This window comes from Chelon labrosus (genome assembly GCF_963514085.1).
Source record: "Chelon labrosus genome assembly, chromosome: 10".
Lineage (NCBI taxonomy): Eukaryota > Metazoa > Chordata > Actinopteri > Mugiliformes > Mugilidae > Chelon > Chelon labrosus.
The window spans coordinates 22,947,359-23,073,557 of NC_140360.1; the positions used below are offsets into that span (position 1 = coordinate 22,947,359).

Consider the following 126,199-nt stretch of genomic DNA (forward strand, 5'->3'; position numbering starts at 1 on the left):
TCTGAGAGCAGCCTGCTGAAGTAATGGTACGTTGTGAGTCAGTGCACATGCTTCAAACAGCTGAAATGTGTGTTTTGTAAATCTATTCAATATAACTGAGAAAGATTTTAAAAATAACACAGATTACTCAATATCTCTAGAAAACAGTTACATCAGTGAATTTCCCAACATCAGGCCATTATTTATGATTCCCAGGCTGCTGGGTAACAGATGTTTGTGCACGCTGCGGGGACTGAAATTGTTATCCCTTGATGCCTGCTGTATCTAGATCAGTGACCATGTTTAATGATGCATAAGCGACATTTTCATACTGCCAAGATAATTGCACAGACTTGTCGCTTTTGTAAAGCAATTTGTAGAAATGTGAAAGGCAGAGAAGGTTTAATTTAATTTTCAGATAATAGAAATCGGTTTCTTTCATTGCAGTTTATTTCATTGCCACATTTCCTTGCCCTTTTTTGTCGGGTTTTGTTGTATCTTGTCCAGTTTGTGCAGTTATAAAGGAATAGTCCAACACTGTGGGAAATACACTCTACTGTCACAAACGAGATGAGATGATTGAGACCTCGCTCATGTCTGTACGCTATTCTTATTTTAGAACTAGAGAGGAGTTGAGTTGCTTAACCAGTGAAATTAGATAAAATGCTACAAAATCACAGCTAGTATACACCGATCAGGCGTAGCATTATGACCACCTTCCTAATATTGTGTAGGTCTCCCTTGTGTCTCCTAAACAGTTGTGACTCATCAGAGAATGGACATGGGCCTTCTGAGGGTGTCCTGTGGTGTCTGGCAACAGAATGTTGTTAGTGGGGGCCTTTGGGTCCTATGGGTTGAGGGGAGGGGCCTCTATGGATCATCCCACAGATACTTGATCAGTTTGGGATCTAGTGAAGTTGGAGGCCAGGTCAACACCTTGTGCTGTTCTTCATGTTTTCTGAGTTAAACCATTTTTGTGTGTGTCTCTGTGTCAGCCTGCATCCTGCTGGGGATGGCTGCTGCCATCAAGGAGTGTCATTGCTATGGGGTGGGGGTGTCTGGTCTAGGTGGGTGGTACATGTCTAAGTAACATCCACATGAATGCCAGGTCCAAAAGTTTCCCAGCAGAGCATTGTATAGCCATGATTGAGACTAACAGGGTGCGTGACAGGGTGACACACTAGCAGGCAATATCAATAATATTTCATAATGACAGACAGAGATGGGAAGAATATTGTACTTGTAGACCCAGCTGTCTCCCTGCCTCTCGCTCTCTCGTGTACTTGTAGCGCTTGAAATACAAACAGATAATAAATACATTCACTAAATAAGTTTAAAAAAAACAATCTGTCAAATAGTAAGAAAATATGGTGTGAAACAAGATGTTTCAAAAGAGGATTGGAGGTTATAAAAAAACATTTTAGAAAAAATGTAATGTAGAAAAAGATGTGTTTAGATGAGGTAGGTTGGAAAGATTTTGTTTAAAAAGCCCATAAACCCTCAGGCACACTGCTCCAGAGTTTAGAGAGCATATTTAATGAAAGCTGCTGCTTCATGCCTCAAAGGCTCAAATATGTAAAAACAGTCATCCAGTCAGTTTATTTACAGCGGCCATTCCTTTACGTGCAAATAAAGAGAATCAATAAAGGCTTTTTACGAGTCAGTGTAGCAGTTTAGTTACTGAATGCTACTAATGTTTGTTTTCTGTGAGGCCTCCGCATTGTTTACATATATCAGTGTGCTTGCTGGAGTTTCCCTCCTATATCTTAACAGAATCAGACGCTGTGCTTTCACTTCTCCAGTGAGTGGGCCGTTCCGCCGCCAGAAATTGTTTACATGGCGGCTATGCCTTCTTATAATGACAAGCAGCCATTAGAATTAAAATGCGAATAGTCTAAGTGCCTCCTGCTGCAATAATGCACCACTGTGGTGTTACTCATTCTGGAGTAAAACGATAACTGCTGTACAATAGGTTTTAGGTGGCAAAACACAGAGGCACAATGTTAAAGAAACTGAGTCCATATTGCTCCTATCCTAACTCCCACAGTCGCTGCAGGCTCCCATTAACTTTTAATGGATCCTCTTGAATAAATGAACCCCGCTGACTTTCTTTATATCAACTCATTTTGTAAAATGTAATATTAGAACATTTATCACTGAACTGAAACTGTGAAACTGTGGCCCTTTATATCAGCTGTGCAGCACTGACTCTTCTTCATTTTCACTCTGAAGTGCGCTGATGGGAGGTTGAGCACAGGGATGTGAGCGGACCAGTAAAGATGACCCTGCTGGCGGGCGATGGCTCCGACTATGACTACAGCGCCCTGAGCTGTGCTTCTGATACCTCTCTCAACCCGCCTTTCCAACAAGAGGAGGAGGCTCGTAAAGGGGCCTTCTACAAGAGGGCGCAGCCTGCCCCTGAGCTCAGCACCCTCCGCGATAACACACCCCTGTCCAGTGCCCGGAAGCTTCACGCCATCATCAATGTGGGGGGCCTGCGGTACCAGCTGCCTTGGACCACCTTAGAGGACTTCCCCCTGTCTCGTCTGGGCCAGCTGCACCTGTGCAGCAGCTTTGACGAGATCATGAGTATCTGCGACGACTATGACGTTACACACAACGAGTTCTTCTTCGACCGCAGCCCCTGTGCCTTCCGTACCATCCTGACCTTCCTGAGGGCGGGGAAGCTGCGCTCCCTCAGGCAGATGTGCGCCCTCTCCTTCAGGGAGGAGCTGCTCTACTGGGGGGTTCCCGAGGAGAGCATGGAGTGGTGCTGTCGCCGGCGTCTGCTGCAGCGCATGGAGGAGTTTGAGGCGATGGAGAGAGCAGAGGAGGAGGAGGAACTCCTGGAGGATCTGTTGGATTCAGACAGTGGCCACAGGGAGCACGCAGCCGAGTCCAGACTGAACCGCTGCATGGGCAAGTTGAGAGACATGGTGGAGAGGCCTCACTCCGGCCTTCCGGGGAAGATCTTTGCTTGTTTGTCAGTGCTGTTCGTCACCATCACCGCCATCAACCTATCCATCAGCACCATGCCTGCCATGAGGGAGGAGGAGGAGGCGGTGAGTAGACACAAATGTAAAAAGTCACAATATACAAAAATACATTCACGAAATATCAGCAGAGAAGAAATATAAATGAAGAACACTGATTTTCTTTTGGTGCTTTGTCTTGTGTTCCATACTTTCTACAGTCACAGTTCATTACAGATTTAAACTGAGTGGTATGCACAGAAAAATGGAGGTAAACCAATCATTTTAAAATGGTAATAACGGCATGTCTCATCTGTCATGTCATTTAAAACCTCCTCGCGTTGAGACAAGAGAGACTGGCGACACAGAGACAGTTGCTTTTCCAGAATATAAAAAATTGAAGACGTCTCAGTGTGCTTTTATGAAATGCTTCCATTATTGTGTCTGTCTTCAATCACAACCATAATTAGCGCCCCAGCCTTCTTAGTCAAATCAAAGGAAAATGGAATACTTGAGCCACACGCACATAGGCTTCGTGCAGAGAAATGTGCAAACATGCTTTGAATGAATTCATTAAATTCCTACAGAAGACTTTGCCCCTTAAAGTCTCCTTTTGGAAGGAAGTTGAAGTGACTGTAAATACTTTGGTTTCCATTTTAGAATAGAAAGCCTTGGTGGTTTTCAGAGTCTCTCTTTTATCTTGTTCATGTTCAGGAAATCAAGAGCAGATACTGTAAGCGTGGTGGATGGGTGGGTGGGCAGGTGGGTTGACAGTCTTAACGGTTTTTGTTTGAAGCTCCTAACCATTTTTCACAAGAAAGCCAGTTTCATATTGAGTACTCCTACTTTAACTTTATATAGCTGAAAAATACTCATCATTTGATCCTGCGGCTTTGTGGGACTCCTGTACAGTAAAATATTACATGTAAATTAGTTGAACATCTCGTCAAGTCACACTGCACAATCAAGGAACGTAATGTCTGTTCCTGATCTGGTAAAGCTGGAATAGTATATTTGAAACACTTCACTCTTCTCAGTATGCCTGAATTAATTAAAAGTGTCAATAATCTCATTCTAACAGCCCCGTCGCCTCGTTTTGTTGCTGCAGCTTAACCACGTGCCAAAGTGTTGCATTAAAAGTGTTCAAGTGTTCCTGTTTCTGACACGTTCACGGACCTTTTTTCAGGTGCTTCAGCGGGTCTACTCAGGATATGTCCTCATCTGTGGGAGTGTGTTTCATAATGGTATTATTTCCTGATATGTACTGCATTCAAAGGCTCTTGTATTGCGGTATGTTCTTTGAAATGATTCAAGCAGACACGCACTGAATCTGCATCATTACATTACACCGTCCAAAAAAGGCCTAGGACAAGGGCTGCATCATCATGTTATAAGAGCTGAGTTGAGAGATCATGTTTTTATGGCATCGATTGTAGAATATCAGAACTGAAAAAAATACATTTTGTGCATATATTTCTTCTTTCCAATCTTTCAACACCATTTAGCTCTTTGATTTCACATTGAAGTGGCTCCCTCTAGTGACTGTAGCATTACTGCATGCTGATCACTCTGTTTCCGTCTTTCTTCAACAGGGCACATGTTCCCAGATGTGCTATAATATCTTCATTGTGGAGACAGTGTGCGTCGCGTGGTTCTCCCTGGAGTTCACCCTGCGCTTCATTCAAGATCGCAGCAAGCTGACCTTCCTCAGGCAGCCCCTGAACCTGATCGACGTGGTGGCCATCCTGCCGTACTACATCACACTCCTGGTGGACAGCACCTCGAAAGGAGAGAAGCGGCTAGGCTCTGGCAGCAGCTACTTAGACAAAGTGGGCTTGGTGCTGCGCGTCCTGAGGGCCCTGCGCATCCTCTACGTGATGCGCTTAGCTCGCCACTCGCTGGGTCTGCAGACTCTAGGCCTGACTGCACGACGCTGCACGCGAGAGTTCGGGCTTCTCCTCCTTTTCCTGTGTGTGGCCATCGCGTTGTATTCCCCCTTGCTGTACTTGATTGAGAACGAGATGGCCCCCACACAGGAGTTCACGAGCATCCCTGCTACCTACTGGTGGGCTGTCATCACCATGACAACAGTGGGCTATGGGGACATGGTCCCAAGGAGCATCCCAGGTCAGGTGGTGGCTCTGAGCAGCATCCTGAGTGGCATCCTCCTGATGGCCTTCCCCGTCACCTCCATCTTTCACACCTTCTCGCGGTCCTACGTGGAGTTGAAGCAGGAGCAGCAGAGGCTTCTGCAGAGGAGGACACACTTTCTGCTGCGGAGCCGCATGGCCGGCCTAGGAAGCAACCTGTCCTTAGAGAGTGATATGCTCTTCCCCATAGGGTCGTCTGACACCAGAGACATGGACGACTGAGATGTGGCAGAGAGGACAGAAAGAAAAGACGAAGGCCGCAATACATGACACTGGAAGTGCAACTCAGAGTGGGAAACAGCCTTACAAAGAAAGTAAGAGGATGTAAGGGTGAAGAGGACAGAACATAGATAGATGGGTCAGGCGGAAAAGTGTCAAAAAGAAATAGCGTATTCCCAGGAAAGCAGCTTGCTGTGTAGCAGTCAATACTTTTCAAGAAGGACACACATAAAGGAGGAGATGAGGAGAGTATGAAATAAATATATCTGTAAAACGCACTATATCACAGTTAGGAAATATCAAATATAAGTCCACTTTACAAATTAATACACATAAAGCTCAAGCGTAACAATGACCCACATTATTACAACAGCTACATTTTTTAAAAAAAAAACAAAAAGACACCATGCTATTCATCAAAGACGCCACTGAAGAGCACAAGCACAGCCTCCTCATGACTCAGCAGCATTGTGATGTTTGTCATCTCTGAGTTCTCTGGACATTTTAATGGATCTGTAGATGTCGTGTGCTCCTGGGAGTCAACCAGTGTCACTTAATGGAAGATGCTTTTTGTTAAGTCCCAAAGGTGAAATTTTTTTCTCAGCTAAAATGTGACCCTCTGTCCCCTGAATGACTGTGGCAAAACCCTCAGCTATATGCTGGGTTTCTCACTCATTTAGACTCCGGCACAGCCACCATCTGCATATTAATAATGGTGTGTTAATTGTCCTACTTCTACTCCTCCAGGTCCCATATGCAATTTTTGAATACTTTCTGTAGATAGCATTATTGTGCTTGTAATTACTGCGGTCGCTGTGCATAGCTGTTTATAAATTATTTCTCTCCCTAAAGTGGATTTAAACGGAATACTGTCATTTGTGCACTTTGTTGCTTGTTTGTTTTCAGTTTAATATTTTATCATGGAAGGAAACTGGTTTTCAGCAGCAGTCAAAGACATAGCAAGCAAATGGCAGACATCCAAGCTGAGTCTGTTTTTCATAATCTAAACATAGATGGTGGCAAGAAATGACTCATCTCTCCCTTCTCTGTTCCAACATGAGCCTGTTTTTAAAATAGGAAAAAGACATCATGTACATTATAGTAATTATTTTGATATATATTGATGTCTCTCTGATACTTCAGACAGGTCATTTCCAGTCATTACCTGCGTGTCTGGAAATCTTTTATCAGACAGAAAACATCTGGTCTTCCAGCTTGTTAGAAGAGTTTCTGTGTTCAGACTTTAAATTGTTGCTAATCGCCCTTACGGGTTTTTCAAAGACTTCTTGTGATCATTTTTCAGAAGATGAGAGATGCTTGACTCTTTAACTTTAGTGTAAAAGTAAAACATGAGAGGTGTACTTTACTTCAGTACTTTAAGTATTTTCTTTTTCAGCTGTTTTACTTCATTTGAGGTGGAAATATTGCACCACCTGTTGTTGCACTGCATTCATATTTTACATAGAAATCATACAGCAGTAGCTATGAACTCACTAAGCACTATGTTAGATGCACCCGTTCAATCTGAATCTGCCCAACACAGCAGCCATGCCATTAACTGTGCCCTCACAAACATACACATTATCAGTTTTGTTGGCAGTGTCAGAAAAAGGTAATCATTTGTTGTCACTGATAAAGTGCTGGACTGCATTAGATTGAATTATGTTGCGGTTATTTGGCCTCTCGTAAGATAACGCAATGTAAAATATATCAACTTTTCGAAAGAATAACTGAAGGCAGACTGTTGGATTGCATTAGATTACCCAGAGGTGTCTAAGACATAAATCCAAAAACGCAGCACGTAGAAATACTAGTTACAGACGTGCTACCCCATTTGAACAATAGGTGGCAGCATTGTATCACCGAAGGAAACTGGGATTACAGGGATGCCTTTAATTTTTTATTTTTTTATTTATTTTTTTAAACTGCTTCTTTTGTACTCTATCTCGCTCACTTCAGGAATAGTAAGGATTCCTTCATCTAAAGAGATATTTTGTTCTTGAATTCCAGTTATTGATATTAATCTGAATTACAGTTTGGTTTACAGTAAAATCGATCAGAGCTAAAATCTGATCTTTTTCCTTTGGTATTCTGCGATATTCAAAACATCTAAGACGGAATAGATCAAAACCAACAGTATGAATAACATCACTGAGTCACGTTGGGACCTGCAGCCTCAGGTGAGGAGTGGCTTCTCCACGCCATTCAGCCAAATCAGAGCTCAATTATGCATAAAACAATCCACCAATCAGCGCTCGGCAATCGACCGGAGTCTCCTCCCCTCCCAGCTTCTAACATCACATCCCAGTGTTTTGGTCCTGATTTGGTGTTCCTGCGTAGACGCAGACTGTCGGCCGCTACCAGCGACAGATGTAACAGGATTCCGCGTGTTTCTCGTTTTCATTTAGTGTGTGTGAATGAAAAATGTTTCCTTAGCATCTGGAGGCTTCCCCCCGTCGTGACCTCAGCGGGCCGCCCCTCCAGTTGACTGGGATCCCTCATCGCGTCTCTGTCGCTTGTTTTGGCTCCGACCGCCTCTGCGCCGCTGCGTCCACCGCTCCAAGACCCACTCCTCGGATCTGTGCGCTTCCAGTGTCTCCGATCAGTTCATTAATGGTTTGATGTGACGTCGGATCGAGAGAAGAGCGACGACGCCAAGTCTCCACTAGCCTGCGCGTCAGGGTGAGTTCCCCAAAACTTGTTATTTTAGTGTGGAGGAGTGACTTAGGCACTGACAGGCGGACTGACGTTAATAAAAATGAATGATGGGTTAGTTTTCTCACCTTGCAATTCACTAAAATCACTGGTTTTACCCACAGCAGTGTGAGATTTAAAGTGACTCATCAGGGCTTTTCTCAAATGCTCCAGGAATTGCCTGAACACTCCCTCATCTGCAGTATTATGGGAAACACCACACCTTTAAACGTGCACATCATTGACAAGTGAAACTAAGCAACTCCCTACAGTGGGACTTCTTACTGTCTGCCTGCTGTGTGATCTTGTGTGGACACCAATATGCAAATAAATTGCTTGCTCACTCTCGAATGCCGCTGATTTTCCTTCCAAGGATCCCACACACTTTAAAAACAAGGCTGTCATATGCTTAGGATTAGTCTCTCCCACTCAAACATGAGTCAAACGTCTAAATATTGACTCTAAAGGTAATAGAAGAGCAGGTATGGAGGAGCCGTGCCTTTCAGCGTATGTATTGTTTGTGTCTCAACAGTGTTCATAGGTCTGTATGTATTGTACACATCAGTCAAGACTCTCCCAGTCAGACTGCTGATCCAGGATTGCCCCACACATGTGCTCGCCCGGCCTGTTGTCATTCAAGTAGAAAGTCAAACCCGGTTTGGCGTCTAGACGAGACTTTCTCTCAGACACTTAAATATTGGTTTCTGGTTCTGTGCAGGACGTCACCGTGTGACAAATTTGCTGCCATGGCGGTTGAGATACAACACTTGGCCCGGCCCCTGTGCGCTCACATACACACATACACACATACACACACACACACACACACACACACACACACTGTTGTTCCAGTGTTGCGGCGTGTTGTCGCAGTTTTGATCTGCCTAAATATTGCGAATATTGTGTATAAACCCTTTTTGTTTGTTTTTTTGCTGTAATCCTTTCTGAAACACTTCTCCAGAGAATGAAAAGAAAATTGCCATCACATGTGATCATCAGTGGAGCATTAGATTAATCCTCCAGAGTTTTTATGTGTTTTTTTTTTTTTCTTTTTTTGTCATAAAACATATGTCCCATGGATATATATCTAATGTTGGATCAGTGACATGCAAATGGATGCAAGGAATGAATCCCAGTACCATATGAGCACTGAAGGTCATGGTTGATGATTGTTCTTGTTTTCATATTCAATGCTTCGGAGACATGGTTTCAAAGGGACGCATGGCTCAGGATAAACACTGTAAAGCCAAGTTTCAGCAGGTTCTTAGCAAGCCTCCTGCAGTTCAGACCATGCAGCCAGCCAGTGACTGAGAAGTGTTTCTTAAAGTGGTACGAGTCGATCCATTGTACTTTCTAGCTGCCAGATTTTCAGACTCCGCAGTGGAGACCCTAATGCTCCTTGGAATCCCATGAATGCCTTCCAGTGAAAGCTGTAATGTTTATGTCAGGTCCAATGAAACTGGTGCAAAGTGGCTCTTGAGGCCGAAATTCCTCCTAATTGGCAACGTGGCTGCGGACTGGCCCCTTTGTTCCCTCTCATACTGAAGTGGTCTGTCTGTCTGTCAGGGTGATACACTGGGCCTGGCATCAATGAACTGCTTGTTTCCGCAGCTATCCGGCCCCGGAGAATCAGCGGCTTTAAGACAAGTCGCTTCCACTTTCGAAAATAGCCTTTTGTGCACCTATTCACGGGGATGGAAGGAGAACCATTTAGGGTGATCTATGGAGGGAGGCTGTTTCTCAAGAGTCCCAGCCAAGCATTTTGATAGTGATGCGTATATATTCCCCTGCGCCTTAAACTGCAAAGAAGCGAACTGAGCAGTTGCATTAAACAGACTCCGCTCTAGCCGGCAGTTTGCTGAGTTCATCATTTGATCTAGTCAGTGTCCCACTTTCCTTTAGGTCAGATGAGGATTAATTGGCACTGAGCTCAGAGGACATATTGTAATTGTTGATGATATTATGAAGAAAAACAGGCTTCCTGGCTGGAGGAACAGGAATAAAAAGAAAGGCTCACAAATTGCCGGATGGAAGATCAAAGTAAATGAGTCGTGGCTCCAGTAGTAGCAGTAGTAGTAGTAGTAGTAGTAGTTGTAGTAGTGGTGTGTTTCTGTTTCTGCTTTGCGGAAACAACACCCTTATTCCCTTTTGGCTTTGGAGCACTTACCAAACAAAACACTTGTCTGATGCCAGCATCAACCCCTATTCTGTTTGCCAAAAAGTTGTGCGATTCACTCAAAAGGGAGAGAGAAGGATTTTGCACGAAAGGGGGGCATGAGATTTGTGATGGCTTCCTGCTGACAAAGGCCTTTGAATTTTTCATGTTGCAGATTCAAAACTTCTGTCGCTCTGGCCCAGATTTGCTGCTAATTAGTGCCCAGCTACATTCAAGGGCATACGGTTGAACATGGGAATGCCAGTGCCACCTGTTCTCTCAAGTCTCTCGCACCACTCCCATCCCCTCATATTTATTTGTGTCTGTTTATGTGTTGGTGGCCTAGTTTTTGTTTTTACTGTCTGGACTGGTCATTGGCCTAAAGCCGCAGGAGAGAAGTGGATGTATACACCGTTCCAACATGAAGTCACAAAGCACTGCACCCGGTAAAAGCAGTTGAATGATAAGGAACGTTCTCCGTGTCAGAGGGGCCTGTGCTCGCTGGCCATTTGAATGAAGCATCTGATAGTGGTTTGATACAGGCAAACAGAGGAGGGCTTGTATCCTCCCAGGATCCCTAGCCACTTCCTGTCCCTCTGCTCTGGGAATGGGCCAGGGTGACACAGGCCACGCATCTTCGCTCAATCCACCCACTGTTGCCTCTGTGGAAAAGCGATCACTCACACACCCTCATTCCCATCGCTCCCTGCACGTTCCTTGTGACAGGAAAAGCGTCCTTGGCATTTAGAAAGATTCCTCTGTGTGTGGCTTTGTGTAGGCGCAGCTGTGTGAGCCCGGTCAGGATGATGAGATGCTGGGAAGACAGCACACGATGCTCTCCCGCTCTTAAAACATGGAGCTCTTCGTCCTCTGAGAATCACTGCAACATATATACACCAATCAGCCACAGTATTACAACCACTGACAGGAGAAATAAATAACATTGACCATTGGCAATACAATGTTCCGCTGGGAAACGTTTTGACCTGGCATTCATTTGTATGTTACTTAGACATGTAGCACCCACCTAGACCAGACCAGGCATCCCCACCCCATAGCAATGACACTCCTTGGTGGCAGCAGCCATCCCCAGCAGGATGCAGCCTGACACAGGCACACACACAAAAACGGTCTAGGAACAACTCAGAAAACATGAAGAACAGCACAAGGTGTTGACCTGGCCTCCAAATTCACTAGATCCCAAACTGATCAAGTATCTGTGGGATGATCCACAGAGGCCCCTCCCCTCAACCCATAGGATCCAAAGACCCCCACTAACAACATTCCGTTGTCAGACACCACAGGACACCCTCAGAAGGCCCATGTCCTTTCTCTGATGAGTCGCAACTGTTCTTGAGGCACATTATGACACCATATTAGGAAGGTGGTCATAATGTTATGCTCGGTGTATATTGACATGGACGTTTTTATGCAAATCATCTCCTGGCAGAGATCACAAACCATGACAAACCTTTGGCACAGGCAAACCTTATAATCTCACCAAAGCCAGATAACAAGAAGATATTTGTGAGGAGGAGCCTAAACAAAGCTGCACGGACGTAGATACAGAATATGATTTCTAATCCTTGCAGTGAGTCAAAGGATGCGCTGAATATCAGAATATGAATGATGCTTGCTTGAATACTACACTAAATATCTTAAAACTTATTAAAGAAGTGGTCATTATTTTCTGGCCTACACTTTGCTGTTAAGTAGTTTAGATTGATGATCTTACATATTTGTCAAAAGTGCAAAAAGTACTGGGATCGAAATCTGTGGGAGTTTGCTAAACAACATCACTGACTCAGTGATTGCTTTGGCAAATGAACTGGTTTCTCACTTTTAAAATGGGCTTTTCAGCTCATTGCCTATTTTGGAGAAAAATCTCACTTCAAATTATTTTTGCTGCAGTTTTTAATCAGGATGTATATAGTTTTGGTGGATCGCTAGTGACTCTGATATTAGCCACATACCCAAATATAAAAGGGATCATGCAGTTTGGTTATTTAAAGTTTTTATTTCGTCTTCATTGCTCTGAAATGTGTGGCTGCTTAATGTCACTGAATAGGTTGTACATTTTAGATTAAGTGTGCTTTGTTTCATATTTTATATGACAATAACCTACTATTTTAGCAGCAAACTTTTTATGTCCACCATATTTTATTCATCTCTCATGCAAATTGCAACTCAAAGGTGCAGACATTGCAGGAAGTGCAGGGTGTGTTCTCCCCGGGCTTTGACCTCTGCCACCTCGCCCCACTGTCTGCCCTGATGTGAGCCTGGATAAGACACAGAGCAGGGTCATCTTCATCTTTCTCAGCAGGAGCAGTTTAGTTAACCCACCCCTCTGTATCTCCTGAAGTCTCCGGTCACCCCACCGTCACCACCACCACCACTACCGCTCTTCGCTCTGCTGATTGCCTCGCAGCCAGTGTCTTGTTCGCTGCTTCACCGCCCCGCTGAGTAGTTTTGAATATTGAAATCAGTGCCTTCTGAACAAAGGGGTGGTTTAAGAGATGGAGGAAATCACTCCAGTGTCGGGGGCCTCGCCCTTCAATCTGCTATGGAAATGTCATGGCAGGGAGCAGTTATGTTTTGATGATGGAGCGTGACATGGGCACATTTTAATATTTTAATGTTTCTGCATCTGTTCTCCTTTTATTTGTCTATCTCCAAGGAAGCAAGGGCTCCGACGCTGGGATCTCTGTGTCTTGTTTTCAGTATCAATCCAATCAGCGCATCTATGGGAAAGTAGAATCATACTTTATTTATAAATCACAGAAGCACTGAGGTTGTGCTTTACCCTGCTCCCTTCAAACTTAAATATTCTGTGTTGTCAATTAAGACAACCTCAGTTATTTTTTCAGGATGTAATTTAACGTAATCATAAGTAATTTAAATAAAGGTGTTCTTGTAGACACCACAAATGCGAGTATCAGCTGATGATCAGCAGCAGCATGACGCCCTCAGCGTGAATTTAATTCTGTGTTGACAATAAGCAGTGTGCTCTGCTTTTTCGTAGCAGGATGAACAGCCACGGCGTGTGTCCTCCCTGAACCGCGTTCTTGTTCTTTCCTTTCTCTGACAGGCGGTGAAGGGAATGCTTTGGGGAGGGTGGCAAATCCTGGGTGAACGGTGTCTCTACCTGCTCCACATGCATTCCTGCTCTGGGCTGTGTGAGCAGGAGAGGAGTTGAAACTCGCCTTGTCCTCCGGTCCGCATTCCTCAGCCATGACTGAGTTCACTCTGCCGCAACAAACCTGGGAATGCTCCGGAGCACACCTGGCTCACTTTCCCATAGCCTAATGTTTACATGGTTGTGCTTAGTGCTGATGTGTATATATATATATATTATATATTCCCTCAGGATGGATTAGGATTTAGATGTCAGAGCTGCCGGGATTTCTCGGACTGCCTGGCTGTGCAGAGGAGAAGTTAAACGGTAGAAGCCCTAGAAAAGCCCCAGCTTACTGAAGCATGAGGCACATGGGAGTCTCTGTGGAGTCGAGCAGATCAAATGCTGCCTCTTTGAAATGTGATGAGAAGGGTTGAATTTTGGGGTTTGCCATCACAGCACTTGAGCTCGCTGCAGGGGGCGCGTATAGCTATTCTGAGGCAATAAGACCATTTATGATATCGCAGAAGATTTGAAGTTCTTTTTGATTATCTTTGTCAGTTTTTGTACCCTTCCGTTTTCTCTCAGTCGCATGCCACTTATATTTGGGAAACACATTGTTTTTCCCACTTCACGTGAAAAATGGCTGACACATTTGAGGAAACTAAGCCCTTTATTTCCACCATTTCCTCATGGAGGAAAGGATTGGAGAAAGAATAATGGAAAGAGTGCAAGAATGGGTTAAGACCAAGTGTAAAGGAGCAAGATGGGGGTGGGGTGGAGGGGGTCAAAGCTCTCGAGGATTATCTTTTCCTTCGTTTTCCCTTGCTCTCCCTCCTCCACCTCCTATTTGAACACATGACCACGGCTCGTCAGTCTCCGTTCACATAATGACCATATTTAGATGAGAGCAGAGGGTAGAAAAGGATATGAGGCCGATGTTGGAGTAAATCCCATAAGCAACACAACCTGCACGTTTGTCAGCAGCAGCGGGACCTCAGATTTCACCAGAACAGTGGTAAACCGCGCTGGATGTTCTCGGTATTTAATACACCACAGTGGAACAGTGCCTCTCACTCTATCAACACGATGCAGTGAACACCCTCTGGTCCCTGCACGGCCGTCACGGCGCTGTGCATGCCACACATGCCTCATAGTTTTTCAGAACATGAGCGAGCTGCTGCTGCTGCTGCCGTTGGACGTGTGGCTGTGTTAATCACGAGCTTAGCAGGAACAGCTGAAAGACCTCTGTCTGCACAATGGGAAATGAGGGTCATCTGCTCGCTCACGTTCCCCACAATAAAACTGTAAAATGTTTCATAGTGAACTGATGACTGTTGGTTAACGTGCTGAAATGTATTTGATGTTTTACAACATACCTGGTGAGCTCAGTGTGAGGGGGGGTTCTCTGTCTGAGCCAGTGCCTGTCACACCCAGTCGGAGAAGGTTAGTCAGAGGTCTCAGCTGAATCAGGTGCGAGTAAGCAGGAGCTGCTTTAACAGTTGTACGGCCCGGATGTCTGTATCAGATAGACGTCATGTGAGGGATGTTTTTTTTTTTTTATGACATGTTTAGATGAGTCCCACAGCGGTGCGGCTTCGTCTCCAGTTTTAATCACAGTGCTTTCTGTGCAACTGGGGAGTGGTAGGCTCAAGCGTTGCCGTGCGGGCTTTGACATAATGCTGGGGGTGAAGCGGGTGGAGCTGGTTTCATGTGAGTGGAAAAAGAAAATGAAAGATGCAATAATTTACTGGAGGTGAATTCAAAAACCAGGTTTCCAGCTGCTCCACATAAGACCAGAACCAGCAACCAGTTAACAGTTAATTTAAGTAGGCCTGGATGTCCACAGGTAAAAAGAAAAAAAAGTACCTCTGAAGCTCAACATCAGCTCATTTGTGCTGCTCAAAAGCCAACAAATTCCACAAAATACACCCAAAAAAACATGCATTGACATAATGTGTTAATTATTAATCAGCTACTTCAGGCCAGGATGACTGGCTCCACCTGTCTTTGTTCTGTGCTAAGCTAAGCTAAGCTAAGCTAAGCTAACGACAGCTGCTGGATGTAGCTGGGGGATATACTGAAGTATAGTGTTGATTTGCTTGCATTAGCAAGAAAACAAATAAATATTTTCCATAATGTTCTAACTATTTTTAACAAGTAGGCCTGACCGTTCACTGCTTTGCACCCTTTGTAAAACACAGCAGACTGCCTTTTCTAAACTGGCCCAGATATTTTCTCGTTGAGCTTCTGTCCCAAAATAATTTGATACATGTCATACTCAGATTAGGAACAGGGGATAACAGAAAATCCATGAACCTGCAGTTGCTGCCAGCAGTGTTTGTTGTTTGGAAGCAGACAAAAAAATTCCTGTGTAAGCACAGGGTTTAAGACGGAGCGGCCAGCTGCTCGGCTCCACGAGCCCGGAGATGTCATATGATTTTTAAGGCCGCGTTAGCTGTGGCGTTTGGCAAATAAAAGGTGAGCTGGATGCACCGCAGGTCTCGTTTTGAGTGCGCACAGTGAAAGGAATAAGGGCTCACAGCCTCTGATCCTATTATAGACTCCAAAGCGCTGCAGGCTCCTGAGAGGCTGGAAATAAAGGGTAAACACAATGTTTTTATTTGAATCACCCTGTGGTCTAACTGAAAACATGAGAATGGAAAGAATTTCTTCAGGTGATCTCACCCTCTCTCTCTCTCTCTCTCTCTCTCTCTCTCTCTCTCTAACTCTCTCTAACTCTCTCTCTGTCTCTCTCCCTCCCTCTCTCTCCTTTTGTGTCACTTTTGCCGTCTAACACCTCTCTCTCATTTTATTCCCCAAATGCTTTCAGGAAGTGACTTAATTTAGAGCGACGGCTAATCTAGTCTTTTTCTTCATCTGATAGGCATGTAGTGATTTGGCCCAGAAAGTCTGTGTGCAGCCATCCTACATCTGCGCAGTTTGTTGGTTTGTGGAATGCTTGGAATCGCCTCCATGGCAACGACTGTGTTTTGTGTGTGTCTGTGTGTGTGTGTGTGTGTGTGTGTGTGGAGCAGTAAATATTGACTCCACCACCTCCCCATCCCTGTGTCTGTCCGTGACAGGAGCACAGTGTGTGTGTGTGTGCAGGGTTGGGGGGGGGGGGGGGGGGGGGGCGTTCAGTACACACTTTATCCAGGACTCAGCAGAGTCCTACAGTACGACTGGGGGCGTGTGTTTACCTTCAGACCAAACATGGAGGAGCTTTCTCACTCTGAGTGGTTCACGGTTTGATTCAGCATCTACATACTTTACAAAAGAGGTGAAATGTGACAAGTTTTATGGCATGTCCTCTGCTGTGTTTCTCCATCTCAGCTCTTTGTAATGATCAACCTAATGGATAACAGAATGGGAAGTGTGGACAGATACTAGTCAGTCACTAAAACCTGTGCTGGGGTAGTACTGGTGTGCAAACACATCTACTGTAAGCTGCCATTTCCTCTATTCATGTTTGTTGAAGGAGAAGAGAAACAAGATGACACTGAGCTACACCCACTGTTTATTCAGAACCAGGAACCGGCTCACCTGTACACGAGGAGTGTAAACCGTTGTTCTGAGTGCAGATTATTTTTTTCTCCCCCTATACGTCAGATGGATTTGTTGAGACAGGAGAGCTTGGAGTTGCCAGCAGCAGCAGTTGTGGTTCGACCGGTCTGTCCCGTCTCTGTCATTGCGGCGCTCGTGCTGTTTGCAGGCCCCAGATGGAATGTCATCACGGTGTTTGGTGAATAAGATTAGGGAATAGATGTTGATAATCTGGACGGAACAAGCAGGGTTGGATTATACTGCGATTGGCGGCTGGTGACGCAGGAGCAAAAGCCTCCCTACTCCCCCCGCTTTAGTAATTACATAGAGAGCATTAAGATGAAGGAATACATCCACCAGGCTGACATTAGGATCACGGGCACTCGCTTTGTACATGCGCACATACTTCCTGTCCTCTGTTCTACATCATCTTGATGTTCCCTCTTCATTCAAATGAGACAAATGCTGTAAAAACAGTGAGCAGTGTTTCCACTGAACTACTGTCTTTGGAATAAGTGACGGTCTCAGTCATCCAGGTCACGGTATGTTCAAAAACCAAGTCCACTTGCCCTTGTTTCAGCTTTGTTTTTTTTTTTAGAATAAACTGACGTTGGTCAAGTATGAGTTTGCTTACTCTGTAAGCACATGTAAGCAAAGTGCACACACAGGATTTTCAACGTCCAGTGTCTACAGTGTATGCAAATGCAATAAAAACAGGATGATATCTTCCTGCAGTCTGGCAGCTGGGGTTCACTCAAAGGACTTGCAGAGGAGGCCTATGGAGGTTGTGTTTCTTTGTGGGATATGTCCACATCGCATCGTCTCTCTTTTTTGGTCTCTTTTCTGATCTGATATGTTCCTCCTCTCTAACGGGCCACAGCTATCGGTCTCAGAATAAAGCCATTATCGTCACCGTTTGTCCACCTAAGTACACAACTCATAAACAGACAGTAAGGAACATAAGATAAGATAAGGTAGTCCCACAGTGGGTACATTTGCGGCGCCACTGCAGCAGAGAGGAAAGAACAGTAGAAAACACAGTAAAGAAAAAAGAGATGTTCTCAAATTGGGTTGACATTTTTTCACACATTAGAGTTAAATCACTAGCAGTCAGGAAACTTGAATTCATATTATCATTTAGGTTTTCATATAAAAAAAATAAAGGCAACTCAACTTGTTTGAGTTTTCTTGAACTGGACTTAATCCAACTTACATGAATGTCTGGGAATCTTCAGAGACATTTTGGTCTTCATAACACTGCTAAACTAATGCTAACATTAATCCTTTAAACACATGTTCAAATTAGTTATTACATTAGCAATCTATAAACTTACTCTACATACAGTACGTCTGTTAAAGGTCTTCATTGTCCAGGTCAGGGTATGTCCAAGACAAAGCTAAAACAAACGCAACTGGACTTATATGACTTTTCTTGAAAACGTTCCACCACTTATCCAAGTGACTTCTCCAGTTCTCCTTCACTTATATATGGTGAAAGGTCTTCTATAAAAACTCAAACAAGTCCAGTTTCCTTTGTTTTAGATCTACATACAGACGTTTGCGCATTACGTCTCTAATTACGTCATTAATTTTCAGGTCGATTGCACATCACTTCATGATCTTTTTAGCCTATTTAACCTCAGGCATGATAATGAAATCACATGCCCGTTAATGCGTGAAATTAAGTCCAAACAACAAATTACAAACAAACTGTAGCTGTCCTTAAAACAATGCAGAAGGCTCCCTCTCTCGTGTCACTCGCCCTCATCAATCAATCAGTCAAAAGTAAATTGAGAGAAGTGAAAGAACTCATCGCGCAAAACAAGTTCCTCTTTCGTTATGACAAGTGTGACTCCCCAGTAAGGAATTGTTTAATTGTGGCCTTTAACTTGTGACCTGAGGTTGTTAAAGCATGCCCTATCTACGTATTAGACCTCAGGCCAATAGCTGCAAACTCCGTGAGGCAGAAGTGAAGGGTCTACTGTAGCTGTCAGGGAAGCATACAAGCCCTGACTCGCTTCTTCACATAGCATAGAGTTTCACCGTCTCCCTTGGTATTACTTTGCCTCAGCTTCGTAGTTGGAAATCTCTCATTAAGCGTGCGCTCGGAGCATCTGAAGAAAATGTGTTCAATTTTGATGTTCGCGCCTGTTTGATCCTCACCTAAAGATGAAAAGATTTTTTTTAAAGCGCCCAAACACGGCAGTTAAACAAAGCCTGCGTTGTTGGAGGAAATGCACTGCCGTCGTGATCCTGCCCTGACGAACACTACTTCACTCTGAAGCCTGTTAATGGATGAATGGCTCCACATCCCTTCCATTATTTCAGTGAGAGGATACCATTTAGAGATTGTAATTGTTTTCTTTTCAGTTGAAATAAAAAAGAAAGCGTAACAGGGACTGGCAGCATCCTGTAGGGGAAACAGCGCCAGCAGCAATATTAAAAGACTATTCCCATTTACCAAAAGCTCAGGAGACTTGAAGGATTTGGAATTCATTGCCAGATCTTATGCATAATTAAGCAAATCCCCCCCTACCACCGAGCCACCCAGCCACACCCCCTGCCTTGCCGGAGGGATTTTTATGCAGCTCTCATACAGTCGGTGCTTATTATAGTACCTCAGCCCTATTAGGCCAGAATTAGACTCTTGTTATCATTAACTGCCGCAGATGATACACACACACAGACATGATTCCACTTACTGTCCTGCAAAACATGACATTGTTTGGCTTCATGACTTCATGTCCATATTTCCTGCTGGCTATTAGAGCTAAAACACACTAGGATCTGGCAGCCACCGAGACACAGGCCACTTCTGTGTCTTGCTTATGCCGCCTGCTGTGAGCTGACAAAAGATGGCTTTGTTGGAGTGTGAAGAAAGACCAGAGACTCTCTTAATGTTTCATGTTGACTTGATTCGGCCTTCCTTTCTGGGGAGTTGTCAGTGTCGGTCACTGTTGGCGAAAGGACCTGAATTCTATCCAAGCTTGAAATCTGTGAGAGATAATTATGGCCGTTTTTAATTCGCTCACTTCGCCGGATTCCAAGTAAGATGCGCAGCTGCTGTTGAATCCTAAAAACATATTCAGCATGCCAGCCTTATTTACAAATGGGCTGTCCACAAAATGTGTTATTAAATCTGAGTGATCTCATTAAGGAAACATCCCAAATGTGAAAGCTTCATCTGTGTGGAACGAGCAAGGCTTGTGTGACTGGTGAGTGGAGATGAGAGAGGCGGTGTCTCTGCTCTGCCTCAAACGGCTTATTAACCATGCAACCAGTCCGCTCGGGGAGAACACAAAACACACAAAGAGCAGCTCCCCGAGCCACCCGTCATCTTTGTGTCTGCCCTCTTGCGTGTGTGAGTGTCAACCTACACACACTGTTACACTTGCTGCGATGCAACCCCCTTTGTGCAGACATGCCCAGAGGGGGCAGACATATCGAGTGTCCGGCCTCATTGACCCCCCCACCCCCCACCCCATTACTTCCTAGTCCTACTCCCCCATTCATGATGCCATCAGAAATCCGCCCCATGTTATGTTCCCCTCCCCTTCCCCGTTTCTTGTGTTCATTTCTCCTCCTGTCACTTTCTGTCTCTTTTAATATTTATTTGCTCCACTGCCTGTCTGGATGAGCTCACATGTGCATTCACACACACACTGTACATCCTTTTAAACTGCTTGAAAACACTCCAGTAAGCTCCTTGTTTCCCTACGTTGCCCCCGCTTCCTCTTTCCTGGCCGATTGCCATTCTGTTTTGGGCAGCGACGAAGCATTCAAAATGACCGACAAGAACCAGTGACAGCATCACTAATTTCCTCCTGGATTGTGAACCGAGTCCTTTTTTAGCCAGATATTTTCCACCATATGTCACTTCATGGCTCTGGCGGGGATGATGCCTGATAGCCTTTGCATATAGCTTGTCTAGGATTAGGCCCGAGTGAGTGAGAGTGGGCTCACGCATCGGCTGACTTCAGTGGCATATCCAGCTGAGCCTCCTAAATAACAAGAGTCAGGCAGGTGATACCAGCGGAATAGCTTGACACTACCCACATGCACTTTTACCCTCATCTCTTAATCAGAATGTCTCCTAAACCACCCTCCTTAGCGTTTTCTGTAAATTAGCATTTCCTAGCCGACCCCCTGTGGCTATATCTATCCATGATAGCAGGGGATTGAATCCCTAAATTATTCTGAGCTTAGCGTAATGATTTCACAGCTCTAAGCAGTAATTAAAGCTACTCGGTGAGCCTGAGTAGGCGGGGAATCTTGAGCAATGAAAAGACGCAGAAAAGCTACAACAGTCTCTCACAACTGCCCTCTTGACCTTTGGTCTGTTCTCAGCTTCTTGGTAGAGTATTGTCTCATTAGTGTCATCACTGATTCGTCATCTACTGTAAATCTATAAAGATTATATTCAGGTTGTGTGTTGAAATGCTGTGACCTATCTGGGTGCATGGAGAGATTTCAAGTCAACAAAGTAGATTTGCAACTTTTAGTTAATGGGTTGCAATCGATCAGAGTTTGGTTTTCCTGCTTGCTGTTTGCTTCTTTAGCTCGGCCTGACGTCTCCATTGGCCTCGCTTCTAGACACAGCAGGAAGCTGTTTTTTAAGCAAACAAGCCATGATAAAACTAAAACTGACTCCCCAGCACCAAAAGGAACGTTGGTGAACATAGTGGAGCAGTTATCAGCTAATGAGTGAGGTATGTTGAAAACCAAACCAGAGATATAAGAGGGACCGAGAGAATAGTGACGTGAAGTTCACTAACTATTTGCAAATAAATTAAATGCTGCAGCTTCTGGGGTAATGTTGCATTTATGCAAAATATCAATGAATACTAGTGTTAGCCTATAGAAAATGCTCATCCCAATTTGTCCCAATTTGTCCGCTCAATAGTCCTCAACTCGCATTACAATGATACAAATCCGTGAATCCTCACATTTAACAGGCTAATACCCCAGACTGTTGGCTTTATTTTAGCATTCTCACAGAATTTCTCTTATTGGTCTGTTTAGATGAAATTGGATTCAACTTTATTATCACTTCATGTAGTACAGGTGCATATACAACGAAATTCAGTCTGGCATCTAATCAGAATTGCAAATAGCAAAAAAAGGGCAAAATTACCCCAATAATAGGGAACAAGCTCTTCTAGCTCTCCCTTAATGACAAAAGTGACATGAACGTGAGCAGGTTCTGGTTGCTGGTTTTACTAAATTAAAAGAACATGCTCTAGCATGTCTCTGAATGTGCATCTGTCTGACACATGTGAATGCAGGCATATGCGACATATCTGCTGTGTGTGTGTGTGTTTGCTCTGCTGGTGGCAGTGGGGTGAAGTGGATCTCATGTCTGTGTTGAAACCAAAGAGTGTCAGCTGCTCCAATGTCCATGGGGAAGTTTTGACTCGTGTGGTCTGCAGGACACTGTGTCTCTGTGGGTTTAGTAGAAGTCTCCAGGCTGTCTCTGGTTTCTGCATCTGGCCATTTGGAGGTCGGAGGAATTATTCCAGAGAGTGTATTCTAAGAAAATTACATAAGAAAGCAAGCCTATTTGATTCCAAATTGTGGTGTAATTTGCCTTGAAATTCAGTTTTAATTAAGTTTATTCATCTCCGCTGTCTCACAGACTTTTCTTTGTCCTTGAATGCACCACAGGCCTCGGCTATGGGGGGATCCAAGAGTAAGCCCAAGGATGTAGGCCAGCGAACCCGCAGCCTCGATGGCAACCTTAGTTCTGGGGGAGGAGCTGGTGGCCACCACCTCAACTCTGCTCAACAGTCCCTAACTCCCAATCGTAGCCCCAATATGGATGGCGGCCTCAGTGGCAACCCGTCAATGACCAATAATGCGGAGCTGGCCCTGTTTGGAGGCGTGGACAATAACAGTGTCACCTCTCCCAACAGAATCACACTATCAGGTGAGCACCTCACCTTACAGCCTCAGTGTTTTTGATTTCCTGTCTTACTGCGCGGGTTGTTGTAACAGTAGGGCAGGGTAAAGTTATTTGCTTAAATCTTCTTCTCTTCTAACAGGAGGCGTGACGACCTTCGTGGCATTGTATGACTATGAGTCTCGAACAGCTTCAGATCTGTCTTTCAGGAAGGGTGAACGCCTTCAGATTGTCAACAATACGTAAGAAAGAAACTGAAAACTGTCTTTCGATCATCTTATGCATTCTTCTCTGTCACTTCTTGCACGGTGAAGCTAAAGAATGGCCCCAGAACACTTCCTTTAATGCACAAACTGTTACGTAAAACACCACAAGTTATTGCTCAGTTGTCCGGCTGCTTTGCACTCCAAAATGTCTCTCTGACAACTTCTGTAACCATAGAAACAGAAACAGGCTTTCCCTCAGCAGAGCTTGAATTGTAGTCGAGTGACACATTTCTGCACAAATTTTGCTTCATTCAGATAGCTGATCATCTTGCTCCTTAGCCCACCATGGCAAGGAGGTGTTTTTTTTTTTTCTTTTCATACTGGTAATTCCTAAAGAAAAAGGCTCAGTGTTAGACCTACTTACTTAATGCTATCCTGACTGGTTTAAAGGGGGAGTCATGCTTGTTTTTAAAGTGTGGCCTCTATAAATCAATAGAGGTGCACTGAACCATATACAGTAGTGATGCACCCCCAGTGCTGCCTTTCCCACCAACAAACTGCTGACCTAGAAGGCAAGAGTTCAGGACAATAGTGGATTATATGTGGCCCCTTAAGCCAAAAACCTGGATCATTATTGGGTCAAGTACATGCAGAATGCATGAATCAACTCCTAGATTGGATAACAGGTTATCGTAGTCAAATTAAACACTTGTCTTCTTTTCTGTTGGGTTCAGTTTAATGTAAAAATGCACCGTGAACTGACAGGTTATGATAATATCGCGCCCTCGGGCATGTTTCCCTCTCAGGCTTCATTATTGTGGCCCTGTTATGGAAGAGTTTAAATATTTTAGATTCATTGATTTTTCATATGTTGCTCTGCTGGACGTGTTTGCTGTTCTGCTCGTAACGTTCCCTCTGTTATTTCTTTGCCTTCTTTTTCACCATATCCCTTTCACTTCTCTTTTCTCCTTCACAAACCGTCACATTGTTATAGGAGGAAGGTGAACTGCAGGTTTGTGAAGCTTCTCTGGAGTTTCCTTTGAATGTGCCCTTTTTTCTGACTGTGTTTTTTTTTTTCCCTGTAACACAGAGCATATACTGAATACCACTTGTGCACTGTAATATCACTTTACCAACCACATAACTGCCCTTCCCTTCATGAATCCTCATTACCGTAGTCAAGAGGAGTTGGTGTAAATCCTTGCAGCACTATAATCATCTCAGGTCAACTCGAGGCGATGAATGTGAACAAATCACAATTTCACTAGTGAATATAGTTCTGCAAAGCTGCAGCAGCTCAGTCCCTGATAAAGTGTAACATATACGCACCATCACCTCCCTGTTGTCCAGCCCCCATCAACGCATGTGTATGTTTTTACATTAGAGAAACCTGGGCCTAGAGTTATCAAGCTTCTCCCAGAGCTCAAAAATGGATACAGCAAATGTAAGATGAACTGTATCCACAATGTTATTTACACTCTGAGACACTTGATAAACAGCCCTAAAGTTTACATTTGTGTTTTGAATGTGTGATGAGCCGTGGTAAAGCTGTGTGTTATCATTTCATCTGTGCAGAGAAGGGGACTGGTGGCTGGCGCGCTCCCTGACCACTGGAGATAGCGGTTACATCCCCAGCAATTATGTGGCTCCATCTGACTCCATCCAGGCAGAAGAGTAAACCCCTTCATATGTTTTTGTCTTGCTCTGTCTCTTTTTTTTTCTCTCGTTCACAAAGCGCATGCAAGCATTAAGAATTTTCTATCTTTTTGCCTTGCGTGAGTTTATGAATGAGTCCTTTAACACATAGTTTGCTTATTCCCTTTCTTGCTGAGAAGTAGATGAGAAGATTAGTAGCTACCACACATCAAATCTAAAGCTACAACCAGCAGTCGGTTAGCTTAGTTCAGCAGTGAGACTGGAAAAGGAGCTGAGCAGCTAGCCTGATTCTTCTTAAACTCTCTGTGAAGCTACAAACAGAAGCTAGCTTAGCTTAGCATAAAATCTGAAAACTATGGAAATAGTTGAGGTTGCCAGGCAACAGTGGAGACTCTAATTTGAGGCTCAGACCACAGGAGTTTTGGGCTGATTTATCCTCCAGTACGACATTGCTCAGTGCTGAGGTTGCGCACAGATTATCTGCAAATGCGAGGGTTTAGAGATCCATCTTAAATTCCTCCAGTTAATATCAAACTTGTCTGATATTAAGAATCTAAGATCTGGATGATAACGTCAGTACTTTCACAAGGATTTTAAAACTCCTGTAATCTGAGCCCAGATTAAGAGGTCACTGTGCAGCCCAACAACAGTCCTGTGAGAGACAGGACTGACAGGACAGATGTTTTATTGAGTTAACTTTTGAGACTCACCTTTAGCTCGAGCTAACCGACTGCTCCTTATAATGGCATATTTACAAGGAGACACAAGAATGATGTGCATCTTCTCATGTAACTCTGGGCAAGAACCACATGAACCAAAGTGTCAAACTATTCCTTTGAGTGACTGCAGTACAGTTAACACTTTATCTGGTGATCTCTACATGCTAACCTGCTGGCTTTATACAATTCTCACAAACTAACCTTTTGTAACAACTCCATTTCTCACCTTTGCCCCCTGCTCCACCAGTCATCTCAAACTGACTCTAGAGTCCAGGTAAGCAGCTGCTGCACTGCAGGCATTAGTATGCATCTGGAATACACTACATTTTTTCAAGCTATATGCAAGAGTTCACCCTCGATTTTTTTTTATTCCCTCTCTTCCACCCACGTACATCTTCTTCCCCTCACCAATCTGCTCCCGTGTGTTCCATGTTTTTTTGTTTTTTTCTCAACATCACCAGGTGGTACTTTGGAAAAATCACACGCCGCGATTCTGAGAGGCTGCTGCTAAGTTTAGAGAACAGGAGAGGGACTTTTCTGGTGAGAGAGAGTGAGACCACCAAAGGTAAATATATCTTTCTAAGGCTGGTTATGAAAAGTCAGTACTTCCTAAAAATAGCGTTGGAAAGATGTAAAGTGTCAGGAAATTGTTAACTTGTGTGTAGACCAGAAAAACATTTTAATATCTCTCAAACTAAGACAAACTTTCACAGTATCGTACCACACAAATATCAACTATTTTAAGCAACACTCAGGTCTTTTTAACACAAAAAGGTATTTGTAAAGACACTAAAGGAGTGTTATGACTGTGAGCATCCTCAAACAATAGCCTAGGGAGTTCTTAAAGTGCCACTTTAAGGTGGAGTGTCCTGCTCTGTCCTGCTCATCAGGCCTTGGGGAGGTAGACTTAAGTATTTAATCTATGCTAGTGATCAACAAAACCTGCCCTGACAACATTTGCTCCTGCAAGTTTAACACACATGCAATTGTATGCCATCATACCACAACGTCCTAGTGCTGTTATGGGCGTCTCTGGGATTTTTTTTTTTTTTAAGAACTTATCAACATGAAGCTCAGATTGAGTTCTATGATATGTGTCACTGAAAGGCACAGAGGAGAAGAAAGCAAATTCTTTCTAGCAGTCAGACATGTTACCCTGCTGTTCACTGAGCGCCCCATCGTGCTGTGTCAGTCCTGTGGCAGTGTGGGTACAGAGGAGAGACGAATCAGGCAGATGGGGAAAGGTCTGATGTGACGCCTGTGGGACTCAGTCTGGAGATAGTTCTGATAGGCAGCTGCTCTGCTGCTGCTGCTGCTGCAGCAACACGGCCCCCATGGACTCGGCTAGATCTGAGTGTGTTTGTGTGCCATTTGCATACACATGTACATAAAAGGATTCCTGTTAACGGATATGCATATAAGCTGAACAGAATGAGAAAAGGATCAGGTTAGGGAGAGGTGGACAGAAACCGAGTAGATGGATGAGCAGAACAGATGAAAAGGGGACTGGGTGGATGAGTGAAACAGAATTAGGTCAGTGTGGAGCTGTGGCTGAGGGCTGTACAACCACAGGACATATCGCCCAGTTCAAACATAAAGAGGAGGAGAAGGAGGAGGCATCGCCTTAGGCTTCTTTGTGTTTTCACTTGACTGACGCTGCCCTCTGCTGGTGTAATGAGCACATTGTGAAAAAAATCCCATTTCTCTTTTCACATCCATGCAAATGATTTTAACAGCTGGTTTACTCCTGTTTGTTGTTGAAATATATCTGGTAAAGTGGTGAATAAAAGAATATCATGGTGTTTCATGTAATGAGTCATCCTGTTTGTTGTTATTCTCCTCAGGTGCCTACTGTCTGTCTGTACTGGACTATGACAACACCAAAGGGCTGAATGTGAAACACTACAAGATCAGGAAGCTGGACAGCGGTGGCTTCTACATCACATCACGCACACAGTTCAGCACCCTGCAGATGCTTGTCAACCACTACCGCAGTGAGTTCACACTGCAAAATAAATAAATAAATAGTAATAATATTAACATCCACTCCCTGACAGAGTCAGCAATAATTGCACAGATGAGTAAAGGGACAGATTCTTTTAGACACTCCCTGTGTTTCCTGTGCCATTCGATGAATATGTTACAATTTAGCGCTGACCACTCTCACCGTCTTCCCTCCTCAGAGCACGCTGACGGACTGTGTCACAGTCTAAGCGACATCTGTCCTGTTCTGAAGCCTCAGACTCAGGGCTTATCCAAGGATGCCTGGGAGATCCCACGAGAGTCTCTCCGTCTGGACCTCAAGCTTGGACAGGGCTGCTTTGGAGAGGTGTGGATGGGTGAGTCACACTTTGACCTGATTCTTGTATCACTGGTGACAGTGAGAAAAGCCTGTCTTTCTCTATGCACTATGTATGTTTTAAGCGCATTTTCAGTAAAACATTAGCAAACTATGAAAAGACCAAAGAACATGAAGCCCTTTTTTCACTCCAATGAAAATAACTTGTGGTTTGGGTCATTAAACCCAGTAATCAAAGTGAATTAGCTTTAATTAAAAGTTCACCTCAGCAGGTATGCAGCTGGCATTTGTGTCATGATAATTTATTTATACTTTAATGATTTTAAGAAAACACAGAGAGGCCGGTGGTTCCCAACCTTTTTTGTTATATGAACGCTCCCAGTCGTGTCCAGTAGACTCCATTACCACTTCACTGAGGCCTCAAATCATGCTGCAAACTGGTTCAATTGACTATTATGAAACTGAATATTTAAAACCTCTTACTGTATGGATATAAAAGTTGATTTTGATACATCGTTTCCAAATGATTGAGCTGCTATTTAAGTATTATGTATTCATATATCTACCACTATACTATGCCTGAATTTTCACCAACCAATGCTGACGCAGTGTCTCATAGCTGTTTTATTTTTCTTTTATCAGGGACATGGAACGGTACAACACGGGTGGCAATCAAGACCCTAAAGCCTGGCACGATGTCCCCCGAGGCCTTCCTGCAGGAAGCCCAGGTCATGAAGAAGCTGAGACACGAAAAGCTGGTTCAGCTGTACGCGGTGGTTTCGGAGGAGCCCATCTACATCGTCACAGAGTACATGGGGCAAGGTCAGCGTGGAATTCGCACACTTCCCACATTTGAACATTTTTGCTGAATTCATTTTTTTTTTTTAATAACTGGAGTATAATTTAAATGACAACCTAGAAGAGTTTCATAAACATAAATGTCAGCCTTTTGCCAAATAATTTAATATAATGGTAACCAAACCTATGGTCCACTGAAAGTAGTGCTGTATTTATAGTATGTATTTTTATTATTATCAACTGGTTGTCTGTGATGACGTAAAAAATTGATTAACTTCATGCTAAGGGAGTCTTTATAAAAGTATCTCTAGATATGAATGCAGAATTCTAAATAATCATCATCAGATCAGTGGGTTCAGAGATTCCTGCTAAGGCACTCTGAACATTTCCTGCTAATGCAGCTTCACATTAAAAGCTTTTAACTGGCAAGACAGGAGACGAATTACGTTATGAGGTAGTCACAGGAAATGCAGTGTGTTTTGTTACTGTCATCAAAAACGCATCTACAAAACAAGACAGCGGTCTTCTTTTTCTGACAGTCTTAAAATATTTCAGAGAGTGATTGAACATGGAGGAGCAGCAATAGTGAACTGTTGGATGAAGACCTGTAGGGGAAAGCTGAAACTACTTTGATGTGCTACGTTTAGAATTCAGTGACCTAGAGTATTAAACCGCCTGCTGTTAGGATGGAATGTTCAGACTGCACCTTTTACTAGATGGAAACCTGCTTGGTGGAGGCTTGGAGGTGAAAACCTGTGTGACTTCAAGCATGTTTCACTTAGGACAATTAAAACCAAACTAGATCTTGATTTCTGGTTGAAAAGTAAATAGAACAGAATGGTATTTTTTTTTGTTTTGTTTATATTAAAATGAGTTCTCTTAAAGATTTCCAGGATTCAAACAAGTCCATCAGTCTTTAGATTGTACTAACCTGCAGTATGTGTCCCTGCTAACAGGCAGCTTACTGGATTTTCTGAAAGGGGACATGGGTAAGATGCTTCGCCTCCCTCAGCTGGTGGACATGGCCTCACAGGTTAGCAGAAATCAAATGCTATCATTTTCTTTTTCCTTGTTGGTGTTCATTATATTTGAAGATAATCACAAAATGTTGTGTCTTTCCAAGATTGCTTCAGGGATGGCGTACGTGGAGAGGATGAACTACGTGCACAGAGACCTCAGAGCTGCTAATATCCTGGTGGGAGACAACCTGGTATGCAAAGTGGCCGACTTTGGTCTGGCTCGTCTCATTGAGGATAATGAATACACTGCCAGGCAAGGTAAGATCCCATTATGGTAAAGGTAGCTTGTTATATTTGTGTTTTTACACTGTTTGATAATGTACTGGTTCCTCATCTTTTAAGTGCATACTTAATGTTATTGCTCCAGTGGAGTCAAGTATACATTCTGGCTGCTTAGATTTGGTCACTGATTGACAGTGACAGTTAGACAATTATGCAGTTGAGTGTTTGTTCATTGTGTGCTACAGTGATTTCATGTTAACTTCCTGGTAAACCTGTCTTTTTGCAGGGGCCAAGTTTCCCATCAAGTGGACTGCTCCTGAAGCTGCGCTGTACGGCCGCTTCACCATTAAATCTGATGTCTGGTCATTTGGGATCCTGCTGACGGAACTGGCCACCAAAGGCCGAGTGCCCTACCCAGGCAAGGATTTATATTTCAAGCCTTGTTACACCATGCAGATACAAAACGATTTATGGGCTGGGACTAATTCGTCACGTAAAATAATTCGATCCAAAATATATAGTTTGTAACCTCAAATCGCTCTTTCCTCTCCCAGGTATGGTGAACCGGGAGGTGTTGGACCAAGTGGAGCGTGGTTACAGGATGCCGTGTCCATCAGAGTGCCCTGAGTCCCTCCATGAGCTCATGATGACCTGCTGGAGGAAGGAGCCTGAGGAGAGGCCCACCTTTGAGTACCTGCAGGGCTTCCTGGAGGATTACTTCACCTCCACAGAGCCTCAGTACCAGCCAGGAGAGAACCTGTAACCGGCCCCAAGATGTTTATGGATTTGCAAAACTGAGCATCTGCTGCAGGGACTAGTGTGTGTGTGTGGATGTGTGTGTTTGTTTGTACAACGGGGCAGAAAGCCGACATCATTCTGGGTACAATCAGTGTCTCTCTCTGACATGAAGGACTGTCAGTGGGACATCAAACCAATCCAGTCTTTCCAAAGTCATTCTCTCCAACATGTTTGCTCTGAGGCACTATTTGCTTATACAGAACTTGTCAATCAACTTTACATTTAAACAGGTTTATCTTCCTTCCCTGTGTTTGTAAGGTTCCCTAAAGCATCTTCTGTACATTCTTCTTGTGTTATTTCACCTGACTGATCTTGTAGTTTACCAGCATCTACCACCAGAGAAGAACATGGGAGTCCAGATAATGAACACTGGATACAAGTATTGTCCTGCTGACAGCACCACTACAGGTCTGCTTTTACTACTTTTGGATTTAAAACACACACAGTCAGACACGAGAATTATCTGGGACCTACAATCATTTGCTAACATATTGTTGGTCTTTATTTTTTATTTTGAGATTAGACCTGAATTGACTGGAAAACTTTATAACCATGCTTCCCCTTTGCAACAGTGAGTTATAGGTTGTGAGATTTTGTTTGGGAGTAACACTCTCGATTTCCATTAGAGAGCTTAGTCTCACTCACCGACAAATTATCGCTGTGACTAACATACAGCTCAACACAAAGAAGAGAAGAGGCAGAGCCTGTCTCTGTTTTCTTACTTTCTCTTAAAACAAAAGGCTACTGATCACTAAAGGTCATCTCAGGATGGAGAAGACAATTCTGCTGCAAGGATTTTTGTGCCAATGAAAATCTCTTTTGTACTCTCTTCTACTGTGTAAAAGTGTATTTTAATACTTTTCTTATAATGATCTTGAGTCATATAAAGCGATTATGTTGTTCTTCTAAAAGGATAGTCCACTGTTTTGAGATCCTGCGCCTGTGTACAGCACTGTCTGGCTCAGCAGCGTGGCTTTAATGAGCTGATTTGTTCTCAAGCATTCAAATTAAAATCAGGTGAATCTTCTTCCATGTCTCCTTTCACTTCTGACCTACATTAGTGTGATTTTTAATCAGCGTTTCTTTTCTCTAACGAGTGCGCCTTTGAGCACAATCTTACACTGGAAATATTTTTGTGAAGAGGATAAATGAGCTGTTTTGTGTTCATTTAGGCCCTCTACAAAGCTTTCCCATCAACACATACAGTTAGCATGTATAGCGAATGAATTGGCATCTTGAAACTTAACTGTAAATATCCTGAATGCTAATATTTTGTATATATCATCTTTATAATTTATTCCTTTTTAAAATAACCCAGTTGTTCATTTTGCTTTAAGCATCATTGCTCAAACCGGTTCATGGTACTTTCATGGGTTAATAACATCCGACCATAATGACAGAAAATGAATATATATATATATTATAAAACACTTTTCATTACAAGAATGTTTATTTTTGCATGTATTTCTGTGAAACTTTGTATATTTTGACCGACAGAAGTGTTGAGGAGAGGTCGCACTGAATCCCATTTCTTTTTTTGTCGAAACAGTCAGATACTGATAATCTACCAGCGTACCACACATAATACAATCAATACCACAAATGTTTACATAGTTGATAATCTTCAGATCCTTTTGGTGCTGCTTTACTGTAGAGGCTGAGAAGTGAGCAGGTAGTCATGTGTCATGAACCTCGTTGGACAGTTTTTGTTTTTTCCGAGTGTACCTGACCATGGTCATTCAGTGGTGTGATTGGATTCCATTAAACACTACTGATTAAGATGAATTAACTCCATACAGAGGTTGATGCAGCTGCAACATATGGAAGGAGCTTGATATCTGTGTAGCGTCTACTGTGTCCTGTCGGCTGCATTGGTGTAGTCAGGTTTGGCATCATTGATCATTGTTTTCTGCTGTCTCATTGAATGTTTATGAGCACAAATCTGGAAAAGATGCATGTAAACGGTCATATAGTCAGTATGCAGCCTTGCTTATGAGCCAAGGACATGTCCTGTGGGGTTCTGGGTCTCCTTTCTGACTATGCAGATATTTTTAAAATCTGTGATTCCTATATACATATATATATATATATATATATATATATATATATATATAGGAATATATCCCTATATATATTCTCTTTTCTATTGTATTCAATGGGAATTTTCACACAAATAACTATTTGTCTATTTGTAAAATCCTACTGAATATTGTTCAAATTTGAAATTACATTTGAATAAAATTTGTATATTGACAGTTGTATTCTCTTTTATTCTTGAGCAAATTCTGTCTCTGTGGGCGAGTCAAAACCACTCAATAAGACTGCTCAAGGGTTAACAATCAAAACTACATATGTGGTTTACTTTCATTATGTGTGTTTCCCATTCAGCTGCAGTTTCATGAGTTCCTTGCAGATAAGCAAATTATATCAAGATATTGAACATTCAGCACTACAGAAAATAGAAATACGCTCTGACTCTCTGTTTACAGTAATGTAGTATCACTGTATATATACTATTGAGATACCTCAGCATGGAATTGTTTTTACAGTTTTGTATAAATCGAACCTGATTCAGGATATACAGTACTGTATGCAGGGCAACAAAGCAGGAAGAAGTATTTGGCCGTTTTATTTTATTATTATTATTATTATTTTTTTTTTATCTATTTAAATTTATTTAAATTTGAATGATAACTTGTAAGTGTGAACGAAATGTGCAATGAAAAAGTGTAGTAGTAATTGCAGTAGTAGTAGTAGTGTTTAAGATTTGTTTTGGTCATTAATATTAATCATCCGTAAGTGAGCATGGCCGTGTCGTCCTCGTGACGTCGCTCGCGCTAACGTCCGTCCTGCTAATGTGTGTAGCCTATGGGCTTTACCAGAAAATCCCGGAAGAGTGCAGTGTGTCCATGAGGCGCAGGTGATTCAGCTCGTGCTCTTTACCTGTAAACAAGAAGAAAAAAAAAAAAAAAAAGAGCAAACATGGAAACGACACCTAGGATACAGTTTCACGGAAACCAGCCGATAGTACAACTTCATCCCTGGTAATGTAACTTCAGGATTCACATTCATGCTCATATTTGTATACTTTGTGTGTGACTGTTGTTTTTCCTCTTTACGCCTCTTTTGTTAGTTTGTAACTTTTACAGACTTTCGGAGCGATTTTATGCCTTGCTTCATTTCCTGTCATTTAGCGCATCTTTTGTTGTTCACTTCCACCGTAAATAGTTTTTATGTAAAGATGTTTTTCGGGGACTTCATGTCAGCTCTCCTACAGTGTTATGTTTAAATCTCGGTGCCGGCACTTTCCCATCGCTCCGACCTTCTTTGTCAAGCAGATCACATTCAGTGCCACACCTTCCTGTTCATTTTTAAACTTCCTTTAATTGTGAGCTCTCGCATTTGGAAAGAATACTTTTAAATATCTCAGCATCAACCCTTTGAGTTTGTTAGAGGCTGATAAGTTTAGGAAATGACAAGTTTCCTCTCCACTCACAGGCTGGTGATCAGTTTGATTCGACACACTGATACACACAGCGTTGCCAAGACACACTGTGCAGAGTTTACACATGTAATAAAGTGGGTCAATCTAGTCCAATCTAATCTAATCCAGTCGAATCCAATCCAATCCAATCCAGTATTGGTGAGGAAAATCAGGTCAATTCACCTTTAAATCCTGGTAGTTTCTGTCAGATGCTCTTCACAGCATTCATGCTAAAACTTGCCTCTTCTCAGAATTACTTAACACAAGTCAGATGATGACTGCGTGTGCACATTCATTCAGCATGACTGCCCCTGCACTATATTTACTGTTGTGCTTCAGAAGGGGATATATTTTTGGTTTTGTCTGATGCTTCTGAACATCTTTAAATCCGGTTAAAAATGGAAATGCAGAACAGAGTAAAAACGCTGTGGCCTCCTTGAGATTAGATGAAAGTATCGAGATGATCGCCACAGTTATTTTTAGTTTTGACAATTTGTCTTATCTCCACAGTCCACTTCATTCCTGTATATTTCGTTGGCATGCTGACTCAGGATAGACTTTAACCTGCATGCAATCTTGATATAAAGATTAATAATTTCAGACCAAAGGTATCTCTGCAGTCAACATGTGAGGAGGCTTATCTATCAAGTTCCTAGCATACTGAATAAATTGGGCTTGTCGAAATAATAGGAACTTGTGTTGGCACAACCCAATAGAATTCAATAACACTAGAAACCACATCCTTTAACATGAAATCAGCAACTCTCTCAGTCATTTTAAACAAATGCAGAAAACTGTAACATCACAAAGGTTTAGTGTAGAACTGTTATTGTTAGAATGCATTCATTTCCACTAGTGTATCTAATGAACTGAGTGTTAAATATCTCAAGTTTTTAATGCCTTTGGTAGAGTAGCTTATTAGAGATAGTGTTTGCGTCAAAGCTGTATTATTTCATTAGAGCTATAGAGCCATGCTTTAAAGTTAAGTCTACTGTGTTAGGTGATAAATGTTTGGCCTCCATAGAGGTTTATCAAGCACTCACCTACACTTATATATATATATTTGTTTTAGGGATTGGAATACTGTCCTTCAGTCAAAATGCAATTGTTCTCTGCAGTAAAAACAGGAAGAAAGGCTCTTGTTTGTTGTAAAGCAGCATCATTGTGACAAATCTAGTTTATTTCTGGTAAAGGAAGGCAGGAGCAATGCACTCAATAACTGTTTGAAAGCAGCTTCTATCATGCACATGCACAAGAAGAGTCATGCAGAGACAGGCGACAGTGGTCTATAAATGTAATTATAGACTCTGACTCTCAGTCGGTGGGCAGAGGCTGCAGAGAAGAGCTGTTCTGACGTCAATTAAGAACAGGAAACCACTTCAACACATGTTCAAGCTCACTGTATGTTTCCTGTTACGTCTAACAAAGTGTCAAAATATGGTACATGTGTTTGTTAAACAGCATTTTCACAATTGAACAAGGAATTGACTTACAAGATTAGCATGTTGCCTGTGGTGCTGCTAGTTCTTTAAAATAACCTGCCTTGGATAAACAAAAAAAATAAATAAAATTGGAGCTGGAGTTGAAAGTTTTTACTAAATGTTTCTAAATGCAAAATGTATTCATCACCGACATTCACTGTCAATTTACAAAACTCAGTTGTTCCTTCTATATGATCTCTTGCGATATAGACTGAGAATCTACCGCTTTTCCTATTTTTATATTATGGGAAAATGAGCAGCATTCTAAGGAATAATGAGAATATTTAAACCTGAGCCTTTGTAGCGAGCAGGTTTTGTTGTTCGTTTGAGGATATATAGAAGAGTAATTCCAGTCTAAACATATGGAAAAAGTTGTGTACTTTTGTCTGCTGAAATTAAATGTGCCCTGAGGCACTGTGTGACGATGACACATCAGCTGTGGGTGGGTCGTATAGAACAAAGTGTCTGTAAAAAGACAGATAAAAAAATGCCACAGAAACCACATAGAGGAAGTTGGTAATGACTCAGCTGACCAGGTGACAAGAGGCCCTCAGCATACAAACATTTGGACTAGAATTAGGAGAACATCAAGAGGAGAGGTCCCACAGCAAAACAGGTAGGAGATTAACGAGACTAACCGTCTCTATAAATGCAAACAACAGAGGCAGTCGGGACTTTGGAAACCTTTGATCATTTACAGTAAACCTGTCCTCAGAGCTCAGCTGTTTCCAGGTAGGAAATGCTAATGCCATCACATAACCTCCTTTTTCACAGTTAACCGACAAACTGAGAGACCAAAAGGAGCTGGATCTCCTGTCAACCTCAACTATGGCAAGCCAGGATCCTGTCAACCCCTCGCATGCTACGTTTGATCTCTTCGTCCAAGCCCAGACTTGTAAGGACGTGAAACACCACTTTGGCGAGCTCTGCAAGCAGCTAGACCTCAACCCTAAAGATTTCAGGACCTTCTACATCAAGTTAAAGGAAAGATTGAACTACTGGAAGGCCAAAGCCTTGTGGACCAAGATAGACAAAAGGGCGTCTCATGATGATTACCAGCAAGGAAAAGCCTGCACCAAAAACAAGGTACTGACAAACGGAGATTCTTTATTGTATCTTGAAATCCTCTGAGAAGGGGGTGATGAGTTTTGATAGTTCCTTTTGAAGTTTAAAAATATTTGAGATGATTACTTCCATGATAATTAGGTATAGAGTGCTTTTGATTAAGTTGAGGCAGGTACATTAACCCCTTAACGCCTGAATTGATTTTTCAATTATATAAAGAAATTAATTATTTATGTTTTTGCTTACCACTCTGACCGGTCCTACAAGAAACTAGTGCTCGCAAAAGGTTCCTAGGAATTTTCTGAATGTGCACAAACCAACATTGGAGTATTACATGCGTTATTTCGGCTGCAGTCTGAGTGGACACAGTGCGTCGCGAATTCGTGACACTAGGTGTGAAGGGGTTAAAACTGTTTTGATTGACCTATTATAAAGCTTTTATTTACTTATTTCTTCGTTAATAGGTTACAAGTACCACATAATTTTCCCTCCTCCTAACCCTGCTACTAACCCCTGTTGTTTTGGAGCGGTTTACATATATTTCTGATACATAACTATCTAATCTAAAAACCTTGATTGCATTTTCTGCTGAGACAACTCCAGTCACAATATAATTTACTTAAATACAGTTGTAATAATTGGAATGGCCTGCTGTTTCTTTCATTTGAGATTTAAATACAACAAACTTTATAAATTTCTCCATCCATTTTTGATCAGACTTTCATGATGTCACCCACCCTTTCTGATTCAATTCTCCTCTCTCTTAGTGCCTTGTATTGGGTGCGGGTCCATGCGGGCTAAGGACGGCCATCGAACTGTCCCTGCTGGGGGCTCAGGTGATGGTGTTGGAGAAGAGAGAAGGGTTTTCCAGGAACAATGTTCTCCACCTGTGGCCCTTCACCATATACGACCTCCGTGGGCTCGGAGCCAAAAAGTTCTACGGCAAATTCTGCTCTGGCTCTCTGGATCACATCAGTGAGTAACTTTGACAGTTATTATTGGAGAGTAGTTTTAGCCATTATGATATTTCTTGCTTGATTGGAACAAAAACTTGCCAGCCACACCCACTGCATGGGTGCTGCATGGTTGGAATGAAAACCTGCAGACACATGGCCCTTTCACGGATCAGTTTGACACCCCTGCTTTAGAGGATCCCACCACGGGATAAATTTGGGGTTTTGGAGCCTGTCAGGTTACAGTACAGGGTAAGGGTGTGATGCAGATGAATAAATCTACAGTTATTGGAGTTTCCATACTTTTTCAATCCAAATGTCATGACGGAGGCCAGAGATTCACCTAACTGCAATACAGAATAGGATATATTATATCTGATCTGATAAATAATTGATTCATACTTTAAGTTAGTTAACAAAATGGGTCCTCAAATGCAAGATTTACTGCTTTTCTCACGTTTTCTATATTGATATTTGTATCTTTGGCACTTCAAACTCATGGATTAGTTGAAAAAACTGACATATTAATAAACAATGAAAGAATCGTTACTTGTCTACCTCTAATTAACTTTGTTTGCATGACTGATTCATGTTTGATTTATCTCACACCAACATGTCCAGGGTAATATGCATGTGTGTTTTCAGGTATCCGTCAACTGCAGTTGGTTCTTCTGAAAGTATCACTTCTCCTCGGGGTAGAGGTGCACACTGGAGTGGAGTTCCAGGGCTTGATCGAGCCCTCGGGAGAAAATGGTACTTAACATTAACGACAAGCAGTCACCCTCCTCACTAGTTTTGATCAGTATATCGTATGTTTTTGAATATTTAGCAACCAGTAGTATGTAAAGTTATTGTGAAATTTGCTGAGGCGCAGCACACATATGAGTTTGATGTCTCTCTGATAGGTTGGATGGCCAAACTGCAGCCTCCCTCTCACCCTGCTGCAGCCTACCAGTTTGATGTCTTCATATCTGCTGGAGGAGGCAGGTTTGTCCCTGATGGTGAGACAAACACAAATAAGCTTGAATCACTTCAGCTTCCACTGTTGTAATAAGAGAAGAAAAAAAGTTTTTGCAAGGCCTTGGTGTTGCACATATTCTCAAAATCACAAACTTGCCTCAGCAGTCTTTCTTTTTGTGAGTGAACTTTCATCAGCCCAGTTTCCTCATTTTCTTCCATCCCAAACTCTCAGGTTTTAAGCATAAGGAACTGAGGGGAAAATTGGCTATTGGCATCACAGCCAACTTCATCAACAGAAACACAGCCGCCGAGGCCAATGTAGAAGAGATCAGCGGTGTAGCCCGTATATATAACCAGAAATTCTTCAAAGACCTGCTCACTGAAACTGGTAGGAATTCAAATGGCATCTATAGTCATGTTTGTCTGGATGGAAGATGACATCTACATTTGCAGTGAAGCTGCTTAAAAGCAGTGAAGCTGTTTAAAACTTAAAACAAAAAAGAAGAAATCAGTTGCATCAGATTAACTTGTTTCACTGTTCGCTTGTTCAGTGTGAGAATGAGATGAAATATGAACTGAACCATAACATTTTTAAAAAAACTGCATGAATGCTTTTGTTTTTATTTCCACCTTTATCTGTTGGGCCTGTTGTGCCTGTTTTGCCGACCACACATTCAAGACATGAAGCGAATGTTCACACTGTCAGTTTGGTTTGGATGTGAAGTGTGAAGAACGCTGTTAGTCTGTATTTTATTTTAATTTCCAGGGACAGTGTTAACTGATAAAATTCACCCTTCTTCTGTGATCCTCAAACTGTATCTTCATTTCAGTGAAACTTTACAAGACCGACACTTGACACCTTTATAATTGTGTTTACGTTGATCACACCTATTTAAACGGCTTTCTAATCCTCTCTGATCTCCCTCTCTAAGCTACCATATGCTTGCATGCTAAAACTAGTTAAACCAATGGGAAGGCATAAACAAACAAGCTAATTATACAGGAAAGTATCAGACTGAAAGATATTGTCAGCTTGCTCTCTCCCTCTCTCTCTCTTACTCTGTTTCCACCATTTTCTTTCTCTCCTTTTTCCATTCCAGGTATTGATTTGGAGAATATTGTCTACTACAAAGACGACACCCACTATTTTGTCATGACTGCCAAGAAGAATAGTTTACTGAAGAAGGGGGTCATTAAACAGGTGAGAACAACACATCCATTACCAACAAAAGTGTGAATCTCATTGGCACAAGCTTCATCTCTGGCCAGAAAAGAAAAAACCCCAAAACAAATCAGATGGATGAAACAGCCCTTCAGTTGCTTTAGTGTGAAAAGAGAGGCTGTCCATCATCTCTTCTTTCTCCACAGCATAGCACCTTTGCTAATGCAGAAAACCAAGTGTAAGATGTGTCACTTTGTGTCAGAGAAGGTGCCATGAGTCATCAGTTTGCACTTTCCCTTCATCGTTACAGGACTATAGCGATGCAGAGCAACTGCTGGCTCCTGCAAATGTTGACAGTGAAGCTTTGCGCCACTATGCCCACGATGCTGCCTTTTTCTCCACCGGTGGAAGGCTGCCTGACCTGCAGTTTGCTCAGAATCACGCCAGCCAGCCAGATGTGGCCATGTTCGACTTCACCTGCATGCACCGTGCTGAGCACGCCTCGCTGGTCAGGGAGAGGAGGGGCAAGAAGTTGTTAATTGGTCTTGTTGGAGACTGTCTGGTGGAGGTAGGGGACAGCCTCTAAAATGATTTCCTTTATTGCCTGTAGGGGGGTGGCTGTCTTGGTCTGCTTTAATTCTCACTAGACATATTTTATATTTTTCTGATTGGTTTAGGAAGTCAACAGCTAGTTTATTGTTATGATAACTTACGCATAATATGATGTTAGTTAGTTAGTATGTCACCATCCAAAACTAAGCAGAAATGCACAGTTACAGACACAAGGGCTACACATCAGCACACAGAAATGACAGACATACACAAGGTACAACACAGAAAACACAGACAAATCAAATCAGGCGTTAGCACAGAATCAAGACATGTGGCCTACTGCTGTGGACGCAAGTAGCAGGATTTTGCCAAAGCGAGCACTTCTGTGCTCCTACACCCAGACCGCAGCATAGTGAAGTGGTGATTAGGTAGATGTGTAATGACCTGTGCTATTGTGATCGCAATACTTGTAATGGCCTTATAATTGAGCTCTGCAAAGTTGGACGTGGGCAGACCTATTATCATTGTTCGCTGTACGCAGGAAAGTGGCTCAGTTTGTAACAGAGAGTACACTTTAAAATTTCTGGTCACATTTTGACTAAAATAAAGGTTTAAGCAGGACATGATTTTAATGTAGGGCGTGGCTGCATAGTGTTTTCAGGGTCCACAGTTAGATCCACAATTTGCCGTCTCCAGCTCCACCCTTACCTCCAAATAAGTTAAACTCATGTGTAGAATTCTAACCGTACATATCTTTTATATCTCATATAAAGGATAAATCCCCCATTATGTAACACTGCCATACACACAGCTCATATATGTATAAAGGAAAGGAAGAGAAGCATGTAATAGTGAGATTACCTCAATAAACAGTTTCCTAATTAGTTCATGATCTCTTTTTTTTTTTTTTTTAAAGTTATGGTCCCATTTAGAGTAAAATAAATAAAGCAGTGGTTTATTTAATTTGCGGTTGGTCTAGCTTGCAATTGACTATTTACTACTGTATAGGTGTACTTAATGTCCAGGGTTTTTTTAGTCAGATTCAAACTGTCATCACTGCCTCAAGTCCATTTTTTACTGTCTTTGCCACAGCTACTAAGATTTCTTTAGACTCTCATTCATGACTACATTACGAAAATGGCTGTTCAGACTTTTGATAAGCTAAACTCTTATGTAGAGTTTAAAAATCTCGTGCTCTGAATAAATTATACTTCTTTGTAATGATCCCTCACTTGATGCTCCATTTACTGTTAGTTATCTTCATCTATTTACAGCCTTTCTGGCCTCTGGGTACGGGCATAGCACGTGGGTTCCTAGCTTCTTTTGACACAGCGTGGATGGTGAGGAGCTGGGGTATGGGCGTTCCCCATCTCAAAGTCCTGGCTGAGCGGTAAGCATTTCACTTTTTTCAACATTAGTAACACTACATTTCCTGACATATGCTTCCTCTTTCACTACCTGCTAGATTTGTCACCATCTGCAGTGTTAGTAACAGAATGTATTTCCCTTTATTTCATTGAAACAAAAAGGATCTGCCATTACTATAAGATATAAGATTTGGTCTCGCTAAAAATAAAGTAAGGATTTAAATGAGAGAGAGAATGAATGTTGAAATAGTTAAAATATAGCTATAGAATTCATCAGCATGCCTATGGGTCTCATCATCAGCAACGTAACGCATCCTGCGATAATTAGCATGATGGATGGTTGTTTTGATTGCGTAAACAGAAAAATTATTTCAGCACGGTTCCTTGACGTGACAGGTATAAAACCATGACACACCTTTACCCAGAAAATGTGCAGGCATTGACAGAAACCCTATTAAAGTCTGAATTTCATTATACTTTTAAATCTGTGCTTCTTTTTCACAAGGTTCCAAATACGTGTGTGTACTTGCAGATTACGTGTGCCAAACACTTGCTGCTTGCTGTTGCTACAGAAGCTGATTAATGTTGGTTCTTGCTAATTTACTTTGTTATTCCATCACAAATGTACAGAGAAAGCGTCTATCAGCTCCTGTCCCAGACCACGCCAGAAAACACTAGCAAAAACTATGCTGGTTACAGCATCAACCCCAAAACGCGGTACCAGAGACTCAACCTGTCCTCCATCCAAACCAACCAGGTCAGCGCTGTTATCCTTTATTTAGCCAACAGAGGCTGAAATCAGAGTCCGTTTAATCTACATGAGGGTTATTCACAGGCAGATTACAGTCTGGTAGACACAGATACTTTACAGGAAATAAATATTCAACTGAATCTTACTTGTTGAGAGCAAGATAAAATGCTAATATTCATCAGATGTGAATGAATGCTTTCCTCACAATTTAATAATTAGAGAAAAAGTTTGCATTTCTATTGTTTACAGTCTACAGACATTGTAATCTCTGACTGATTTACTTTTATCTTAGGTGCAGCACCTTTATGATGACAAATCCCATCCATCGAGCAAGAAACAGAATGACGGGAGTCACATGCGTCAAGGTCAGTTGCTCCTCTGTACACGGTTGTTTCACTTTTTGTTCAGCTGATTTAAATACACTGGGAAATGTTTTGTGTGCCAGCAGTGACTCCGCATATTTACTCATCACAGGTGGATGTTGTTCACTGTAGAAACACAAAAGGCTGCAGAGCACTGACCGATTGATTGTCTCTCTCTCTTTCTCTCTCTCTCAGACTCAGTTGGTGGTTTTGAAGAGTTGTTGAAGTGGTGCCAGAAACAGACCGCAGGTTATGAGAATGTGAATGTGAAAGATTTGACCCAATCCTGGAGGTCCGGGCTGGCTCTGTGTGCTCTCATCCACCACTTCAGACCTCATCTCATGTGAGTCACCCCCTTCTTATTTGCTCGGTTTTCATCTGAAAACACCAGATACATTTGATTACATTTGTAGACATTTTGCCAAACAAAATCAGTAGCAGAAACCAAAGGCGAATCGTCTTCACTGTAAAGTAATCCTGTTGTTTCATCCTTCCTAAGTGACATGTCGTCCCTGGATGAGTCCAACATTGTTCACAACAACCAACTGGCCTTCAGCCTCCTAGAGAAAGAGCTAGGCATCCCACCTGTGATGTCGCCCAGCGATCTGGCCAACAGTGGTCAGATAGACAAGTTGTCCATGGTCCTCTACCTCACCCAGATCCAAAAGGCTTTCACTGTGCCAACAAAGGGTAAAAGTTGCTCTGTATTATTTACATTGCTAAAATGAATGTCACCCAAGGTCAAATTCAAAAGCCAAAAACCACTTAGCCATATTCCATAATTGATTAATGTTTTAATTAAATGTCATTTTAGTGCTATTTTTTGAGTCTGATATATTTCTGAAAATGGCTGTAAGTGACAGTGGCATCAATCTTACATAACTTGGTTGCTTAGAGACACTGCACAGCATTAGCATCACCTTAAAAGGGTCAGGTGTCCTCCCACGGATATATGTGCAGCAGTGAGCAAATCAATGCTGTCTCTTTAAGAACTTGTTACCCAGAATTCATTGGGCTTAAGTGGCTAGTGCTGTGCTCAGAGCCAGCCTCTACTGGTTGTGCTGCTCTCCTGCACTGAGCCAGCCCAGCAGCAGACGGTGTTGAGCTGGCTTATCAGGGTCTGACGGGGGCAGCGTCTCTTGGAGGGGCTCTGCCGTTTCTGCACCGAAGGAGGATTTTCTCCTGGCTGTTTGTAACGGAGGTATTTTTACAGCATTTTTAGCTTGAGGAGTTTATGCAGGGTAAATGATAGCCCAGCATTTTGGAGGCAGTGAATGAGCAGAAGTGGGTGTGATGTACGCTCTCTGTGTCAGCGATGCTGTGCTGCTCTGCTTGGGATCCGCTGACTGATGAGCAGGCAGGAGGGAGCTGTCAATCTTGGGGAACCTTATCCGAATGATGAAGGAGTGGGAGTGATAGCCAGAGCTGGAGCAGAAGAGTTCTCATGTAGATTGACAAGTTAAATTCAGCTGCTGCTGCTGCTGCTTTGACGCTACAGAAAATTCATTTTATACATTTGACTGAAAATTCATCATAAAAAGCTACAGCTTGAAGATTTTTACAAACAGTGCTGTCAGAATATTTGAAGCAGCTTAACGAACACCTGCAAGTAGGCCAGTGTAGAATCCAGGAGCCTTTATATTTGGAGTGTAGTCCAATAATAAGATCATTGTCTCTCTCTGACATTTTTCTCTCTTTCATTTTTTGTTGGCATCAGAACCTGCAGGCGTCCTGCCATCGTCCAAGCCTCTGACTCTCTTCCAGACACAGTCAGCTGTCTTTTTCCTGAACAAGCTGAAGCACAACTCTCTGCAAAGACGCAAGGTACTCCCACTGTGACCAGAGTTCACTGTTTACACACCACAGAGAAACGTTTGATAAGGATATTTTTATACACGCTGGCTTATTGGCTGGAGTTTACATTCACATCAGGGGCCTTCGGTCTGTGTTATTGTGCTGTTGGTGACTCACATGTCTGTTTTGTCTGTTTTTCCTCTGTGTCGTGGCAAAATGTTAGATGTTACTTCAAAGGAAATGGTTTCAGCTTTTCTATTCATTAAATGATTTCATCATGTTTGTGACTGTTCCACATAATCAGCAAAGTCAGGTCCTGTGATGTTTTTTTCTTATTTTCTCTGCAGGAAAAGCTGGTAGCTGAGAAACAGGCCAAAGAACCGGAGACCAGGATGGGAGATGAGGACAGTGTGAGTTTTATTCAGCAAACCACAGAAATGCTTTCTCCATTCATTTTCAGCGCAATTCAACAATTGCCGGTGTTGCTTTGTTAATCCTGAACCTGCTGTCTGATCTTTTCCTCAGACGCCGGTTTCTCCACTGTCCCCTAAACTCAGTCCTATCCCCGATCTGGCTCCTGAGCCTGAGCCTGAAACTACTGTGTTGATGACAAACAGCGAGGAGTGTTACTTCTGTGGTCAGAGGGTGTACGTGCTGGAGCGCATCAGCGCAGAGGGAAAGTTCTTCCATCGGAGCTGCTTCACCTGCCATCAGTGCAGCATCACACTCAGGCATGGAGGATACACCTTTGACCAGAGTACAGGTGAGTGAAGTCAGAAAATAATCATATGTATACAGTAACCAATGGGACCTAAACGCCCTATCAGTATTTCATAAAAACGGCTTAACTTTACCTCTCTGTATACGGTGTGAATGCTGCTCTTTTTGAGCAGCCTCTTGTTCCCTAATCTGGTAGTCCTCAATGGAGGTACTTGATGCTGTATTATTGAGTATGAAGTACTTGTATTTATGGTTTCAACATCTATCACTTGTGGTATATTGTGTTCTCTGAAAGCCAGGATTAGCTTTTTCTACTGTAAGTGAAGCTCTATACTTATTTATTCATTTGTATAATTAATAATTTCTGCCGAGCCCCTTTTTAAATGCATCTCAACTGAGTGAAAGGAGATAAATAATTAACTGAAACAGCAGGGTGCTTCCTTTTTAGAGCGTCAGTGTTCGTTTGTCTCTGACTTTTGTGTCCTTTTATTGTTTTTGTCTGCGCTGTTCCTAAAGGGAGGTTTTACTGTGAGCTGCACTCTGAAGAGCTGACGCTAGCAAACAGAGCTGAAACATCTTGTAAGGTGGGTCACTGAACAGAACAGATGTAAACCATTCTGTTGCTCACTGATGATGACTCCAGATTCATTGAATCCTGTTGTCATAATGCTCTTGTTACACAATCTTCTGTTGCGTCATCCTTCTTGTGGTTAGTTCAGCTTTAGCAGGGCTAATTTGATACCTTTTATTTCATGTTAAACATTTAGTGTTTGCTCTTTTTAAGCATTTCCATATTAAATCATTCCCATTTCTTTATTTAGGATAGCAAAGGAAACCACGAAGGGACAAGTGAAGAGAATGGACTTTCCAGTGATGGTTATACACCATCTCCATCAGATGACGAGGCTGAGCACACTTTGGACTGTGGTCCTTCTACTTGCACACAGGACCAGCAGATACCTGAATCCAAAGAAGAGTCCCAAGAACCACAAACTGAGGTAGTAGTACCCCCTGAGGAGTCTGAGGAGACTTCTCTCATGGAGCCACATCCAGTCCCAAAGCCACGCCTCTCTCGGCATACCTCACCCAGCCCTCAGCCATCTCCTCCAGTAGCAAAACCTCGCTCAGTCCACCTACTTAATCCCTCCACTCCTGAAAAATCATCTCCTGCCCCTACAAAAGAGCCCTCTACACCAGGACCAGACTCCCGTCCTAAGCAATCACTGCGAAAGCTTAAGTTAACCGACGAGGAGAAAAACCAGCTTATGAATCTTCAGAGCTTAAGCGCAGACTCGGACTCAGAGACTCACGGCGGATCCTCCTCCTGCTCATCATCCTCTGCAAACGCAGGAGGTCCCACTAAACCAGAGGGCTTGGATGGGCAAGAAGAGGAGGGCTATTGGAGTGGGAGCACTGCAAGTCACCTCCGGGAGAAGAGGAATCGACGTTGCTTCAGGAGAAAGGAGGTACCAAGCGGACAGGCGAGAGTACGATCCAAATTTTCCCCGTGGAATCTCTCTTCCCCGAGGATCAACAGAGACACCCGGCTCAGTGTCCTCAATAATCATCCAGGGAGAGTTGGTATGTTGAAAACTCACCTCCTCTTTGATCATGAATGAGAAAAAATGGTTGCAGGGAAAAAGCCTTGCTGTTTTCAAAGTTTTTTTTGTAACAGTAGTGTTTTTTTTCTTTTTAACACAGAAACTACGTTCAGACATATTCACAGCGCTTCAGAAGAGGGCGTCGACGGAGATGACGACGACGACGACGATGATGACGATGATATGTTTGGACAAGACGACACTGACTTATTTGATGAGAAAGTAAGATGAGCAGCGGAGATGACATTTTCAGTTTACGTGATGATGAGCTGATCAGGTGATGCTATAGTCTCAGCAATGCACTCACGATAATGTGACTTGACCTGCAGTTCCAAACAATTCCATCGGACCCGGCGGAGGTTCAGAAGCTGGAGATGATGAAGATGAAGACCCTGGAGCGGCGAGCCAAGATGAGCGAATTACAGCGCCTGCGCAATGCTCAGGTCAGTGTCACAAAACTCATATTTTATCTTCAACTTGACCCAATGAAGCACTAAACTTGTACATGAATATACACTTTTACCTAAGTGTCAACTAATTGAATGTGTAGAATGTTCTTTTGACAGGATATCTGTTGTTTGGTAAAGTTACAATCAGTCTGAGTTCAGTCCTGGTTGATCCATGGTAACCAAAGATGTTTGTGCAAACCTTCTGCTGTGTGGATGCTTTTGTCACAAATGCAGATAAATAGCAAATAAAACCGTTTTAAAATATATTAATAACCGGCCTTTCTTTCTGGGTAGTTGATATGTTTATTCTTCTAAATGTGAAATCTCAGGAACGCATGGACAGAATTTCTTCAAATTTGGCACATGTTTAATTGATTTCAGTAATGAATAGATTAGAGTTTGATGGTCAAAACTGCCAAACTAAGGATGGACAAAAGGATGAAGTAATGACATTTTGTATCCAAAAACTCTATAAAGCCCTAATGTTCTGTGAAAACACTTCCTTCAAAGTAATTTGCTACTTGACTGATTGTCACAGGCAGACAACAACAGTGAGGTGTAGAGTAATTCTAGTTCCATTATGCCAAGAGCAACCGCAGCCTGATTTCATGCTGCACATGGCACAAGCATTTTTTTTTTTTTTTTTTTTTTATGGAACAGTAGGGCACAGTAAAGTTTATTACCTTGTGCAGCTGTTGGTATGCAGCCTCTGCCTGCAGCTCTCCATCTAACAGCTGATGGCTGTTCCCTCTGACTGACGGCAAATAAATGCTGTAATTGAATATAATACATATCTTAACATTTAGGATTAAAAATAAAAGTACACGCTGGCATACTTTACAGTCAACCCCTCATGTGTTTGAATATGATTTGGAAGAAATATTTTTTTTTTGATTTCATAAAAATGACTCTAGGTTTTTTTTTGTTTGTGCTGTTCACAGTCCATTCAGAGAAGACTTGAGGAAATTGAGGTGACCTTCAAAGACCTGGAGGAGAAAGGCGTTGTCCTGGAGCAAACTCTGCGGGGAGAAGCTGGTAAGAATCACATGCTACAGCAGACTAGGTTTTTCACATATGATGTACTTAAGACTCATTGTTCTCAATTCATTTTTTATTTTTTTTAATGATTTACCACTAGTTTTATGTGTCCGCCTCAAGTTGTTGTTCCATGCTGGAAGAAAATGTGATAATGTATTATATTATTTTCCAGTTTTCACCAGCCTTTATTTTGTAACAACTACATAGTCGGCTGATTTCAAATAATGGCCTTGAAGAATCTTGATGTATTTTTTAGCCTGAAGGCTCACATGGATTTACTCACATAGAGTTTGTGTCAGATACATAATAGAAGTCTTTTTCCTCCTTATACAGAGATTCTATACATACACATCTTTTTTTATTAACATTGTGCCGATACCCAAATACTCTAATTTTCCACTTCCAGGCAGCGGCGGGTCTCCTGACATGATTGAACAGTGGATCCAGCTCGTCCATGAGAAGAATGCATTGGTTTCTGAGGAGTCGGACCTCATGGTGGCGTAAGTGTGGATACACAGTAAAAGCCTGTATGGTCCCACCAGGAACACAACACAGTTTTTGTGTGCAGAGTAGGAGTGACGTGATGGAAGCCACAGGCTCCATAACGGCAGGCTTCCACCTCAAAACACTGTGCTGGTTGTTTGTTCTCACCATGGCAGCAGCCTTTACAGTCGAACCGTGTCTGTCATGCGTTCTTATCATGACCAGCGGCTATAGCAGGATGTTGACATGACTGAGCTGATGTTTGTTTTCCTCTCAGGTCCCGGCAGCTGGAACTCGAGGACAAGCAGAGCGCATTAGAGATGGAGCTCAGGAGATACATGGAGCTGAACGGTGTGTGTTTGAGTGTGCATACAGAAACACTCACTGCTAACACTGGTTATAATGTGTTTAAAGAGAGCAGCCCAATTAAACAAGCACCAGTTGTTTTTAACTGAGACCAACAAATCCATTACTACAGTACATGTTTTCTACACATGCAGCTGACTGCATACAGCGCATTCCTGCATTTTGTATACTAGTGGCCCAATGGTTTTGTTGTTATTAGATACACAAGTGCATATATGGATTGCTGCAATATTAATGTGGCTATGCTAGCAGACATTCTTCAAGTCCACTTAAAGTGTTTGTCTTCAGCCCCATCAGCAAATTAATCGATTCACTCGTCATACCACTTAGCTGACGGTGATGTGGTGGTAGGAACCAATAGCGTGGACGCTGCTTTCTTGCGGTACACTTGAGCTTGAATATGACATGTTCTCTTCCTGTGTATACGCCACTTAAAAGTTTAATCTTTTACTGGTGCTGTAGTGATTTATTATTTTACAAACTTGCCACAAACAGTGGATCCTTCTATAAAGTGGTTTCAGTGCTGTAGAGGACAAAGTCCACATTCCTGTTTCCTGTGTGTATTTTAGCTTGTATGAAGTTTATATAAGGCTCAGCAAATGAATATCCTCTTTTTGACTCCATAAATTACATTTGTGACCAGTATGCATAGAAGGAAAGCGACTTCTAGTGCTTTCAATGAATATATGGCTTAACAGCTAACTGTTTTAAAACAGACTTTTCACTGGAGTTTTTGATGACTCATTTAGGAATTTTGTTGTTACTCATCAGCAAACAAATTCCTGATGAGTAAGAACACGTTGTCTTTCCCTCCAAGGCAAGTCCTCATACCTTCATAAGTCCCTTATGCAAACACAGACATATGTTGGAAACATATTTGCGTTCCTTAGCGTGCTTTACCATGTACCAATTTAGTTCTCGAGTGAGACTTTCAGTACTGGAGGTGTATGAGAATTATATTACAGAATAATGCTTTCAGTTCTTTAATGTGTCTGATGTTCATTGCTACGTTTAAAGTGTGCATATGTTTCTGTGTGGCAGACAAGACACCAGAGCAGCAGGCAGAAGAGGAGCGGGTCCTCCAGCAGATGATCGAGGTGGTGGACATGAGGGACTCCCTGGTGTCATTTCTGGAAGAGAAGAGGCTGAAGGAGATAAGCGAGGAGCAAGAGGCCTTCTCCATCATGGAGGCTAAGCGCCACTCGAAGGCAGGATCTCAGGTTCACTGGTCTTAAGGCTTTCACGCACACACATACTCGCCGTTGACCTGTGTGTGAGACTTCCTGCTTTCAGACTTAAATTTGCAAAGCCAAAGATGATGTGGCGTCGTTGTGGAAGGTAACCCACCACAAGCGGCTCCTCAGTGATTGGGATTAAGTTCAAGTTTGTGGACTGACGGCTGAATGAATATCAGTTGCAACCTGCCCCCTAGAGGGAGACATAGGCTTGGACATCTGAGGCTTTGACTTGATGTGTCCAACTACTCTGCAGCAAAGCCCAGCCTGTTACGATAGTGGGATCATATCAACAGACTGCTTATCAAAAAGGATCTTCAGTGTTTGCTGCACTATACGAACAACCGCCATGCTCGGATAATCATTACTCAGCCTGGGACTTGACCTGGTTTAGTGTCAGAAACGTGACTTGAATGCCAAGCCAGAACTAAACAACATTAAATTACAGCGGTGGGAAACCTGCAGTGGCTGTCTTTGGAGCCTTAGAGGTAGATCTAGATCAAAAACACAGGAGTGTTTTTGAAAATAGTTAGATGTTAATGTTGATTTTACTTGTGTCATCATGGATAAGTGCTTCTGTACACACATAATATACATATCTATCTTTAGTATTTCTATACAGAACATAAATATGGTGGACGTTAAAGAAACTAAGAGGAATTTAAAATATAAAAATTATTTCAATTCTGTTTATTTTTATTTTATTCAGTCTGATTTATGAATGTTAATGAATTTTGTAGCACTTCCTGATGTTTACCATGTTCTTTCCTGATAGCACGTTGAATAGTTCATCTCAGGAGTTGATCGTTCAGTCCTCACAGTTAACAGCTTTCACTGATGGCCTTCAACCGTCGGTTGCTCTTTTAAGTGGTGGTGTATCATATGAACACAGGGGATTTGGGGTGAGTGAAAAACAGACTTAAATGGACCGGTTCATCTATTTATAAATGCCGTCATTTATTGTTTGCAGGTGTTCCTATTCATGTGCTGGCTGAATAGCCTTAATCACGACAAAGACCAGTTTGTTGTTAGTGAAAAGGAGCCTTATATATTCATTGTCCTGCTGCCATTTTTATGCCACCTGGACAGCACTTCACAGTATATCAAATAAAGATCATGCACTTTGATGTGATAGAGGTCCTGACTGATGCATGCCTGGTCCTCTAATGTTTTTTATGTTGCCATAACCTTTTGCTATCAGCTGCAGTTATTTAAAATATAGATGGTTGTCTTCCTCTGCTATTTTAACCTCTAACCTCTAGGGTGCACACTTGGCCTCTAGATTCAGTGTTAACTTTAAATACAAAGACTTTTTTAATGTCCTTTAGTTAAGTAAAAGCCACAAATTAAAAATATTCCATTACAAGTTAAAGTTCTGCGTTCATAATTTCACTTATGGAAAAGAACAGAAGTATCAGAACAGTATAGAATGACCTCGCTCTGTGTTTTTTATTTTTATATCATATATGGGTAGTTCATACACTAATTGCAGGGTTTGCGATTCTCTCTCCAGATCTGAGCTCCAACTCGCTGAAGCCAGTACATTAAATGTGGCTTTCTGTCATCTGTGTGTGTGTGTTTGTGTGTGTGTTTGTGTGTGTGTGTGTGTGTGTGTGTAGGTGTGTGTGTGTGTGTGTGTGTGTGTGTGATTGAGAGCTGACTCACCGTTATACACGGTCCATTAACTACTGTGATATCTGATGTGAAGATTCTCAGTGATCCAGGTCATGGTATATCTACACAAAGCTAAAACAAAGGTTACTGGACTTGCTGGGATATGTTATAAGGCACTTATAAGTGGAGTCTCGGTCCACCTCCCCTGTTTACAGAGGGTTTAACTTTACTTACGTTTCAAATCATGTATCTTTCTTCTCTGTCTTAAATGTGCACCTTGAGTCTTGAGAGTTTCCGGTTATTAATGGTTCATTAGAGAGCCTTTATCCATGCAAAGAAGAGGCCACCCTTGCAGGTGAGTGTTGGGTGGTTAACGGACCCTAGTCATGTTAATTTCAAGTGTGCATCACTAACTCATGTTCTTAATTAAAACCTAAACTCCCCAGCAGAACTGAAAAGGCCACTTGGATGTGTGGTGACACAAGTCCAGTTGTCTTTATTTTAGCTCTGACATGATATTTGATCATTATTACTGATGCATATTAATGTTGCAGCAGGTCATGGAGGAACTATCAGAGCGTTCCACTTGTGGAACACAAGGGTATACGTAAATTACTTCATATAGCTTAATGTCAAAAAGAAAAACACATGCATTGTGAGGATTTTATGTTTCCCAAATCAAATATATATATATATAATATTTCCCTCTGACATAATGGAATAAATCTAGTACAAAATGTATGGACTCAAATAAAGTACACACTAATCCCAGCACCACCTTAACCCTATGAAATTTAAAAATTTGAATGCTGAGGAAAGCCCTGATTTCATTGAAGTGACATTATTAGTACAGTAAGTCTAGTACAGTTGTAGTAAAGAAATCGTCCAATATAAAAATTATCTTTTAAAAATTGTCACTGTAGGTACTGTAGTGTGTTTAGACATATTCATCCAGTGATGTCAGCCTCTTATTCAGACGTGTGAACGCCATTAAAGCAGCCTAAATGATAGGTGATGATTGATATTTATCTTCAGCAGTGGTCTACTTCTTACACACTGAATAACAGTAAATATTAATCAGAGCTTATGACCCATTTCTGGATGTTCTGAAATGAAGCACAAAGTTGAATAATTGCAGTTCATAGTTACAAGACCGCCCACGTACTTATAAATACCATGCATTGTGTAACGCTTTTTAACCAAAAGCGAGAAGTAGATTTTTTTCGGGGGCCAGTTACATAAGACAATTAATAGTTGCTTTCCATAACCTTGAATGTGTTCAGATATCACACATGGGCCACTAATTCTTAATGAAGCCTGAATTTAATCTCGGGTTATGTGAGCAATAAACACCTTTAGCACCAATTAAAGTAACTTACGTAACTCTGCTCACACCAAAATAACTCCCATTTGTTTAGTGCATTTACTTCCTGATTATATTTGCTGAGTCCTTTTTGAAGCACTGAAGATGTGATGTGTATGAATGTCTTCTATGACTTTTTCACCATAGCTCCAAACACCTTTCAACAACAACCACGGTTATATAAAGCACTGAACATTTTCTAGATCCTGTAAGTGTAATCCCATTGACCTTTAATTTAGCTGCAATGGATCCCGAGCACTTAAGGCAGTGCTAACTGTTTTGTTGTCCCTCTGAGGAGAATGCGCAGCTTTGTTTTACTGCACTGTAATGAAGCCGAGTCTCGGATAATCCCAGCAGGAGGGCTCAAAGAGCTCAGTCTTGTTTATGATGTAAGGCAACACGAGTCGCTCCTCATGTCACTTCCTTTATCAAACTTCATGATACTGCAGAAGAAGAAGTCAAATCCTGCATCAAAAATGCACAGTTACAAGTGAAAGTCTTAAAAAGTTAATTCAAATCTGGGAAATGTTTCAAAAGTAAAAGTATTCATAATACATTGTGTAGCAGGATTATTATGATGTTGCATTTTACTATTCTACTTGGTTATTTTTCCCCATTTAAACAGTGCTGAGCAGCTCAACCTACAGACTTTTTAATTGCATGTGTCTTTTGTGCTTAATTAAATTAAATTAAATTATTCGCATTGAAATGAGGAATTGGAGAATTCTCTGAGCTCCAGCATGTGTTTTTCACCTTTCTCAAGAAAATAAAACTTTGGGGAGCTAAAATTATTTATTATTTAGTAGTAGTAGTAGGAGTAGGAGTAGGAATTTGGGAGAAAAAAAAAAAAGTAGCACTTTAACACTCAGGGTAACCCCAAATGGTAATGGGGCTGCCTCCATGTTGTCATGGTAACAGCACTTGATTGGATTAGGGAAATTCATTTAGAGATCCGCAGTGCAGGCCCACTCTAACTACAGACATAAATACATTTTATGTGATCATTTTTCCAGTTAAAGTTGTGTAATAACAAGAAAGCTATCAAGATAGGTTTACAAAAGTGCAGTGACGCAATTGATTTTTATATTAATTCACATTATCATATTCATTTTTGAAACAGCATATTGCTGATTCTAGTAGCTTAGAAAAAAGCCAAATATTGCCAAATGAAGTACCACTGGTAAAAGTATTATTGTCATTAATAAACTCTGTGTCTGTGGAGACATCACCAGAAGTGTAGATTGCCAAAAAGTCATATAAAGTTAGCTGAAGTGTTCAGAGATTATTACACAAGCTGACTTTTATTATGACACAAGCTAATGCACTGTGTTTCACAACTGAGTTGACAGCGGAGCACTTTGAAATGTTGCAATGAGTAATGGAAGAAGAAGTAACGGCCACAGTGTGTTAGCTGTTAGATGAAGAGCTGCAGGCGATGGGCTGCACACCTCCAAGTCCTCAGTCAGGTAAACAACTCTCAACTCTCAATTTCTCTATGTCCTGCTGTTCACGGACTCGTGCAGCATAGAATCACATCATGGGTACTGACAGAATGACGGAAAAGGGCAAATTCTTGTCTGATTTATTTATTTGAACACCAACAGTTAGTTTTGTTGCATCTGAATTCTGTGATCTGTAGTATGAAGCCACAGTTGTTGTTAGCAGTAAGGTGAAATCAAATCAAGCAGGACTGAAATATCCAAGGTGCTTCTATAAATCCTGTAAACAGTTTGATTAAGATGAAGGAATCACCCAGGGGTACAAAATGCAAAGCTATCCTCCTTTAAATTCAGCATTTTGGGATAATATGAGTCCATGAGCAGGTTCACCTATCAACCATAACATTATGACCACCTGATTAGTATTGTGTAGGTCTCCCTTGTGCCTCCAAAACAGTGGTCAAGCCAAGTCAAGTCACGTTTATTTATATAGCACACTTAAACGCAATGTAATTGACCCAAGGTGCTCACAGAAATAAAATATATACAATAATAAAAACAAAAATATAAATGACAAAAAATTAAATAAATAAAACATAAAATAAATGAAAATAATAATAATAATAATAATAATAATAATAATAATAAACAGATTATGATTGTAGATAAAAAACATATGGTTACTGAAACTACTACTACTAGAGAAAGAATGTACAGTAAAGTTAAAGATGCCAGTTAATATAATACTGAAAAGAAATAGAAATAAGATAATATCTAATATCATCAGAGAATGGACATGGGCCTTCTGAGGGTGTCCTGTGGTGTCTGGCAACAATTTGGGTCCTATGGGTTGAGGGGAGGGGCCTCTGTGGATCATCCCACAGATACTTGATCAGTTTGGGATCTAGTGAATTTGGAGGCCAGGTCAACACCTTGTGCTGTTCTTCATGTTTTTTTGAGTTTTTCTTAAACTGTTTGTGTGTGTGTGTCTGTGTCAGGCTGCCTCCTGCTGGGGATGGCTGCTGCCATCAAGGAGTGTCATTGCTATGGGGTGGGGGTGCCTGGTCTGGTCTAGGTGGGTGGGACATGTCTAAGTAACATCCACATGCCGTTTCCCAGCAGAACATTGGATTGTCACAACATGGTCAATGTTGTTTACTTCTCCTGTCAGTGGTTTTAATGTTGTGGCTGATCGGCGCATGTCCCATTAATCACTGTTCTTCAGTGCCACTCGAATATTTCCTCATTATAAAAACTCTGACCTTGCCACTGTGCTGATTTTCATTTTATTTTATTTATTTCCGTCTCAGTTTAACATCCATCATCAATCCTGACACTCTCATTATAAGAGCTGTTGTTTGCTGCAGACCTGGCGCCCTTTCTCTACTGATTGGAAAAGACTCCAGATCATTTTGGTTAAAAAAAAAAAAAAAAAGAAAGAAAGAAACATCACCTGAAATGTCACATGACCATGACAACCCCTTGAACCGGTATCCATGACAACATGACGAATGTTTCCAGCTTCTGATATTCTGTCTCTGATTGCAGAACATGCCTAAATCTCAGGTAGCTGAATCAATGAAACAACACAGGAGCTGTTGACCGTAGATAAAATCACAACCTCACATTTTTATTTACCATCAGTTCACCCCTGCATTGCTGTTGTCAAGTCGTGCTGTTCAGTGTAAGATGTCTGAGGGTCGTTTGTTTTGCTCAAGACAAAACAGACTCGGAGACTGTGTGCAGTAAACATGTGAACAGACTCATGTGTTTTCAGCAGGACCTGTTCTTTGTCACTGCATACTGTATGGCTGCCCGCATGAGCACCTGATACAGATTAATGCATAAGCCTGTTAAAGGTTGCCTCTGAAGACCACAGTGTACGATACAACACGCTTAACAGCCTCACGGTGCAATGGAGTTAAACAAAGTCTGTGAAAGTACCGTGAAAGCAAGTTGCCAAAAACCTGACCTGCTTTCAGCTCCATTTCCACGTGTTTATAAATATATAGCTCAGTGTTAACATTTATAGATCATTAACAAGAACTCCTTTCTGGTTTGAAACATCTCTGTGAGGTTTGGGCTTATTTCCTTCAACATGACAACCGCTTTGTCTTTTTAGTTAGTTTCTTATCATGAAGTAGATCACCCTCTGGAATAAATCTACATATAATATTAATACATCACATTTATGAGTGCATTATTTTCAAAGCATGGGAATTTTAGCAACCCCAATAATTTAAATCCATAGTAAAATATTCATCACAGTCAGTGTAAATCTTTTTCATGATTTATTCTCACATAACTGAATCAAAGTAGATTTAATCTGGCTTTTTGGCACGGTGTCTTGGTGGAGTCTTTTAGAACCGCAGAAGCTACTTGGATGAGAGGTCAAACGTCTTGAAGGAATCCAACAAGTCGCTCTGACCTTGTTTCACCTTGAATTTTTACTGTATACCTTAACCTGGATGACTGAGGAGAAAAAGTCTTTACATGAGCATTTGCCTTTTAAATGACCATTTATTCAATAGAACAGATAATGTTCAGTAGACTCAGTGATGCAGAAGAATAGAACAATCAATCAAACACTGGATACAACTCTGAAACTCTTTGTAAACTGCATCTTCTTACAAAGTGAATTCATGTTGTCATGGCAATGTGGATGTAATTCTGAGCCCCCTTGAGCACTGCTGACCATAAAATCCACTTCTATCAATATTGCCGTGCGCGTAAATGCGCGCCCGCGCGAAGCGAGCTGTTTTGAATGAATCAGTCAGTTTTACTCCAGCCAACCCCTTTTCTCTATTTAACCTGTAACTTGCGTGGAAAGATGAATGATGCGTCGGCCAAAGGAACAACAGCTGCAGCAGCCTGAGCAGCGCCTTAAGTCTCAATGAGCACCTGTGACACTGGGCGCCCCTCCCCTCGGCTGTCTCCATGGATGTAATCTCCGACCTGACAACAGGTATTTGTAAGGTCCCAGACAAAGTAATCCGTCCAGACCTCGGTGAGCTTTTGGCAGGAGAGTCAGAGCAGAGCTCCTACAGCGCAGAGTCTCTAGGTAAGTCTCAGTGAGTGTGCTGTAGAATAAACCTTTTCTTTCTTTATTCTTTAGTCTTTAGCTCTCATAACATTGTACTTTAATTCAAAAATGTGCAGACTGGGACAGATTCTGTTCTGAGGCAGAGGGGCAGTGTTTCTAATTTGTATTCTGCGCGTTAATTTTAGTGTGACTGCGTCAAGGTTCAGCATCATGACTGGATGCATGAGTGTAAACCTGGCCGTGTTTAGTAGCTCAGGCGTGAAGGCTGTGCGCTTCAGGCTTGAACAGAATATCTGGTCATTCTGCCGCAGAGTGATCTTTCCGCGAATGCCGCAGCCAACCCGCTGCTGCTGCTGTTGTCATGAGAGTAGATGCATCCATCATCCATCAGAGCAGCCTTTGCTTTCTGTCACTCCTTTTTATCTGTGTGATTATCCGTTTTGCATCTGTGCTGGAACGTGTGACTCTGAAGGGATAGTAACACTTTCGCAGAATGCATTGATTTCGGGAACACTGCACGTTTTGAGTTTGCATATGAGCTTTGCATTGCTGGCTGTGGCTGGGGGTCCTCTGCTGAGGTTTATCTTCTGACCTAACAACAAGAAAACAAGAATTACTGCATTACATGGTGAAGCCAGTGTGGAACACCCATTTTTGAGCTAATGTGTATGTAAATAGATGTAGTTTAAATGTCTTGAATGTATTGCAACATGAAGTTGGATTCAATCAATCATTTTTCTTAATTATTTTATCTGTTTATTGATACACAGCATTTAGATACTTGTTAAAGTTTTTTTTTTTTTTTTTTTTTTTTTACATTTAAATCCATTTGTGTGAAGCTATCCTCCAGTGTTTGAGCGTGCTACGAGCTCAGGTCTCCAGATCAGGCGCTAATCCATTATATAAGAGAAACGAGGGCAAGGAAGCAAAGTGGGTAACCTGTTAATTTTACAGTGCTCCTAATCCCTCTCAGTGCCTTCAGTTTGACTGGATAAGTCTTTCTTTCACAGGGTTCTAATCCTCATAGATGTTCATTATTTGTCCAGATTAAGGCACACATTATGGTTACCATAATAACTCACTGTGTAATTCTCAGAAGTCCTGGAAAGTGTTCTGATGAATCTGAAATTGCTCACTTAACAGTTTTGTCCCCTATGATGGGTCCTCACTGAGATGCAGCCATATAACACAGTGTCCTCACCTTTCACTCCTTCCTGTGTGCTAGATACCTCAGGGATTAGTGCGCTAGCCTTTTGTCTGCCAGACAGAGACTCATGTCTCACCGGCTGCGTCCTCCTGCAGACAGTCTGAGCAGCGCGGCAGACACACCAACCTTCACACCTGCTTTGTCATGCCTCTTCAATAATCCCTCAAGACTTTCCGCTTGTGAATATGATGATGAGGGAGTCTGATCATTAAGCCAGGATTAGTTGCTTTTTCCCTTTGCTCTGGAGCACCTGCGGGCAGAAATGTAACACACTAAGGAAACAGGGCGACTGTAGAACTTCAGTGACGTTAAGTGGGGTCTGCTCTGAACGTTTGTTCTTCTCTTCTCGGACACCGACAGAAATCCCTGTTGAAGCGTCTGCAGACATGGGTCGTCAAGAGGCCGACTACGTGTGGAAGAAGTCCACTGAAAACATCCAGGAGGTTTTTGACATCATGGAAGAGCTGGGATCGTAAGTACATTCAAGTCACTTTGACATAGCAGCTTTTATTCACGTTGTTAACTTAATTCTTGTTCAGTTTCCTTAGTGTCCTCGGGAATATTTTGTGCTGCTGTTTTGCTTTTGTTATACTGAGGGAAGCTGGGATAGGCTCCAGCCCCCCCGTTACCCTCCAGAGGGCAAGTGGTTACAGAAGATGAATGAATGAATGAATTTACTGAGGGAAGCTGCACGTCATGATTACACAGACCCTCAACATGCTGTTTGAGTTGGAGAACAGATTACTGGTTTGATTGGATTGACATACGGAGGCCTACTTTACACAATCCTCTGACAACAAGACTCTGCAGCTGTTAGAGGGTTAGTCTAGCTTTCCTGTCGGAGCCTGGCAGAGGAGTCAGTGCAGCAGTTCATTCACAAAAATACTTAAAATTACTCTGCCTTAAAATGATCGACATGTGGAAGAGAAAAGAAATTGGGTTTTTAGCTTTTAGTTAGACAAAAACTCACTGACATTTTCACACTGACATTTTCTGATGTTTTACAGACATGTCTCAAGAAATAAACTAATCAGTTTAACAGTAAAATGAAACTAATAAATAACTGCAGCTCTAAAAAAAACAAAGAAAACTGAAATCAAATCAAATTAGCTATATATGTACACACGTGCAAGGAATTTCGTTTCTGCATTTTACCCTGTGCACACTTACCAGCCGGTGTGTGTGTGTGTTATTTAAGCAGATCTTTCTTTCAAAAATAACATTCAAACTCGATAAATGTTTTGTCACTTTATTCTGTGCACACTCCAGAGTTTCTCGCGCTGACCTAATTTATATCGCCTCACCTCACGGAGGGAAAGCAATAAAACCACCAGCAGCGTTGAGTGTTTTGCGAGTGACTGGAGACCAAAAGATGAGATGCCGACTGTAAATAGTGGCGTCAGTCAAAGCGATGCCAGCGTGTTGTGGGCAAACAGACCGGCCCCGTGCAGAGGGTGGAAGAGGCTTTGAAAAAAAAAAAAGAGGTTTTGTCAGTGATGATTGGACTGCGTAGGAGGCGAGGCCTTTCTGAGTGCATTACATGATCTAATATTTGGTCCAGCTAGTCTTCCATCACAATAAAAGGAAGTGAATCCAGATGGGACAGGAGGTTATAAAACCCCAAACGCAACCTTTCCCACTGGGCTTCATCACACGCACACGTACAATATGGACACGGTCTATTCATCATCACAAATACGCAAATATGCAATTTAAACTCAAGTTAGCCCGTCAGTGATTTCTGACTGCCCTTTGTGTTGTTTTCTTTAAATGCACAGTTTTCCCGTTCAGGCCTTGATTGTTTTGTTGAGTCAAAATATTTTCTCCAGGGAGATCCAAGTAAAGAAAATGAGCTCCAGGGGGATTTGAAGTGCCGTTATGACGATGCAGGGGCAGCATCACCTTATGAATACACAGCAAAACAGCTGTTCAGTAAACCTCTGTTGTGTTTTCATCCAGTGGGTAAACATGTCCCCTGACAGCTGTCTGTGACCTGGCCTCCGCTGTATTTAGCAGCCTGTTGCTCCCAAGGATCCTGCTGCACATGCTCAGCTTCTGACCTTTGCGCCTGGAGCCCTCAGCCGGCTGCTGTTTCCATTGCGTCAGGGATAAGGAGCCCTAATCCACCTGGTAGAACAACTATTCTCAGACAGCGCTGAAGATAGCACGGTCACAGAGCAGAATAATAAGCTTTTGACATGCGAATAGCTAAGCTGCTGAGGTTCTCAGTCGATCTTAATTGACCCTTTGATTCTGCTATTTCTGCCTTGCGCTTAATTTAATTCTGATAGTCTCCCAAAAAAATCAGATCAGGATTCAATCCCTGGATGATGCAGTAAAGCAGGAAGAAAAACAACTGTTACAAAATCTACTTAGGTAAAGTCATTAGATGCAGTTACCCAGCAAACATTTAAATTGAGTTTTAGCTTTAAGGAGTTCCCTTTAAGACTGGACTAAATATTTGAAGTACAGCTTATTCTTTATACGTATATACTTATTTAGAAGTAAATGTAACCAATATTTTCTCCTGTTTGAAAATGTAAATGAGAAGCATCACCAGGCCAATATTCTGTCCAACGTGTTTTATTAACAATTGTTCTGTTCTACTAAGAAGGAAGCTCATTTCCTCTTGCCCGGAGAGACTTGTTATCCCTTCCTGTGCTGTTTCAGAGTAATGAGAGCAGGCGTCATCAGTAACTCATTTTGTGTTTGTGTGCTAATGAACAGGGGGGCGTTCTCAGAGGTTTACATGGTGAAGGAGAAGAAGACGGGAAAGATGTTTGCCATGAAGTGTGTGAAAAAGAAACAGAAGAGGGATCTCAACCTGGAGAACGAGATCGCTGTGCTGAGAAGGTATTCACATGTGAATTTTTATGAGCCTTCATCTTTCATTTCCTATTCTCTCAGTAGTCGGCAGAGGGGAAGGAGCTGGAAGGAGTTCATCTGTCTTATTTTATGTTCTGAAAATGTGTGAACTTTGATGGGATGTTGACAGCCCTGACATAATGAATTTTTTTCTTTTTTCTTTTGCAGAATCAAACATGAGAACGTTGTAGGGATGGAGGATTTCTATGAAAGTCGGACCCACTACTATCTTATCATGCAGCTGTGAGTTCCCTACTTTGTGTACTACAATCAAATAGTCAGACCTGCAAATTAAAAATGGGCTTCGAGGCCACATTTGAATGGTAGTGTTGTCTGCATACCAGTGTTTCAGGCGGTGAGCTCTTTGACCGGATACTGGACCGAGGGGTTTACTCAGAGAAGGATGCCAGCAGTGTGATTCAGCAGGTGCTGCAGGCCGTCAGCTTTCTGCACCAAAACGGCGTGGTGCACCGTGACCTGAAGGTATGTCAGTGTCAGTGTCAGTGTCTGTCTGTCTTAAAGCACTTTTAAAAACAACCAATGTGCTACACAGAGTAGTCAAGGCATGTAACAATTAGGTGAGAATATTGACTCTGTTGTATGTATGTGTCTGTAGGTAAAGCATGAAGCCACAGATAGCAGGTGGTTAGCTTAGCTTAGCATTAGGGCTTGAATCAAAAGGAAACAAAGCTTTGCTCTGTTAAAAGGTAACTAAATGATTCTACAAGATGACACACACATGAAGGACTGGTGTTTAAGATTATGTTTAAGCATTAAAATGTGAAAGGAACTCTCTACAGCTAGTGTTCGATTTGTCCATTCTGGAAACGTGTCAGCACAACATGTTACTGCACACATGCAGTGAATAGCTGGAATCTCCATTGGTTGGATTGTATTGCCTTTGGGTAGTTTTTCATAGACACGAGAATATCCAGTTGCTCTTTGTTCTAAGAAAGCAAATATTTCCCAAACTGCTGAATTTGTCCATTAAGTTTCCTACATTTTTTTTTTGTCCAACTCCATTTACAGCATCAATACTTTTACAGAATTTGTTCCAAGTAACGCTTTAAGAATTTCTTCATTTGGGGCCTCGGTGTGTGAACAGCTCTCCTGTCTCTTTGTCCCTGTGCAGCCAGAGAACATCCTGTACTACAGCCAGGAAGAAAACTCCAAGATCATGATCAGTGACTTTGGCCTGTCAAAGATGGTCGACAACGGCATCATGTCGACGGCCTGCGGCACGCCAGGCTATGTAGGTAAGGAAGCATGTCGGACTCGTGAATGATTAATGGATGCTCACTGAGTGGGAGACTTGAAACTTGTCACAGACACATGAAGTGGTCAGCGCAGACTGTGTATTATTTATACCTTTCTCCCTTTTGGAGTAATGACTTGTTTAGCTCTAACGTTCCTTCTCACTTTCAGCTCCGGAGGTTTTGGCGCAGAAGCCCTACAGCAAGGCCGTAGACTGCTGGTCTATTGGAGTCATTGCCTATATCCTGTAAGTATAAATCCACGGTGAATGTGTGATAGACTGAAAACGAACAAACATAAGAAATTAGAGTCTTATGATTTAAAATTGAATGCAGATTTTCCTTTTGCAGATTAAAGGCTGCTGCTGGTCATAAATGTGTTTTGTATTTGACTAAATACAGACAGATGGTGCATCATAGCGCCCCCTAGTGAACACCTACGATACATTTCACAACAATACTTCTTTATGGTTTCATTGCAGACTCTGTGGATACCCTCCCTTCTATGAAGAGAGTGAGACACGGCTGTTCTCCAAGATCATGAAGGCGCAGTATGAGTTTGACTCACCCTTCTGGGATGACATATCTGAATCTGGTAATTGCACAGAACGTTAGCGCAGACCTGTTGTTTGTCTACGGGAAACCTTCTTTTCTCTAATGCCTGTGTCTTTTTTTTATTTGCAGCTAAAGATTTCATACGTAACATGATGCAGAAGAATCCCACCATGCGTTACAGTACAGACCAAGCGCTCAGACATCCCTGGTGAGTTTCCCTCAGTAAATATTGGTTATATTTAGATTAGATTAAACTGAATAAGAAACTCATAAAAAGGCCAATCATATCATCTTTTACCCTTTATAGTTATTTTATAATATGAGTATTCAATGCTAGTTAATGTATTATATCTCACATGTTCAATCTATGCAAAAAATAAAGTGTTAAAGGGTTTTACAGGCGTTAGTAAGTTCCACCAAAGGTATCCAGTTTTTATGCTAAGTTGAACTAACCATCTCCTTCTTATAGCTTCATAATTAGCATATAGAAATGAGAGGGGTAACAATGTTCAGGCTAACATAGTTAACATGACATGTTAGGATTTTTAGATACATAAATAATTGCGATCAGCTCTCCAACTGTGAAAGTCAAGCACTACATAGTCAAGTTCAATTTAGTATCACTGCAGACTCATAATCACTACCACTGTAGGAAACAGAGGTAAAGGACAAGAGAAAACAATGTGTCTGCGCATCGTCAGGTCACACAGATGGATCCTGAATGAACCACTTCCTCGAAATAAAGTTAAGCCTTCTTTTTCGTTACCTGTTTTCCAGGATTATCGGAAAGACGGCCCGGAGCCAGGACATCTACTATTCCGTCAGTGTTCAGATCCAAAAGAACTTTGCCAAGTCCAAGTGGAAGGTTAGTCCGCGCTGATTTCTTGGCTTTGATGGGGTAAGCTGATCGAGGGCCTGCAGTTTCTAGAAGATTACGCAGGTGCCTTCCCGAAATCCTTCCTGATTAAGGACAGTTTAATAAGATACTGTTCTGTAATCAAGGCCGCTGATGGCTTATGTAGGGCTTTAACTGTTAGTGGCGCCTAAGTGCACTTGACCGTTCAGCAGTAAAAAATGAAAAATATTCAGTCATGAACCTATTCTGCTCAGACTTTGTATAGAGTAATCTTTGAAGGTCCCCTAACAATGAACAAGGAGATAAAGTGAAGTTCCCAGAGCTCCTTTCCAACCTCTTCTCTGTGTTCACTTTACAGCAAGCCTTCAATGCCACTGTAGCCATCAATCACATGAAGAAGCTGCAGCTGGCCCACTCAGAGCTGGTCATGAGGAAGGCCAGCATCCCAGACATCAAGGTGATCGACGTGTCGTCTCCAGCCAAAAACTGCAAACATCCTGACCCAGACAAGGCCCAGCCCACGGCGGCCCTGCCTCTGCCCACCAACCATGTTGACCTGAAGAGCCACTACCACCCACTGAAGGCCAGCCAGAGCCAGGGCGATGCCCACCACGCACCCACTATAGCTGAGCAGGGAAAGCACGTCTACCACTCAGAGCCCGCCAACCTGAACGGGTTCGTGTTATCTCCATCTGATTTGACGTATTTTCTCACTTTCTGATCTCAAAGCAAAGCTAATGACACTTTTCCCTTTTGCTGTCAGATATGGCAAAAATCGCAATGGCAAGACTATACAGACTGGAGTTTGCTCAGTCATGTGAAGGCTGCTTGAAGGCTACATGGAAACAAACATTTTACTTGGTAGGTACTTGTAAGGCATTTGCAAATCATGTCTAAATACAGTGGTTATAAAAAACAGCAGGTTTTAAGATGTAAAATAAATCTTAAATCACATCATAGCCTGTCCAGTGCCACTAAAAGCCACATTTCAAGCGACCGTTTGATTTTATTACAGTGCTCAGTCTGTTTGGATGAGAGTGTTTTTTAAATGCTCTGATATAATTTATCTCAAAAACCTGCCATTTTATAGCCACTGAACAGTTCATACGTCTTTAAATTACACCTGTATTTTTAGACAAGTGTACAAACTGTTTTCAGTCACACAAGGTAGAACACAAGCCCATTTATTTGTGTTCCTGTGCTGGGCTTTAATTGTGTTCTGTTTGTCAGTATATGCTTGAACACAATGAGGGTGTCTCATCCTGATTGTGTCCTCTGCAGGTCAGTGTTGCTGTTTGGACTCGGCGTTCAGCTGTTTTGTGTCTGCGGCTCCCCGAGACTGAGAATAGGAAGTGGTTGATCCCCGGACGGGCCTGGTCGGTGTGGGAGATCGACAGTGTGCCCGACATTTGCTTTTGGAAAGAGTGCCTATGAAGCTTCCTGGCAACCACACTGAAGCAACACAAATAAACCCTCAGACACTGAGGTGCACGAGACACACTTTAACTCAGAATCTGGAGTTTGTAGACAGCACTGGAGAGATTGTCTTATGCGGGAGGGGATATGACGGGCTCACCTAATGTCATTTACGGTGAAGCGGTCCCTGATTCCTGATGTCATGAAAGCTTTAATTCAAAGCCATTAGGATCCTAATCCCGTGTCATTTAGATAAAGACACACAATTAAATAAGACAACTTGTTGTACTTCATCATGTGTAAAGCATTATCAAACAGCTGACCCGCATTTATGAAAAAACGACATGCTTAATACTTCTAATAAGCCATATTAATATCATTTGCTCTTGTGAAGTGGTCTCCTATTTTTATTACTCATATTAATTGTTGTTTTATTTTTTTCTAAAGTATTTGCTTCCTTTTTTTTAAATAAAAAGTAAAGAATAAAAAGCTTAAAACAAAAAAATATATATATATATACTGTACATTACAACATACATTCAAATAAATACAACATTAACAGTGTAAATGCCACAAGTATGACCAGGGCCTACCAACTGTAGCTCTCACACGCTACTAGAGTATGAAATGTCATTTATGTAATAGACGTCGCTGCTCTTGCTATAAGTGGTCGCCTGTAAACAGTCTGCTTGGTGTCTCTCCAGCCGTATGTGTTTGTATTAATGCATTCTGCAGATATTGAACCTATGTATGTATTAAGCTGGGATTCATGTACTCTCAGAAATAAAGCCTGAACCGAATCTGCAACTGTTTTGCTGGTATTTTCCTTTCTCCTCCCATTTGACACTTGAGTAATTATCATAGCAGTAGTATATTAAGCTATGGTCAATCCTGCTAAAAGCGTGCAAACTCAATAGCAGTCAAAATCTGAGCTCAGACAAGTTAAGAATGAAAAAGGAAAGAAATTGAGTATATAAAACTGTTCATTCATGCATTAATCAGACAAATGTAAAGATTTAAAATATTGCCAGATCTAATCTAACAAACCTTTGGACTGATTTTTTTTCCCTTATTTATAATATTTTCTTTGATTGACTTTCTTTGCATATTTGATTGTAATCCTTGAGGTTACAGGATGCAGACAGTTGCATTTCCTGTAGATAATTTTTGTTACGGAAAAGAAACGTACAGTTTAACTGGAAATACATGACACCACTTACCTAAACCCAAATGAAAACTGAAAAAATAAATAAATAATGTTTTTATTTAGCCATAATCCCACTCAAGCCTGATTTGATTTGCTAGTTTACCATTTACCCATTTCTTCTTCTTTCTCTTTTGTTCCTGCTTCTCCTTATTGGTGATTCTTTTGTAATTTAAAACTAAATATATCGCAAACTGGAACTCCTTTTATGTGATTCTGTGACCTGACCGGTGATACCCAATTAAACTACCCTCCAAGCCAATTACCAGCCTGTACTCTGGCAGATTAGATGACACATCAGCTCCTCCAGCACAGTCAGGATTACCAGAAGCGGTGTATTTGGAGCAGCAGGTTTCAGGCGGCTGTCTGATACAGTAAGCCTGCAGATACACAAAGTGCCCTTGTAACAGAGTGCAAACGTTTTACTTTTATCAACACATCTCTATCGGATTAAGAAGCTGGACATGACATGCACAGTATTTTAAATCCATATTCAATTTGGACCTTTTCTTTACACAACAAGATTACAGTTTTAAACAGTGTGTCAAAATGAAGGATTCTGTCTTCAGTCACTGGCCTTGTGTCACTACCAGGGGGAATTTTAAAGTCTATTTGGTCTCTAGGCAACATTAAACTAAGATTACACAAAAAAATATTGTTCAAATTTGCTTCTTTCCCTTCTCTAGTGTCCCATAAAATGGCAAGTAAAATGTTAAAACTGGCAGACACCAGCATTTTCGTGCGCTTCAGCCTGGTAGATTGGCTAATAAGTTCACTGGCAGTTTGGTAACAGACCAGAGAGCTGCGACAACTCCTCTGCTATCGAAATGAGCTAATATTATCAGTCAAAGAAAGAACAAACTAAATAACATGATGCTAGTGGAAGTTAAGGCTAAACTAGCAGCACTCAGCTATCTATGTAGTATTATTGTTAATCGTCATTATCTGCCACTGTCTTGTTGTCTTTCCTCATCCTGCCGGACGGACAAGTTCTTTAACTAATTTAAAGAGTCATGCTCTTGACATGTCACAGGATCGCCTGTGGAGAGTTGTGTGAGGTGAGAGAGGTCTGTCAGTAAAAAACCTAGCACACTGCCACCACTATAGTTTGAAGTTTGTCAGCCTTCTGGGGTCCCCTACTGGTCAGGGCCCCTGAAACCGTTGCCTCTGTTCCCTGTTAACAAGATGTGCCTCAGGTCTTTCCTGTCAAACTGCATGTTTGAAAAATCTGTGTAGCTTACCCTTTCCTACCCTGAGCTTATGTTGAAAGAGTTTTCACATCTACACACACCACAAGCCCTCCTCACCTCCCCCATTAACCACAGCACAGTTGACTTGGTGAAGTCCAGCAAAGAGACAGACTGTCCATTCACTCAGAAGAAACCAGAAATATGGAGCAAAGGTCTCCAAACAGTCTCAACCTTTTCCCAGCAGGAGCGAACACAAACGCAGCCCGAGTTGCTCAAAGAGGAACTTTATTGACTGAGTAATTATAGCGATATTACCGGCACCGTTTTAGGAAAAGCCTGCACTCCAAAACAGGACAAATGGGGTGAGAGGTTCACCTTGAATGCGGCCAAAGAGAGCAGTCAATGAGAGAGTAGTTCATAGTTATTTATTTAATGTTTTAAGTGTCTATACTTATTTATCTAGCAAATATGCCAAATAATACCCCCTAGGCTGTGTTACCTATGCTGATAATTATCACTTTCACTGCATACTGTAAACTTTTTGGCCTTTTAACAATTAACCTGGAGGTTGTCTCGGAGCTAAACACTGATAGCAACAAGCCAACACACTCAAAATGATAATAACAGCTTATGAATATTAAGTAGGTCAAAGGGATTTTAATTTATCCTGAGGTGAAAGTTTGGTGAATCAGTGTTACCAAATGGTAATATTTTTTCCATTCTTTTTTTTTTTTTGTGCTTTAGTCAGGACTGAAGCAGTGAACTTGTCGACGTGCAGACCAGCCGACATTGCTTTCAATTGAGCCACTGCCATGGCTGAAAATGAAACTGGATTAAATGTTATTGTGCCTGCCATGCAGCATCTGCTGAACCAACATGCTGACATCTCGTGACGTTGCGCAGTTGTCATTTTGGCTGATGGCACATGTCTCTCTGTGACAAAGATCAGACACATTTCCCAACTCAGTTGCCTGACTTGACTTCACTCCTTTCCCTTTTGCAGTGGGGAACTGGGTCAAAGGACAGAGAGCCTGAGACAAGGACACACACGTACACGTACACATCAACCCCCGACAGCCTCCCGCTGCTTCACTGTCAGCTTCACGGTCAGAAGCCGTGCAGGAGTGCAGGGGCAGCTTGCGACTGCATGATTCGAGGGATTCTACTGAACCTTATCTGCAGCTGAGGCTTATCTCTCAGTGTTCAATAAGGGGGATCCCATGTGTAACCAGCAATGTGGTCAAAAAAACTCACTGACAACCAATAAATGGGAACGGCTTCCCACACTCACATTCTGTGATTGGATGCTAATGAAGCTCTCCTGATGATGATCAATGTGCAGGTTGACAAGTCACAAAACACAAACCATGTTATCCACTAACATTTGATATTATTAGATAGATAGATAGATAGATAGATAGATAGATAGATAGATAGATAGATAGATAGATAGATAGATAGATAGATAGATACGTGCAGTTACTATCAAGACAATATAATGTTGTTGACTGTGTCTGCTCCATAACATACAGACCTCATGTGATGTCACATGCACAGTATCACGTACAGGGAATATTTTTCAAGCATCTCGTCCTGGAGCTCTTTGCCCTTTTACCCAAACAAGCCCTAATCTCCAAAAAGCAATTGCAGCACAAGGAGCCTCATGAATATGCATTTCATCTTTCATTGTGGGAGTTGACCTGACTTCGCTCGGGTTTAAATTGCAGGATCTGCTCTTTTCTCTCTGCCTGCAAAAGCCTAATTGGACCAAACATTGACAATAAGTCAAGAATAAGTCAAGACTTGCTTGGGGCTCCAAAGTGAGTATGAGTATGATCTTTTTGTGTTAAGAGGAGCTTTTTATTTCAAAAGTTAATCTTGTATTTGGATAATTTTCTCTAACTAAATATCCGTGTACAATTCTTCCTTTTGCTCCAACAGAGTCATCAAATCATACAATATGGAAACCTTTGGTGAGATCATCCCATTTGCTAAGGAGATGCTGAACCAGAAGCCCAGCCGCAACATGCTGAAGATCTACATGCTCGGCTCCGGCCTGGCGGTGCTCGGAGTGGTCGGTGGACTGGTGGAAAGCATTTTCCTGCCCTCCATGGGGTACACTATTGAGGATGAAGCAGCAGAGCGCATTGTGGAGAAGATGGAAGTGGAGAAGAAGAAACAGGTGCTGGAGTCCAACACCACCCTGGTTCATACTGAAGACGTGGATGTGCATGAGGCAGCAGTGAATGAGGACAAGGCCAAACAACTGATGACTGCTGGTCGACGAAGCTCATCCTACCGCTTACATGCTTCTTAAAGAAACTCTGCCCTGCTGAATATGAACGGACATAGCTGTTACAACGTTGATGGTTCTGGTGGTAAATTAAATCACCATGTTGAACTGGTCTCTTTGTAATTGATCTTTGGTTTCAGATTTGGTTATATACACAGTTTGCACATGTTGACTAGAAAAAAGAATAAGTTGGAAACTGCAGGTTACAGTAACATCTGGCTGCTGGGCAGCACTTAGTAATGGATGTGATGTGATATGATGGATGTGTTGGGGAAAAAAATGAAATGTGTGCGATTTAGTTCATGTTGCACTCGAATAAACCTATTTTTCAGCTAGAAATGGACTTAAGCCATGATTTTAATATAAGCACTGATCCAAGTTCCCCCAAATATCTACAATGACGTGTCATAAATACAGTAATCATTAGCAGAAAAATATTGATTAAAAAAGGCTGCAACTAATGATTATTTTCATTATCAGTTAATCTGCTGATTGTTTATTGATTTACCAGCAGTTGTTTGGCGTGCAAAATGCAAGAACAACAACAAAAAATACTATGTATTTGTTATGTCTTAAAAACAACTCCAAGATATTAATTTGACATTTAAATCAGGGAAAAACTAATAATTCTCACAAATTTATAAAACGACATTTACCACATTTTACTGCTTTAAAATAATAGTAAAATAATCAGCACGTTCAGATCTGTGCAATATTATTTTTTTTTTTAGCTCTTTCCATACTAAAGTCTTGAGCTCTTACTGCACGCTTTTGCCTCCAGCAATGGAAACCGGACATTAGGTGTCATTTGACAAGCGAACACTAGAGGGCGGAAGTAAATATTGCTTGGGATCTCTGCAACTTCCGCCTTGGTGCCGGAAATGACGCCATAATTAGCATCATGTTTACTAACGGCGGCTAAACTGGTGTCGGACCAGTAAAGTTGTTTGTTAGTATAAATTAAACTAATACAAAGAGTAGGATAGAAATAATCCAAGGATGGCGGATCCCGCGGTAGCATCGGGAGGAGCACTGAATGCAGGCGGGGTAAGAGAAGGTTTTTATTGTTACCGTCGTGAGAAGGAGCTAGCTGGGTTTAGGGTGTTTAGCTAGCAGTCAGACCAGACTGTACTCTTGTGCTAACATGTCTTAACGGGCATTAATACCTTCAAATGATCACTGTTTAGTGCACGGATAATCTTCTGCACTTCCCGTTTAGTCCGTTTCATTTAGCTACATCAGCGTTTAATATAAATGAATGATTACCTCATAAATGTAACGTTACAGTGGCTGTGACAGTGATTTTGAATGATCACCAATAATATATGAATTTATCTTCAAATGTGGTCAGTTCCTCACCTTATTTACCGTTATGAACAAACATAATCTGTGCTAACAAATAGCTATCACATATTTTTATTGTTCTTGTCGACATTGAATGCAACATTCAAATGTTTTTGCAGGGTAGTTCAGAAAAATGTATGAAGGGAACTCCTCTCCTCAACGCATTAGTTAACATCCCCACCGTGCCAGTAACTGAATTTGACACATACTGTATAGTGCTATGTGTCAGATTCAGTTGCGTACTGACATTAACACATCATCAGTGGAGGAATCATGATGATTTGATTCTGCTTTGCTGCCTCTGTGCCTAGACAGTTAACCACCCTCAAGGCAAAAATGAATCCCCACGTTTTTGAAGGTGTCAGTAGGAGACTTACGAGACACTGACCCTAAACATGCTATTAAATCTGCAACAAAATTCAGACAATGGGACAAAGTTGAGTCATGAAAGGTCGTTTGGAAGTAAAGAGCAAAGTTTACTGAAGTAGTGGCGGTTAGACTCTGATGAGATGCGACACCCTAGGCTGGAGTCACAGATGTCTCGATGCTGGTGGTGGTGGAGCAGATGCACTGATGGATCAGAAACACGGCAGACAACCGGGATTGAGGGAGGGCTCCATGACAGATGGTCTGAAAGCCAGGGTGACAGAACTGCAGTGAATTTAAACAACAGGGACTGACTGACTCTGAGATTGCGGGCAAACATAGTTGGACGAGAGTTGTGATGTTGAAATTGAGAATGAAAGTGATTTTGATACTGCGGGAAAGTGATGAAGAGAAGGGGGCACCAGATATAGCCTAGAACTGACCACACAGATCGTCCTTATTGAACCTTTGTCAGTGCTTCATAAAATCGATCCCTTGTTCTAAACCAGTGGAATGAGTTCACACCAGCCATCATACAAATGTCTGAGCCGAAGCAGTTCTCTCTAGAAGAAGAGTTCAGATTTGTACCTGAACATCATAATCCTCAGATACAAGGAACACTGCAAAAAAAAGGTTTGATTAGATTATAACTGTTCTTTTAAACTTTTAAAATTGTAGTTTTTGACCAGTTCATGGACAAAACCTGGTCATTTCAAAGGGTTCACATTTTCTGTTAAGAGGCATGTGTATCTCAGTGATATGTAGTTGTAAAGTGCGTCTGCATGTTGTGGCCACTTTTCTTTTTAGCAGTGAATAGCATGCCGTCAGCGTGTGATGAAAAGTCAAGCCTGTTGCCTAAACAAGACAACGGAACAGTGTCATTTTTCTCATATAGTCAGTTTATTTGTCTATGATAAGAGCCTTCAGTGTGCAGTGCTGTCTTTGTTTCCTCCTGTGATGAACCAGTTTTCTCAAGAGGACTATTTACTATCCTGGTGGTTTTTATGATATTTTTCCTCACCCACTTAATCTTTTATTTCATGTTTTCTCAGCGGGGCAGCGGTGGTAAGGCTGCTTCCAGCCCCTCGGAGAACTACTACCTGGCCCGACGTCGCACCCTCCAGGTTGTTGTCAGTGCCCTGCTGACCGAGTGCGGCTTCGAGAGTGCAGAGAAGGCAGCGGTGGAAACGCTCACTGAGATGATGCAGAGCTGTACGTATGAATCGTACGGAGGCAGATTCATTTTCCTCTGTTTTTTGAGGGCCAGTATTAAAACACATTATTTTTCACTGTACCACATTTTACTAATAAAGCTTCTAGGCTTTGAGCAAGAGCAATGAAGGAGAGTTTATCTTTGTGCACTTAGTATTTATAGGGATTTACAGGTTACTGTACACGAAGTTAGGTGCATATAAACAGCTTTTGTTATTTTAGCTATTTATCAGGACTGCTCTGACTTTTTATACTCTACTAATATTCCTGTCTCTATATTTCACTCATATTGACGGCTCCTTTAAGCACACTCATAAATGACTCCTGAACTTTTACCTGCTTAATAGGTGAAGAGTCGACTCCAAAGCTATTTCAATAGTGTCTGATATCGGTTATTGCTACAGCTGAAGCATTGCTTCCTGTATGTTCTTTAACTAATGAATGTATTTTAATTTGAAAGCAGTGGTAACTTTTTTTTGTGGCGTTGCAGGAAAAAAATATTTTATGTTCATCAAGTTTTCTTAAGGCTGAAGTGCAGAAAATAAGGACAGACAACTCATCCCATTAAAGAACAATTTCCCTGGAAAGCATGCTCCGTCATAGAAATAGGACATTTAAAAGTGAAAAGGTGTAATTATTTTTGAAACTGCTGGGCTGTGACCAGAGAAAAGGGGCCATGCTGCCTTTAAATAGAGCTGTGTTTGCTATGTTTGTGAGCCAACTCCATATGAATGGGCCTAACCTTGTAACAAATTGTAGTTAAGGTCAGAGTTAACAAGTTGTGACACATTTGCTAATATTTTTTAGAAGTAGTTGAAGTCATTAGTATATCATAATTTAGTCCTATAGTTATTTGTGGCTTTATAAAATGTCTGTGGAAAACGTTGAGATTCCCAGTGGCCTCATCCTTTCATTATAACCTGCCAACAGTTGCCTAGCAGCCGTCCTCTGAAGACTTACGGCTGATGTTATTGCTTGAACGCAGAGCACTTTATGTAGATGACTTCCCAGGTCATAAACACAGGCTCACACGTTCCATTTGAAGGCAGCTTTAGTCCCCATCACTCAGAAGGTTTAAATCCTGCACCAACCAGAATGCTTTGTGATTTGTTCCTCAGGCTGCTGCTCTTTTTGTTCTTTTGCCCTTTAAGACAAATGAGGTGTATACTGTATATGGTGCAACAATGAGAGCACGTGTGATTTTATCATTTTTACACAACTAAACAGCTTACTTAGTTGCTGTTGTCTCTGCAAAGTGTCAGAGCTGGTGCTTCCTGCTTTTTGTCTTGTCCTATGTGTGGATACTAAAGAAATGATGAACCATATTTGTTAATGATTGATGAACAGTGCTTATCGTTTCTGACTGCTCCATTGGGTTTCTAAAATCCTGCATTTTCTTTTCTCTCATTTTCTAGATATAACTGAAATAGGTCGATGCGCCAAAACATATTGTGAACACACAGCCAGGAGCATCCCAACCCTGTCAGACACAGTGGTCACTCTCATTGAAATGGGTAAGACGTCGAGGACACCGACATGTGACTTGCACATTCTTAACCGAAGGTGAAACTGACAAGTTTTAATCTGTGTCACTGAAGGTTTCAATGTGGACACCCTGCCTGTATATGCCAAGAGATCACAGAGGATGGTCATAACTGCACGTAAGTAGGCATTCAACTCTGCACTGTGGATCAGACTATTGATCTGAAACTTGCAGGAAAAAAACCCAAAAAGTATTAAAGTACAAAATGGTAAATAAATGTGAATACTGTAGAAAAGATTAATTATGGATTATGAAGCTGACATTTTTAGATTACATGATAACTGAAACTACCTTCAGTTAATGATGAACTTGTAGACCGTATCTGGTTTCACATGTGACATGTCTTTGAATTTCAGCACCAGTGACGAATGCGCCCGTGACTCCTAAAGCGCTGTCAGCCGGGCAGAAACGCATGCATCCTGCTCACATCCCCAGCCACTTCCCAGACTTCCCTGACCCTCACACTTACATCAGAACACCCGTGAGTCTCAACGTTTCCTCCTTCTTTATAGAGGGAACCTTTAAAAAAACTGAAATTATTTTCCCTTTGGTACAACTGTAAGAGTTGAAGAGTAACCCAGTGAAGTGTGCTCCTTCCTGCAGACGTTCAGAGAGCCTGTGTCAGACTACCAAGTGGTGAGAGAGAAGGCAGCGACTCAGAGGAGGGATGTGGAGCGAGCCCTCACACGCTTCATGGCCAAGACCGGAGAGACTCAGAGCCTCTTCAAAGACGACATCACTGCCTTCCCATGTGAGTGATCCCGGCCAAGCTTGCTGTAATGTATTCAAACTGATGTTGCTGATGTATGTTACTGTATTTGTTCTGTGACTCTGTCGTCAGTGATCGCAGCCCGGCCAAGCACCATCCCATACCTCAGCGCCCTCCTGCCTTCAGAGCTGGAACTGCAGGCTCTGGAGGAGACAGACTCTTCAGAGCAGGACGATCAAACCGACAGCGAGAACACAGCAGGGAACATCATAACTGTAAGTCTTCACAGCTGGAATCTTGTTTCTGATGTCTTTGTACTGGTTATACGTTCTGAGGATTGTAAATTATAAAATGAAGCCAGTAAATAGAAAACATTGACATGATTTATCAGTTGTTTTGCATGTAGTTTGGATTTATTACTCCCTGAGAATTTATCACAGTTTCCTCCAGTATATCTCACCAGTAATTAAATTTTACTTCAAACACATTTGGAGAATCAGCAATATAACCTGTACTATGTAGTATTATTTTAGCTAAACAATTTTTCTTAAAAGTGTACTTAAGTGGAAGAGGCATGATGCCAACTACACAGAAACACTGTTTTATTTGTATATCTTCTTACTGTTACCAGAGATAAACACACTAGGAAGCTTGATCCATTTTATTACCAGAAAAACAGCATTTCCACGTCACACATACAGTAGCTAGTATTTAGCTATAACAGTTGCACAAGATTGGAGCCTTTGTCTTTGTACATGTGACAGTCATCAGGTCAGGAACACACAAGCTAACGTGCTAAAAATCGTTGTTGTCGTCATTGGTTCTCCAATGCTATAGAAATAGTAGTTGTTGTAGTACAAGAAGAAGTGCTAGTAGAAGTAGTGTTGGTAATAGTACAAGAATAAGTGGTAATTAGTTGTAGTACCAGTTAGTATTAGTGGGTAGTAGTAGAAGTGGTAGAAGTAGTAGCTAAGAAGGACGTAGTTAGTAGCAGGAGAAGACATTGTTGTTAGAAGTAGTGGGTAGAGGTGTTAGTAGTAGGTGATTCTAGAATTACTACAGCTAGAATTATTAAAGTTGTAGTAAAGGATGTAGTTATCAGTAGTAAGTATTGGTAGTAGGAGGTAGAAGAAGGAGGGGTAGATAGGAGTAGTTAGTATTATATGTAGTAAGTGAAGTACTAGTGGTGAATACATAGTAGAACTGGTAGGTGTAGTAAATGTAGTTTGTATTAGTAGCAGGTGGTATTGCTAGTAGACGTAGAGGTGCTGGGAGTTTTTAGTATTAGTAATACAAGAAGTAGTAGAAGGAGACGACGTAATTAGTAGTTTGTAGTAGAAGACAGTAGATGTGGTAGTCATAGTACAGGATGTAGTTAGTATTAGATGCAGGTGGTTGTTGGTATTAGTCATAGGTCGTTTTACAAGTAGTAATAGTTGTTCTTCAGATGAAGACAAGACTTCAGCAGAAGACATATAAATGAGTGGTGATGTCTTGAAAAAACCATAATCAAGTGGAGTTGTCTTTGTTTTAGATGTACCATGACCTGGATGACTGACTACCTTCACAGACATAATCACCTAACCCTGTCTCCATATTTCAGGACGATCCAGGAGCGGACAAAGAGAACTCCATGCTCCCTCCCAGCGGCGTCGTTCCATCCGCCAAAGTCAACGAGGACAATGTGATCGACAACCCGTACCTCCGGCCGGTCAAGAAACCCAAAGTTAGGAGGAAGAAATGAGTCAGGACCCACCTGAATCAACAGACTAACATTTGCCCCAGTGGTCGGTGCTCTCAGCAGTCCAGCCAGTGGCTCACTCCCCAGAGAGGGGTGGCCTGCCGTTGCGTGATCAGGGACTTTGGCTGTTTTTCCTCTATAGGAACAGTACTGCTGTTGACTTCGACTTCTGTTGAACATGACTGTGTTTTTGTCCTGTTACTTTTTCAGCAAGCACTCAATTTGTTCAGAATTTATGTGACATCATTTTATAACCAACATCATTGTGTAACATTCAGAACATACACAAATCCATTTATTCTGTGAATTAAACAACGTGTCTCTCTTTTTTTTTTTTTTAAAAAACTGATTTATCAAACTTTTCTTCTGAACCCTTTTTGTCAGGCACATCTGAATAGTTTTTGCTGTACTTTAGTTAGTAGGAAGAGTCAAGAAAGAGTCATTTATCCATCAGCTCTAGAGTTAATAATACAAACTCAAGTAGGCCAGTCTGTTCCTCTGCTTGATGAAGTCCTTTTCACTGCTTAGCTGAAGAAAAAGAAATGACAGACCAGTGACAGTAGAATTCAGACAAGTCATACTTTCAGTTAAATACACCTTTTAAATGAGCTGAAATAAACATCTTTATTATCTTTAAATTAATCCTAATCCTATTCAGAATATCTGTATGGATTTGGTAACCAGTTTGTGATATACATGGTGATAAAATGGCACGATGATGTCTGTAGCATCAAATCTGACATTCAAAAGTCAAAGACATAAAATAGACCAGCTGACAACCTATTTTGTCAATTTTGCAATTTACTTGGTTGTATGGATTAAATAAATGATTTAGAATGTGTTTAGCTGGGTTTAGAGATGCTAATAGATGGACCTGGTTGGGGTTAGGTTAGCTGTTTCTACTCCTCATGTTAAGCTACTTGGCTACATTTCCCAAAATGTTGAACTACTCCTTTATAATACTGAGCTCGTGACAGCATTGAGCTGCCTTTTGATGCTGTTGTTAAAGTACTCAAGAGTTTAATCTCTTTTTTTTTCAGCATCTACTGGACACACCTATATTTTATAAATCTGGTACCACCACTGGTTTTAAACTGTTTAAAGTGGCTGTCCTTCAGTTTGTTTTACAACTAGGGCATTTAATTTATGGACTTCCTTCACTCACCTTCACCCTAAGTGACTTCTTCTCCAGCTGAGGCAGTCGGGACCAGTCTGGGCTCCCGAAGCACATCGGCCAGCTCACTTTCCTGTTTATCGCTGCATCGTGAGCGTACGTCCCTGGACTGTGTCACAGAATAACATTGGTCAGCTCATTTCAACACTGTTGCACATCAGCTGTGTGTCTTTGCCTCACCCTGGATTCCTCTCAGCTGTGCACTGGATGCTACTGAACCTCTGAGTGGTTGAGCTGAAAGGTGTTTTGCTGGGCGCTGGGATTTTGGACGCACACTGATCCTGCTGGTACTGCTGCGGTGAAGGGGTCTGTGTTTTCTGATGGAGATAATGAAGACAGCAAGTTAAGGTGGCAGCAAGAAGTATCCCTGCCCAACTGCAAGAACAAAAATTAGGTATGAGTCAAGCACAACATAAAAATTGTCTTGGCAAAAGAAATCCAAATTGTGTGTTTTTCTTCAGCCACAGAAGAGTTGTACATGACAAATAATTAACTTTATTTGTGAGCGGAGTAATCCTTTAAGCTCATGAACAGCTATAATTGCACAATTCAGTTTTATTTATATAGCGTCAGTACCCATGGAAATTACACTAGAGAGAGCCTGAAACCCCCAGAGCAAGCGCTAAGGTGACGGCTGAAAGAACAACTCCCTTTTAACAGGAAGAAACCTTGAGCAGAACCCAGCTCACATGGAGGGACCCATCTGCTTGAGGCCGACCCGATAAAGACAGAAAAGAAAGGAGGAGAGGATGGGAGGAGAGTAGGAGAAACAAGCTGATAAATCAATATGATACTTACAGGCGATGTATGATATGAGAGATTGATTAAAAAACAAAAAATTAAAGAACTGAAAGCTAACATTCAAAGTATTAACTGTAGAACAAGTGTGTGTATACAGCAAGCTCATAAAGTCACTGTTATAAGGATAAACAAGAGAACATAGGAAGAAAACTGATCATAATAGTTATATCACTGTTATTTATGTTACATGGTATATCTTAATAATCAGAGCACAAAAATAAACAAAATAAACAAATACTAATGCTAATAAGCAGAATTCCGATCTGTTAAATTATAATTTTGAATAGTCCAAATGCATTTTATCCTGAATATAATTACAGATATTTAGCTGGAACAGGTGTTAGAACGTCTTGCCATATACATTGTCGAAGAAAAAAATCTAGGCTCAGGCCTGGGCCAGATAGTAGCATGAACCTCTTGGAGTCTACTGGTAATCAAGAATATCTTCAGAGTCAAAAAGAATCACTGGAGAATTCAAAGGTTTATTCTTCAAAAAGATACAAACTTGAGTCTGATTCTGGGAGCCATACGATTTCAGACAAATTTCTTGGTGTCGTGCATCAGGTTTTATAGTGTTTGGAGCTTCATTAACATATGAGGCTGGACGCAGCCCTTAGCCAAAAAATACAGTACTTTCTGCTCCAAAAATAACACTGTCTCCCTGCACCAGGTTTGTCCCTTCCTCCTGACAATAACTGTGTCTAGACATAGACCTCAATCCCATCAGTAGAGTACATTTTCATCCATCACTTGTCACAGTTATATCTGCTCCTAATCTCCTGTGATTTTTTTCCTATTTTGTAAAGGAAATCAATTCCATGTATAGTCAGGTTGGCTCATGTAAGTTCCACTGGCTCATCCTCATTCTGCAACAATATTTAAATGCCATTTGCCTGTTATTGTGCCAGTAATAATACTGTATAATGATATATATATATATATATATATATATATGCAATGCAATTATATATCCTATATATCTTAACAGTTGTTAGGAATGGATAACCAGAACCAAATCACACTAGGCAGTTTGGTGGGGTGAGGATGGCAGATGGCAAATTAAAATCATTTTAGAAAATCATTCTGGTTTTACTCATAATCTCCGGACAATGTCCACATACAAGTGATGATGGAGCAGGTGGCGCCAGTGTTGTAATTGTGTAACATGTACCTTATTAAAAGGTGGAAAGCGTGTGGCAGTCCTCGCAGAGAGACAGTATCCTCTCTTACTGCCAGGGGTCTTCTCTATGTCATAAAGTATGGTGCCAAACTGCGAAAGGAATGGAAAGGTGGGTCTCATAACTCAAATGAAGGTCAACAACACGCCAAATAAATTATGAACCACGGCAACGTTATAAACATTTATTCTGCATAAAAAAAAAAGACGTATAACTTAGTCCATCCAAGTCTAGCTTGGTATTAAGACACAAACCTTGTGGTTGTCATAGGACCCGGGTCCGAGACGTGGCTCTTTCTGTCGCGACATTTGGTTTCCCAGACGGTCTGGCGCGTAATGGAGAGGAAACAGTCTCCTCTCCTGAGTGCTGCCAAAGAATACTCTCTGAACAGAAACTGCAGACATTTTGGAAACAACCTTCTAGCTTATGAAGTCACGGAAACTGAAAGGGAACGAAAAGCTTGCTCAGTTAGCTTCGTTTAGAACTGCCGCGACAGTTGACGTGTTGATTTAATGTTACTATAGCAACCGAAAAGCATAACCGTGTCAGGTGAAGAGACTGATAGGTTCACTGTAAGAAAATAGTAGACAAACTGAATGATTTTGGGTGTCGGACAGTTTCGGTACAATTTGAAATACAGGGTTAAGCTTTATTGGTCATTCAACAAATTCAACCCAGCAAATTATTCGATAATTAATTTAGCAAATCACAATTTATAGATAGTTTGATTTCTTTATTTGCAATTAATGACTGTGTACTGTACAGTACATATTGGCAACTACACATTAGTGTGGTTTATAAAAGCACAACCAAGGCACTGTCATTAAATTAGCTGATAACAATGAAGCTAGGAGTAACCTTAAAAGGAAGGTTGAGCAGAGACAATTTTTTATACAAATAAATTAATTGTCCAGAAACACTGGTTTACAGGTTTACATGTGTGATTTAAACCCTTGAGTATCAGCATACTTCTGTAAGGCAACTCCAAAATACTTCTGAACACACCACAAATGATCTTTTATACACAGGCACTTTGTTTTTTTTTGTGTGTGTTTTTACCAGTAGTCCTTAAATTACAGTTAAATTGCGAAAAATAAAATATGAACTGAGGTCTGGAACGGTCCTACAGCATTCAGCGATCACATTCATATTGGCAACTAAGGCATCCCCTGGTGAGAGTGCAAATTAATTTAGAGAAAGTATCAGCTGTAGTCACCCAATAGTGGCACAAAAATACCTTTTTAGAACATAAACTCAAAATCTATTCATATAAAAGGTGCATACATTTTGGCACTATGGAGAGACGAAATGGAATGTGCCATACAAAATAACATTATCCCAAAACAGCTATGGAAGGACTCAGGAAAGAAAACCACAGGAGAGCATCTCAGAGGAAGAGTCAGAGGAAAATGTGTTCAAAGAAAAAAAAAAAAAGGCCCAAACATACAAAAACCCTGACAGACGGAGGACTGTGTGTGTGAGGAGTGCTTCAGTCTGACTGAGGCACTGAAATCGATGGACCTTTAGGGTCATCGAATCGATCCATGGTGTTGACCTGCATGATCATGTGCAGACCGTACACCAAAATTAGCAGCATGAGCAATGCAGTCAGCAGTCCCATCCAAATTGCTTGGGTGAAGAAGCTTGCACAGTCACTGGCATAGGAGAAATCTGTTCCGTTGGCCAAACCAAATCCCTGAATCTGTATCACAAAATAATACGTCACTCAATAAACCACTTATTTAACATGTACTTGCAGTTGCAGACTGGAGAATAAAGCACTAAAATTGTACCTGGAAGTCGACAAAATTGAGCCTCCACTGAGATGAGTTTTGGTTGGTGTTGGCAGAGACAAGCAGGGGGTCTTGGAAGTTGGTGACAGACTGGCAGTGGAAGGAGTATTCTGCGGGAGCATAGATGCTGCGATTCCCAGAGAAAGTCTCAGTTTGACCGTTTGTCTGCAGCTGCACAAAGTCGAGGGTGGACCAGTTTCGTGCAGACACAGGATAGAACTGCTGAGACATGGCAAAACTGGAGAACAACAAAAGAAGGTGCTCAGTATTTAATGAAAACATATGAGTGAAAAAAAACCCTGTATGCATGGCTTATAGATAGCGCATGGAATTTGAGGTCAAGTTGTGAAAAGTTTAAAGAAATGGTTCGCATTTTGGGAAATGTACTTTTACTGTCTTACCAACATTGAGCGGTGAATATCAGTATTGTCATCATTAAACATGAAGCTACACGCAGACAGTTAACGTACATAAACAGCAAGACCAGACAGAAGTGTCAACACCTAGCCCAGCTCTCTTCAAAGGTAAACAAAAAGTCCACACCCCCATCCAATGACACCTCTAAAAATGAATTATTAGCCCATTATATCTCATGTGTTTAACCTGTATTCACACATAAGTGTACAAATCATGGTGAAGACTAGTTCTTGTACTTTTTTTGCAGATACGGTGACATTCTTTAGAAATCTAACCAACTTTTCCTTTAAATAAACGACTTATTGCCTTACCTCAGTGTAAATGCTTCATAGTTGAGGACAAGCCTAGAGTGGGAAAAGACATTTAAATTACTTCTTTCTTTTAAACACAACAAAATCCTTTCAGAATTAAAAAAAAAAAAAAAAACATTTTAATGAATGAATGAAAGACCAGCTTACAGGGAGTTTGTGTTGTTGCACATGGATCCTGTCAAGGTTGGAGTTTGTGTACGAAGGTCAGTCCATGGTAAAGAGGTTGAGAGGCTGACATTGAGATTCTGAGCCCACAGCATTATGCAAGGACCGCCTGACTGATTAAACATGATGGGCGGATTGATATCAGGTGCAACCGTTTGTAGCAAGGTGCGGCCCACCGGCTGGTTAGACATTGATGTTTCAGCAATCATCTGCAACAAAGCCAAAATGCTTCATGTCCTCGATACCATGAAGTCAAACAACCAGAGTGCATTTGAACTGCATGGAGATGTGATTAATGATGATATATTACCCGTGATGGCTGGAGCCCTGTGTATATTGCAGTGTATGGCACATTTTTGGCCTTTATGATACTCATAACTTCTCCGATAATCTCATCTGTTGACACAAATATGAATTTGAGTTACAGACAATACATGTCAAAAACTGACTCACAACTACACAGCTTGATGGTTGAAACATACCATTGCTGTGTAGGACTTCACTGCAGGACTTCGGTGAGCTAAAAAAAGAAAAAAAAAAAAACTATTGAAAAGGAACTCTGAGTAAGCATGTCGAAACTGAGAGAAAACAGATAACCCGATACATTTGAAGAGCACAGAACATCTCACCCGCTGCAGTAAGGAAGATTGATGAGCAGCAGATTGCTGACAGATGCGTTGATGCTCAGATGTGACAGAGTGTCTGCGTCTACAAGCAGAGGCGAAACCCCAAGCTTGTCCTGCAGGAAAGCAAGGATGGCAGAGGAGCCTGACCACTCCAAGGCAGGAAGTGTCACTGACGAGGAAGAAGACTGCTGTGCAGCCTGAAAAGAAGTCCGTAGAAAATAAATGATTTATTGTTTCTCTGACCAAATCCATCTCATTTTGAACGTATGGGTAACTCATAAAACCTACCTCAAGGTTTTTAAAGACGCTATCTTGATGGTTTCCAAACACTCCACCGTAGACCGTGAAGTCATCTTTGCTCAGCTGAACACAGATAAACAGAGCAATAAAATATTCATATCTAGAAAGCACAAACACTGCAAAACAATTAAAACATTAATCAGTCCCAATTATTGACCACAACAATGACCATTCACCAGAGAAAAGACCTGAACAATGTGCTATCAAGGAACTGCTAAATGGGAAGTAATGCCAAGCCTCATAGTCACACCAGAATGAGAAGACTGTTACAGTGTCACATGGGACTGCAGTGCAGCTACACATGAGTCAGTACTACCCCATTTTACGCAAGTCGCAAATCTAAGAAGAACCTTTCTAATTGATGGATACTCAGAAGGCACATACAGTGTAAACATGTAGTTTTCATGTGTTAGGTACTGACCTTGTCCTGTAGGAACAACAGCACAGTGTGGGAGCCAGAACCAAAGGCTGAGGTGAGGTAGGCAGACAACTGGTCATTGGATGTTATGTGACCAGCTGTAGGTGAGGCCAGTGGTGGTAGTCTAAACACAGACCATAGGTAAGTTTTAGTATGTCCACTGCTTCAACACATTTTTGACATTTCAACATTCTGAAATATATTTATATTTCTCATTTACATTTGCAAAAGAATAATGTTGGCATAAGTACAGTAATGCCAAATGTTTCCATACAACAAATACAGGCCAGTTGCTCTTATCCTGGAGCAACCTTTGTTTCGCTTTGGTTTAGCTCTTATGTCACATAAAACTATGCTGGATTAGCACAACCCTCAACTTCCTCTGTCCAAACCACATATTACAATAGTATAGTTCCACATTTTCCTTCTGTGTGGGGGGCCTGTTGTCCCTCTCTGAAGCCTGTGTTTTCCATGTTAAGGATGTGTGGCTCCTCAGCTTCATGGACTGTAGGCTAAATGCGTTTGTGCAATAACTGTAGTGCAGTTTAAAGGTGCCACTGACGGACCATTAACAGATGTTAAGCTTAACGAGTCACGGCAGCTGCCTAGATCTTTTTTAGGACATGGACAGTCACACAATATGCGTATTAAAGAACATGTCTGCTGGTACTACAGACAGCAGGCAAGTTGGCGAATCCACCCAGATCAAAGAGGCTAACTCGGTACTTCAGTGGTTTGTTTAAGAATATTTGTGATATCGATTAAAGTTGCGTTTCAGAGATAAAACTATACAACTCTATACTCGTCCTAAGTAAAAAACAAAAACAGATCAAAACAAACAAACAAAAGAAAAACAAGTAGACGTTAACATATGGAATTTAGCAAGGTTAGCTATGAGTAGTAAGTGTAAGTGGAAACTGTTAGCAACAAGTGTTAGCATTAGCATGCAAGCCAGTCAGTCAGCGAGCGTTGACTCTTAAAGTGACTATAACTTGATAAATACAGTAATTATTACCTGTCACTGGACCACATAAGAAGTGGCACTTGAGCAGTGGCGCTCGCTGACGCGAAAAAAACGACGAAAAAGGCAAGAAAGGCCATTGATCTTAAACTACTGCTGCAACTCGGTCGAGCCATTTCCGTTTAGCTCCTCCAGTCTGCTCACGTGACTCAAACCAGCTGACAGTCATGTGCCTCGTGCAAAGAAAGAACTTCCTGCTTCTTCTTTCATTCAGCCTGCCCTGCCCACAGCTGCTTTCATCACATCCAACACCCCGACTGGATGCAGCTTTGAATCACTTTATTTCTCTTCTGGTCGCATTAAAAACCTACAGAATAGTTCACCTTCTCTCAGCTTCTCAACAAACTACTGTCAGGACCTTCTTATGTTAGATATATGGCTAAATCTAATGCATTAGGAGCACTTAGAAGAACATTTTGTTCAGTTAAAATGAAGTTCTCGAAATGCTGATAGTCCCCCAAACAAGCATTTTTTTGCGTTTAATGTATTTTAACTGTATGCCTATAGTTTTACCTGGCAACTGTCCATGGTGCTGATACCCCATGATATGTTAGCATTTCACTACTCCTGTCATTATGTCCCATTATCCATATATACTACTACAATAAACAATGCAAAATATGAATAAACAAAATAAAAACAATACAAGACAAACTATTTTGTACTGAAAAGGCCTGCGTGCGCTCAGTCATTGAAAGTAACTCCCATCCACACAGCTGTGGCGGCGGAGGGATACCACTGCCTTCACAACGCAGTGCTGCGCCTACAACTGGGAAGGAAAGATAGAAGAGAAAATAGAGAACACACACACACACACACACACACACACACTTGGACAAAATGTATTCAAAATGGCAAAACAGCGGCTAAAATGCAAGATAACCTCTGCAGCCAAACGCACAATGTGTGTTATAACTGCTCAACAAAGCCGACTCAGAGCGGCGTTTCCTGTTCCAGACCCCAGTTTGAGTCCATTGTGTGGCTAAATGGGAAGAGGGAGAAGGAGGATGCGCACTATTTGCCGACGCGCAGTGACATTGTTCCAGAGTGCTCCACCATCAGGGCCATCTTTGGTCGTCCTCGCCGGTGACAGTGTGGACAGTTTATTCCATTGGTCATTAATGCCTAATGATTCATAAATAATATTCAACTTTTGAAGAGCCATTTAAAGCAGTTCGGTCTGAGAAAGGGAACCAACATCCCGGTTTGTGGACTCTTTCCTCCAATACCCTTCATTTCTCAAGGCACAAAAAAAGAGGGCGAGACGGGAGAGGCGGTGATACAACATGGATGAGGAATATGATGTGATCGTTTTGGGCACCGGACTCACAGTGAGTAGTCAAGCTTCGTTTGGTCTGCTCAGAAACAAAGCAGAATGATTTTGTCTAATATGAAGGGGTTTTATTTATTTTGGCCCTCTATCTTCTGATCCTCTATTCTCGCCCTGGAATGAAAGCCTCCTGCATCGCGGTGCGCTTGTGATATGAGACAATTAAGTTACAGATTTTAAAAAAATGTCGCTAAATTACTCGTGCATCTCGCGACGCAGACAGTACTCAAGGAGTTATTCAATTCTCCAGCCTCACAGCCGGCTCAGTGTTGTGTTACACCCAGCAGCATCTTTTAGGCGTAACCCCACCACAGCGTGTCACGGTCCTCTTTGCATAGACAGGCCTGCATCCTGAGGTTGGCGCAGGCCTGAGCACGGGTTTATTAAATGACTGAGCCTTTCAGTGCTGCTGCTGTCGCCGCAGTTACTTTCACTTATCGCACCCAGAGGAGAATAAATACGCCTGGTACAGTTTATGTGATAATCTTGCTTGCATATGCGTAAAAGCCGACATTTTGGTAGTTTATTAAATGGTGTCAAATTTCTCTTTGTCAATGCATAACCAAAAACGTTTTTTTTTATGGGATACAATTCCATATTATTATTAATATTATTATTGTTTTTGTGTTTATTATTATTATTATTATAGTGGCGACAAGGGTGAAACCATCCATTCACGCATGCGCATTACTTCTGTTCCCTGAAGCCTCCTGTCAAAACCTCTAAACTAGCATGTACATTCAGTTTCTCCAGCCCCAATGCAACACGTTTATGTTTTATGATATTAAAAACTTAGATGGCCAAGCACTTGTCACAAAATAACACTTGTGAGTTTAACAGTTTGGAAATATGTGTATTTATCTCTATTTGATATAAATAATATATTTAGCTGAATCGCTTTCATAATGAGATACTCCTTCCTTTCATTCCATGGGCTTCCATTATTCATTTGAGCTCATGTTATTGATGTCTGGTATTTATCTTGTTTTATGCAGGAATGCATTCTGTCCGGGATCATGTCCGTGAATGGGAAGAAGGTTCTGCACATGGACAGGAACCCGTACTATGGTGGGGAGAGCTCTTCCATTACACCCCTGGAGGAGGTACATGGCCCCTGGGATCTATAAAACCAATCAATATATATTTTATGTCCCTCAGTCTATCTCGTTTTACTTCTGGTGCCATCTGTCGCTGTTTCGCCATCTTCATTTGCGCCCTTCCGCTTCGTAATGCTGCAGTTTCTGTGAAATTTGATGTCAGTGTTTCTCTCTTCCTGCAGCTGTACAAGCGCTTCAGTCTCCCAGATAGCCCACCTGAGTCCATGGGCAGAGGGAGGGACTGGAACGTTGACCTCATCCCCAAGTTTCTCATGGCTAACGGTCAGTATCGGATTACAAGCTAGGTGTACATAAGGAAATTATTCCATTAAACTCTCATTGTAAGATCAGTAAATGATAATTAAATCAAGTTAAAAGAATCAGATTCTTCAAGTGTCTTGCTCCATCTTGATTCTATCAAGGCAGAATGTTTGATCATTAAAGGTCGACCACAAGTAATCAGATGTAGCATGTGTTTGTACGCGTGATTTCAGGTCAGCTTGTGAAGATGCTGCTATACACAGAAGTGACACGGTACCTGGACTTTAAAGTAGTTGAGGGAAGCTTCGTCTACAAAGGAGGAAAGATCTACAAGGTGCCGTCAACCGAGACTGAGGCGCTAGCTTCAAGTAAGCCTCCTGACTATGCCTCCTTGCTCTCTGTAAGGTTGTCGTGGCAGTATTTCAACATGAAACCTTTGCTCGAATTTTCCAGATCTCATGGGAATGTTTGAGAAGCGAAGGTTCCGGAAGTTTTTAGTCTTCGTGGCCAATTTCGACGAGAATGACCCCAAGACGTTTGAGGGCGTGGACCCCAAAACCACAACAATGAGGGACGTTTACAAGAAGTTTGACCTCGGCCAGGATGTCATTGACTTCACTGGCCACGCCCTGGCCCTCTACAGGACAGATGAGTAAGAACAACAACATAATGTTGCATCTGCTTGTACTTACTGATCAGTATCTATTCTTACGAAGACGAAATAAATCATTCAGTTATTTACTTACTACAAACATTTGTGGAGACTAACATCATCTGATTTCCTTCCCCTCTTTCCTCTTCACTTTCAGCTATCTTGATGTTCCCTGTTTGGATACGATCAATCGTATTAAACTCTACAGTGAGTCGCTGGCACGATATGGAAAGAGCCCCTACCTCTACCCCCTGTATGGTCTGGGTGAGCTGCCTCAAGGATTTGCCAGGTATTTTAATAACATTTCAATGCTGATTATGATGGACTGGACATTCACTTCCAACGTGTTAGGTACATTAGTGAAAACAAATGCAATCTTGTGTAACAGTCCTGCACTAAATCTCTCTTCATGACTGTTCTAATGTTCAATTTATATTGAAACAGCATCAGAAAGGTGGTAATTCATCGGATCGTTTTGGAGGATGTAGTTTGTGATGCTGTTAAACTAGATTCACCATAACACAATACAATTCAATAGTACTACAAACCACAGCCTTGAATCAACAACTATTGATTTGTTATTTAAACAAATGTTGAATAATGATGAGATAGAATGCATTGGTTTTCACTAGTGTACCTAATGAACTGGCAAGTGAGTGTATGCTGGCTTTAACTTTGGTAAATACAGAAGCTTAAGACCAATCCATGGTTTAACAGCTCTTACTCACTGGCTATCTTAGGTTGAGTGCAATCTATGGAGGAACCTACATGCTGAACAAACCAGTGGAAGAGATAGTGATGGAAGGAGGCCATGTGATCGGAGTCAAGTCTGAGGGCGAGGTACGGCTTATGCTGAGGAGAGGAGAGGTTAAGAATTACACGCTGCATGTACCTGACTGTCTCGTTCCCACTGCAGGTGGCTCGCTGTAAGCAGCTCATCTGCGACCCCAGTTACATCCCGGACCGCGTCCGTAAGGCTGGTCAGGTGATCCGTGTGATCTGCATCCTCAGCCACCCCATCAAAAACACTAATGATGCCAACTCCTGCCAGATCATCATTCCTCAGAATCAGGTCAACCGTAACTCAGGTGAGCATCATCATAGAGCAGGGGTGTCAAACTGATCCGTGAAAGGGCCACTGTGGCTGCAGGTTTTCATTCCAACCATGCAGCACCCATGCAGTGGGTGTGGCTGGCAAGTTTTTGTTCCAATCAAGCAAGAGGACACCTGAAATGACTGTGAGAAGGCAGTTCAGTTGATTGATTAAGCCAAGTCAGGTGTGCTGCTGCATGGTTAGAATGAAAACCTGCAGCCACAGTGGCCCTTTCACGGATCAGTTTGACACATGTGTCATAGAGGCTTGGGCAGAATTCAGTTTATAGGAAATTGAACAATAACAAAAAGATATATGAAACATTTTATTATGTTATATATTATAGTAAATGTAACTGATATGATTTCAAGCCATGCCGATTAAAAGGATTATTCTTAATAAAATAGATTAATTATTGCATATTTCTACATTTTAGCCTTTCAGAGAAACGTGACAAATGGAGTCCCTTGTATATCAAAATAAACTAACTGAAAAATAGCTTATCATTTAAAATGAGATTCTACTGTGAATTGTTGCACACTAGCATTGTTTTAACTCTTAATGCTGAACACAGTCTTTGTCTTTCCTCCTTTTAGCTGCTTCCAGCTCATTGTTTAGGTCATGTCTCTGAACTGCTTCAGAAAGCATGCAGCTGTTGAATTAAGAAAAGCTCTTAAAGCTCACGTCATTCTTCCTGCTCAGCAAGAAATGGAATATAGGCAAAGTCAATTACTAAAACTCAAGAGACAGTCATTTCCCTCTGGAGTTATGGAAACAAAAAACGATCTAAATTATTGTTAATAGTGGATATGTGTCAGAAACATGATTCTGGATGAATGCTACTGTGAACGTATCACCTGTGTAAACAGGCAGCTGTTTACATAAATTTCAATGGTTGTGTTCACATGGACACTGGTACACCATTAATAATCAGAATGAAAATAACACATCTAACTGCTTTAATCTGAACAGAACAGAACATGATTTTTTATTCACACACAATAAGCATGTATGGACAGCATGATCAGACTGTTTCTCTCTGGTTGGAGAATAATAAATAAATATATTCTTTCTGAGCATGTTTGGTGCATGTGGGGTAAACATCAGATGATGTGATGAGTTTCTAGGAAGGACAGAAACATGGAGGTAGATGAAAACTGGTCATAAAAGGAGTGTTTGAAAGGATGAACAAGGCCAGAACAGATGAGGGCAGCATTGGTCGTCTTCTTCCATTGAATAATAATCCAGTGCTGTCAGTAAAGCTGGGAAATGTTCTATCTCCAGAGGTGTGATGCTCAACAGCGGCCAGAACCACTTTGCACCTATCAAAAAAGTTCTCTTCTGATCAGTATGTTGGTCCATGTAAATATCACAGATCATTTTATTTAGCATTTAAGCTGGAATCCCTGATCAGAATTATTTAAATGACATTAAAGAATCATACAGCTTGTTTCCACTGCCCACGAATGGCCAAAAAAAAATAATCATTAATGCAGTTTTAGGGTAACTCTGATTAAACTTTCTCCTCCTCTTAACCATTTTCTCCAGACATCTATGTGTGCATGATCTCCTATGCTCACAACGTGGCAGCCCAGGGGAAGTACATTGCTATCGTCAGCACCACAGTGGAAACCAGTGAGCCTGAGGCTGAGATCGAGCCGGCCCTCGAGCTGCTGGAACCCATCGACCAAAAGTCAGTGCCGCATTTACTTCTACTGATTTCTGTGCCATCATTTAACGTAACGTATTATAATTTAACAAAGCAGAAAACCATTGGACAAGGTGTGCAGATGATACGATGAAAAAATTCAATGTTTGATTAAGTTGTTGTTTTTAACAGGTTTGTGGCTATTAGTGACCTTTATGAGCCCACAGATGATGGCACTGAGAGTCAGGTAAGTAACTAACAATCTTTTTGGTGGACCTTTATGGTTCCCATACTTGATATTTTTATTTCAGAGTGAAATATTTTGTCAGTTATTAGATTGGTTGTAAAATATACTGCAGATACTAAAGGTTTCCTAAAAGTGACTTTATTAATTCCGATCACAATGGGCCACCTTTAAGTACATATGCTCACACCTAGCGACTGACCACTTGGGATCGCATCTTAGTTTTGTGCTTTGTTGCACAGCAGAACATTTTGCCAACATCTCCTGTGTCAAAACAATGAATCCACCACTGTTTCAGTACTATGCACAGTGTTTGTGCATGCACATGGCTATAAAATGTGGAAGCACAAGGTCAACTCAAAGAGACAAATCACCTATTAACCTGACAAGCATGTCTTTGGACTGTGGGCGGAAGCCGGAGCACCTGGAGAAAACCCCTTCCATATGGCAACTTTGCATATGTCAACATGAACACATGGCTAGTTAACATTATGCTCAATCATTTTTCATGAGGGAATAGCACAGCTGCTTACTGATATTAAGTCATTTCATTGGTTCATTCTAGTTTGGATTTAATTATCTAGTTAGTTAACAGCTACTGGGACAAAATACTTGGAAAGTTTCTCCCTACTAATGGACAGACAACACTTACGGTGCAGGCCGCGACAGTTTTGACCTGGGAGGTCAAAAGTTGCGTGTTCAATGGCAACACAACACGAGGGATAAATGAAAAAAAAATTGGTTGTCAGTAGGTGGTCTATCAATGTGGCCAGTGACCCAGACCACCTCTAAATGTGGTCTAAGTGAATGTGTCCTAAATGCATCTTGGGTGCTTTGAGCTGACCACCTGTGATCAGATCACCCAGGTCTGAACACGGTCTGAGCACCAATGCAGCCTAACAGAGCCGCTAGCGAAGCTGTAGATTCTCACTCTTGTTCTTGTATTTTTCCCAGGTCTTTGCTTCAAGTTCCTACGATGCCACCACTCACTTCGAGACCACTTGCAACGACATCAAGGACATCTACAAACGTATGACCGGGACCGACTTTGACTTTGAGAACATGAAACGCAAACAGAACGACGTGTTTGGGGAGGATGAGCAGTGAGCGGTAGAGGGCGGGGGCATCCGAGAGAGGGCGGGGCCGGGAAAGGAGGTGGAGGGGGGGGCAAAAAGAGGGCTAAGAAGCGGCAGAGCCTGCGGTAGAGGGCCGAGGCTGCCTGAACAGTGCTTTAAAAACAAGTGTGAGGGGCGGCGGGGGGGGGGGGATTGTCTGGGCTCTGCCTGTCTTCAGCCAGTTTGCCTCCTTTTCCTTACGTCTCTCTCTCTCGACACACATAAACGCTCACAAACACACACATACACGCTTTTCAAATACACTCCCTTTCTCTGTCACAGAAAAGCAGGGTTGATATGGTCTTTCATTCCATTGTAGAATTTACAGTATAACCATGTCTTAACTATTATCATTAGAGGTGGATTTATTACTTGTTGTTGGCGATTTTCAGAGCATTTCATTCTTTCTGTAACGTCTTTCTCCTCATGTCAGAGGTTAGGTGGAAGAGTGGAGGACTGATGGCACCGCAAGCTCTGACATGAGAGACCTGTAACAGCGTAGAGTAGAATCTTCTGGACATGCATGCATCTTTTACACACAGTAGTATTGTACATAGACTCAAATGACACTGCGGGTATGAAGGCTGGACCATTCCACGCATCACTCCTGTCAACCCTGCTTTCACTTTTCTCTTACTTGGTCTTTTACCTGTGTTACTTCAATAGACGCCGCTCCTTTTGGCAAAATCTGTTGGTTGGGCAAAAAAAACAAAACAAACAAATGTGATGAAAAGTTACATATAAACGGGCTGTTCTGTCAACTGATAGTGCTCACTTTGCAATGCTGTTGTGTTCCCTGTGCTAGCAGGCAAGCTAACCAGTGACTATTAACTGTCACCCCACCCCAACCTCTCCCCCCCCAAAAAAACAACAGTTCCTTTGTTTATCTCTGTTGTGTGTGTATGTCAGTTTTGAATTTGAAATAGTTTACGTTCTAACATTTTAAATTATTGAAGAGTTTTATTTCTATATATTCGGTGCACATTTCACTGGCTGAAGTTATGAAGTTTACAGAGCTGAGGTTGAAACTGTGGTCTTCAAGTTGGGAACATAAAAAAAAATAAATAAAGGGAATGTCAGAAGCGGAAGAGGCTCAGGCAGGATTGTGATCTGGAAGGAGTGATGAAGAACTTGGGATGTGAGGAAGTGTGCTTTGGGTAGAAGAATGTATGCAGGGAATGTTGTGGACTGGACATTTGGAAAGTTTCACTTTTGAGTGAAGAGAGTAGAGACTGAAATTTTGGCTCATAGTGAACGCACCAGATTGTGTCTTGGTTGTTTCAACCTTTGTGTTTGTCACTGAGATAAATCATTACCCTTAGGACAAAATCCGTAGGTGTTAGAGAACGGAAAGCTGGATACACTCCCACCATTTAAAACAAGACTTTGTAGCATAGCGAAAGGGTGGAGCCACAGTTACAAGTGCCACCCTGTGAGTACGAACCGAAATGCTTTTATTTGGTTGTAGCCTTAACTTGGGGTCAGATTCAAATGTTTGGGCCCTTTCAGAATAAATTGACTGCTTTGTTTTAACTAACAGGCAGTCGCAGGTCAGTCTTGTGCCAAAACTGGTGTCTCTGTTATTGGCAAAGCTCGCTGACAACATTTAAAGTTCACTTTGACGGCGTATGTAGCTCTGCAGAGCTGACTGAGTACTATAGAAGGGATATTGTTTCCTAGTAAATCAGGAGTGTTACTGTACACCCGAGCGGAGACGGTCCCTCATATCGCTGCAGTGCACACTTACAACCAGATTGATCTGCGGCTTGGCATTTTACAAACCCAGAAACAAACAGATCGTTACCTTTGAAGCGCCGAAACAGTTACCTTTATCCCCCACAACCAATCTCTTAACAACTCTAAACAAGGTTAGGCTTGGGGTGCTGATGTGTCTTATGCTCTATTTATAGGGATGTAACAAATTACCGATACGAATCGGAAATCGGTTTTGATTTAAAAGATGTGAGTGCATCGATACACAAGCCCCTGGACCGATCCAAATGTACCACGAACCGGTCGATGGCCCGATTACAAAGTTATGAATGGGGTTATTACCGTAATTTCCAGACTATAAAGCGCACCTGAATATAAGCCGCACCAGCTAAATTTTGGGGAAACTACAGATTGTTCCATATATATATAAACCGCTGGTGTTTTAATGTTTAATTACCGTAAGGGTTTCTTCTACCACGGAGAGGATTGTCGGGACAGAAATGACTGTTTGGAAACGCAAAGCGTCCCATTTATTTACATTTGAGAAACACAATAAATCTTTCAATCAATCGATCGATCATCTTACAAACAGCATTCGTGCAGTGCACAAATAATACAACGGTGCGCTCCTAGCGTAGTGCAGTATAAGAAAAAACAAAGCTTACAACGCTTGACGAGGCAATAACGTTGAATGGCTAAATTTAATTTGTTTGTAATAGTGCTTGCCTGTAACACCGCAGCAAAAGTGCAGTAACCCGGCTGCTCAACAAAATAACCAGCATCTTTTTCGAAAACAGCCAACACCGCAGTAAAGGTGCAGTAACACGGCCGTTTACTGTATCAAAATAACCAGCCTGCTGTACCAGAAAAGTCAGCCAGATCGATCGCCTTTAACTTAAAAGCAGCTCTCGTACTGCTTGGTTTGTTTTGCTCTCGTTTACCTGTCGCGAGCTGTCTGTCTCGCTCCTGCGCTTCCATGATAGTGCGCCCCTGGTGACCGTTAGCTGTAAAAATCCATAATTCGTTGTATAAACCGCAGGGTCCAAAGCAAGTGACAAAAGTAGCGGCTTATAGTCCGGAATTTACGGTATATCAGCAATACAGCTGGAAGCCCCGCTTGCTTATTCTCTTTCTCTCTGTCTTTCCCGCAAAAATCTCGCGAGACTCTATTAAACTTATCACTATGAAGGTAAACAATATCACATTTTTAGGATTGATTTTGGATCATTCATAATGTAAAATGTCTACTTTAAACAAGGAACTATATCGGATTACTCTCTAGGCAATTGAATCAGGTCAACTGGACTTGGTTTTTGTCTGTGTCTGCGGGCTAGTCAGACTTGCTGCTAGTCTCTCGAACTGATGAAGCCACTTGGATAAGGAGCGAAACGTCTTCACAGACAAAAACCAAGTCCAGTTGACCTGATTCAATTGCCTAGAGATGCCTTTGACCTGGACAAATGAGAATTTGCACAGACTCATCGGATTACATCATATTGCACTGAATCGTACCGAATCGGATCGAATCGGATCGGATCGGATCAAATCCTACCGAATCGGATCGGATCGGATCAAATCCTACCGAACCGAATCGAATCGGTTGTTTTTAAAATGTATCCTTCCTGAATCGTTTCGTACCCCATGTATCTAGATACGTATCGAATCGTCTTATAGTGGAGAGATGCACACCCCTATCTATTTATTTAAATTTTGCTGACGTATTGTGGAAAGGTTTACGTCAAATGCTGAATATGCTATGCTATTAGTTCATGTTCTGACGAAAAAAAAGTGATGCACACCGAAAATTTGTTTTTGTTTGTTATTTGCTGTGTCATGTTTACCTTATTTAGTGATCATTCCAGTGGTGCATCACGATTTAAGATGATTATTAGCATTCCTAAGAAACAGGTTTTGATGGAAGGAAAACAGCGACAGTCGGCCACAGAGCTGGAATCTAAACCTATACAGCTTTGTATTCCCAACAGTCTCACACTGTACGTCATGCAACATCATGTGTGGTCTTCATCCTGGAAACATGTTATCTGATAAAACTGGAAAACTGCTCCTTGAACAGGTATCTATTTGAAGCCCATTGTACCCCACCACCCTTCCTCGGCATCTGATACTGTCCCCTCTCTTTTATTTATTGAAAACAAAAGTCTCATGTGTGGTTGTACTGTTTTAATTTCCATCCAGTATGGCCTTTAAAAACCTCCATTCACAACATCCCTTGAAATTGACAAAAAGAAATAGTTCAGGCTGAGTAGTAGAAAACTTACTGTCCTTGTTTGATCACTAGTACGTGAACAATGCCTAATGTCTTGTGTAACAAATAAAATTAATTAAACTATGAATGAAATGATAGAAAAATAAAAAAGCACATGGCAAACCTGGAAAGGCCCCGATCTGGATTTTTTTTGAAGATGCAACTGTGACACTGAGGTGAGTAACGTTTAGTTATCTACACATACATACAATAATATTTTATATACACTTGTACTAAAAAAATACAACTTACCGAATGATGATAATTACAAATGGGTCTAAAAGGATAATCTGATAAATAACTTGTGAGCTGAGTTGGGATGCAAGATGTTTTGGAGTGAGCGCGAACTGCCGCAGCACAAATGGACATTTTGTAGTTGCCATGCGACCGAGAGAACATTGCATCTTTGTCACAGATACAGAACACAGAGCTTGAATTCAGTTCAAATTCAGTGATGGAGAAAGCACAAAGGCACCATTCAGACATTCACCATATTCGTGCAACCATAAATCTTCATCCTGACTTTTATTTTTCACTGCAGTCTGTCACGCCCTCTTCTCCTGTTTTGTAACCACACCTGCGCTCCTTACAGAATCTCTTTCGGCAACCGGTGACATGTCATTTCAGTCCAGTGAGCTCCCAGTTTTCCTTTGTGTGATAACCATGCCAAGATGACTGCTGTGATCTGAGCTGTGCAACAGAGAGACGCCGAGGTCGAGCTGACTCAGCTAGAATTACACATGATTCACCACGTAGCTCTCGTATGAATGACCCAGTAGTCTCTTTATCTCTGCCTTGGACACCACCCAGCACTTTCCTGTGTGGCGTTTTCTCACCGAGTCTTTCAGCGTCTTGTCTTGCAAGGTGACTGGCATGTGCTCTGATCCCCACCTCAGGATCCCCCTGGCTAATATCTCCTCCCTGTTGGCTCGATGCGCGCCTCCATCCAGATGGTCTTTTACCACTGTCACACTTATGTCAGCATGCTGAAACTGGCCTGCAGGCAGATGAAGGACATAAGAAACTATTTGTTTATATATATATATATTAAGAATATTGATGACTCATGCTGCACAAAGGCGTGTACCAAATTTTCATCCAATGACGTACGCCTGCATCTCTTCTTCACCTTAAGCTGGAACATTTATTAGTATTTCTTTTTACTAGCTTTTTTATTTTTATTTTATTTCTTTTTGCTTTTTTTATTTTTATTTTTTACTAGCTCATTTATATTTATTTATAAAAACTACTTTATACACATTCTTGATTGGTGAAAAGAAACAAAAGAAAAACTATCCAACTAATATTCGCATTCCTGGACGAATCTTGGCCTTAGGCTGGGAACCACTGGACAGTACTAGCTATCTGTATATTCAGTGATTCAATGATTTTCCTTTATTAGGATTTTGAGATTTTGAATGCATAGCAAATGTAAAGTATTTTGACAGTACTGTATTACTGTACCAAAACAAAGGATCCGAGCCTTCCTTCCACCACTGGGCTACAAATCGCCAGTGGGATCTGAGTGTTAATAGCTGTACATACCCAGTAAGCCTTGGGTTGAGTCAGAGAGTCCCCGTCCATCTGTGATGTAAAAACCCAGATGAGCCATCTGCAGGTAGCTTGGGTGTTTATAGCGGTGGAATAGGACCAGGAACCGCACGCCCTTGGCCAGCTCGATCCAGCAGCTCCAATGGTTGTCCACGGTAACCGTCACACCCTGCCTCGTCACCGATCCCTGCTGATTGATGGGAAGGGTATCCCGTCCTTCCCCTTCCACCACCACAGCGTCCAGTGACAGCGTGATCATTATGTCGCCAGAGCTGGCTGAGGAGATGGTGAGCTGGTCGAAGTAGGTTCTTGGTCGCTCTTCTACACCTGGCTTGGAGGGAGCCCCCATTAGGTGGCCATCCACGATGATCCCTAGAAAGGGAAGAGGAAGGGGACACGTAGACATTTGTTAATACATCTAGAAGACATGGTAGACTAGAGTTATTACTGCCCTGCATACCTCTCTCCGGGTCCTCCAACAGTCTGAGAACATCATTAGCCCTGCCGTCAACTGTGAAACACAGGTTCTCATGCAGCTTTGGTAGCTGAACCACAAAATGAGGATCTCCATCAACTATAATAATATTGAGGAAAAATACAAACTGAGTACACAGACTACTTAAAGGATGGTATAATTACAAGCAAATAAATAAAAAATGTCTTGACCTGAAGAGGAGAAGACCCTGAGGGTGCTCATTCTGGATGGAGGTTCTAAAAGCACAAGACATTCAACTAAAGGACAGTCCTCCTCACTCCCAAGCACTGAAACCAATGAGAGGACTAGACATATGTAGCAAGCAGCTTCTACAATAAATGATATAATATTTAAAGACAAGGCACTCCTTAAATACTTACCAAATGACCCAGTGTCCGTGTTATCGTCCCCTGAAAATTAAGCAGACATGTATGTGACGTGAAACTTCTCAGGTCTGAAAAAGTACCCAGACAGCAGAATGACCTCTGATAAACACTGAAAACTCACAGGCATCATAGCTGAGGTCGTAGTCGTAGTCATACGTTGCATCGTAGTCTGTTAAACAGAAACAACCAATGAGAAAGTAAGCTGCTTGCCAAAAGACTGATGATTGATGATTAATCAATACTCACCTTTCACAAGGTCAATATCTGTTCGACAGAAACACATATGTAAGATTATGTCATGTTATAACAGATGGCTGTCAGAGTACATAGTCAGATTTAAACAGTGGGGGGAATACTGCATTGTAGTGCCTATAAAAGTAGCTGATGAACAGTGTGTATGCCAATTTATTTGACTTTTATAGGTTACTTCTCAGATCAGAAATGTACACTTAATAAACACAAACACAATCTAGATGTATGAGAGCATTTCCATCTAAAGATAGATTCTCCCTCCTTGAGGGGCCCAACATTTAGTTGGTCAGCTGCTGAATTGAACTAGCTGTGTATAAGACATATCTGTTTCAGAAGTAGATTTTGCAGTACCTACTTAAATTCTCATGTACTTTTACTTTTTAATTACTGAAAACATGGATATTCTTCTTAAATCAATTTGTACCAGATAATATGCATTTAAAAGCTCAGATGAAAACAGATTTGCTGGTATTGTAAAGAAGTTCAGTTTTACCTTTTCTCTGAATCTGAATGGAAGTAGAGACATCTAGTGGAGAAACATCAAACACTCAGAGAGGAACGATAATACAAAGTCTGCAGCCTTAACACTCAGCTTGTAACTCTCCTCTCAGGCTTTGTAAATCTAAATCAGAATGTACCAAAGGAGAATAAAGTGTATATTTTACCCAGGAGCCCTGCTGCTTCCCAGAGTCGAGGTCCATCGGTGACCCCGGGCATGGGAGCGAAGGTAGCTGACAGCAGGGTGGCAATGTTCAGGGCTGTGTCAGCCTCTGAGTTTGAGTTGTTGACCTCTACTGCCGGAACCGGGGCCGGGGTGGGAGAGGTGAGTGTAGGAGATGGCTCGTGCAGCGTGGTAGGGATTTCAGGCTTATGAACATCTGGAGCAGATGTGGTGCTGTTCTCTGCCTCTGTGGATGGCCCGGTCCCTTTGGCAGGAGGCTGAGGTGTCATCATTGCACCGTGCTGTTGGGTGAGGGGTTTCTCGGGCAGGGGTGCAGGGTCAGTTCTGAGTGGGCGCGAGGTACTGGAGGTGAGTGTGAGCACTGTGGTGGTCGGTGAAGGGGTGGTGGTTTTCACGGTGCTGTGCGGGTGAGTGGAGAGTTTTCCAGGTGAAGGAGGCGGGGCTGTTTTTAGAGCTTTGAGCAGCGAGGTGGGTATCTTTCCAGCTGGAGGAGGAGCGGCAGTTTTCGAATCGTTTTGGGAAGGACTGGGCTTTTTACCAGATAGTGGCGTCGGGGCAGTTTTGGCAGAGCTGGGACTTGAAGTTGTAGTTGCTTTCTTGGATGGCAAAACCCCTGTTTTTGCTAAGGAGGTCCGCGATGAGTTCTTTTTAGGTTGTAAGGTATTTGGAGGTGGCTGAGGCAGGCCTGGTTTTGTTTTGTTAGGCTTTGAGTTGAACGGTGAGCTGGGCTTCTTCACAGCACCAGCAGCAGATAATCTGGTGGTAGCAGTAGGTGTTGCTGTCGTAGTTATAGTGGCAGCAGTGGTGGCTTTCGCAGTGGTTGGAGTCGCTTCATCTGCATCTGGCTTGACTACGACTAAAGAAGTGACTGGTGTTACAAAGTTATACTTGAGGGAGAGGTTGGTGGCTTTTTCTGCCAGTAACCTCTGAGCTGCGGGGTCTGTTGTATTCAGTTTGGCCAGTAGCAGCTCTTTAATGGTGAAATATGCCCAGAGGCGGTGCACAAAGCTGGAGATTCCTTCTAAACCTCCCGAACAGTCATGTGAATCTGAACTCACATTTCCTTTTGCGTGGGAAACTGGAACATCACTCTCCAACTTCACACGTTGCTTTGAATCCGTAGCCGACACTGACACCTTTAAATCTCTGACCCCTGGTTTAACCCTCCCAGTCACAACCAACTCAGACCCTTGGAAGTAATTTGGGAACAGGGAGCGGGTGATGTCAAATGCCTGATCATCCAAGTACGACAGCTGGATGTCCGACAGCAAAGGGCTGGCTACTTCGTCATAGAAGCCCTTCAGCTGCAAGGCTGCATCTGCATCCTCATACACCATCCTGGCTACACCTTGGTTATCCAGAGCCAGACGTTTGAGCAGAAGGAAGTCTGCATCATCTCCAAAGGCAAGGCCAAAGAGAGAGGCTGAGCCCAAAGCCTTCTTGGCGTTACTGAGGATGGTGTCACCAGATGTTACTCCAATGGTCGCTTCCCCATCAGTAAGGAAAATGACCAGAGGGACACGGTGGGACGAGAGGCGGCTGGAAGAACCAGAGGATGGAGGGTTGACAAGCTGGGCAGCTGAAAGCAGAGCTGCATTGATATTTGTCCCTGATAGAAGAGAGGGGAGGAAGAGAGACAATCCGTGTTAAATGCGCAAAGCAAACTAAGATTAAGACACTCAAATCTGAGTTCAATAACAGATTTTGACTCACATCCTTCGGCAATTATCCTCTTCACAAACTCTTTAGCGTCTCGCACGTTCTGCCGAGTTGCTCGCACCGTTCTGCCTTTCTTCCAAGCTTGAACCTTGTCTGAGAAGGTGATGATGTTGAAGTGGTCTCCCTCTCTGAGGTCCCCGAGGATGGTGGTCATGGCTTGCTTGGTCTACTGACAGAAATGATTAGAATTATATTTTAGCAGGTTTTCTCATCTTTAAACATTTTGTGCGACTCTAAGCTCCTGGGGCTCCATGACCTTTATCCACTTTACCTGCTTTATCTTGGTGCCTATCATTGAGCCACTGACATCAATGACAAATATAACATCCTTTGGAACCACAGGAAGCCCTCTGGGTGCAAAGTAGTGTACGAAGTAGCCATCATACACCTGGTACAGAGCGACAAAAAAGAGACAGCTGAAGATTTGTGACAAATATTGTGTGTGCATTACAAGCCAGAAATGAATGGATGCTGCTGACCTGGACGTCACCCATGAGGTCTCGGAGGTCCACATCATACTGAATAATGAAGTCAGCGTTAAGACCTTTGGGGGAGATCCTGCTCTGCTGCTGTAGAGTCGGACTGTAGTGAACACGAGCACAGCCAGCGCTCTGATCCACACGAGTGGAGGCAGGAACTTCTGTGTTTCCTGTAGGAATGAAGAACGTGGTTGCTCATACCCTAGAGAACTGCCAAGACAAGATATCCAAAGATAACAAGATCTGCCAACCAGCACCTCTAAAACTCCAACAGCTGTCCATTCAACCTTCTCTTGAGATTTCAGAAGCTTTCTAAACATCCAGTGACAGATACCAGGTAGTGTACTTTACAACAGACACTTCCACTTTGAAGGTTGCACAGATCGGCTTGATTACTCTGTCAGATTTTACCTTGAGCTGTGTTGGAGAGCAGTCGGCTGGTCTTAAGAGGAAGGACCTTAATAAAACTAATGCCTGTCCTCTCTGTTATACAAACATCCAACGAGAGGTTCTGTACAAGCTGTCCAGGCCTCAGGCCCAAGCTGAGCTCATAGCGGCCAAGTCGACGAGGTAACAGCTCCTCGTAGGACAGGAGGAAGGACATCCGAGCCCCTGATGGCACGCTCACAGCCACACGAAACTTCTCAATTTCCCTCTCTCTGCAGCATCACGAAGTAAATGAGAAGAAATGTCAGACTAATGTTAAAACACTGAATTGAAAATGTAAATGTGTGACACTGAAAATGAAACATGCGTGCAAGAAACATTTTTTTTTTTCCTTGGACTGACTTGGTAGCGACAAGCCCGGCTGTTTTTCCTTGCTTCTTAGCAGCGTCGTAAATTTTCCTGGCAGCAGCTCTTTCCTTCACCTGGGCCACGTACACCTTGCCATTGGAGGTGCTGATGGGACAGAGGAAACGGGAAGAAAAACAGCTCTCTGTGTGACTCACAGTAGAGATATTATGTTACAGCCGCAAACACTCCCAGCCCGCGTCGGTTTACTTTATTTTATTCCTTGTTTTTCCTATCGCAATCACAAAGCTTCTTCACAAACAGCCATCATGCCTGTTTGCAGATGTGGAGGGGAGGTGGGGGGTTCACAAACAGGGCGAGTGGAAAAGAGTAATTTCCTTCTGAAAACAGCATTGATGAAGAGAGATCTTGCAGACAGATGACACTCCGGGGGAGTCATCCCCACCAAAACCAGCGCTCAGAAATGGACGCCAGTTCGCACAGCGAACTTCCACTTTGACTCTGGTGACGTGACAAGGTGCTAAATTAAGGTCAAGTATTTTGAACATATATATCCACGCAGAGAAAAACATCAAGGGCTAACTAAAATAAACCTAGAGGCTTGAAGCGGGTCTTGTTTGAGACACAGAGCAGAATGGCATGAGAGAGCAGAGTGGAAAATGGAGGCGCTTGTATTTATATGTGTGGCTGGCTGAGAGGGGTAAAGGAACGGCTGTACACCAGTGACACACACACAGAACACACAGTTCTCAGTTTCACACACAGAAATGCCCAAGAACTAAGTATGCCACACATTTCCTCTGGGTATTAGGTGAAAGGTAGCATGCAGCTTTTTGGTGTGTGGAAGAAGAGAAATGTGACAGATTATGGTTATAAAAAAAAAAAACCGGTACTCAGATGCACTTTAAAGTCTATATCTAGGCAGCTATACGTGCAGTGGGTGCAGGAATGCGTGTGCGTGTGTCTGAACTGGCAGAGTGCCTTAGTAAACTGTGTGGGGGTAGAAAATGGGGACTGGGCAAACTCCTGTCATTTTCTCTATTAACTTTCTGACTTCCATTCACAAAGCCCGGTATTCATCTGCCCTCAGATTCCCCCTCCTCCTGACCTGCTTCCGCTCCCAAAGCCAGCTCCGGGCTCGCTGTTTGGCCTGCAATGTTGACTTATTTGTTTTGTTTATATTTAGCGTTTTTAAAGGAGTGCGGTTTCCAGACATTTTCGTAATCAAATCAAATTATCTCCTCCTCTTTCCTCCTCCTCTTCCTCCTCCGGGTCGTAATTCTAGTTTCTTACATAATTTTATTTCTGGGTTCTGCCCATCAGTAAAACCTCATTTCACGTTCTCACTATGTGGCAGGGAAATGTTATTTCTACAGGAAAGAAATAACATTCCTCTGCCAACTTCAATAGTTTTAACTTTTAACCAAAAACACCTGAAGTGGGTGTGGCGGCTTAAAAAGGAAATAAGATAATCAGATAATAGACAGAGACTTGATGATAATGGACTGTCTTACATGGTGAAGTTGGAGATGAAGGCGGAGGAGGGCAGGTCGACCTCGAAGGCGGCCTCCTTGATGATGGGGAGCTGGTTCCACACTGAACTGTGGACGGTGGTAACAGCATAGCGGGACACCACCGAGCACTTCACGTGGTAGTCTGTCACCTTCAGCTAGTGACATAACAAATACATGTTGTCACTTTAAAGGCAGGAGATTGTTAAAGCACAAGAGCAGAGCAAGACTTTATTCTGAAAGCAGAGGACGAGAAGAAAGCTGAAAGCCACAGCCCCTCTCCTCCTGTCCACGTCGAGCCGAGGCAGATCAGGAGCCCGTTCAGCCACGGCCTCAAAGCGTTCAGGAGGATCTTCTTTACCAGCAACTATCAGGCCTCACAATGGCACATCTCCCAATACCGCTAGCCTCAATTGACTGTAACTTGAAAACAGATTCCACATACTGCCATCTGATATAACCTCCTTGCACATGAGCTGTTCAAAGAGTTGCTCAACGTACTGAAGATAGCGGGTGGGTGATTTCATATTATCATATTTACTATGTAGAAATAACAAATCTGCTTGCATACAATGTATATTATCTGTTGATTTATGTATTAATACGTCAGGTGTAAATACTAATACATATACATCAAATGCACATTACAGTATTTCTTTTGTCTTGTTATTCTAGTGCTGCTGTGTCACCCTGAATTTCTTCTACATGGGATCACTAAAGACACAGCTTCTCCTCTCCTCTCCTCTGCCACCTTAAACCACCCTGAGTTGCAGTCAAAAACAAATGATAAACCACACACGCAACAGGTTTTTCTTATTTCCCCTCATGTCACGGTTTGCCCTGACGAGTCAACTAAACGACACAAAGCAGTTCCCTGCATGTTGTCTCTGCCCTCCTCTTGTTTGCTTGGGGAACGCTGGCGCCTGCTGAGACCAATCTGGTCAGCGTTGGCCACATGACTGCAGTACGGGGCGACAGGCAGGAGCGAGGCAGCCACATCAGGCCTCCTACTCGCTGGTATTTAGGAAAGCTGTGGTTTGTGCAAAACAGGCAGAATTACTGCACGTCGTCTGAGGGGGAAACCACAGTGGAGCTACTGAAGGTGGGGTTGTTTGTGACTTTGTATGGAGCAGGACAAAAGCTGCACAGCAGGTAGATCCACAGGTTATGATACTTATGATATGATCAGTCTGCTTCTCTGCCGTCAGAAGAAAATGCGTTCAGTTTAATCTACTGTTTTCTGTTTGGAAGGGAGCTCCAATTATATGTTAATAAAAAAGACAATTGACCTTTAAATTACAGGACAAAGACATGAAGGACACAAACTCACCACTGGTTTTGTTGGTTTGCTTTGACGTTTTACTCTCTGCAAAAGAAACAAGGCAGCATGTCAAAACTGTAGGAAAGTGCACAATTTCTTAGAATCATAGTTTTTTTTATATAATCTCCACTATCAGGCCGTCCAAGATTTTGTGTCAAAATAGCCTGAATCAAAGCCATTCATGAATGGAGGGGAAGTGCAACTGGCAATAAATGCTTTCACTGTACACAGGGCCGGCGAGGGCTGCACGGTTTGGTCTCAGATGGTAATTTTGCGCACAAGTCATTACTGTGTCAATACATTACCAAACATCCTGTGGATTGGAGGGACTTTAACATAAACAAATAACTTTAAGAGTGGAAATTCCTCAAAGGGAAACATAAGAATAAATTAGTCTGCCTGCGTGACACACTGTAAACTCATGGGGCAAATAGATGAAGTTACAGTAAGATCAAATCATTTTAAAAATGTGAGGTATATTCGAGTTAAAGTTCTTATTCTGTTTCAGAAATTTGCATGAATTAAAAAATACATATAATATATACTCACCTGTAAATGAATATCTGTGCCGAGGTGCGCCTCATATTCTGCAGATAATCCCTCTTGCAAACACAAAGTGAAGAAAACCAGAACGCACTGACTTCTCAAAAACAACATGTCCATGATGGTTTTGGGTTTTGAGTGTAGAAAATCGTCCGGTAGTCTCACGCTGGGTGACTGAAGCCAACAACGCACGCACCTCACATTTTACGCAGGTTACTTTTAGCAAGGGGCCGTCTTTCTCCCCTCCCTCACTTCACCTCAATCCAAACGGCTCCACTGCGGCGATGAAGTTACGAAGAAGTTCAGTAAGAACGGTGTTTTAGTCCTGGCTGAAGTCTGGAGGTGGAAGAAAGCAGCTGCCAGTTTGTGTCCATGCGTACTGGAAACTTCGCGCACTGCTGCCACCGAGCTCCATGAGAAATGAGGGATTATTAACCCCTGCTCGACTATTTGCGGAAAATACCCCGCTACCCAAACACACCTCTTCCTCCGCTGCCCTGTAGGAGGGCTCTTAAATCAGAGCTTGTTGTTCTTGTTGTTGTTTATTTCCTTCCCAAAATGCGCTCCTTCACCAATTAAGACGGGCTTTCATAAATGAAACATTTCCTGACATGTTGGAGACATTTCTTTACATTATTTATTTACTTTGTTATCTTTCAAACTCACCTACATTTTGTAATCTATACATTACAATTGTTGCAGTTCAAATGTACAGCAAGTGCTTTGTTTGTTTGGGAGCTGTCCACGGTGCTGACTCCTAATACAGTATCTAGATTACCAACAATATCATCTACCATCTGTACATGTGCATGAAGGCCTGGGTTAGAAACACAACCTCCCTACATGTGTATATGTGTTTTTCTTTTGGCTTCAAGACACAAGGAGTTGAGTCTATGAATCTTTAGTAAACAATGTGACAAGTAAAAGAAAAGCAAACCGCATTCAGTCAGATAAGACACAGAAACATTTCCTCAACACCTTTAAGACAGAATCAGCTTTTCCTGTAACCGTAGCAACGCATTTAGTTTCACATGACCAGTAGCTACACTCTTTATATGTGGTCAGGAACGGTCTGCAGAGCTTCCGTTGGGTCTCTGTTGATGTTGACGTTCTGCAGAGACAAAGTTGAAGAATAACAGATGATGAGATGACTTGCGGCATGCTAAGAGTACAGAACAACACACAGGTGGCAAAAAGTCTGCCAGCTTTCTTGCTCATGTCAGCTACAGTACACAGCATCGACTTTAAAGTTTGCTGCTAACTTTGGCAAATATGAGCTACCTGTCATGCCAGGCGGCAGGAATCCTGAGTATGTGACATTAGGGGAGAGTTCACCGTATTGTTTATGAATCCAGGTTTTCAGCAGGAACCGAAAAAGACAATTTTTGCTTTAATTTAGTGTTTGTAATCACTAAAGTGTAGATAACTCTATCAGAGGGGTTCATTCTTGTGTCAGTATATGTTACATCCTAAATAAAGCTAAAACAAAAGTAACTGCGCTGAGAAAATCCTACAGAAATCCCCAAAACCAGCTGCTCAGTGAGAAAGTGAGACAGTTTCACTTCACGTCTGATGTTCTGAAATCAGAAGCTGAACAGATGTTCATTGAGCTGATATCACATCTACCCGGGGAGACTCTTGAGGATGTCTGAAACTTATGGATGTGGTGCATACCTCAAACAGGCCTAGTCCCTTTAGTTTTTGTGATACCATGCCCTGGATGACTGAGAATCTTCACGGACGTACACAAACATGTATGTACATGTATGTTCTTTGCATCCAATCACACAAATTACCACCACCGACTGCCTGCTGTCAGACGTAGTTAACGTATCACAGGTTAATAGATGGCAAAGCTGAGTGTGTATTATGAGAAAAGCTTGTGAGAACTCACCACTGGCCTCTCTCTGTGTGTGTTGACAGCTTCAACGTTGAGGAAAAATGACTCGACTTTACACCCTTCAAGTGAAGAGAAAGGCAGGCAGTTAGAGAAAAGCTTTGCTATGTCATACTTCCTAAATACTGCCACCTACCGTAGGCTATTGGTGTGAGTTTGAGCACAGTGTGAAGGGGGCATCTAAGATAAGGCAGCTCACCTTTGGAGGGAAAGGAAAGTGAAGATCATGCAGAGCGTTTGTGGAATTAAAAGAACACTCATTCGCTGCAGAGCCTATTCTCATTTTGTACCTGCAGGTTTGTCTAGGAAGTAGGCCAGCAGGCAGCGCATCACAGCTTGGTGGCAGACAACCAGAACGTTTTCCTGCCTCTCCAGCTCCATGATGACCGGCTCCAGACGATGGACGAGATCCTCGTAGGACTGGAGGAGAGACATTTTAAAAGTTCATCAGTAATTCAACAGTAGAAGCTCTTCAACTGACCAAACCAAACATTTGTTCTCATTTTCTTACAACATAATATCTGTCAGGACAAATTTGAGTAGGATAAATGTCACTTGACCAATACGTCTGATATCTGGGAAGTTAGAAGGGAACCAGGAAGACTAGCATTGTAGTAGGGAAACACAATCCACCTACCAGCATCTCTAACGATAACTTTTACAAATGCAGTACAAATGTAATTTTGTATTCGCCACCACACTCTGAAGAGTACTGTTCACATTCATGGTTACTTTGCAAAGCAGAATCTGTGCACAACAATAACAACAATAGAGTTCCTCATGGACTGAAAGATAGAACTGTGTTTCTGCTCTTCAGTGCAAACATGAGTTTAACTTTCAATGGTAGGTTACTAAAAAAACTTAAGTTATATTTTACTGGTCAAATAAATAAAAAACATCACATTACACTTGTGGAGCTGTGCCTACCTCACCCTTGGGGTAACGATAACGATACTTGTCCTGGTCTCTCAGTGCAAACTCGTCTGGGAAGTTCTCCTGAATCTCCTCGTAGGTTAGCTCCTCACACACACCCTGAGTGAGAAGAAACTACATAAACATCAACTTGAACTGAACAAGTGCAATGGAAATCATTGGGCGCTCATTACTCACACCTAACAAGGTAAAGAGACAACAGCCATGCCAATCACTCTTTGAGGCTGAACTTACAGTACATTTCTTCATCTGGGAATCCTGAGTGTTTGTACAATACTTAATAATAAAGTTTGGACCTCGCATTCATTTGGATACCCCCACCCCATAGCAATGACACTCCCTGATGGAAGCAGCCATCCACAGCAGGAGGCACAAGGGAGACCTATACAAAAGACGTTGTCTAAAAACCAGCACTGCTGCATAAAGCATACACCCTGCACATCAAGCATGGAAGAGAATCAAGTGGTGCTGCTGTTAACCATGATTCACTGCAATCGCCACTGGAAAAAAATGATGAGTAGTAGTAGCAAAGTCAATTCAAAATACTCAAAATACAAGAAATATATTTTACCAGCTATTGCAGAAATCTTCAGCGCCCCCAGAAAGTTCATGCAATTTTGGAAAGTACCATAAGTGCATAACTGCCAGCCAGATTGGCATGTTGATCCGTAGATTTACAGCAAGTTTTGTTTACATTAATTTCCCCATGAGACAATGTAAGATGGTGATCTTGGTGCGTTCTGATCTGGAGCAATAATCTGACCTTTCAAATCAGCAAAATTAGGCCGGATTTTAAAACTCCTAGAGTCTGAGCTCAGTTTAAACTGTCTCGCCGACTGAAATAAGCCTTGTGTCGCCCTTCACCTGAGGGATCATATTACAGTCCACAACGCAGAGATGTACTTCATAAACTCACAGCATCTATCTCATTGAGAGCCTTCCACTGTTCATACTGGACTCCCAAAGCCTCTGCAGTCTGGATGGTCCTCTTCATGTGGCTCGTCCAAACCTTCAGGTCCCTGATATTCTGTCCCTTGATGAAGGTCGCCAAGGCACTGGCATACTGAAGACAAAGTTTTACAGAAATGTTTTACTGCTTTTACAGTGAACCCAGTGAACCCAGTGAACCTTGTGGCTCGGTCTGCTCACCTTTTGTCCTCTAGGGGATAAACCAGAATCGCCACCAATGCGACCCAACAGGTTGAGTTCGCTCTCTCCATGGCGGCTCAGGTAGATGGATCTCGGTGTGACATGGATGTTCATGAGGTAGTAGACTATCCGGCTCTGAATGTGGTCCTGGACCCGGTTCACCAGGTATCTACAGCCCACGTCGAAGATCTTTATGTAGGAGAGTTTCCTGATCAAAGCCATGGCATTAGAGAAAACCGACTTTAAAAACAACTTTAGCAGAAGTTAGGAGAAAATGTCATCTATTCCCCTTCTTATGATGACGTGAGGAAAAGCATCATGGGTCGTACCTGTCTCTCTCATCATCTATAGGAGCATAGTGGGCCCTATAACACTCGATGCGCTGGATGAAGTCTTCCATTGCTTCATCGATGTCACGATCAGCGTAATCTGGACTCCCAAATTTGACTTGCTTTAAACAAAAGTCAGTTTTGTAGTTCAATTAAGAACCCCACACACCTTTTTTGCTAATATTCAGGAATATGTTTCTTACCTTGATATTCTCTGCAATGATTTCTGGGTCGTCACAAATTGATTCCACAAAGAACACCTGCATCCAAGAAGAAAAGCCTGTTGGGGTTTTACTTTTTTGTGTTTAAGTCTTAAAGCATAGTCCAACACTTTACAGCTAGCCAGTCAGAAGTTACTCAGTCTGGAGTGTAAGCAGAAGTCTGGAGTGTAAGGGTCAAGGTATATTCATTTTCTTTGTTAGTAATAGATGACAAGATCAATACCACTCTTTACTCGCTACAGCCAGCAGGTGGTCAGCTTATCACAAAGAACTTGTCTTCAGGTAGCAAAGACATAGTCCTAGAACATAAGCCACATTTGCTTAAAAACTCAACAAATAACATGTTAAATAGTCAGTTTTAGAGCACTGGTGGGCAGATTATGTCAACATCAGACATAACTTGACTCTTTCTGCTTGCAGTCCTTGCTAAGCTAAGCTAACTGGCCACTGGTAGCCATATAATATTTGAACCTATGCTGAAAGTGGGGAGGAAACATGCAGGAAGAATGTATTTAATCCAGCCAATGAGAAACGACCAGATCAGGTGTTTATATTAGGCATAAATATTCCTAATAAACGGATCAGATCAGATTCCAACACCCCTCACAATCTGATTCCTTCTGATCGGGCCAGTCTGTTTCATTATTACACAGCCACCGTCACTTGCCTTGTAGCCCTTCTCCCTGGCAAAACTAACGATGCCTGTCCTCCTCTCCCTCGTGGTGTTAGTAGCATCAAATACCTGCATGAGACAGGACACAGAGTGAAGAACGTTTATACTGAAAATTTAACAATAAAGCATCTAGACTTTTAATCTTATAACGTGAAGGACAGTTGTTGTCTTACTCACAGCTACTTGTCCCTGTTCCTTTGTGAAGTAGGCAGAGACGTCTTTTAGCGCGGCTGCAGCACAGGCCCTAAGAGAGAAGCAAAAACTTGTGTAGGCAAAGGAATAAAAAATGCATAAAAAGACTGAATGATAAGGATGAGATGTCCCGGATGACAGTGGAAGACAAAATCCAGTGTATAGATATCTGCTGTGACTCTCATCATTAAGCAGCTCATCTCTGTATTGCATTTACTTGCGGATCCTCATGGCCTCCTCGTTGTCAGGTTTAAAGAACTCGAAGTTCTTGTAGATCTTAACAGCCTCTCTCCGGTACTGGCCCACGTTAAACACTTATGGAAAAGATGGATCGCAATTAACACACACAATTCTTTCATTATTTCATACAGTGATATGTTGAGAACTGACTTTTCGTAGGAACCCCTATCCAGTTCAGGTAGCGAGTCAGCTTCTTGGAGATGTACGTCTTCCCTCTGGCAGGCAATCCCACCATGACAATCAGTGTAGGGGAGTTACAGAACTGAGGCACAGAGGCTGAGAAGAAAACAGACACGCAATAGCATAAGGCTTCAGTTAATTAATTTTGCTCAAGCCGGAATTCAGGTGTTTACTGCATGTGGGCTGCATTATTCAGCAGTCGAGCATCTGTCTCATGTTCAGATGGTCAGTTGAAATCCAGAGTCACAACAACAGAGTGAGGACTGGTGTTTCAGGGCATGCGTTGTAAGGTATCTGGTGCCAAGGTAATCTACATTAACTGAGAGACTAAGAGCTCCACGGCAAGGTTCAAATATCTACATACTAGTGTAGAGACAATTTGTCTACCCCTCTTAGACCGTAGAAAACTGTTCAACCAGCACATAATGCTTTTGCAAATAATCAACCACACTGTTAGAGAAGTGAAGAACAACATTTGTACCATATTGCGCCATCTGGTTTACAATCACAGGGACAAAATACTCTTAATCTCCAAGTGTGTCAAAATGTCCCCGCAGACTCCTACAAATCAGCTCGGCTATACACAACAATGCTCACAATGCAACACAATTATTCAGACCAGTCTGAATCTAAGGTTTTGTTAGGATTGAGTCACTACTCACAAGTATTTTATGAAGCTACAGTAAAAAGAAAACTTTGTGATTAAATATTCCTGCTCATGAATTTCCACACAACCCTGACATTCTTCCAACACAATTATCTGTGTGTCTCTTACCCAGTTATAAACCAGCTGTTGCATGCTTCTCTGTACCAACAATGGCAGTCATTTCTAAAGTAGACTACAGGGTTGGTTGCCAGCTAGCTGTACCCTCAGAAGTTCCCGGATGCCCTGTTTGTGTCCATACTGGGACAGGAGAGTGTCAGCCTCCAGGCTGTTCGATTATGAATGGATCATGCTGTGTCAGGAAAATGCTCAAAGGCCCATGTCAGACAGTGAACAGAGAGCCAACTCAGACCTCGTCTGGTCCAGGATGGCCATCATCCAATGGCTGATTCCTCTATCAATCACTTCCTTCCTGCATCTCCTGACAGGACTGAACTCAAACCCATGACTGCTAGTAACTAGTATTAATGCACACAATGGCCATATCAACTGAAACATGAAAGTTAACATAAAGGCAGAATAAAGACTATGACAGAGAAGATAATCTAATACAATCTCTTTTTTTATTGCACTTACATCCCCTCCTGCGATTCAAGCTACATCCCATCCATGGCACCCAGATCTTGAGTAGAGGAGTCTGTGTGAGATTTTTCTGCTCTGTGGACATGTTAATTGTTAACGCCATGAGAACTGGGTGGCAGGTGGAGGAGTGAACGTCACAGTTCTGTGATCTGCATGTGTGTGCTTCACTGCACTCAGTCTACTCCAGGTCAGCTGACTGTTGCTAAGGAGAGGTACTTGGTAGGCAGGAGGGGGGAGGTCCTGCGGCCACACTGCCTGTCTGCCTCGCCGTCTGTTGGTTTAAGAGGCCCGAGTGTCAATCTGAGAAGAGCAGCACTTCTCCTTTCTTACCACTAGAGGGCAGTTTATACCTTTATCTTAACTATGCATTCTCCATGAAGTAGAGTTAGGCTACAGTTCACTGCGCGAGTAAAAGACCAGATTCTATATCAGTACTATGCATTCAAAAATTGTGTGGATTCTGTTTAGTTGATCAATACATTTAGCTAAGTTAATATATTTTCCTCCGAATATTTGTTTCATTGGCGTTTCTTTGGTATGATTTCTAATCGTTTTCTCTTATGGAGGTTTTCGTGTTTGGAGCTGGTGCTTAAGAAGCGCGCACTTGAACGCCACACATAAACCAGGCGTTTCCAATCTGGACTGCACCATCTAGAATATAGAGGGGGAGAGAGGGTATTGCTTTCTTTTGTATTTTATTTTATGTTAAGCCTAGTAACATTAATTGAAGATTAAAATATTTGTTTTGAAGTTATTGAATTTAAAAGGGTAAAAGGTAAAAGGTTTTAATTTAAAAATCTCTTTGTTTACATTTGTAGTTTCTTGGTTAGGTTGTTTTTTATTTTCAACCTTTGCATCTTAAAGATGGTTTAGTCCAAAGGGTTTTTAAGATCATGTATTAAGGTGTTCTGACGCTTCCTTTTTGTCTGTGGGCTTGGGAACCTATAAGTTCGTTAACACCCAGCATCACTGCTGCTAAGTTGTATTTCCCCTGAACCTTTTGTTTTTTTGTATTAACAACTATCAGAGCTCTGAGTTCTGCTGTGTCATGGTCATTGTTCATTCAGTATGTTCAGGTAGTCAGCTGACCTCATTCTTTGGGCACATAATGTTGCTGAACCTAGACCTGACCAACTGCAGCAACCCCAGATCATAGCACTGCCCCCACAGGCTTGTACAGTAGACACTAGGCATGATGGGTGCATCACTTCATCTGCCTCTCTTCTTACCCTGATGCCCCCATCACTGTGGAACAGGGTAAATCTGGACTCATCAGACCACATGACCTTGTTCCAGAGTCCAATCTTTATGCTCCCTATTGAAGCCTTTTTTCCAGTTAGCCTCACTGATTAGTGGTTTTCTTAAGGCTACACAGCTGTTCAGTCCCAATCCACTGAGTTCCCTTCTCATTGTCTCGTGTGGAAATGCTCTTACTTTCACTATTAAACATAGCCCTGAGTTCTGCTGTTGTTTTTCTTAGATTTGATTTCACCAAACGTTTAAGTGATGACCACATTTCTTCCTCAAAGACGATGGTTCCCTACTATCCTTCCAGTTTTTAATAATGCGTTGGTCAGTTCTTAACACAATTTTAGTAGTTTCTTCAATGTCCTTAGATGTTTTCTCTGCTTGATGCATGCCAATGATTTGACCCTTCTCAGACAGACTTTCCCATGACCACGGGATGTGTCTTTAGACATGGTTGTTTAAGAAATGAGAAGCTACTCATTGCATCAGTTGGGGTTAAATAACTTGTTGCCAACTGAAAGATAATCACCCATGCAGTAATTATCCAATAGGATTCTCATACCTATTTGCTTAGTTAAATGCAGGTGGCGACTTTTTTTTTGGCCAGACATGTTCTGTAAACATGTTGTAGTCTAAAAGTATTCTAAAAGTGTAGTATATGTGTACAAACACCTCTCTATGCACATAGAAACCAACAAAACATCAAGGGTCATTTTAGTGTTCATACCCTAACCATACACAACAGAATGACCACAACATACATAAGAACATCACAACCAGTAAGTCACGTAACACAACCCCCGAACACCCAAACTGCCCGCAAACTCTCACTTATACGGACAGCCAGTCACAACATACGCCAATACAATAACACAGAAAGCAAATTAAATACGATACAACCCCCAGATACCTAGCCGCCCGCAAACTCTCACCTATGGGAGCAGCCAGTCACACACACAACAACACAAACAGCAAAACATCACATCACGTAAGACCCAGTCCCCAGATACCCAACCGCCCGCAAACTCTCACCTATGTGAACAGCCAGGCATCAGCACAGACAGTACAGTAAAACATAGACAATAGAGTGTGTGTATGTGTGTGTGTGTGTGTGCGTGCGCACGTGTCTTAATGGTCACAACCCTGATTTACTTTCAGCCAGTGTTTTACCTTATTGTTAAATGTTTTCAGTTCTGTTTGTGTTTTTAGTTCTATCGGTAAGTCGTTCCAAAAACGGGTTCCTATTACTGAAAAACATGACTGGCCGAAAGAAGTTTTGCACCCCTCTACTGTGCAGTTGCCACCCACTGCTCCCCTTGTGGCCACGCTCCTTGCCTTTGTTTTCATGACAAATGGACAGAGTACAGAGGGCACCAGATTATTTGCGCATTTAAAAATTATTTTAAGAAAAGAAAACTTAATAAAATTGTCAAAACTTAATATTTTTGCAAAATTAAACAGTGGTGTGATGTTACTGGTTTCTGGTCCATTGTTTTCAGTGCCTGTTTGTGTAATGATTTGACTGGATTGACGGTTGTCTGGGAGGCTTGTCCCCATACAGTTTGCATTTTACACAAATGTATTTGGAGTAAATATAGATAAACATTTAACCAGTGTGGTAACCAGACAGAGGGTGTAAATTACAACATTCAGTTAAATGTTATCAGCAAGAGAATCTTGTGTGTGTTTGAGTGTTTACACCTCAGATCACACAGCTGTTTCACACTTGAGATGATGGCACTGATGGTAACTTTTAACCACACATGATGGGTTTATGTGGCCACCTATACTACATACACTGCCTGGCCAAAAAAAAAAGTCGCACTCTAATATTTCATTGGACCGCCTTTAGCTTTGATTACAGAACACTTTTGCTGTGGCATTGTTTCGATAAGCCGATTTATTTCCATCCAGTGTTGGATTCATTTTTCACCAAGATCTTGTATTGATACATCCCAATGATTTGACCCTTCTCAAACAGACTAACATCTTTTCCACGACCACGGGATGTGTCTTTAAACATGGTTGTTTAAGAAATGAGAAGCTACACATTGCATCAGTTGGGGTTAAATAACTTGTTGCCAGCTGAAAGATAATCACCCATGCAGTAATTGTCCAATAGGAGGCTCTTTACCTATATGCCTAGTTACTTAGTTAATACTTTTTTTTGGCCAGGCAGCGTATGTTTCATAAAGCTTTATGCATCTCTCTGTGTGTGCTGTCTGTAGGCAAGAGTGTCAATCTTCTCCACAAGACAGCAAATAAACCCTTTCCTATAATAATAATAAAAAAAAAAACCTGCTTGTTTTAGTTACAGCACTTCAGCAAATGCACTTAGTTATTTGCACTGCTGCCTTTAAATGTACCAATCAACAATTTTCATAGACAAATACTGAAAATCGCTCATGATCTCGCAGGGCATTCTATCAAACAATCAAGTCCCAGTACTAAAACCTTATTGTCACTCATTCCATTGGCTTCAAACAGAGAATATCATGCACCCAGGTTTGGCAACGTTTAACACGTTTAACAACCAGTGCTTCCTGTTATGGTGTAAACGCAACCATTAAGAGGCAGTATGCGCTATTATATTGAGCATTTTCCATGCTGGGACTTTAGCATGTCCTCCAAAAGCAACGGCCAAGTAGGATTTAGGTTTTTCATCACACTTCTTCTTCCTCTATTTCCCCTCTCTCGTGTGCATACTGTACATACTGTAGATGTACACATAAAAGCTTAAAGGGATAGTTTAGCTCAGGAGTTCCCAAACTTTTCCATGCCAAGGCCCCCCAAACAGCATTAGCTTCTGGCCGGGGACCCCCTTTGCAAACCTACAGACGATACTACAAAATATGTAAAGAAACGTAATTTTTTTATAATGTTTTTTTCTTACTTTTATTCACTATTCAATAACTATTACATTTGTTTAGCATAAGTGCTGCCTCATATTTTCTGATTTTAGTTGGTCAGGAGTTCTTATTTTTTATTTTTTATTTTCCTTTGGTCTCTTTCTTGTCAAAAACCTTTTGTGTTAGCTACATGCTAGCTTGAGGGGCAAAGCAGCTTGATAAATGGTGCCACCGCCAGCTCTACACAGTTTATGATGTCATGAACGATGTTTTGACTGGCAGGGAATCAGAAAGATGAGCATGGCAAATAACATTTAGATATGATATATTATTAATAATTATGTTTTATGATAATGATTTTAAAAATAATTCGATTATATTTTATAATAATGATTAATAATTAGATTATGTTTTATAATAATGGTTAAAAATAATTCGATTATATTTTTTTAATTTTTCTAATTTTTTTTTCTTATCTTCCCTCCACTTGTCTGAGGGCCACCTAGCGCCCCCTGGCGGCCCCCACTTTGAAAACCACTGGTTCAGCTATTTTAAAAGGGGTTTGTGTCAGTAGATGGTAGAGGCTGTACGGCAAACCCCTTGTTATGAAAAGCGGTGGAGTGCTAAACACAGAAGCTGGGATGTGGCTGTGAGATTTGGGGTTTTAATGCATCAGAAAACACCACACACACACAATAACAAACCAAGCAACCAATGTGTTTCAACTGATCATTGCTTTGCACTTGTCTGGTGGTTTTGAAGAGGACCAATATATATGTCAATTTCTTGTCAAGCTGTGATAATCACTCTATGGCGTGCACTTAGCTTCTCTATTTCTTGTACATTTGTCCATATGCTAATATGCTAATTTTTACATTTGTGCTATTTTTATTTTATTTTACTAGATTTTATTTTACTTATTTTTTATTTCTATTTTATTTAATTTAATCTTTTTTATCTGAGGTTCTTGAGAGTGTTTTTTATGTACAACTAAGCTACTGTGACCAAGCAATTTCCCTTGTGGATGAATAAAGTTTATCTAAGTCTAAGTCTAAGCCTTATATTGATGTTTTAGGTGGCAAAGATACGTTTTCTGCTGACCCCATCTACTGTAGGTCATGGTCAGTTTCTTCTTTGGGGCAATAGGGCCAGTGTTTGGCTCACGGTCAAAGGCTGTCGCTGTCGTAGATTGTCTGTGTCAGCTCCAGATAGACTCTCACATTAGGGCAGTCCTTTTCTCAGACCTTGCAATGCAATCTATATGTGTTCCAGGAGGGATTACACTAAAATGCGGTCACTACGTAACTTTTTTCCCCCCCTAGCAATCAAGACATTCCTGCAAAATGCAGAAAATCAGGAACATCTGAATGCACAGGCCATGCTTCATGCATGAAGAGGGAACTAATCATTGGCATAAGAAGGCAAGTGAACACTTTACTGGTTAAAGGCAAAGATGACCAAAATTTCAGAATGCGTAAGTAATGAAATTCAAATCTTAAGTTAAGGGAAGACACTTGTTATGTTATTCTGCTGTTGAACCGAATCTGGTGATTGTGCATAGTTGGTGTTTCATTAGTACTAAAGTAGTTAAAGTAGTCTTTACATAAAAGCTGCTGTTAATTTACCCAATAATCAGGTCATCTTAGACACATAGTGACATTGTCCAGCATTGCCCTCCCTGAGAGATTTGTCAGGAGCTGCCACTGACTATGGATAAGTACCGCATACAGCCAAAAATCAAAGAAACTATCCCTTTATTAAATTTAAAACATAACACAGTGCGAAGTTTCACTCTATTTACTCCGTGACACAAACTGATGAAACATTAGTGCACTTGTTTTTCTCAGAGACAGGTTGCAGGATCTGGGGATCTGGGCCTTTTACTGTCTCATGAAGACACTATTTTATCACTCAAGACAAGAGTTTATTATCTGCAAAAACTGATATAAACATAACAAAGCAACCGCTGTCAATCAAAAAACAGGCAAGCTCTTCTTACATGCCAGTCTGTTTCTTTGTTATTTTTTAAAAAAGGAAGTTGTTTGTTGTTGTGTAAGCATGACAACACACTTTATTTTTGCTCTTTCTTATCCCTGCTGCACTCAGTCAGCATGAACATATCCTTGTATCATCTAGTAGAATCTGTTATGCAGGGTTTGTTTTTCTGTGTGCTTTTATTGCATGCTCTCTGCAGAGGGAGATCTCACCTGCGCTGTCACATCTGCGGAGCCTCACGTGTTCCAGTTGAGGAAGCTCCATTCTGTGCAGCAGTCCAGCGAAACAACCAGCAGATCATCGACACAATCGACGCACAGGATTATGTGCCCTGTGGCAACAGAACTAAAGCTTTTTAAAGAAGCTGAACCTCTGTGCCAAAGTATTCTAAACCCACCCCCACCCTTCTGAGCCCTCTCCTTTTGCGGCACATGGATATATGATAGCAGAGCACTGGGCTTGTCCTTTAATGTTTGCCAGGGCCAGAGTTCACTACATACACACGTCGAAGTAGAAGCAGCACTTAGTGTGCATCATATCGAGTGCAAAGGTCGCTGAGAAGGTGATTGTTGCTGAACACTGAGACATTTATGCTTACGCACCGCAATCACTGGTTATGTATGTTCAGTTTTGCTTCTATTCAGTGTATAAATAATCAGGAAATGGTTTCTTCTACTATATTCTGACCTAATTAGTATATATAGTATGAAGTATGACTTAACTTCAATGGCTTGAGCTGATTCTAATTAGAAGTGCATTAGTGGAAATCAACATCATTTAGTTTTGTGGATCTATATGAACAAGAAAAAACTGCTTACAACTTTCAAATGCACTGTAAAACAGCACTGACAGCCTCTACATTGGCGTTGTTCCTAGAGAGTCTTTGTTCTTATCTGAAAAACAACAATGATTTCCAGACACTGAACACCAACCACCAGGAGCTGCCAGAATTAGCCAGAGACATGACGCACTGTTGAATCTATTTACTGTAATAAAGTACAAAACGTAAATAAAGTATGTGGTCAGTTTTTATATATATAATATCTGTTTGCTAAATGATATATGTTTGTCTGCCAAACAGGCTTGCAGAACAGGCAGCTGTTTTATTAAGCAAGACTTTGGTATCTTTGTTGCATCAAACTACAGCTGCTGATATAAATGTAGATTAGATTACTTGACACCACAAAGATGCATTTATTTTAAAAGCTGAATGCCTCTTTTGTTTGAGCTCATACGTTTACACCACAGCCACTGTCATAACTAGGCTGTGGGTTTGTTATATCCTGTGTACGTGGACAGATTTCAAACCAGGTCATTGCTATATCTGATTCTGAGCCGGCATATATATTGTCATGCTATGCTTTCTTGTATTAAGTCCAGTGATAGCAGTTAACCAATATGTCCAACATCAGATGTCAAAACACTTTGGAATGCGGTGCCAAAACAGTGTCAGTGTGTCCCATGTGTAAAGTTTCAGACTATTACTAAACTTACCTCAAAGTCCGACATAAATTTGTTTTTAGATAACTTTTGTTCATACAGCTATCCATAATTTTAACATTTTCTCCAGCTGTAAATAACTTCCTTATTTGTTTCATTGTGCAACAAAACAGACCATGTGAATTATGCATGGATACTGCTTGATCTTTGTACAGGCCACCATTTGTATTTGGTCTTGTTGAAGAAAAAATACAATCCAAGTCTAGTTCCAAGTTTGCTGAAGTGGTGCAAGTTTATTGGAGTTCCAGGTCATGATGAGCCTACCAACACAGAGTGGGTCCGAGACCGGAGACTGACCCAGAATGCAGGCCCAGAGAACAGATATACCCTGTCCCCAGGTGTGGTTGCAGACAGTTCCTGAATAGATCGTATAGTGGATGTATATTGGTCAGTCGAGGGCAACTTTACACAGGAGGGTCAACTCAGTAGGGGGCAGGGGTGGCTCCCAGACATGGTCAGAACAAAAGGGCAAAAGGACAAAGGAGTGACACTCAGGTAGTATGATCAAGGCTCTGATCAGCAGGGGAGAGGAGACGGGGAGGGTAGACAAAGGAGTATTATCAGGAAACTCTGATCGGCAGGGGAGCAGAGACAGGAGAGATCAACATATGGCTGGAATTGCCCCAGACGTGTCAAAGCCAATGTCCCTTCAAAGTTTTCTTCTACAGTCTTTTTTGTTGTTATAGTATGTTCTGATACTATAACAGGTTATTTATTATACCTAATTTGTATAGATGTTTGTAAAGGATAAAGCCCTAGGCAACGGGGACGCTGGCTGCTCAAGCCGCTCCGTCTGACCTGTTTTTGTTTGGATTTTTTATTTTTTACTATTTTATTCCCGATTATTTTTCTTAAATTCTTGTATATTCGTTACTTTAGCTGTACAGTTATAGATAGCCTTTTTTGTTTTGATTGTTTGTTTTGTTTTTCCACACTTTTGTTGCGTTTTGTGGGGTCTGTCTCCGGTTCGCGTTTTGGTCGTTTTGGTGATCAACTGTTTTATTTTTTTTTTTTCTGCTGGTTGCCATCGGCGAGGCCTATTTCACTGCTGTTGGACTTGCTGTCTGCTTGTGTGGTGGGAGCTGTGTTGGACTCGAGCTTGCTGGTGTCTCTCCTTTTCCATCCTGACGCTGGGCCAAAATAACGTCAGTATCAGGTAGTTTTCGAGTCTAGCGGTTGCTGCTCGTACAACACCTGCTCGGAGACTCCCTGGAATTGGTCATCGCTGCTGCTACCTCAGCTGGCAAAGTGGACACAGGACAACCTGGGCTCAGCTTGTCCCTGCCATCGTGAAGTGCATCTGGGAAGTCTGAAACCACCCATCGCCCCTGCCGCAGAGTTGGAAGTCCTTGTAGCTAGCATCCTGGCTACGCGGCTAAAAACAACCTGCACTTCTTCCACGCTGTCGCCGGCACCACCACTATGTTGAGTTACACCCCCAACCAGCTGATGAATCTCAACAGTTTTTTCACTCCACCATGCACTGCAGTGATTAAGCAACTTGGACTTCTCCGCCGCCCACGCTACATCCATAGAAGTTCCCGCAGAAAGTTTGTCTGCTCACAGACAAGTCCTACCATCCCGGTCCATCCCGGTCCATGCATACGTCATCAGAGCGCTGTCTCCCACCGGATAAGTAGTTTGGGCGTCTCCATGGCAACACCTCTCAGTGAGCTAAATGGGAAACGCGGAGTGGATTTCAGTCTGCTACGGCCAGTGCAAAGACCTGTTGCATCATCAAGTAGCAAAATTGAACTCTTAAATGCACAGTCTATTACAAACAAGTCCTGTCTTATTCATGACCATATCCTGGATAAACGTCTGGATTATATGTGCATTACAGAGACCTGGCACCCACCAAATACTTTTTCCTCTTTAAATGAGAGCTGTCCCCAGGGATATAGCTACCTCCAGAAAGCTCGCAGCACAGGACGCGGTGGCGGCCTGTCAGTTATCTATCGCAGCGATCTGGAGCTATCTCTGCAACCATTACCTGAACTGTCTTCATTTGAATGCCTTGCATTTAAATCTAAGTCCCCTTCCCCTGTGCTGTTCCTCCTCATTTACCGACCACCAAAACCAAACCCGTCATTTATCACTGAGATGTCAGATCTTTTCACAACTTTCTGCACATCCTCTGCCGATGTCATAATTTTAGGTGATCTGAACATCCACGTTGACACCCCCTCCTCCCCTTTTGCAGCTGAATTTCTTCAGATACTGGACTGTTTTAATTTAAAACAACTTGTTGATGTCCCCACGCACACCAGGGGACACACCTTGGACCTGGTCATTACAAATTCTGCCCCTCTCACCAACCTGCAGGTGTATGACCTAGGTGTGTCTGATCACAAGGCCATTTCTATGGATCTGCAATCCCCATCCAGCCTCTCCAAGCCTAAGCGGAATATTTGTTTCAGAAACCTAAAAAACATAAACCCAGAACTCTTGGCAGCAGACTTTCAACATCTTTCCACACACTTTTCATCAGCCGATGAAGCAGTGGACTACTACAACAGCCATCTGAGCAGCCTCCTGGACCTCCATGCCCCTGTTAAAACCAGAACAGTCACCTTCACCCGCTCAGCTCCCTGGTTCACAGATGGGCTTCGTAAGATGAAGGCAGCAGGGCGAGTCCTTGAGCGGCGCTTCAAAGCCTCTGGCCTCACTGTCCACAAACAAATGTACCGGGTGCAACAGCAAAAATATGCTCAGTCCCTCAAAGATGCAAGGTCACAGTTTTACTCCGATGCCATCAGAAACAGTCCAGGAAATTCCAAGCAGCTTTTTTCCACCGTAAATCACCTTCTCAAACCACAACCCCCTCCACTTACTGCCACTACAGAAGAGCAGTGCAATAAATTCATGGATTTTTTCACATCAAAAATTGCACATATTCGCTCTGCCCTTTTTGGTCCTCCCACCCAAACTGTTCCTACAGCGTATACTGTCTCACAACCCCTAATCTGCTTTCCTGTGGTTTCATCAGAAGAGGTGCAGAACATCATCAGGAAGATGAAATCCTCGACCTGTCCTCTGGACCCTCTCCCAACCTCCCTGGTGAAAACCCATATCACTGTCCTAACCCCCCTGATCACCGCTATTATAAATCATTCCCTCCAAACTGGTCACGTTCCCCCTGCCTTAAAAAATGCCATAATCAGACCATTACTCAAAAAACCCACTCTTGATCCGGACGTCCTATCCAACTATAGGCCCATTTCTAATCTCCCCTTCATATCGAAAGTACTTGAGAAAGCAGTTGCCACCCACCTTCTGGACCACCTCAAACATAATAACCTTTTTGAAAAATTCCAGTCCGGTTTCCGCTCCGCTCACAGCACAGAGACCGCCCTCGTCAGAGTCACAAACGACCTCCTCATGTCATCTGATGGTGGCTCTCCCTCCCTCCTCATCCTCCTGGATCTTTCTGCTGCTTTTGACACTGTCGACCATGGCATTCTTTTAAACCGGCTCCACCTCACCACTGGACTCAATGACACTGCTCTCAGTTGGTTCAAGTCATACCTCACAAACCGGACAGAATACATCTCCCTGGGTCACTCCAAATCACATCCACACACAGTCACCTGCGGTGTCCCCCAGGGATCAGTCCTTGGCCCCATCCTCTTCATCCTCTACCTCACCCCCCTTGGCCAAATCATCAGCCGTCACAAAATTTCATTCCACTGCTATGCTGATGACACGCAGCTTTATGTAAATGCCACAGCTGCAACCCCATCCTCACTGTCATCCCCATCAAAACTCACCTCCTGCCTGGAGGAGATAAAGTCATGGATGGAGCACAATTTCCTCCAACTAAACAGCTCCAAAACCGAAGCCATACTGATTGGCACCCCTCACCAGACCAAATCATCATCCATAACCAGCATCACCTTCTCTGGCGCCAACATCCCCCTTTCATCAACAGTCACTAATCTTGGTGTAAAAATGGACTCTCAACTCACGTTTGAAGCCCATATAAATCACCTCTGCAAGACCTCCTTCTACCACCTCCGTAACATTTCCAAACTCCGCCCCATTCTCTCCCTCTCAGATGCTGAAAAGCTGGTTCATGCTTTTGTCTCCTCCAGACTGGACTACTGTAACGCACTTCTCATCGGGATTCCTAGCAAGAGTCTGCAGAGGCTTCAGTACATCCAAAACTCTGCAGCTAGGATCCTGATGAGAGTGCGGAAACATGAGCACATTACCCCCATTCTCCACTCACTCCACTGGCTTCCCGTCTCCACCAGGATTGAGTACAAAGTTTCCCTCCTCACTCACCAATGCATCCATGGACACGCACCCCCCTATCTCAAAGAAATCATCAATCCACAAAACACAACACGCTCCCTCCGCTCCACTCAATCAAACCTCCTCCACATACCCAGAACCAGACGGAGGACCATGGGAGATAGGGCCTTCTGTGCTGCTGCCCCACGTCTGTGGAATGCCCTCCCTGACACCTTGAGGGCACCACAATCCACTGACTGTTTTAAAAAAGGTCTTAAGACATTTCTTTTTAGCAAAGCTTTTGGTCCCCTTTAGATGTTTTTTCTTTTTTAAAACCTTTTCTTCTTCTTTTTAACCTGTAGCACTTTGAGATATTTGATGTAAAGTGCTTTATAAATAAAATTTATTATTATTATTATTATGTTAAATGTAAAACTGCTGCCTCCACTTAGGAGCCACTTGGGCTAAAATACTACAAACTCTACTTACTATTACATTGTTCAGGTCTTTGAATACTGAGACATGTGATGCTGG

At 42.0% G+C, this 126,199-nt stretch overlaps 11 protein-coding genes across 14 annotated transcripts; 7 read left to right on the top strand and 4 right to left on the bottom strand.

The window, feature by feature from the left end:
- Positions 1 to 2,258: 2,258 nt before the first annotated feature.
- Positions 2,259 to 5,579, top strand: kcng1 (potassium voltage-gated channel, subfamily G, member 1; the record flags this gene model as incomplete). Its single annotated transcript, XM_084552886.1, has 2 exons — positions 2,259 to 3,041; positions 4,544 to 5,579. The coding sequence occupies 2 exons, from the start codon at positions 2,259 to 2,261 to the stop codon at positions 5,321 to 5,323; spliced, it is 1,563 nt and encodes a 520-aa protein (XP_084409012.1). The 3' UTR covers positions 5,324 to 5,579.
- A 2,056-nt stretch (positions 5,580 to 7,635) lies between these two features.
- On the top strand, positions 7,636 to 32,701 carry src (v-src avian sarcoma (Schmidt-Ruppin A-2) viral oncogene homolog). Of its 2 annotated transcripts, XM_084552853.1 has the most exons (12): positions 7,636 to 8,002; positions 22,495 to 22,756; positions 22,872 to 22,971; positions 24,511 to 24,609; positions 25,772 to 25,875; positions 27,155 to 27,304; positions 27,494 to 27,649; positions 28,252 to 28,431; positions 29,364 to 29,440; positions 29,531 to 29,684; positions 29,935 to 30,066; positions 30,203 to 32,701. In XM_084552853.1, exons 2-12 carry the CDS (start codon positions 22,504 to 22,506, stop codon positions 30,409 to 30,411), a joined length of 1,614 nt encoding a protein of 537 aa, XP_084408979.1. In that variant the 5' UTR covers positions 7,636 to 8,002; positions 22,495 to 22,503; the 3' UTR covers positions 30,412 to 32,701. The 2 variants fall into 2 exon arrangements, with proteins under 2 accessions (XP_084408979.1, XP_084408978.1); XM_084552852.1 differs by having other exon boundaries at positions 29,364 to 29,684.
- Positions 32,702 to 33,164: 463 nt separating this feature from the next.
- mical1 (microtubule associated monooxygenase, calponin and LIM domain containing 1) lies at positions 33,165 to 51,684 on the top strand. 2 transcript variants are annotated; one of them, XM_084552850.1, is made up of 24 exons: positions 33,165 to 33,490; positions 36,186 to 36,497; positions 37,244 to 37,451; positions 38,075 to 38,182; positions 38,335 to 38,430; positions 38,622 to 38,777; positions 39,490 to 39,590; positions 39,862 to 40,119; positions 41,378 to 41,493; positions 42,101 to 42,227; positions 42,514 to 42,586; positions 42,779 to 42,926; positions 43,083 to 43,273; positions 44,301 to 44,407; positions 44,725 to 44,787; positions 44,903 to 45,140; positions 45,614 to 45,681; positions 45,919 to 46,678; positions 46,799 to 46,920; positions 47,028 to 47,141; positions 48,089 to 48,182; positions 48,592 to 48,685; positions 48,946 to 49,019; positions 50,076 to 51,684. In XM_084552850.1, the coding sequence occupies exons 2-24, from the start codon at positions 36,240 to 36,242 to the stop codon at positions 50,267 to 50,269; spliced, it is 3,768 nt and encodes a 1,255-aa protein (XP_084408976.1). In that variant the 5' UTR covers positions 33,165 to 33,490; positions 36,186 to 36,239; the 3' UTR covers positions 50,270 to 51,684. The 2 variants fall into 2 exon arrangements, with proteins under 2 accessions (XP_084408976.1, XP_084408977.1); XM_084552851.1 differs by lacking the exon at positions 33,165 to 33,490 and having other exon boundaries at positions 35,621 to 36,497.
- A 5,938-nt stretch (positions 51,685 to 57,622) lies between these two features.
- camk1gb (calcium/calmodulin-dependent protein kinase IGb) lies at positions 57,623 to 65,313 on the top strand (the record flags this gene model as incomplete). Its single annotated transcript, XM_084552753.1, has 12 exons — positions 57,623 to 57,746; positions 59,296 to 59,407; positions 61,663 to 61,788; positions 61,969 to 62,043; positions 62,145 to 62,283; positions 62,933 to 63,056; positions 63,226 to 63,301; positions 63,536 to 63,648; positions 63,738 to 63,816; positions 64,386 to 64,473; positions 64,823 to 65,139; positions 65,228 to 65,313. 12 exons carry the CDS (start codon positions 57,623 to 57,625, stop codon positions 65,283 to 65,285), a joined length of 1,431 nt encoding a protein of 476 aa, XP_084408879.1. The 3' UTR covers positions 65,286 to 65,313.
- Positions 65,314 to 70,036: 4,723 nt separating this feature from the next.
- On the top strand, positions 70,037 to 71,121 carry g0s2 (G0/G1 switch 2). The gene is made up of 2 exons (XM_084553985.1): positions 70,037 to 70,094; positions 70,216 to 71,121. Exon 2 carries the CDS (start codon positions 70,235 to 70,237, stop codon positions 70,589 to 70,591), a length of 357 nt encoding a protein of 118 aa, XP_084410111.1. The 5' UTR covers positions 70,037 to 70,094; positions 70,216 to 70,234; the 3' UTR covers positions 70,592 to 71,121.
- Positions 71,122 to 71,270: 149 nt separating this feature from the next.
- Positions 71,271 to 77,799, top strand: taf8 (TAF8 RNA polymerase II, TATA box binding protein (TBP)-associated factor). Its single transcript, XM_084553510.1, has 8 exons — positions 71,271 to 71,614; positions 73,330 to 73,489; positions 74,905 to 75,003; positions 75,088 to 75,150; positions 75,389 to 75,513; positions 75,636 to 75,783; positions 75,874 to 76,016; positions 77,345 to 77,799. Exons 1-8 carry the CDS (start codon positions 71,567 to 71,569, stop codon positions 77,483 to 77,485), a joined length of 927 nt encoding a protein of 308 aa, XP_084409636.1. The 5' UTR covers positions 71,271 to 71,566; the 3' UTR covers positions 77,486 to 77,799.
- A 124-nt stretch (positions 77,800 to 77,923) lies between these two features.
- LOC311494450 (ciliary microtubule-associated protein 3) lies at positions 77,924 to 81,230 on the bottom strand. Its single transcript, XM_084553511.1, has 5 exons — positions 80,890 to 81,230; positions 80,629 to 80,727; positions 78,837 to 78,973; positions 78,648 to 78,765; positions 77,924 to 78,010 (listed from the first exon to the last, which is right to left on the bottom strand). Exons 1-5 carry the CDS (start codon positions 81,037 to 81,039, stop codon positions 77,945 to 77,947), a joined length of 570 nt encoding a protein of 189 aa, XP_084409637.1. The 5' UTR covers positions 81,040 to 81,230; the 3' UTR covers positions 77,924 to 77,944.
- A 123-nt stretch (positions 81,231 to 81,353) lies between these two features.
- LOC311494507 (V-type proton ATPase subunit S1-like) lies at positions 81,354 to 86,071 on the bottom strand. The gene is made up of 10 exons (XM_084553586.1): positions 85,681 to 86,071; positions 84,669 to 84,789; positions 84,236 to 84,310; positions 83,951 to 84,144; positions 83,804 to 83,841; positions 83,632 to 83,717; positions 83,304 to 83,530; positions 83,157 to 83,189; positions 82,429 to 82,666; positions 81,354 to 82,337 (listed from the first exon to the last, which is right to left on the bottom strand). The coding sequence occupies exons 1-10, from the start codon at positions 85,800 to 85,802 to the stop codon at positions 82,125 to 82,127; spliced, it is 1,347 nt and encodes a 448-aa protein (XP_084409712.1). The 5' UTR covers positions 85,803 to 86,071; the 3' UTR covers positions 81,354 to 82,124.
- Positions 86,072 to 86,761: 690 nt separating this feature from the next.
- On the top strand, positions 86,762 to 93,118 carry gdi1 (GDP dissociation inhibitor 1; the record flags this gene model as incomplete). The annotated part of the gene is made up of 11 exons (XM_084552791.1): positions 86,762 to 87,017; positions 88,012 to 88,119; positions 88,296 to 88,395; positions 88,608 to 88,742; positions 88,828 to 89,026; positions 89,184 to 89,315; positions 89,767 to 89,866; positions 89,943 to 90,114; positions 91,668 to 91,812; positions 91,960 to 92,014; positions 92,966 to 93,118. The coding sequence occupies exons 1-11, from the start codon at positions 86,973 to 86,975 to the stop codon at positions 93,116 to 93,118; spliced, it is 1,344 nt and encodes a 447-aa protein (XP_084408917.1). The 5' UTR covers positions 86,762 to 86,972.
- A 4,721-nt stretch (positions 93,119 to 97,839) lies between these two features.
- On the bottom strand, positions 97,840 to 106,981 carry itih6 (inter-alpha-trypsin inhibitor heavy chain family member 6; the record flags this gene model as incomplete). Its single annotated transcript, XM_084553670.1, has 17 exons — positions 106,784 to 106,981; positions 106,244 to 106,279; positions 104,917 to 105,071; positions 103,439 to 103,549; positions 103,061 to 103,308; positions 102,650 to 102,819; positions 102,442 to 102,558; positions 102,165 to 102,336; positions 100,435 to 102,060; positions 100,263 to 100,295; positions 99,764 to 99,781; positions 99,639 to 99,686; positions 99,512 to 99,541; positions 99,323 to 99,418; positions 99,117 to 99,230; positions 98,651 to 99,028; positions 97,840 to 98,102 (listed from the first exon to the last, which is right to left on the bottom strand). The coding sequence occupies exons 1-17, from the start codon at positions 106,895 to 106,897 to the stop codon at positions 97,840 to 97,842; spliced, it is 3,729 nt and encodes a 1,242-aa protein (XP_084409796.1). The 5' UTR covers positions 106,898 to 106,981.
- Positions 106,982 to 107,828: 847 nt separating this feature from the next.
- Positions 107,829 to 120,566, bottom strand: LOC311494731 (6-phosphofructo-2-kinase/fructose-2,6-bisphosphatase-like; the record flags this gene model as incomplete). Of its 2 annotated transcripts, none has more annotated exons than XM_084553931.1 (14): positions 120,142 to 120,566; positions 112,562 to 112,687; positions 112,389 to 112,485; positions 112,157 to 112,223; positions 111,974 to 112,048; positions 111,289 to 111,345; positions 111,086 to 111,207; positions 110,757 to 110,964; positions 110,524 to 110,670; positions 109,602 to 109,706; positions 108,965 to 109,094; positions 108,811 to 108,873; positions 108,672 to 108,736; positions 107,829 to 107,888 (listed from the first exon to the last, which is right to left on the bottom strand). In XM_084553931.1, exons 1-14 carry the CDS (start codon positions 120,191 to 120,193, stop codon positions 107,829 to 107,831), a joined length of 1,374 nt encoding a protein of 457 aa, XP_084410057.1. In that variant the 5' UTR covers positions 120,194 to 120,566. The 2 variants fall into 2 exon arrangements, with proteins under 2 accessions (XP_084410057.1, XP_084410056.1); XM_084553930.1 differs by lacking the exon at positions 120,142 to 120,566 and adding an exon at positions 113,832 to 114,255.
- Positions 120,567 to 126,199: the final 5,633 nt, after the last annotated feature.

Excerpts from the sequence above, each read along its gene's own strand:
- LOC311494450 (XM_084553511.1), bottom strand. The coding sequence starts at position 81,039 with ATGTCTGCAGTTTCTGTTCAGAGAGTATTCTTTGGCAGCACTCAGGAG. Across the intron at positions 78,766-78,836 it reads ACAGCTGAGAGGAATCCAGG|TCCAGGGACGTACGCTCACG; the intron begins GTGAGGCAAAGA and ends TCTGTGACACAG. Across the intron at positions 78,011-78,647 it reads AGAAGTCACTTAGGGTGAAG|CTAAGCAGTGAAAAGGACTT; the intron begins GTGAGTGAAGGA and ends CTTTTTCTTCAG.
- src (XM_084552852.1), top strand. The coding sequence starts at position 22,504 with ATGGGGGGATCCAAGAGTAAGCCCAAGGATGTAGGCCAGCGAACCCGC. Across the intron at positions 22,972-24,510 it reads CTTCAGATTGTCAACAATAC|AGAAGGGGACTGGTGGCTGG; the intron begins GTAAGAAAGAAA and ends TCATCTGTGCAG. Across the intron at positions 25,876-27,154 it reads AGAGAGTGAGACCACCAAAG|GTGCCTACTGTCTGTCTGTA; the intron begins GTAAATATATCT and ends TATTCTCCTCAG.
- mical1 (XM_084552850.1), top strand. The coding sequence starts at position 36,240 with ATGGCAAGCCAGGATCCTGTCAACCCCTCGCATGCTACGTTTGATCTC. Across the intron at positions 38,778-39,489 it reads AGACCTGCTCACTGAAACTG|GTATTGATTTGGAGAATATT; the intron begins GTAGGAATTCAA and ends TTTCCATTCCAG. Across the intron at positions 47,142-48,088 it reads AGCGCCTGCGCAATGCTCAG|TCCATTCAGAGAAGACTTGA; the intron begins GTCAGTGTCACA and ends TGCTGTTCACAG.
- LOC311494507 (XM_084553586.1), bottom strand. The coding sequence starts at position 85,802 with ATGGCTCGACCGAGTTGCAGCAGTAGTTTAAGATCAATGGCCTTTCTT. Across the intron at positions 84,311-84,668 it reads TGTTGTTCCTACAGGACAAG|CTGAGCAAAGATGACTTCAC; the intron begins GTCAGTACCTAA and ends ATCTGTGTTCAG. Across the intron at positions 82,667-83,156 it reads TATGAAGCATTTACACTGAG|TTTTGCCATGTCTCAGCAGT; the intron begins GTAAGGCAATAA and ends GTTGTTCTCCAG.
- g0s2 (XM_084553985.1), top strand. The coding sequence starts at position 70,235 with ATGGAAACCTTTGGTGAGATCATCCCATTTGCTAAGGAGATGCTGAAC.
- taf8 (XM_084553510.1), top strand. The coding sequence starts at position 71,567 with ATGGCGGATCCCGCGGTAGCATCGGGAGGAGCACTGAATGCAGGCGGG. Across the intron at positions 75,004-75,087 it reads GGTCACTCTCATTGAAATGG|GTTTCAATGTGGACACCCTG; the intron begins GTAAGACGTCGA and ends GTGTCACTGAAG. Across the intron at positions 75,151-75,388 it reads GAGGATGGTCATAACTGCAC|CACCAGTGACGAATGCGCCC; the intron begins GTAAGTAGGCAT and ends TTTGAATTTCAG.